The 144,179-nt window shown below is 41.4% G+C and overlaps 5 protein-coding genes across 5 annotated transcripts; 2 read left to right on the top strand and 3 right to left on the bottom strand.

Moving 5' to 3' along the window:
• Positions 1–48,776: 48,776 nt before the first annotated feature.
• On the bottom strand, positions 48,777–84,139 carry LOC108926482 (nodal modulator 1-like). Its single transcript, XM_018739175.2, has 46 exons — positions 83,942–84,139; positions 81,769–82,024; positions 80,634–80,782; positions 80,360–80,524; positions 79,170–79,347; positions 78,655–78,802; positions 78,397–78,564; positions 78,074–78,228; positions 77,374–77,488; positions 76,884–76,981; positions 76,562–76,745; positions 75,991–76,121; positions 75,748–75,903; positions 72,222–72,300; positions 71,496–71,669; positions 68,983–69,216; positions 67,902–67,991; positions 67,775–67,820; positions 66,994–67,094; positions 66,795–66,901; positions 66,563–66,635; positions 64,105–64,257; positions 63,850–63,987; positions 63,372–63,461; positions 62,956–63,061; positions 62,026–62,176; positions 61,729–61,903; positions 61,492–61,633; positions 61,239–61,370; positions 60,891–61,027; positions 60,720–60,807; positions 60,540–60,603; positions 60,226–60,321; positions 57,706–57,915; positions 57,300–57,382; positions 57,045–57,204; positions 56,702–56,828; positions 56,346–56,459; positions 56,028–56,155; positions 55,686–55,827; positions 55,163–55,246; positions 54,891–55,001; positions 54,482–54,583; positions 52,372–52,491; positions 50,616–50,708; positions 48,777–50,343 (listed from the first exon to the last, which is right to left on the bottom strand). Exons 1-46 carry the CDS (start codon positions 83,955–83,957, stop codon positions 50,212–50,214), a joined length of 5,901 nt encoding a protein of 1,966 aa, XP_018594691.2. The 5' UTR covers positions 83,958–84,139; the 3' UTR covers positions 48,777–50,211.
• Positions 84,140–93,032: 8,893 nt separating this feature from the next.
• tmc5 (transmembrane channel like 5) lies at positions 93,033–106,090 on the top strand. Its single transcript, XM_018739159.2, has 21 exons — positions 93,033–93,236; positions 93,973–94,187; positions 94,337–94,426; positions 97,096–97,212; positions 97,451–97,553; positions 98,049–98,130; positions 99,745–99,999; positions 100,329–100,465; positions 100,613–100,757; positions 100,860–101,012; positions 101,151–101,317; positions 102,382–102,460; positions 102,658–102,755; positions 102,852–102,947; positions 103,082–103,157; positions 103,840–103,973; positions 104,064–104,234; positions 104,407–104,485; positions 104,686–104,787; positions 105,093–105,156; positions 105,400–106,090. Exons 1-21 carry the CDS (start codon positions 93,163–93,165, stop codon positions 105,495–105,497), a joined length of 2,535 nt encoding a protein of 844 aa, XP_018594675.1. The 5' UTR covers positions 93,033–93,162; the 3' UTR covers positions 105,498–106,090.
• A 2,962-nt stretch (positions 106,091–109,052) lies between these two features.
• Positions 109,053–111,750, top strand: mettl26 (methyltransferase like 26). Its single transcript, XM_018739277.2, has 6 exons — positions 109,053–109,464; positions 110,022–110,184; positions 110,805–110,864; positions 110,964–111,031; positions 111,134–111,212; positions 111,306–111,750. Exons 1-6 carry the CDS (start codon positions 109,271–109,273, stop codon positions 111,360–111,362), a joined length of 621 nt encoding a protein of 206 aa, XP_018594793.1. The 5' UTR covers positions 109,053–109,270; the 3' UTR covers positions 111,363–111,750.
• A 592-nt stretch (positions 111,751–112,342) lies between these two features.
• wfikkn1 (WAP, follistatin/kazal, immunoglobulin, kunitz and netrin domain containing 1) lies at positions 112,343–115,428 on the bottom strand. Its single transcript, XM_029246968.1, has 2 exons — positions 115,168–115,428; positions 112,343–113,898 (listed from the first exon to the last, which is right to left on the bottom strand). The coding sequence occupies exons 1-2, from the start codon at positions 115,426–115,428 to the stop codon at positions 112,363–112,365; spliced, it is 1,797 nt and encodes a 598-aa protein (XP_029102801.1). The 3' UTR covers positions 112,343–112,362.
• Positions 115,429–117,595: 2,167 nt separating this feature from the next.
• On the bottom strand, positions 117,596–131,842 carry rab40c (RAB40c, member RAS oncogene family). Its single transcript, XM_018740938.2, has 7 exons — positions 131,478–131,842; positions 130,131–131,003; positions 125,593–125,653; positions 123,121–123,181; positions 122,514–122,591; positions 121,535–121,757; positions 117,596–120,083 (listed from the first exon to the last, which is right to left on the bottom strand). The coding sequence occupies exons 2-7, from the start codon at positions 130,282–130,284 to the stop codon at positions 119,803–119,805; spliced, it is 858 nt and encodes a 285-aa protein (XP_018596454.1). The 5' UTR covers positions 130,285–131,003; positions 131,478–131,842; the 3' UTR covers positions 117,596–119,802.
• Positions 131,843–144,179: the final 12,337 nt, after the last annotated feature.

The following is a 144,179-nucleotide window of genomic DNA, read 5'->3' as shown; positions in this document are numbered from 1 at the left end:
AATTTTACTACAAAATAATTCCGTTTCTAAATATGCATATGTGTGCATGGGTATGTGTGTAAAAATATGAGAAATGGAAAACACAATTTACAGGAGTATTGTCCACATAATATTTTCTTCTACTCAGAAAACTGACAGTTTCTTGTAATGGTTGATTTTTTATGAATTGATGATAAAACGTATGGTAAATTAAGCCAGCACATGAAATATGCAATGCATGGAGCTCTTGCAATGATACTTAATCTTTCAGGAAAGTGCTCTCAAACTCTCTCGTGCTGACTTTACATCACCATTTATTGACTTCCTTTGGTCCATTTTTATAAATGCTTACTCACTCAGTGCCATTCTAAGCCGAAGTGAAACATTTTAGTGCTTTGCCTTCCAATTCATGATGATATTATCTCACTTTGAAAAGATATACTGACATTCTTGTTCAATTAAGAAAAAAAAATGACAAATATTTCTTGGAATTACTTTCTTTTTATGTCTGCAGCTGTTAATCCTGCCTTGGAGGATGTATGTGGCTGTGATAATGAGAACCCTCCTGTTAAACCTAAAATATCTGAGTCCCATATATTTAACTTGTTTGCCAAATTTCATCAAACAGAATCTAAAGTGTTTAATATTTAAATAGTATTAGCATATTTCTGCCCGTGCTTACTAAAATGATGCAAGGAAAAAGTTCTACCATCCCTGCATTAACCATTTTCCCCAGACCTGCGGTTTGCTCAGTGCTGTTGCTCCCGGTACAAGCAGTACACATTTCACATCCCTTTACAATCTGGAAAAGAAAAAAAGAAAAAAAAAAAAAAGAATCTCAGTTTCTTCTTTGTCCATTGATAACATTGCACTTGGAGCACATAAACAGGTGGTGAGTTGTTATTCTGTGCTCCAGTCAATACTTTCCCTTTTTTGCCTTGATGGATTTCTGTTTCACGGCCTCTTGACATCTCCTCGGTTCACTATATGGAGAAGCAATCAATCTCAGAGAAACAAAACTGGGAACCCAAAGGCAAAGTGTCCATCATAAAAGGGGGCTCACCTCAGTGTTTTTTAATGGAAAAACTGTTCGTAGGTTTATTTCAGAAACGTTCCCTCTCCACATAATATATACAATGGAAAACTATGTGCTTTATTTACTAATTCACCAGGGTATTTGTGTCATGTATACTGAGTTATTATAAATATCTCATTATGACATGCAAAAATTGAAGTAAAACTGTGAGAACAGATCACACACACAGTCTGGAACCACTTGTCCCGAGTGGGGTCATGACGAACCAGAGACTAACCCGGCAACACAAGGCACAAGGCTGGAGGGGAAGGGGACACACCCAGGATGGGACGCCAGTCCATCGCAAGGCACCCCGACCAAGACTCGAACCCCAGACCCACCAGACAAAGTAACTTTTCCTCATTAATATGGATGAAATTCACAGTATTTGTATATTGTAAATATTTCCAATTTCATACTAAGTAGAGGTCCATGCACCTTACAACATAGCTGTGTCAGCTGTGTAACCAGTGCAAATTACAATATATACCGTACAGAGAAGAAGCAACTTTGACACAGAACACCTTGCAAGAGACACGCAGAGATTATAAATGTTATTTATGCCACAATTCTGTGGGATTCAGTACAGTGAAAGGACATCCTTTCAAACCTTTGGGCTAAATTCACTTTGGAGCTACAGTCGGTTAAATGCCTGGAGAAGTCACTTAATGCATAGTAATGTCACTGGAATTGTTTAACACATTGTGACTCTTGTGAGGCAGCAGGCAATTGAAACCAATGAAGGGAAATATGCAAATTAAGCATCTGGTATTCATCTGGGACTGAGGATACTGCGGTGTGTAACAACTGCACACTATTGATAGCCTTTTAAAGCAACTGGCGACTTTAGTTAGTAATAAAATGTACGTACGCTGGGTGTTACAGAAACAAATTGCTTGTCATTTGCAGACAAAGAATTTGAAGAGTATATTACACACATGTGTACCAAAGTTTGCCTGATCAGGCAATATAAATTTGGTCGACGTCTTATCAGTTAAAATTAATTACATTAATTTTGATTTTTCATACATGACTGTATTTACTGAGTGTAGAAGCGATATCGTGAACTGTTTATTCCCACGTTAATGTAAGATCTGCATGTCTCTGTTGCAACTATTCTTTGATTATTAAGCCCTTTATTGTTCATTTATCACATTACTGTGTATTCTTCATCATTCCAATAATAAAGTGTATCTCTTTCTAGCTTTACTCAAACAATGTCTTTGTATTCTGTGTTTTTTGTCCTGTTGGAATACAATGTATTAGCCAGGCTGGTATTTATGCCTGAGGAGTTTTCTCTTTGGATAATGAATTGCTCATCATATGACACATAAACAGATGAAACTTTGATTGTAACTGAGTCCAGATTAAATTGCAAGGCTTTATAAGATGACATTTTACATCATTCTGTTTGTGTGGTTAGATTAACTGAGATACAAGTGGTGGTTGAAGGTGGTGCACTTGTTTGGGGTATTATGAGTGAACCAGTAACCAATATTAATATCCCTATGGAAACCACCAGGGTACTGCACATATATTTCTTTTAATCCTTTTTAAAAAGTATTGATTTATTTGTGGGGCGGGCAGTGCAGTGGCACAGCAGGTTTGGCTGGGTCCTGCTCTCTGGAGGGTCTGGGGTTTGAGCCCCACTGGGGGTGCCTTGTGACACACTCAGGAAGAGACTCTAGTCTATCTCCTCCCATGGGCCCTGTGTTGCTGGGTTAAGCTCCAGTCCGCTGCAACCCCCCGCTTGGGACAAGTGGCTTCAGACAGTGTGGGTGATTTATATGCTGTCTATTGATTTTTTTCTAGGAATGCTAAATTATTCTCTCATTTACCTAGGTAGGTAAGTGTCTAACCAAAGAAAGATATTTCAAGTGTTGGCAATATGGTTATTAAGCTTTACTGTACCTATGAATTTGCAGACTGTTCCTTTGCCTTCATGAAGTGATTCTTGTTGACTAACCCACTGTGGGACTTTGAGATAAAGCAATTTCTCCTGAAAACAAATGGATGACCTTAATTGTTCACAGGTGATCTCTAAAAAAAGTTGAATAGTGAATTCTAAAAACACTTAGTTGCATCACAACTTATTTAGGTATGTAATTGTGAAGGTGAATACATCATTTTGTTAGATATTTGTAATTACTTCAGAACTGATTTGCACAAATCAATTTTCACTTTGAGAATGAAAACTATTTTTCTTCTAAAAGCCTAATTAAATCCATTGCGATTTAATGTTATAGTACAATAAAACAGTCCAAAAGGGATGAATACATTTTATAGGTGCTCTATGTAGTAAAATAGTATATATTTATGAATACAAAAGTACCAGCATATCTTTCATTATGTGCTGTGGTCCAAAATCTGTCAATTTTGTTCTTAGCCCATTCAGTCCTATTGGAGCAGTTCACTTAATATGTATGGCTCTGCAAAGCTTTAGCATTTAATCAATATATTTTATTGCAATTTTTCTCACCTGAAATACTGATACTTTTTCAGAATTTCACATATTAAAATCAAAAGAAAGAAAAGCCCTACAGCTAATGAATTTGAGATATTCTTATTGCTACTAAAAGCATGCAACGTCTGCCAAGGTTGTAATGTGATAGTCCGTGAGCATACTATCAAAATAAAACAAGACCCCAATGAATTATGGAAGTAAGATTTTTAAACATAAAAATATAGTTGAAGAATACAACACAAAACACATGCTACTGCACATGTCATTGTAAGGGAGCTATTATGTGGTATTGTAAGATTAAATAAACTAGACCAACAGAGTGTAAGTTTTAACTCTCCTCTTACGCTGTCACATCTTACCATTGGATGCTACTTCCAGCCCAGCAGTAACTGAGCTGGTCTAAGTGTGCTTTCCAGTATAGCTTCTGAGCCATATTTTTTTTTTTTTACTACCTTAGTCATAATTATCTTGCTTGTCACACTTTCCCCTCACCTGTACTCTGGCATTTCATATCCTAAGGGAGGGATGGGGTTAACAGCACTTACCACCTCCTGCTGCTTTCTGCAGTTCACCTCCTTGGACTAAAATCTGTAGACTTAAAACCTCTCTCCAGAGACTGTGCAGGTAGGCTGAGAGAAGGATTAGCCAAAACTGGAAAGTGAGTTATATAATCCATTTGCTGTAAGTGCATCTCGTAATTTGTATTTAAATTATACTCTCCCCTTGTAGATCATCATGCTCTGCATGTTGCCCTAAAAACAACATCTGCCAAATAAATAAAATGATTATAATTATTATAATCTTCACTGACTCCAGCATTATGGCCTCTCTTCTGTCGTAACTTTACAATCTATTGAAATAAACCCGGAAGATATTGACCATGACTTTTGATATTGTGCATCCAACTCCTCTTCATGCACACAACACAGGAGGAGAAGATAAGGAATGTGATGATCAAGCTAAATTCTTTCCTGCTTGACAGAGCAGAAATACACACACATAAAGGACTTAACTGCAAAGGCTTTTTTTTCTTGTATTTCCAGAGACAAAATTAGAATATCCCTATTTCACATAGCAGTGATTTTTTTTTGATTGAAAAACTTGCTCATTCTTCATACAGTAAATAAGATTAAGGATGGCTGTCCATTCAGGGAGCCAAAACTGTAAATAAAAAAAAAAAAAAAAAAAAAAAGATCGGGAAAGATGACAAGGGTACATGATAGCCATGCAGGTCCATAAATCAGCCACTCATTCCCAAGCATAGATCCTGTTTACATGTGTAGCTTCATTCAAGTGTGATGGAGGATGGAACTCTTCCGCAGAATGGCATTACACAGACTAGAAAAAGGATAAATCTTAATCAATATTAAAAGCAGACTTGAGCCAATAATGGCAAGAATGAAGTGTCTTGGAATTTACATTTGTTAACAGCTACTGGCATGCGCGGTATTTCCATGACCCAGAAAACAATGAGAGTCTGTGTACCATGGGAACGCTACATTGCATTTAAATGTCTTATTGGCATGCATATATTCACGTAAACATCAATCATTTTTCTAAGTAAACAGCGATTCGTTTTTACTTCAATTGTGACAAACTTCATAACTTAGCTGACTCAATGCTCCCATTTCCATAAATTGTGCACGCATTGCAATTTGAAGCAGTTGGAACGAAGGCAGCGCCTTCAGGCGAAGAGAGAAACGGGGGAGGTCTTGAAAAGCCAAACCTTCGTAGGTAAATAAGCACACAGCCATGTGTGCGGCCTTCCTGAAAGCGTTTATGCGTGCACCTCGAAGACAGCGGGTCAGTGGGAAAGAGTACAAGCAAGCCGGGCCCAACTGCTGTTCTTGGTATTTCGGCTTCATTAGCATTGAATCTCTCCACTTAGTGTCACCAGGCTTGGGGCTGTTTCCTTAATCACAGTATGGTCCTCCTCAACACGCTCGCTGCATTTACTAACCCGACTTCATTACCCTTCAAGCTGACAACGGGGGCTAATTTTACAGCGCCTTGATTGTATGTTCCCTCCAAAATCTCACTTTGGGGCTATAACTGCTGATGCCTAAGGCTTCGGGAACGGCTGCACCAGGGACAGCTTGATCTAAAGTGGGGATGTGTGTTTTCAAGTCCAACATCGAGTGTGCGGTGCAGAACCAGCAGGGTACAGCAAAGTGGGCAGAACACAAAGGCCACGTGTGGGCAAAACATCTGTATTCTACTGCTCTGTCCGGCACTCGGTCACTTTGCATCCTTTAAAAGGGCAAATGAGTAAACTGACCCTCGAAGGCATTCGATATCAGTGTTGCATTTCCTTTAGGAGAGCAGGAGCAATTAGGTGTGTTTGGAAGTAGCAGCACCGTATTGTTTCTACCCTAATGCTCTCAGAAAGAGCTCTAAGGTGAGCAACTAACTCAAAAACTGGATTTCAGGGTGAGGGGGAGGGGTGCTGCAGAACACACCACACTATTAATAGTGGATGATGAGAACTACTGATATAGCACTGATTGGTTTTTTTTTTTTTTATAACTTCATCATATTCAGTAATTGTTTAATAAATTCTATCAAAAACAAAATCTTTATGCATGTAGTTGTCATCTACATTTATTCATTTAGCTGATGCTTCCCCCCCCCCCCCCCCCCCCCCCCAAAGTGAATTAATCTTATTATTGACCCATTTGTACAGGTAGACAGTTTTATAGGAGCAATTTAGGGTAAGTACCTTGCTCAAGGGTATTACAGCTGGAGCCGAGACCTAAACCTGTGACCTTTGGCTCTAACCACTACGTTACCAGCAGCCCCAAATCTGAATCTGTCCCCATCTGAAGCTCAATATTGCTTCCTCATCAGAAACTATGCACACTCACTACCTCTGCATGTCTTCCAAACTTGCTTCAAAGGGCATCTTGCGTTTCACATCATTTCAATGACTTTGAGGGAGGCTCTACAGTCAGCTCAGTTGTATGATTACTTGGGGCAGCATAATTTTGTGTGACATGATACTGATGAGCCCACACACATGTGCCCACTCCCCAGTCATACTAACCCAAATCTAACTCAGCATCACAGAAAGACCTGGTCAATCCACATTAATTCTAAAAAGAATCAGCAGAGAAGGAGACGGGAAATGAACGACTGTAAAGGGGAGCATAAATTATTCAGCAGTAACAGGATTATGATGAAAGATCATCAGCCTGCTCTGTGCAGTGGCTTCCTTTGTCTTATATCCATCTATATCACTTTCAAAAAGGGTGGTCAGGGAGCAGCCCCTCAGGTTTTATTAATGCCTGATTAAAAATTAATTAATGTTGACTAATAGGCACACCAATACCATCATCTTGCAGATGCAGAGCTGGGTAAACTTCTAATGCTTTCGTTTATGGTGCATTTAGAAGAACTGACTTTGTTTAACAATTATTCACTGGGAGGATGTAACCATACATTTTTGTGTTATTTTATTTTGGCTCTTGAAGATAACCTGATGGAGGATATCAAGAAGTTTATGCGTGAACGTGTTATGATTGTACACTATTAACATTTTTAACTGACCACATTTGTCACCCAGTTTATTCCTTTGCTGAAAGGACCATCTGTACTTTCCAAAGACTGAGATAGAAATGCAGCAAACCAAGTGTCTGGTGAACTTTAATTAATAGATTATTGTTAAATTAGCAGCTGACACCTTTGCTTCAGATAACATAGAATTTGTCCAATTTATTTTGCTGGGTATTTTTATCAGAGTAAGTAATGGTAAGAACTTACTCAAGGCTATTACAGTAGCCTTGGTCTTGAACCATCTAAGAAGTCCACAGCCTTGACTACTGCAGTACCTGATGCCCGTGCACATCGCACCTTAGACCACAGTTGTGCTGTAGCTGATCGCTCTGCATTTATACCAACAATGTACTGTAACGCTCATAAGTTAGATCAGGTCAAGGTCACATACACAATTTACCTCATGCTTCAGGTTTAAGTAGTCACTGCCTGTTTCATTATCTGAATCACTGATGTGTGATTTGTTCATTTTGGGCCTGCTGTCATTTCTTTCCTCGGATACCATAAGTACAAAATGCACTCACTTATTGAGGGAAGGGAAAAAAAAAAAAAAAAAAAGGTTATACTCTGTATACAAACAAGCTTCCTAATAAGGATGAAATCATTAATTGGAGTTTACATTTCATTCATTTTCACTCACCGCTTGTCCTCGTCAGGGTCACAGAGGTGTGGAGCCTATCCCAGAATCACTAGGTGCAAGGCTGAGGCAGATGGACTGGCACCCTATTCAGGGGATATCAGAGGATAGTTGCGCCCGCGCACACACAACAGAGCATCGCAAATTCACCTGACATTTGAATATCTTTGGACTGTGGGAAGAAACCAGAGCACCCATAGGAAACCCACGCAGATATGGCGAGAGCATGCAGGCTCCACACAGGCTGAGGCAGATTTGAACCTGTGCCCGAACAGCCCAGGTGCCATGAGACAGCAGCGCTACTTGCTTCACGACCATGACGCCCTATTTTGTAATATGTTTTAAAAAAAAAAAAAAAAAAAAAAAAAAAAAAAAAAAAAAAAAATAAAAAAAAAAACTTTCAATATGTACATAAAGTGTTTTCAGAAACTTGGAGAAGGATTACTAAAAGAGGCGTCAAAGTCGATGAGCATTATCTTGAGGAAAAAGACGAACTATTTAAAGAATCTTGTGGAAAGAAGGCTACGTGTTCATTACTTGCACAGAAACAGATGCACACTGGTGAAATGTACATGCATCGATTTAGATTTGTGCGCGTTTCAGGAGGACGTAGGCTGTTTTGGCATCGGCGCTCCGGTAAAGCAATAAACTGCCTGTAATCTTCCACAAAAAAAAAAAAAAAAAAAAAATCCTGAATTCCCTCCAAAATAGAGTGCTACAGACAACCAGGCTCCAAGGGATAACTTTGAAGACATGCTTCATTTTGATAAAGCATACTAAATATTTCTAAGCAAGTGAATCCCATTAAGTTCCTAACATCAACTTCTTTTGTATATTTAAAGAATATGTAAACTATAAGCTTTGTGAAACGATTCGAAATGTACATGCGGATGCATAAAGGGGAAGTTTAAAAGCGTTCCGAGGCCCGGGGAAAGACGAAACGCGAATCAAAATGTGTTCTTAAAATAAAAATGACAGGGCGCAAACAAGCCGGGAGATGAAACTTAAGAAGTTCAGAAGCTGGCGCCCACACATGGACGCACCCACACAATGAAGATATCAAACAGCAGGGTGAGCGAACGGAGGGATAATTAGACACACGGCAAACCGTCTCTCGCAGCTCGCCGAATCCTGATCAAACAGCCACCTTGACAAGTGGCCTAGTTTATTGGTAAGCTCTCCGTCGCAGGATGTTAAACTTTCCAAATTGATTGTGTTTTTGCTAGATATGGTGGGCAGACAGACTCCAGGGGGTTGGATGTGGGGCGTTTAGGAATTTTCTGCACCGGTGCGACTCATCGCATTGAAGTGACGAAATCCAACAGACGTCAGACGGGACTCGACTTGCGATCCGCACCCCTTGGGTCCGGGACTGACTTTTCAACTGCGGCCGGACGGATAAAGATCTCCTTCGGGATACACGACAAGATTACCTTTTTCCGGCTCTCGCCGGTTTCGTCCAGCTTCCCTAAAGTTGGACAGCTTCTGAGATTCCGCGGAAACTGACGACTACCTTGAATTTTCAGGAGTCCCGCTCGAGCCCCATCCAGAGCAGCCGAAGGGCGACGCCGGAAGAGGGCACGGGACGAATCTAAGTGTTCCCGGCCTTCGGAGGACCTCAGCACTTTGCATGCGGAGCATAGCGGCAGTCGAGCCCAGCAATTACGGGAGCTGCGGGCAGCCCTCTCCGGCTATTATGAGCGCGGGAGAAAAAGCCGGGGGATGCCTCCTGCGGCCGGGCCACGCTCACCGGAAAGCAGCCTTTGTCTGCCCCGGCGCAGAGAGGCTAAGGCAGCAGGTGCACCCTGAAGCCTCCTTTAGAGTAATTACACGTTACAATAATTACCTCTTCCGCTGTCTACGCGGTCAATTTAGAAATTTTAGCCATCCAACATGCAAAGAAGCCTCCAGCAGACATCCTTGTTAAAAATAAAACAGCCCGAATCGTGTAATTCGGCAATGACGGGAGAGCAGCGGCAATTCTGCGAACGCCCTTCGTCGAAGCACTTTAGGGAAAAACAGCAATAAAATACATTACAAACTGAGCGGCTGAACGGCTGTATTGCAGAGCCCAGCGCAGGGGAGATGTGATCACAACCTTTTTTGTAATTAGACAATGTAAATTTGCACAAATAATAGGTGTCCCAGGGCTCCTTCAGTGGCCCAGGCAGCGCCGGCATCTTGCTGACCGAGTCCAGACAGATCACGCTGCGCTCCTAATCTCTGTCCTCCGCTCATCATTATTACCATGGTACATTGCTTTGTGAATAGTAACTTTCCCCCCCCCTTTTCTACACTTTATTTATGCTCCGCAGCGTTGCAGCGCGTCTGTTTTCTAGCGATGTAGTTTATCTGCTTCTTCCTTCACACTTGTGGCTTCTGCTAGTGGGAATGTAGCAGATGTCTTTTGCTTAGAAGATGCTTCCCGTGTTTGGCGCCCGTCACACGGAGCAAACCGCTCGGCAGCGAGCGAGTTCCCCATTATTCATGGAAGGATCTTTCAGGATGGCATTGCGAAACACATCCAAGTTTTCATTATAGCAAAATAAAAATACTGAATATAAACACGGACAAGCAGGAGCAAGCGTGGTAGAGGTGAGAAATCGCATCTGCCTTGAGCCGTCAAGCTGCAAATAGAGGAGTTTCTTACTTTTGTGTGCAGGGGCTGGTGAAAACCACAACGCTTTGAACGCTTCTTTCCCTTGCATTTTTATGCGGAGCGGTGCCTCGTTTCGCCACCTGTATACAGAAATGAAACTCTGCAGGGGTGGAGGACTAAGAGAGGCAGGCAACAGGATGTAAGAACTAAGCAACTCTCAAGTGATGGTGCGTTGCAGCAGCTAGACTTGGGGTTTGCAGACTGAGAAGATGGACAGCCGATCGCAGTGGTGGGGGGGATAACAACCCGGGTGCGGGAAGTGAATTTCCACCTATCGGGCCTCGGCTCGCCTTTCACCGCACTTAGACCAACATCCAGCACCACAAAAACAAGACGACATTTCATACTTGAGGTCTAAGGATTGTGAACTGTACTACTGGACCTTCTGCATTTTGGGTTTCTCACTTTAGTAATTTCAAGCGCACACACACACACACACACACACACACACACACACACACACACACACACACACACACACACTCTACCTAAAACCGCCTGTGCCAAGCAGGGTCACAGCAAACCAGAGCCTAACCCAGCAACACAGGGTACAAGGCTGGAGGGGGAGGGGTCACACTAGTCAAACCTGCTGCACCACCACACCCCAAGTCCAAACACTTGATTAGATCTTGAGGGGGGTGTGGGGGCATAGCAGGTTTAGATTGTTCCTGGTCTCTGGTGGGTCTGGGGTTCAAGTCCTGCTTGGGGTGCCTTGTGACAGACTGGCATGCCATCCTGGATGTGTCTGTATCCCCCTCCAGCCCTGTGTTGCCAGGTTAGGCTCCGGTTCACCATGACCCCACTTAGGAGACACACACACACACACACACACACACTCTGTCTGAACCACTTGTCCCATATGGGGTCACAGGGAGCCAGAGCCTAACCCAGCAACACAGGGTGTAAGGACACACCCAGGACAGGATGCCAGTCCACTGCAAGGCACCTCAAGCGGGACTCGAACCCCAGACCCACCAGAGTGCAGGACCCGGTTCAACCCACTGCACCACCACACCCCTCTTTTAGGGCAAGCAGTTTCAGACAATGTGTGTGTGTGTGGTTAGATGTTACAGAACTTTGAACACTCATTCACTTACTTGTCTCTGTCAGGGTTGTGGAAGTCTGGAGCCTATCCCGGAGTCACTGGGTGCACGGCTGGAAGAGGTACACGCTAGAAAGGATGTAAGGCATTCACAGGGTGTCCACCCACTCACAAACACACATAAAGGCAATTTAGAGTCAATTATTCACCTGAAGCACATGTGTTTGGACAACAAGGGGAAACCCAAGCAGACTACACTCAGACTGATCTGGATTCAAACCTACACCTGATCAGCCCTGACTGCTGCACCACCATCCAGCACACTTTTTGCATTTATTGAAGAGAACAGTAGTGTCTTGCAACACGAGTATTTTCATTCTAACATACAAACATCCCCCAAGTAGAAGATGCACTTGTGTGCAAAACACTAATTTTATTCTGTAAAGGACAATCATGCCATACAAGGAACATAAGGCCTGTTAATTTCATTCTGCCAGCACTCACCTGATTAATTAAAAACCATCGTTTGGATAGAAAACAACATCAGCTGGCTTTTGCAGGTGCTAATAGGTGATTGATTAGGCTGCTTTCCAGACAGCAGCTAATTTTAGGTTTTGACTCCAGGCTCTGGAGGTCTTCAGTGTGTTCTCATTTTAACTGAACCCTCAAGTGCTTGAATGGGTGAATGATTGCCCATAATTGAACAAATTCAACAGTCTCCAAGTTCAGAGGTTTTCGGTTGTTTAAAGAGATCGGGAAAGCCTGCGCCGCACACTGCGGCCAGCGAGGAGGCGGAGTGACGATCCTCTCCGTGGTTTAACTCCTCGCGATGAAATCTGAACAGGCAGCTTTAGAGGATAAAATAGACAAAAGCAGATCACATGTCACAAAATTTCTAGTTTTAGAGAAAAAAAAAAAAATCTGTTCCAGCCAATACTGACCTTAAAGACATGCTAAATAACCTGGCATCTAAGTCATGCACATAGGACTAATTCTTACTTATTATTATTATTATTACATAGAAAATTTCCATATTACATTGCTGCAAACTAAAGGAAGCTTAACTGATCCAATAATATTTTCTAACCATTTACTTCTCGAGAGACAGCAGATGGTGACCAAGACTCAGGTTCTCTACGACGATTTCTGCGCATTGTGTTTGTTTTTGAGGACTGTGAGAAAAACAGCAATGCAAAGAATTAAGTCCACCAGACAGCATAAGTACCAGAAATAAAAATGATTTCCAACAGTGGCTCCATTTTCTTTTAGCTTTGCTCAAGCAACATGTTGTTAGTGGCCGTTTGTCATGCTTCCCTAACAGCTGGGTGGCTCACAGACACAAAAAGCGCAGTCCGGAGAGCCTGTGTTTGCTTTGCCAAAGCAGAGATTTTGCGATGCGGGAAGGAGGTACGGCTGCACGAAAGCCACTTTTCAAACTAGCCACATGTATGCTGTGTCTGCTTGCATCATATCCGTACATCAAGTTTAATAAACATCACACTGGATAAACAGCTTTCTACTGGAAAGCTCAGTGGGGAAAAAGTGGGACGGATAATAGCCAGATATACTGTAATACCAGATATATGACAAACAGAATTACTTCAAATGCTCATTTATAACAATGATAGCAAACAAATCTTAGAAACGGCAGTTCCGTAGAATGGCATGTTACATGTTCATCTTCTGTATTTGCACTATTTCCTTTATAAAGGTACTGCTGTTGCCTGCAAATGAATTTTAAATATAAAAGTATATATAAAAGTACTGAATGACTATAGAGGAACATGCTAGAAAGTGTTCAAATCACATTCCATCTTAAAAATTTAGAAAGAAAAAAAAAAAAAACATGAAATTTAACATAAAATTCAAACATTGTGTTCCATAGCGATGTAATCCTGAGATTAGATTAGAGATTACGCAATATAGTCATTTTAACACTTTCATTGCTTAATGGTCACATGCACGTGATCAATCTTGCAAGACTAATAAATCATTCATCTTAAATTAATGGAGGGATTACCAGTTGAGCTCCATTTTCAAAGCATGTACTCAAAATCTAACTTGGTGTTATAGGGTTTTTTTTTTGTAATATATTCATGTGCTTTGAGAAAAATCAGAAACTTGAAAATAAGGCATTTCCACATATATGCATTAGATCAATCTGTCTTGAATTGTATTGGCAGTTACCATTTGCTACTATCACATTTTCACATTAGCGGAATAAAAACACAACACAGCGAAACAAATAGAAATATGCTGGGAAACAAAAACCCAGTAAATTGGAGAAAGGCGATTGTGAAATAATCAAAAGGCAGACAAAAACCTGATAGGAAATGCAGCAATTAAATTCTAAAAATGGAACGAGAAATAAGAAAATTGTGGGGGGGGGGGAACACACAGAATTAATTTCCCACTGTTTCCATGACAGCCAATAAATTTGCCGCTGTTCTCAGCGAGGAAATCAAATTGAAGAAGAAAGGAAAAGCAAGAATGAAAATATAGTCCTGAAACAGATAAATATTATAAACATAAAGAATGTCTCAGTACAGTAATGTGTACAGGCAGATGGTGGCATTTTCTCATCGCATTTCATAACACAAAACCGTCTCAGTTTGCAGGGGTCACTTTTGCTCCCATGCATGTAAGAGAGGAAGGGAGAGCTCCTCAGAAACACTCCCCGGAGGCCAGATCCAGTCATCTGTTCCTTGCCACAGAGCTTTTAGTCAAGTTGGTTGGAACAAGACAGAGAAAAGCATTTAACTCCCTTGTAACCTAACAGATGTCTCCCATCACTTTTTGCCATCAAGCCCATTATATCACGGGTGGTCTCACTCCGTCCATTAATCCCAATCCGCTCACACGACGATATTCTTAAGGACCGCATCCAGTTTAGGGCACGCCTTTGGGGCGCTGGTGCATATACCGTGGGTCTCGAAAATGTGTGCTTTGGAACCGTGTTGATCCTTTTTTCGGAGGTTAATGTAAGTATTTACTCGTTCGTTTGGATTGTTAACAAAACGGCTAATGAGTGGATGTGCACTGAAGGCAGAGAGCGCCTCACACACACACACACACACACACACACACACACACACTGGCTGAATTGGCTTGTTGCAAATCAGAGCCTAACCCAGCAACACAGGGTGCAAGGCTGGAGGGGGAGGGGACGGACGGGACGCCAGTCCGTCACAAGGCACCCCAAGCGGGACTCGAGCCTCAGACCCACCGGAAAGCAGGACCCGGTCAAACCCGCTGCGCCACAGCGCCCCCCCCCCCGGGGAGCACCTCTTCGTGCACAAAATCCTTAAAATCTGCACGTACGGCCTGTTGCTGTTGACAGCTGGAGTCCTGGATTTCTCATACAGCAGTTTCCAGTTTTTAAAATCTCCCCCTCTAAAGACCCAAAAAGCTCAAGAATTATTCATTCTATTCCCCAGTCAAATATGCTACTCAAGCAGGACAGTGGGGCCACTTAGACAAGTAAAATTATAGTCCCCTGTGCAACAACTTTATGCACAATTATGGCAATATTCAGGGTGTGCTGTACCCTGACCAGTGCATTATGTTAATGTGTGAGTTGATGGCACAACATTGTGTGTTCAGTTGATTCCCCCCCCCCCCCCCCCCATACCACTGTGTTTTTGCCAAAGACGTGTGATATCTTATTGACATTCATGGGTAGCGCTGCAAATAGAAGTTAGTGGTTAGCTGCTACCTTTAGTCCCGAAGGTTGCAGGGTTGACTCCCAATTCGAGCAAGGTACTTACCTTAAACTGCTCCAGTTAAAAAAAAAAAAAACCAGCTGTATAACTGGGTAAATAATTGTAGGTGTTGTACCTTAACATTGTGAGTCTGTAGAACAAATTTCAGAGAAGACTGACAATAACATTTGTTGTAATTATTCATAGAGAAATTTTGAAGGCACTAAGCTGATATCAAAACAGCATGATCGGTGTCTTCAGTGTTTACTCAATGTTTTTTCACGGTACACATACAATCGTGGTGAAAGTGAACTGGCGCCACCATTGAACGCTTAACTGACCTGGTCAAGGGGTTGATTTCGGACCCCGGGGCCGAGGAGGGTGCCTTCTGTTTGTACTCCGTTTGCAGTCTGCACTCATCCACAAAGACCTCCGGCCACCCCCAGTGTCCGAGCAACAACCCCGGTGGACATGGGTTCTCTGGCCTCTGCGCTCTGCCCAGCTGGGACGGGTAAGTGCTTTCCTGCATCTAGGCATTGTTTTACTGACCGTGCGACCCACTTCTTGTATCATTCTGTAGCCTGTAATACACAAGTGTTGAAATCCACCAGGGAAATAATATGCTCTTTTACATGTCAAACACCATTCTGCAACTGTTACGTAACTGTTATTGTTCTCAGGAAAAAAAATGCATAAAAATTGAGTTTGTTATACTTTTATACACCACAAACAAAAAAAAAAAGTAGAAAATATTGCACTTCTAGTGGGATGCTGGACATAAATACATTAGGAATAGGAAGAGACCTCCCTACAGTAGGTTGCTGAAGAAGTGCAGAAATAAAGTTATTGTAGAGGTAAGTATTAATAGGAAACATTGGAGAATTGCACTGAAATTCACCCCCTTTCAGACACAAAGCTGCTATCAACGGCTCCTGCATTACAGCGACTGCCAACAATTGTTAAGCAGTATTACAGGTGTGATGGGATGGAGAGAGGGAATTAATTCTGCAAAACATTTTTCTTGCCACTTAAAACTGTGTTTAGGGGATGGTAAATGGGGTGAATTGGCGTATTTAAATGTTCATCTTGCTCATTTGAGTGAAAATGCAAGGTTTAGCAAAAATAAGGAAATACTGTCAAAAAATATTTTTGGAAATGACACATTACACATGGGCACCTGTAGAAATTATACTTCATATAGAGAAATGTGGCAAAGTCTTTAATTGTGCTATTCTTTTGTTATGATTTCGCCGTGTGGTTTGCAGATAAAAGAAAAGCAGGTATTACTTCTTGGGTTTGATGGAAATTTAACATTTGATTATTCTTTTAAGAGATGCACTTAATCATGGCGCCCTCGCCTGTGATGAGTTAACGCGATCGGCCGATATTGCGTCATTGGTTATTACAATACACTCGGTATGGTTAGCGGAAGGACAGGGGAGACGCTGATTTATAATTGATAGACAATAAGGAAGGGCTTATGCTGCAGAATATTTCTGGTCAAGCACAGCCCTTGGCTCTGAATAAGAGTGTCATCTGAATGAATAAAATGCAAATGGTAATCAGTTAAAGATAGTGCTGATTTCAGTCATCAGAAGTGTCTCAACTGGTATGAAAGTTCATGCAAAGAAAGTCCAGATGGTGTGAGCAATCCTGAAAATAGAGCATTACACAGGTTCACAAGCGTACATTTTTCATACTCTTCTCTACACATATTATTTTGGCAAATAATGCGAAGTGGCTGCTATTTTATTTTTGAAATTAAGGGTGAAACTTATCTGCTTTATTAAGCACAACAGATTCCATGATTAGAACTGGAACAAAAGCCTGCGTATTGTGTGGCCCGCAGGAATGATAGCTGAACGCCACAAAGTGTACAGAATAATTAAAGGCACACAGCACATAAACCATCACTTCACATCAATTTATTCCTAATTATCACAAATTATTTGTAATTAAATCCACTTTCTCAATGAGAGAAAATGACATTCATTAAAAAAACTGGAATAATCATGGGAGATCTTATATAAAAAAAACAACATGTGAAAACTAGGTACACTTTGCACACTTAACGTAGTTTTTGGGTTTAAAATTGATCCACCAATTACATAAAGCAAATTTTGTTAAATGCTAACTTTTCTGCAATGGCCTCGTTTCTTGTTTCTTGACTAGCCTTGCTTTCCATGTTTTCTGTGCTTCAGGGATAGGCTCCGGACCATAGCTTCCCAGTGTTGGACAAGTAGTTGCTGATGGCGAATGACTGAGAAAGTGTTGATTTCATTTATTTTTTAAACTGGTGAAATTTAGCTTATTTAGTTGTTTCTTGTAACGCTGACTAAAAATTTAAAATATTTTTATTATAAGGTCTGCATGAAAGTTTCACAGACTGCCAAAGTCTGACTTTTTTTCTTTTTTTTTTTCTTCAAATTGAGATTCTAGCAAAATACACTAAATGTGTACTTTTGGAAGTGGTGGGGGGGGTGCGGTGGCGCAGTGGGTTGGACCACAGTCCTGCTCTCCCGTAGGTCTGGGTTCAAGTGCCCCTTGGGGTGCCTTGCGACAGACTGGTATCCTGTCCTGGGTGTATCCCCTCCCCCTCCAGCCTTACGCCCTGTGTTGCCGGGTAGGCTCCGGTTCCCCGTGACCCCGTATGGGACAAACGGTTCTGAAGATGTGTTCGTGTGTGTGTGTGTGTGTGTGTGGAAGTGGTGGATGACCAATGTGAGCTGATGCTAGTGCAGTGAACATATGGAAGAATAACTTATTTCCACAGCTAAGTGCACATCTTTTATGCCTCAAGCCCTACAAATGCTTGAAAAGGTCTTGAAAATGTGGATTTCAGGTTCAAACAAAAACCCGAAGATGCCAGAAACGTACACTTTTTACTCCGGAAACAGAATTGCATTTAAATGACATAATCAAAGATATAGCAGCCGCTTGCTGAGAAAGTCAATTTTGCAATTTAAAGTGCTGCATTCTGTAACAAGGATGGAGTGTATCTACAATCAAATCATTTCTGGTCCTTGAGAGATGTGATTGCAGGAAAATGAACAGAGGTGAGGAATCTGAGCTGTTTCAAATCCGGAGAGATCAGAACTCTTCAATCCACCCGAGAGCAAATACAATCGCAAGCAGCCAGATCAAATACACTGACAAATTACTCGTCCATTTACACAGGGCCACTCCAGTCGCAGAGATAAATACTCCTGAACCAGGCTTCTGAGCCTTTTGATCACTGGATCCATAAGGACTTTTAACAGGAATTCCCAAACTGCAGAGTGCTAGAAGGTAAGGTGGGGAATCGAGAAGAGTGAAAATGGCAGTGTTTCAAGATAGAAGATAGTAGGGTTATAATCTTGCAAAGCCCAGTATAGATTTACAGAATCCACTAACAAATATACATAGTTTAGCATGGGAGTTACCACCAACATTATATTATTGCCATTATTATGGCGGGAGCTGCTAACGTAGACCTACAATTAGGCTGTGAGTTTAGGCAGAACTAAAAAAAATTGACATGTAGCCGCACCAGGGCTGGGTACCCGATTTTCTGCTTTTAACAGCAAGGAGATACTCTTGGCTCAGCCTCGAGGATGTCTCTACTGCTGGAAATTAGCTGCAGGCAACTGGAGTTGTGATGACCAAGGAGGGGGGCGATAGCAGGGATCCTTGTGCGGAGTGAATAAAATCGCTGGAGACTTGGTCCGTAAGCAAGGGCTTCATACGCAGACTGTTCTGCGGGATTAAAATCTGCAGGCAAAGTGAGCGAGAAAACAAGCAGATGGCCAAACTGGACAGAGCAGGAGGGCAGAGACAAGGGAGAAAGTAAGGCGGTTTCAAAACGAAAAGCCTCGGAATATAAGAATCCGATAAATGAGGGACACAAGGAGAACGTCTGGTCCGAATGCTCGCAAGCACGTGCGTCATGGATAAACAGTGAAATGGGAACAGGTTTGCACCTGTCGACAGTGAACACGGCATCATTAATGGTGCTGCCACCTAGAGGCCAGGTTCACACCATGACGCTATGGTATACGTATACTTAGCTACAGCACTTGGCGGAAAAATTAATTCTGTAATTGTAGCACATATCCTTAAACAAATCGATTAACAAGACACTACTAAGCAATGGAAATACCACAGTGAGGAGAGAAGGGACAATACAATAGGTGCACAGAGGTTAAAATGACTGAAATAATTAGTTGGCCAATACTATCTTTTGGAAACACCTGGTTGTTCAAGCTTCTGATCTAATGGCAATGGAAATTCATACATAGAATACTGGTCTGATGTACTGTCTGAAGGGATAAGTTTTCAGCCTGCACTGGAAGATAACCAGTGACTGCATGATTGCACACTGTTGGGATGAAATGTTTTGAGGGAAATATGCAGGAATTACAACCCTCAGCTCTGCAGTCTCAGCAGAGAGAAGGAGAAAATGGAAACGTGCTTTGACATTTAAAAGCAGAGTTTCCCCAAGACAAGTTATTAGATGGGAGGTCAAACTCCTTGGTGGATCCTGAAGATTTTTCGTCTACCAAAAAAAAAAATATTCTGAATTCTAAATATTATACTGTCCGAATGAAAAGAAAAAAAAAAAAAACCACGTGAACATGAGTCAAAGTTTAAAAATGTAATTCATTAATGAAATGAAATAAAAAAAATAAATAAATGAAAATGCAAGATTGATACTTTGACCCAGTATTGTCTTTATTAGCCCATCTGATTTATTGAAGATTAACCTCAAATTATTGTTTCCCATGTTATTGGTAGACCTTGTCCTTTACATTTCCACTTGAAGTGCGCTTTGCCTGACAGTGGAATTTATCAATTTTCTCAACTTCCCAAGAGCTCAGATGGTTGTTTTCAGGAAAATATGGTAGAATACCAAGAGTTTAATTATTCCATATTAAACACCATATTGCCTTGTAACTGATATTTGTGCATTCGTAAAGCGATGTGTCACAATGCACAAAAGAAACTGTTACTAAAGCACTAACAAGCACAAGCACACTAACATAAACATTACTACACAATAAGGAACATATCATCCTTTCTTAGATAGATATGACCAGTAAAAGAATCTCAGAGTCAACAGTTTCGCGTGAGGCCCCTAACAGCACCTTAAGAGACAGAAAATGTATAAAATGAAGACAATACCAAGACTGTCTTAATTCACCACACAGAAAAAAAACACATACTAATTTTAGCCTTAATCCCAGATCCACAAACAAGTTTATTTTGTAACTGAAGCAATTTACATCTATTTATCAAATTCCATGTGGCCCAATAATTCTAATTACATGCTCTGCAGTTGCTTTCAAAATGAATAGTATTATGATCGTGTCCATCCTTGGAGGATTACCGAATAACACACCTGCCAGTTTGATAAATGTTACACCCAACCATTAGGTCTGACATTTTTAAATTAAATACATTTAAGCCTTTTTTTGACCAAGGAATGGCATTACAGAGCTAATATTTACACAGTTAATTGGCATTACTGTTTGGTATGGTTTTTAAAATAATCTGCTACGGGCACAAAACCAGCAGCTACAATTTGGGAATATCTTTTATTAGTATTCAGATAAACAATATTAAATTAGCCTTATGGATAAAAATGTGTGCGCTCGAGAGGATGATAAATGCAAACTGATATCGTTGTATTCCAGGCGCACTTAGTCTTCCACAGGCTGGAAGAGACACATCTCTAGTATGTCCCCAACTATTTTTCCCCAAAGCACACATATGCAAATATTTGTAGTCAGTCTTTTTTTTTTTTTCCCATAAATTCTGAAATGTTTTATTTGGAGAAGTTCCACAATTGATGTAAAAAACACTATTCCAAAAAACGGTTTATTCATGGATTTTTTTTTTTTTTTTTTAATATATATACACCCTTGATGCATCCTTAATTTAACTGATAAATGTAATCTGGCACATGATTGTGTTTTTAAGACTGATGTTACCCAGTTTGCAATATGAAATGATTAATTTTAACTTCATTCTGTTTGAATCTTTCATTACCCTTTCAAGAAAATATCTATTTAAACCTTTCATTACCCTTTTAACAGAATAAGCAGAATGGTAAAATCAATATCCAATAAAAACAGAGTTATTGTCAAAATATAATAATGACACTGTACTGTGTTGAGCACTGCAATACTGCTTATCTGGGATGTACCGTATATAGACGATTAAAAAAAAATTACATTCCTTTCTTATTTGCCATTTGGCTCATTTGACTCATGGCAAGTCTGCCGTGGGAAAGGAAAACTTAAGCATTGATGAAATACTAATATTAGCCTGAATGTAATAACCTTTGCACAGTTTAAGTAAGCAGGGTATGGCTTTCATTCAAAATGATGTCACATAAACTAGGAGGAGACTTACAGGTGGACTAAAGGACCTCCACGGCTTTGCAAAACGTTCATGCGACCTGGTGAAAGGTAAACTGTACGGCCAGTGGTTTCACCATGGACAAATTAGACGTGGAAACCAATCAAAACAAAAACATGTCTTCTTGAGACAACCAAGTAGCGTGCAGAGGTCAGCTCTGTAATACGGAATTGTCACAACTTGAGTTTAGAAACAATTCGTCTTGGAAGAAAACCAGCGCACCACACCGGGAGATGGAGAAGTGGGTCATTCTCATTCTCCTCAGCAAACTCACCTATACCCCTTCTTGGCTGAATTTACGTCTCGACTGAAGGCTCCCCAAAGCCCAGGGAACACTAGACTTTCAGCATACAAAACATACCCTTTGCAAAACTGTGACTACTCAGTTATTTTGATCATGCTTTACTAACTTATGTTCTTCTTTTTTGCATATCAGTGCATTGACATAGATCCCAGGACCCCCCACACCCGCTTTTAGTCTTGGCCTTCCATATCGGCAATGGTGCGAATGCCAGTTCCATCCTTCAGCACTTTGTAAAGTTGGCTCTCTGCCGCAATGACAGCAACCAGTTTTGCCCTCTTCAGCTAAGTGCTTGGTGCTGCAATAACATATTCCAGCTACTACCAATAAACTCCTAAATTTTCTGCTCATGCTATTATCTTTCTTTATTCTCAACACTAATCAAATGTTGATATTTTGGTGAACAATATAATGTCGCACTTTGGCTCACTTTTGTAGCTCTGTTGGAGTAACTTTTTGAAGAGCACTGAATAGGACCTAGCAGTGTAAATACCACTGAACTGTCATTCTTCAACTTATAGGATGGCTTGGTTTGACTGTAGTGTGAACTAGTGGGCAGGGATCACATGGCAGGGGGGTGTGGGAAGGGCTATGATGAACAGGTCCATGCTGGGGTACCTCTTTGGGGTACCTCCGCTACCCCAAATCTGTGATGACCAGCTGCTACCTCTTGGGTTCATTGAGATGGACATATCAGCAGCTGGTCTAGGAGATTTGGGCAGTGAAGAAAGCAGTAAGGACTCTTAGAGCCTTGCTTGTTCACAATGTTTGATTTACTACCAGAGGGTGTTTTTTTTTCCCCTCGGTTGCTTGGTTGGTTTTTACACCCAATGCTTTCTTTGATTTTGCTTTATACCCTTTTTATTCTTGATTTTCTTAATAAAAGCCTGTTTTATTTAGGATACCTGCTATAATTTTGTCTCAGCCTTGCCCATTTGGCCATTTCCACCATGCCACTGGCCACATTATCATGAGGAAAACAAAAAATATTCAGTGTTTTTAATGTGATCTACAAGCTATCCTTTAAGCTCACTCCTATGTAATCTGTCAGACATTTCTACTGGCTAACCGTCCTCCTCATCCGAACTAGAGACTGCAATCTCCCCCAGAAAACCTCCTCCAACACATTCCCACTGACCACTGGTCTGTGTTACTGGCTGCTACAATGCTATTCGTGAGTAATGCTTCATTTGCTTAAAATGTTTCATTTTTCCATTAGCCGTGGTTTTCATTGGATGAATGGATTATTGAATTCTTTCGATTTTTTCATTATAGTTTCAATCTCTATCTTTGAACCTTAATTAACCATCCAACTGTTTAATGCTTTTATGAATGCAACTCCGTTAGAACTGCATGAATACAGTGTACTGTATTTGAATTATAGTATTCTAATAAAATATCTAATTAAGATAAAAGTGCAGAGAGCTGTTTAGAAGTAGTATTAAAATATACTATTTTAAAATAAGATATTGCATATCATAACGCAGACATACTTTTTGCTTGGGATATAGCATGGTCTATTTTTAATATGATATTACAGCAGGATAATCACTCTGAATAAACCGTAACATTTGCGTGGTTTACAAGATACGTATTTTGCATATTATTCTTTATAAATATAATGGGTGTAGACAAGGAGAAAACAAAAAAATAGATTTAATCAAATTAATGAAGACATATTGCATTTTAGTATTGTTAGCGTAAAGAAAACAGACAGGCATTTGGGATGTTAATTTACTTCTGAGTGTGCACTCTGTTTATGCCACTTTGGTTACATTTCACTGTAGTATTAATGAGAAAAACCACTACGGTCTCAACATTTCTGCAAGAATTGTTCAGTTTTGCCATAAACATGCACCTTTTGTTCTGTTATTTTGAAAAACCTTGTTGTGCTTCCTGAACACGATATTGATTTAAATATTTTCACTGTTGTGGAATTGTTAACAGTTGTTAAAATATTCTGTTGTTTTCAGTGTAAAGAGCACTGGAGTTTTTAATCTCAAACTCCTCTGGATCCAGACTGTTTCAGATTGTGTTTGTCCAAATTTTTATTGGAAATTAATTTAGGGTGGCTGGATTTGTAGAATTTGGCATTATTCATTTTTAAGTGTCACACAACAAGAAGTGGTCAACATATCATTCAAAAATAAGTTTGGAACAAAAACAAGAGGACGCAACTAGGAACCGTGATCTTACGTAGGCTCGATCACGCATGTTGACTTGTCCAGGTCAAAACCGTCTGCTTTCAAAACCTGGCAGCACCTGTTTGGATTTTCTTTATGGTAATGGTGTGTTATTTAGGAGCTGCAAGTGTTTCTGTCACAAGATAGGATCAGTCAGGCTGATAGTGTGATTTATAGGCCCACTGCGCATTTACTTCAAAACGAGGGGGGGGGGGAGGAAAAGCGATTAAGTCAAACCAGCGCTTTTCCATCAGCGCACATCCCTGACACAGCGCACACACTGTACCAATTCCACCTCCAGCCATTAACTCAGACACAACCGTGGCGTTTTCAATTTCAGCCGTACCTCGAAATAAAAACAAAGATTTAAGGAAAAAAAAAAAAGGATGTCAATTATAACATCAGGGGAATCCAAACAGAGATGGATGGCAGGAGGACTGTGCTGGGGACTTAGAGAGAAACGGTAAAATAAGAATACTTTTGGGTGCCTCTGGCTCTGACTGAACTGAGGGCAAAGCCATCCCTAGCGCCCACAGCCGGCTGTGCACCTTGATTTATTATCCTGTCACTGCCTTATCTGCATATCCGTGACACTCGTCCTACCTACACTAATGACCCTGCGTCCTCCAATTAGCAGCCAGGGCACACCATCTCTGCCCCCAGGGCTGGTCCCTCTGGGATGGGCCACCGTGGCCCCCATAAATCCACAGGGCACAGGGCCCGGCGGCTAATGGCACGGTAATTAGGAAACATGTGGCACTGACCTGCACAGATATGCCTACTGAAGGAGAACAGGGTATATGGATAGGTGCTCAAGACTGTCCTGGTCCCAGATGTATCGTGCAGGAGAAATCCCCACCACTCAAAGCATTTTGTAATTTAAACACATGTACTCATATTCCATTAAATACAACACAAAACGTCAGAAATATGCTTCGGTACTTAATCTGGTGTCTAGTGTTGGTACCTTAACTGTCTTACATGAGAGATGCTTTATTAGGCTGTTAAACACTCATTCATCATGAACCATATCTCTCATTACGAACATGATTTTGAGACATCTGGCACCTGATCATTCATTAACAGTAAATTGGATCAAAAGAAGTTTCTGTCTAATAACTCACTAGTAATGACTGGCCCATGGACACTCATTCTCCTAATCTCATATAATGATCTCTTGAACTACTGTGATTTTAGCTTTCTAAAACCCTGGGATCGTTCCAAGTCCGGCAGCTTCAATTAAGGACCCACTCAAAGGAAATCTGAATTGACTCCAACAGACAAGGCTAAGCATAATTACTTCATGGTATGAACGATCATATTTATTTCATCTCATCCTTTAATATTTCTGTGTACAAGCAGGAGAAACATTCATAGGGGAATCAGCGGCTGGGACTGCGTGGAATGACTGGACACCGCTGGCTGCAGTGGAAGGACGAGGTACAGCAAACAACAACCTTTAAATAAGTGTATGTGTTGAGTTGCTGGCCTTTTGCTGAGGATTTGTTGCCCTTTCCACATACAATTTCTTTCTTTGAGCTTCCTGATCATGTCAGGTAACATCTTAATTTGTAGGACTAATCCTTCTCACATCCCACAAGCCAGGTGAACAGGTGACATTAGCAGTAAACATTTATTCTAATTTTTCTTTCTCTTTGTTTATTGTGATGCTATGTTAGCATAGACAGACAGCAATAAAAAAAAAAAAAAGAAAAAAAAAAGTCTATGTAATCATTATTTTTACATTTTCACTCATATGCCACATATTTGGCTTCTTCCCTCTCCCTTCAGTCTACAAGACTGTGAACTTTCAAAGTAGCAATAAAGCTTTTTCACAGAGAATATTAGCTTTCTAATTAAATACCGCTGCATTTTGGCAAAAAGGCAAGTCCACATTTGAACATCCCAACCCTGTGACCCTAATATCCCAGCCTGCGATTCCTCACAGACGTGTATACAGTACATAAGCACAGCATTTTGATACTGATGCGTTTTTTCCCTTTGACTCGAAGCAGAGCTTTCCTTGCCGAGAATACGGCACACCTCCACGCTGCTTGCAACCAAAGAGCTCCGCAGAGATCTATTGATGGTGATTAACAGAAAACATAAGCCAATTGTCTGTCTGTCTCCTGTTGTTATTTAAGCCTAGTGTTTGGCAAATTAAATGAAGAGGACATATTTTCTCAGGCTTGCTGTCAGGCAGGGCACATGGTGTGTGTTTTGCAAGGTGCCAAATGCATGATGTGCTGAAGTGGCTTAAGTTTGGACAATAAATTTTAATTATGCCAGAATGGATTTGGGTTTAAGAATAATATTCAAGACTGAAAACCTACCTGTCTATCCCTGTCAGTAAAATCCCACAATCAACTACATTCAAGAACACGTCAGAAATATCTTTTGTTCGAGTCAAACCTTGTGCGCTCTCTCATCTCTGTAAATTAGAATTACATGTTATATAGTAAGGGGTGTGGTGGCGCAGTGGGCTTGGCTGAGTCCTGCTCTCTGGTGGGTCTGGGGTTCGAGTCCTGCTTGGGGTGCCTTGCAACTGACTGGTGTCCCATCCTGGGTGTGTCCCCTCCAGTCCTGCACCCTGTGTTGCTGGGTTCGGGTCCAGTCTGCTGCAACCCTGCTTGGGACAAGCAGTTTCAGCAAGCCAGTCTGTCTGTCTTATGTAGTACCTTTGAACCCCAATGTTATTAGTTTGAGCTATGGCCTGCACCCCAAACACAATGTCGATATGCTACGTCATGACTTCCATGCTCTAGCTGTGCTCTTGAAGCCAAAGAGGTATTGTGGTGCCGCCTTAAGGCTGAAGACCAGTCCTTTTCCGTGATCACCCAGTACAGACCCGAACGAGGGAAAGAACGCGCCCGGTAGGAATGCACGAAGAGAGAGTGAAAGCAGCATGCTAAATCAAAGATTTAATTCTGTCTCTTCCCACACAGCGCAGCTCATGTCTGACAAATCCAATTAGCACACGCTCCCACTACCCCGCGCTGTGCCAGGCATCTGCCAACAGCCCCCAAATCTGGACCAGCTCCCTGGGAATTTGTCAGAGCACACAGGAGAACTGGGTGTCTCCCCGCCGATAAAACAGTCTCCCCGTACATGGTGCATTTCGTCACCACGGCTCAAAGGGCTGCCGGGTACACGACGTGTCGGTGTCATTCCAGGACCCAAGCTGAGAGCACAGAAGAAGTCGTGGTAAAGATGCGGCAGAGTAGGCGCCGGCGTCAGAAATGACGTCGATCTCCAGTTCATTGCGAAGTCAGTCGGGATGTTTAGCCTTCTGGAGTGTGATGATTTGATTTGCTTGTCTGTGAAGTATCAGGCACATTTGGTGATTAACGACAATGAAATAATGAGCGAAGTCGAGCCTTGATGCAAAGTTCAACACAGCCCACCTAACAGCGAGTGACCTTAAACCGAGGCAAATGTGAGCTCTGTTCCAGAGGGGTGTCCAGTGTCAGAGGTCTGACACAGCAGACACTGTAAGGCCCAGCAGATGAGGATGACAGTGCCATGCCCTAGCCGTGGAGCGCGAGCTCGCCTCACTAACCCTGCAATCTATTGTTTGCAGAAAAGGAGCAAATCACTTTCTGCGGCTCCGAAATTCACCCAATTTATTCCCAGCCTAACAGGCTTCACTTAATGAGCTGGAGCTAAGCATCTCCTCCGTTCCGCCGGTGATTGCCGACCACACCAATTACTCTCCTTCCCTCCTCCTCTTCCTTCATCTCTGAGCCTGGCTTGGACACTCCGTATCTTTGCTAGTTATGAAAAGTTTCAGAGCAGCTGGCTCAACAGGACAGGAGTTTTAAAGGGGTCAGCATGTTTCGTACAGTAAATGTACATCATCCCCCAAAAGGCACAAGTCAAGAAATTTCACCGTTTATATTCAGTATGTCCACAAGAAAGGAAAATCGTTTGTCTCTTAAACAATATATTGTGTTTTCCAACCATATAATCTTGTGAGTGGCCATTTTTACAAAAAAAGGATGTCATAGCTTAAAATCTAGAGGTTACAATTACATAATTACAATGTTACAGTGTAAATCATGGCATACAAGACAGTACTGCAAGCAGCCAATGAAAATTAAGGGCCGAAACCTGACATTTTCATGCAGGCTCAGATTAGAAACAGAACAGAGGGCTGAAAGCAAGTAAGGAAAGAAGGTTCAGGGGACTGAAGTCTGGCAATGAAACTGTTTTTGGTCCAGGAAAGGTTAAGTACAAAGACCTTTGCGCAAATTGAGAGGTGGAAGAACAGTGAGAAATTATTCCAGAATCTCACTGGTCAATCCAGTTTTGAAAGGCTGAATTTAAATTCATGGGAAGCTCTTTCAGATGAAAGAATGACAGGATATACAGATGTCTTAAGAATAATTCTTGTCAGTACAAAGAAAGGACAGCAAAAATCAGATGTGTACAAGTAGCAAGAAACATGTATAACCAGTTCACTGCTTGCACAGAGTACAAAAAAAGGTTGGCTTAGGACTGATCCATGCAGCACTTCTGTCCTCACGGCACAGTATATCAAAACAGAGATGCTATGTCAATCTGCTGAAAAGAGTGCTCCATAAAAATATGAATGGTGTGTCCCACATGACTTCACTTAGCAGACACTTTTTTCCAAAGCAACTTCCAATGAACTCTATGTAGCGTTCTGAGCCCACACACCTTATTCACCGTGGTGACTTACACTGCTAGATACACTACTTATAGTGGGTCACTCATCCATACATCAGTGGAACACACTCTCTCTCTGTCACTCACACTGTGGCTGTTTTAGAGTCTGTGGGAAGAAATCGGAGCACCAAGAGGAAACTCAGACAGACATGGGGCGAACATACAAACTCCACACAGACTGAGCGGGGGTCGAACCCACGTCCTCCTCTATCACCCTACCAATGTGAGACAGCAGCACTACTCAATGTGCGACCCTGCCTCCAAGCCCCTCTTCTGCCTCTGATGAAGATGGGTGGGGTAACACACTGAGACATATATTCTTAAAAGGCCTGTCTAATCATTAGGAAAACTGTAAGCTAGGGGACAGACACCACAAGTTTAGGTTATATAAGTGCTATTCCATACTGGCACAATTCTGTACAACTCCATTAAAACAGTATATTTTTTTATAGGGAATTACATCAAAGGTAGCACAAAGGTTGTAGCTGAGGTTACACTTCTATAACCATAATCTAAGTTATGGAGCTATGTTGTATGAATGATAATATGGAGCCCAAGACACTTCCTCTCTAACCAAGATAGACTAGAGGTCTGCTGTTCTGGCAACAGTGAACGGCAACAGTTTTACAGGAATATTTGAAATGTAAATGGTTTTAAAAATATGCTTGTCTCCAGCCTTGGGAAGAAAAACACTGCAACAAGATGACAGTTGAAACCGCCATAATTCAGATCAATATACCACATACCACAGGAATGCAGATGTTAATGTTCTTTAGATGATTTTGTTCACATTCAGACTGTTATATTGTTCAAAACCTTGCTCTTTTACATAAAAATATCTAACATTTTTATGGGGAAACATATGTGTTTGGAAAAAAAACAGAATGCAATGTAATCGCCCTGACAGAATGTGCCATCAGACTGTATTCCAGCTAAAACCTCTTAATCAGAATGGCATAATGAATTTTCTATTTATTTCAAATTAGACCATTGGAAATCCACAAATTTTTGAAGGGAGAGCAGTTTGTAAAGCTCATTTTGCAATTAGCATGGTCATTTACATTTTAATGAGTAAGCCATTAAACTGAGCATAAAGGCACAGCAACTTATAGCAGGGTGTAAATCTTACCATTGCTGCTTTGCTCAGCCCAGCTCAACATATGCCAGTAACAACACTTTTCAAACCACACGACTCTACAGTAATCACTTCTCAATATCATTCATTTGACTGTATTTACTATTAATATTACAGTTGCATTGTGTATGCAGTGAGCTTGGCATGTCTATTGTTGTTCATGAAGTTACATTAAAGGGATAAACAGCATGAGCTAATACACTGAAATTACTTTTATAGTTACTGCAATAACCTGTATTCTATGCAGAATCACAACGGTTTCGTACCCACGGTTGCAATACGTAATGAGTGTTGGGGGGTCTGCAAGATCGAATGGTAATTTGATAGTTTCCTCAAAGCGATAAAGAGTAGAGAAGGCTGTCCTCATTGCCTCCAACAAGGGGAGAATGAGTAAGGCGATGGAGCCAAGGCAGTGACCTTACAGTGAACCACTTCAGAGGCACAGCAGCACCCAGGCTAGCCATCCCCAGCTTTTTAGAGTATGGCTGGGTAGGGGAGGGCTGCTGGGATGTCATCAGAGCTCTATACAAGAGTCAGTTTAGACCTAAAGTAAAGGCTTGTTAAAAGCAATCAGTAGAGACTGCTGCAATTAGGTGCTACACAAAAGCCACTAAAACTTCATCAGTAGCAATGACGTAGCTGTAAAAGCATTAACGCAAGTGATGAGAACTGTATGCAAAAGAGAGAGAGGAGGGGGGAAAAAAAAAAAAAAAAAAAAAACACACACACATACAAAAGCCTGTTGCGGTTCTAGACAAGGCTGGAGGCCGATTCAGGAGAACGGCGCCCTGCACAATGCGGCGGAGGCCTACGGCTCTCTTTGAACCACTTAATTTATTTGCAGGGAGTAATGGCGGCACTGTGAGACAGACAGCCATCTGACTGAAAAGCCTTGCTGCTACCCCTCATTAATCTAATGTTTAAAACAATGTGAAGCGGCACGCTCCTGTTAAACTGTTACAAGGGAACGGCTGAGTCAAATCCCGTTTAACCATGATAATGGATGTTGAAAGGGAAAGAAAAAAAAAAAAAAAAAAACACGCACGAATACAGTAACAGAGGTATCTCACGACAAACATCTGAGCCTTTTTAGCCAAAGGAATATACCGTTGCTTCCACAATCAAAGTTATGAACAGGCATTAAGCTGTGAATACATGAAATACCATTATTTCATGACACCGCTTGTGCTATTTTGTGGCAGATGCTTGCATGAAAAGAAGTTCACTTCAACTGACATGTTTCACACTTCATCCATTTTTACACCTGGAAGCACTGAAATAATTCCGATAACACAGCAGAGCTCCTCCGGAGTTTGTAAACTGCAAATCTTGTGTTTATATAGCACGCTACTTACTTTTTGCTCTAGTGGAGTCTCGATATAAAATATGGAAAGATTAATGTGGCGCTGGCTGAACTTTGGGACTCCTTGGAGGTTATTGCTCTTTCACCCAAGATTTATATGCCCAGCAAATTTTAGTGAAATGTGCTCTTTGCCATGGTAAGATGTGCTCACAATTTGTTACACTTTTTTGAAAGTCCAATTTAGACACATAATTTAATCCATGTCACAGTTAATTAAAGGCTATTGACATTTCACATGCATTGAATGTAAAGCCTCACGCCGCTCCTTGGATTAAATCTCTGATTGATTTTGCTGCCCACAGGAGACCACAAGAAAGTGAAAGCGCATTGCATGCTGGGATTGAAATCCCCACGGCCACCGCACCTTACACCTCATGTGATCCACCGCCTTTTTCGAGCATGGACTCCGAGCAAACCAAAACTCATTTTGCCATTAGTATTGCATTAACAGGCTTCTGCAACTGCTTTCTGCGCCTTGCTATTAAAGCATGAAATACTTCCAAGATTTTTTAAACATGTCAGTCCTGCAGTGATTACTGCTGGCTGCACCATATAATTAACCACAGAAACCATCAGTTTCCCCACCAATACACCACCGGATGTGTGGAAACACATCAGTAATCACAAATAGGCTATTTAAAAGAAAAAGTTATGTGCTCGTTTCCACGTTTGATTTGTGTGATTGCGAGAGTTGGATTTTTTTGACAGGGATACACAGGGTGCACTGATGGAGAAGGAAGGACCAATCCTACTCCCATTTCCAACCTGCAGTGCACCTCGGCTCAATCACCATCACTCTTGTTCTCTAAAGGGGAGAAACCACGGATTGTGGAAAATCAATCTGAGACCTATTGAGATGGCAGAGAACCAAACGGCGGCTGTAAAGGTGCTGATAGTCGTCCATTCCCGCTGCTGGGCATCCCCGTCCGGTCGGAGGTGCCGATGCCCCAGTGCCCTGTTCGTGAACCCATGCAGGTGACACACTGACGCAGTGGCTGTGGTGGGCTCGGAGCGAGTAGCCTGACAGGTACTATGATGCATCGTAGTACTCCACAGACATTTCTGGGACTCGGAAATAAATAATGGATCCGTGTAAAGTGAGCAAAGTTTCCTGCCACAGAAGACGCATGGTTCATGCTTGCTTACGAGTTTGTGCGCAACGTTAGTGCACCAAAAAAAAAAAAAACTGTGGCCTAGGAACGAAAAACAATGCTGCAGCCGCGCCGGACTAAACAATGCTGGTATAATTTTAACAGAACAAATCATTTCACGAAAAAAAAGACACAGAAAGCATCCCCAAGAGGATTTTGCAATTGCACCAATGTTAACATGCTTAAGTGTAATAGAGTCATACCTGCATTCATTAGTAAACATTATAAATTAATTGCAATTTGTTCAGCTAGTTACTTAGCTCTTTTTCTAATCTGAGAGTATATTTGGTAACCTAAGTAGCAAGTTTATTCTTGCAAAAGACATAAAACTGATCAGTTTTAGTCAATTAATGGTTTAATAGAATGCGCAAGTCACATTTGCAGCTTTTGTAACCATATTCCAGAGCTGAAAATCTTTATGTGGCACAGCCTGCCTTCTAGATATGTCTATATAAAAGATTTCTTGAGTTATAGGACATCTTTATTAAAAGCTTAATCAAAAATACAATCAGGAACCATTACAGCGTTGTATTTTGGATGTGCCTCCGAGTGTCTCTGCTCTTCTGTTTGAGTATCGATTGGAAGTCCTTCTGAAAAGGGCAACAGTTCAAGACATCAGTTGCTGCCGCTACATCTCGCACCCTGAGATCCAGACAGCTGGACTTTATGTTCCCATGACAACCCTCACTTCCATTTCCATAGAAACCAGAACCCCTCCTAATGCAAGAGTAGGAAGCAGACAGCATTCCTCTGTGATTCCTCTGCAATGCTATTTACATCACAACATGCATTTCAGAATTAGCGTATTCCAAATTAACAGTACGAAAAACTGAGAGAAAGTGATTTTTAACGAATATGCAATAAAATGGCTTTATCTATTCATTGAAATATCACGTGAGAAAATGGTGGTGATGAAAAAGAAAATCTCACATTAAAGCTGTTTTTATCCATTCATGAGAATCATTTTTAATGCCAAATACTGTAAATGTTATTCAAACACTTGTTTTCAGCTCACAGCATAATAAGCTTTGGGACTTATTCACTGAACTCCATATAGGGAAAAAATTTTCCTGTTAATGATTATTACATTATTTAGTAAGGAGGAAAAATTAACCGCTATATTAGTTGCAGCCTAAGGTTAGAGGTATATTGTACATTTAAAAAGTTGCAGAAGTGTGCCTACAGGAAAATCTCCATTCCACAGGTGCTGTTGTAACCCAAGGAGTGAACAGCAATGATAGTTCCTTGCCTTGCAAAGAATGGCACTAATTAAATGGTAAATGGCTCTAATGAAATCCCCCTATTGCACAGAATTGTAATTAACTCCTCCAGTCAATCATGGCTCTTAATGCACAGCAAAGTTCAATCAGCGAAATCTCTTTAGCTATGAGATTAAAACAAGAGAAATCAGCTGCTAGCTGTTCCACAGAGACTGCCAGCAGTCACTCAGAAATCTCTCCTTCTGTCCTTAGTTTGCAATGTGCATGCAAACTTATTTCATTATTTCTCCTGTATAACTGGTGGTTTTTTTTTTTTTTTTTTTTTATTTTATTTTAACCTTCTTAAGTCTTGTTAGAACTAAACTTTCTTTGTTTCCCCCCCCCCCCCCAGAAAAGGCTATTGATATTTAGTTAGATTAATCAATGTGTGTATGTGTCTCTCTGCATTCCTCTGAACCATCTGGCCTCAGATGTGTTATTAACTTTATCATGCTATTAAAACAGCGCTTGCACATAGTGATTAAGTACAGAGATGACCAAAACATTTTCCACTTCTAAGCAAATGCACATATAGGCCTATACACATAAATCTTGATTACATTAAGTGGGAAAATGTTGCTGAAGCACTAAATAAAATATAATCTAAAAGATGCAAATGAACACTTACATTTCAGGGTCTTAGTCTCCTTACATCTATTCATTTAGCTGACACTTCTCTCCAAATCAACTTACAGTGTTAAGCTACTTACAGTTATTTCCCCTTTTATACAGCTGGCTAATTTTACTGGAGCAATTTAGGGTAAGTACCTTGCTCAAGCTGGAGATGAGACTCAAACCTGCAACCTTTGGGTTCAAAAGTTGTAACTAACCACTACACTAGCAGCTGTGTCCTGATGGACATACAGTCAGATGATCATTAATTAAGACATTATTGAACCATTATTAATCTGCCTGAATGACACTAAAGTGTTTCTTGGGTCAGCAGTGGAGGAGGAATCCAATGTGTGACACAGTGTTGTAATATAGCGTATTTTGAATGTTAATGATATAGTAACGTACTTTGACTATAACATGTTTATACTTTTTTAGGTGACTAATACATGAAAAATATTCATTTTCTTAGAAAACATCCTAAATTCATGCATTCCATAACTCGCAATGAAGTAGAAAATATATGGCATGTGTATCTTTATCTTCCTTACTGGAACTCCTCATAAAAAAAACCACCTGTCTTTTAAAATAGATCCTACCTCCAGATCCCACTAGGATATACTCTGTTGACAAGTTAGCTTTTAATTTAGTCCTCATATCTACCTTATGTGAGGTAGAAGGAGCTACAAGACCGCAACCAAAACAGCCACAGCCTCCTAAGTCTTCTGGCCAGCTGTCTCTATAGTCCCTACAATTAATCCTTAGGTGTTGGCAGCTGGCGGTCATAATTAAATTAGAGTAGGAGTGAGTCTATGGGATCAATTTTTTATTTAGTTTTTATTAAAAATAACAACAAAAGGAAAAAATGTGAAACACTTTGTTTTCTTAGTCGAGCTAAATGTTTCCTACAGTGTTACCAAGAGTCAGTATGTAAGATAAGATGAGAGAGACGAGCTTTGGCAAATCAACCTCTAATGTAAGTAATTATAGAACCCATCTACTGTTATAGTATTGGCCCTTTCTCCGTGGGATGTTAAAGTGCTAGATTGGAGATGGGAAACATCCTAAACTACATTAGTCTGCTTCAGTTTCATCTTCATATGCTTTCAGGTTTTCTCATTTCAAAGAAATATGATGTTGGTCGGATTTGAAGGGAGCCTGTGCAGACCTGTTTATTACCCTCGAAGTTGTGCAGCGGGGGAATCAATAGCAGTGTTCATGTAGCGTCATTTATCTTTAATAGTGTGAACTCTCTTTAAACCCTCACATGAAGAGAGAAGTGGAGTTGAAGCCGAATGGCACCCAGACGAGGTGAGACAACGAGACAAAGGGGGCTTGAAAGACTGAAATAAAGACATGCATAAAAGATACAGAGATGTAGGATGACATCAGATGCAAAAGTAATAAATGCACATTTCATGCTGTGTTTATTTTTGTATGCTGGCATTAACCTTGACAATAACGTTGTGCTGTTTACTGCCGGTGGTGCCTAGAAGAATCGGGAGAAAGATATAGAAAGGGAGAAAAAGAGGGAAAAGCATCGCCCAACGTCCCTGTAGACGAAGTGAACAGTAGGTGAGCGACGAGCAGCGATGCAAATGTGGGTGGATGGTAAACACCATCACACCTGCATCATACACTATGCAACTTTGCCAAATCCTGTATCAGATGCACTTACATGACCACCTGCCTCTTTGTAAGCTATTGTAAATATATTGCATGGGTTTCTCAGCGTAACTCATACGGTCCTGAAAGAACACTGGTATCGGTAATGATTATTCATGATGATAAATCACGATGTTCGAGGGCGAAAGGGTGAAGGCAGAGCTCTCGGCAGAGACACAGGTGTCTCTAAAAGATGCAGGTGCCTGAACGGCCGGGCGCAAATGAACAGAAGGTGTGTAGGACCCCTCACCACCGCCTCTACAAACACACAGTGCGTGGGCCCTGAACCTTTGCCAGCTCTCTGTCACCCTCCCCACCTGCTACCTAATGGCCTTATTAGGGCAACAGCACCAGGCTCACACCGTGGACCAGCAGGGCAGGCGGCACCACCTCCGTGGGCTGACGGATTGAGCTGCCACTATCTGACGGGTTGTCACTCAGGCTAAGAGCCTCCCTTTGATTGTGCAGCCAGAACGCTTTGTAAGCATCGTGCCCAGTGGATTTATTTGTGTACCCACAGCATCCCCGAAGCTGCTTAAGGTTCAGATCTCGGCTCAGTGTTTTTCTTCAATTAATCCAGGTCCGACTTAATTTAATGTACAAACATCCACCGTCCAAAAACAATCTGCAGTACACGATAAATGATGGGCTAATAAATTTCTTCCCCATCTATTAAACTAATTTAATGTACACATGCCTTTTTTCAGTTACATCAGCTAGTTTTTAACCCTGCCACTACTACCGTTTTTTTTTTCCTACTCGTGGCAGGCACTACCGCAAGCAAATAAAGGCCACGTACTTTTACCTAGCTAAAAGTGCAAGGATAGGTATAGCTTAAAAGAAATCTAATTACTAAAACTGTAAGCCAGCATTATTGCTTACCATCCTATCTTGTAAGTGCATTTGCATTTATTAGATGTATTAGGCAGTAAGCTTAATTTACTCGTTGCTAGGTTGCGATTATTTTTATTGCAATAAGTACCTCCTCTATATGACGAACCGAACAAACGTTAGTTGTTGTGTGAATTTCCCGATTAAGTAGTTTTGTGGATGAAGGATAAAAAATATTTTAGTCAGCATGAAGTACATTATACAGTAAAAATTTATGCTGTTTGTTTATCTTGTTCTGTTACATATGATATATCGTGCTAGGAAAATTAAAATGTAAATAAAAAAATACCAAAGTGGGTCTTTCATCATACAGTGCGGAAACAGGAACGACTGTCAATCGTCATGGAGCGGACTGCATTGCAGGATCCCCGAGACACTTGGAAAATACTCATGATATGGCAGCCAATTAAAATATTTGACCGCCAGCTGCATTAACCCTAAAACAAACAGCAATGAGGCAAGATGAAAGTCTCCAAGGTGCACCTGTTTATGGAGGGCAGCATTAACTATGGCTCTGGGCATCGATGCCGGTGACACTGATTAATGCCTAGAGTTCCGCGCTGCCTTGCCCCTGCGATAAGGTCCCCATGGAAGATAAATCAGCCTTCGGCACCCAGACAGATCTGCCACTACTTGACAGCTGTCAAAGGCCAATGAGAGGGAGGCCCCACAGTGGAAACCCACAAGTCTAATACCCTGGACCAATACAAGCACACAGAGAAAAGACTGTAATCCTAGCACCGATCCTAGTACTGTACATATCAGTCAGTGAACTAGGACAGATGAATCTGGAAAGTTCATTAGGTAAATCTATGGAAATTCTTCAGCTAGATATTGAATAGCTGTAACGATTAATTTCAAAATATTGAAACACACACCTTGTGTGTGTTGAGTGCTCATACCTGCGTCTTCTTCCGGTGGTTAGAGCATCACCTTTTAGTCAAACGACACAGGTTCATAGCCCAACTCCTGCAGTAGAACCCATGATCAAAGTACTTACCCCGACTTGCTCTAGTAAAAAAGACTCTGTTGTGTAACTCGATGAATAGCTTCGTGTACAAACCTAACATTAGAAGTTCCTTTAATTGCTAAAAAAGGGCTAATAATAAAAATTCTACCTAAGCAGCTGCCCTAATGGTGTAGAAGACTGTGGGATGATTTGAGATGAGCGAAATAGTCTTCAGCACTAATTATGAGGAACCTGGAATCAGTGAAACTCATTTCAGGGATTGAAGCCCAGAGAATGGTCTCCGTGAACTCAGTCCTCACATACTTCCTGCGCTGCAATCCACCATCCATGGCCATGTATTGACTGCTGTACAGTGGGACTGCTCATGTGGACGGTTCTACCAAAGTGGGCCTTCCTCACAAAATAGGCATTTTCCATCAGAGTCTAATACCGCATTAATGCCGCATGCTTGCATTTATGATTTGGCTTGTTCACTCCACTCAGTCAACTTTCAAGGCATCTGATGCGCAGTCCTGCACAGAGATTTACAGGAAAATACTTCATGAACCACCAGCCGGGCTGGAGATGTGAAAAGTTTCTCCAGACAGAACCAACGTCCTTGATTTATTTACCTCCGAGAGGTTCTGAAGACATTATTCCATTGACACACAAAGCACACTCGATACGGGAATTACATAAGGCAAACGGCGAGCAGATGTGTCACCTTTGTTGATTTAAATCGGAAACTGCACCATTATAAAATGTCTCTGTTCATATCATGCATGAACAGCTGCTGGGAGAAGACAAATCCCCAGGTGAAAAAATATCTGTCTGACAAGTTTAGCCGCACTAGTGCTGTAACACAGAAGGCCCCCTTGCGCTTTCTCTGGCTGCTTGTACCAATTTAATGCTCTTTTGCCCTCATACGGGAATACAGAGAGCTACCCCAGCTCCTGGAAATCCACAGATTACTCGTGGAGACATGAAAACGTTCATTTAAAAGGTGATTACAACTCATATGTTATGACACTGATGTCAGTTTTAAAACGTGACAGCGAGAAGTAGGTTTGAGTGTACGAAAGGGAATTTAACTTTGAGTTTTGCACATACTTGTCTGTTCAAATAACAGATGTGTCGTTTTTATATGGTGTCACAGCAAAAAAAGAATAAATAAGTCCACATCATTTTGTCACATTGGATAGACACACCCGGAAGGCCATAGGATCTGTGCCTGTAATGGATTTGGTAGTTAATATCTGTCAGTTATCATTGACTATTCTTTATTTTCAGAACAATTTAATTTGATGAATTCACTTGAAATGGGGGCGCGGTGGTGCAGTGGGTTGGACCGGGTCCTGCTCTCCAGTGGGTCTAGGGTTCGAGTCCTGCTTGGGGTGCCTTGTGACGGACTGGCATCCCGTCCTGGGTGTGTCCCCTCTCCCTCTGGCCTTACGCCCTGTGTTGCCGGGTAGGCTCCGGCTCCCCGCGACCCCGTATGGGACAAGCGGTTCAGAAAATGTGTGTGTGTGTGTGTGAATTCACTTGAAATTTGACCATCTTTACTATTTTCCCTCCAGCAGTTACATTGGACTCTACCAGAAGGTCGTCAATCTGCGTAAAGCTTTGCTCTCTGAAAGTCTGCTTAATTTCTGATTATTTCATGGAGTTTTTAAACACATATCGGAACCAACGAGGGCTGGTTATTAAAGCTGGAGCCCCCCCCCCACCCCATCCCATCCCATCCCATCCCATCCCAAGCCTCGAGTGTGTATTACCTGTCCATCTGCTTATGCGACTTCCCGCAGCTCCTTGACAGATGTTACAACCCCAGATACCCTCAAGGGGACCCAGAAATTCTCAAGTCTCTGACTCATCAGCAGTTCACCTGACAGTGTACCTAATCACACAAGTGTAACAAACCCATTATGATCATAATAGCACCCTGCTTTCTAACAACTGAACATTTTTCATTGGCTGTGATGCACTTGAAATCACACAGGTAGGAGAAATATATTTTTCCCATTCCAGTTTTCATAATACAACGGAATATCCAGCACATTTATTTGTTAATCTTTATTCAAATAGAATATTTCCCCACCTTATAACCACCCTTGTTCTTGGGGGGAAAAAAAAAAAAAAAGAATTTGCAAGGTGAACGCTGCACCCCCGCGCCCCATGCCATTACAAGGCAGTTTTCCTTCATTTATTGCTTTACAATCAGAGGCAGGTAGGGTAACCAAACACACTACTTAAGAAAAAATATTGTCAAAAAATTATACAAGTAAAAGTACACGCACACAGCGTCTACAACCGTTTGTCCCGAGCAGGGTTGCGGTGGGCAGGAGCCCATCCAGCATTGCAGGGTGCAGGGACACACCCTGGCTAGGACACCGGTCCGACGCAAGACACCCTAGGCAGGGCTCGAACCCCAGACCTGCCACACAAGAGACACTGATCAAACCCACTGCACCATGCTGAGCCACCCTCAAGTAAAAGTATTCATCCAAAAAATTTGAGTAAAACAAAAAAAAAAAAAAAAAGCAGATTTAAAAAAAAAAGTTCAAGACCTGAAGTTATTATGGTTCAAATGAAGCTTTCTAGTGTTATCAACCACCTGTTAACGTCTACAAAAAAAAAAAAAAAATCTTTCTAACATTGAGAAAAAAGGTTTTCTGGACACATTAAACTTATTTATACTCTCTTTTCCTGTGTTCAATTCCTTGGAAGCAAATAAACAAGTGTGTCAGTCAAGACGAGATTAAACTCACCCCAGCCTCTGATTGACCAAACTTCTAGCAAACTTGGCCAAATAAAAATCAACAAAAGAAGTCAGCTGACAGCGAAAACACATTTCCAGTGGTTCACCATAAGTGTGACTGACAGTCAAGTGTGAAATCCATAGGAGGAGTCATGATTCACTGTAATACTGACTTCATTCATTTGAAAAATTCAAAAGCAGCGAAAAGAGGATGACAAAAATATAAAACTGTAAAAGTATATTTATTTTTTTAATAAATTCACTCAACTAGAAGCATCAATGTCAACGTTTACTGAGTGAAACAATTTTTTCAAAAATTTACTGAATGTGCTTACTAATTTATTTGACTACAAGTACAGTAAAAGTCACTTGTTACTACCCACTTGTGTATAATACTGTATGACTGTACCTGCACTCAGTTTTTGTAGGTATTATGTATCGTACACTCAACAACCTCAAAGTCAAAACATAAATACATGCGTTGGACAGCTGGTATCGTAGTGGTTAGAGCTGCTGTGTTCAGACCCACAGGTTGCAGGTTTGATCTCCAGCTGTAGTACGCTTGAGCAAGGTATTTACCCTAAATTGCTCTAGTAACAATTATTTACCTATTTATACAACGTAAGTACCTTAACATTGTAAGTTGCTTTGGAGAAAAGCATAGGCTAAATGTACAAATGGTATCAATGTTTCTGTACTAATTCAACCGCTAAGTAAAAAAAAGCAGTAAAACTCAAAGACATTTGTGAAAAGCATCCAAATAAATTCGCTCTCAAAGAACAAGATGACATAGTCTCATAGTGCCTTGCCTGTGCGATTCAATGTGGGTTCAATTCCTACTCGGTGTGTGTGGAGGTTGCGTGTTCACACCATATTCTCCATTGTTTTCTCCTAAGGTCCAAAGAGGCTTTTCAGGTGAATTGGTGTTTAAGTTGTCCTATGGGTGCGTATGTGTTACGCTGATCTTGTGTATAAACGAGTGAATGAATGTAGGGTATTTGGTGTATTGTATCTAGAATTGCAGGTCACTTTGAATGAATGCGTCAGGGAGAGCGAGAAGGTAGCCTTGCTGTAGTTTGCATGTGGAGTTTTCATCTTCTTCTAGTGTTTGGGTCGGGTAGGTTCTAGATCACCCCGACCCTACATTGGAGGAAATGGAAATGTACGATTTAAATGTAGAGACCTAATGAGTTTTCTTTTGTCTTACCAAAGTGTCATTTTCTTCCATTAATTCTTACCATAGTGCAGTTATTTATGAGATTCTTTGTGAGGCATTATTTCACTGACACAGAAAGCAATGTTAACTCTAACCATCTCCCATACGTTTCCAGTTTTGGAAAAGAGGACAAGAAAATCATGGATAAAAACATACAAAGAGAGAGACTAAGAGAATGGATCAGGTGAGTATATGTGAATAATTAGGAAACTGTGACTTTTTCATGGAACTGTCAATATCTTGCAGCCACAAAACCATTTATGACTATCCAGAGCTGACTGTGAGTGAAAATATGAGACATCGGAGGTATGTGTTTTGGGGGAGTGGCATTCATTCTGACTGAAACACTCGCCTTTTACAAATGAGCCTCAAATCAGATGCAGCCCAAGGCCAGGGCGGCTATAGTTAACTGGGATCTGAATTTGGGAAGAAATGAGATTAATGGCCTGAAAGAAACTGATTACCCTCAACAAATGGGCTCGGTTTCCCCTTGTAATACTCTGAGGATCTCTCATTGTGTGAGCCATGCTCTAAAAGCATAGCCTGGGGTTGGGCTTTTCCCCCAATGCCTTCATCATTAAGAAAATCCTTTTCCTTTACTCCTCACCCTTACTCAAGCTTGGAGCCACCTTCCCGCAAAGATGATCAGATCAGTCTGTTAAACCAGTCCGCAATCCCACAGCAAATTTACACAACCTTATTTGTTTTGGAGCACAATGTAAATATAAATTAGTCATAAAATTGCTTTGTACTTCGGGGGTATGGTGCGACGAGTCACCATCTGCAGGATATAAATTAGCGGGATTCAATTAAGGCGGATTTTCCCATTCAAAACTGCTGAAGTCGACACGATGGGGAGCGGGGAGAAACTCATTAGGCCGTTTTATTCGGGCCGCTGCGATTTTGCTCACTGAGAAGGATTAGAGCTCCCCTCTCTGGCACCTGGCCGCTGGCTGCGGTGTGCGATCCCCCCTTCCCGCCACGCTCAGTCCTACAGAGCTGCCTTTTAACCACCGAACTGGGGTCGGGAATCAGCAGCCAGAACCACACAGCTCATCAGCGCAGTCTGCTGACCTTTGTTTCTGCCAGGGGCTTCACCTCTGCATTCCACTAATGGTTCAACCACATACTCGAGAGGTTCCAGTACGATCTGTCCTGCAAATTTCAGTTATTATTAATATTATTACCGTTACTACTACCAAGCCCGTATTTTCATTTAAAGAACCTACAAACTTTTTACACTATTTTCATTCTGGTAAAACAGATAACCTTGTTTAAACCAACCAGTTTTTACCTGGTACCTGGAACCAGCAACCTTCAGGTTACATGTATGCTTCCGAAAGCATTACAGAACCACCTGCCTGTTTCCATCACTTTATACTGTATAAGCCTTGGGCTCAAAGAGTGTACAATATTAGGTTGTCTATGGGGACAACAGCTGCCACCTTGCAGTTGAAGCATCTGGAATCAAATCCCTGTTCCCACTGGTATATCCTTGAGCGAGGTTCTTACCCTGAACTGGTACAGTAAAAACAGTCCGGCGCTATAAATTGGAAAAGTGTGATGAGCAGCTTAGCATACAAAGCAAACATTGAATATTGCTTTGGATAAAGGCGTTCACTTCATTTCCATTACGTTTATTCATTTAGCAGACGCTTTTCTCCAAAGAGACATGACATCAACAGGAGGAGAGATTTGGATGCGGACACATGACTGTAGAGTACGGTTAATTTGTCACATTCCACAACATAAACCACATGGATAAACATAAATATAGTGGTGCCCATATGCAGGTGTGGGGAAAAGTTTTGTTTCGTTTGTCTCCACACAATGATGCCTAGATTTTCACAAGTACACAGCACAAAAGTTGTGAAAAAGGCACTACTTCACACTCCTTACCTATTCTATGATGCTGTGTAGTGGACAAGTTGATGGAGACAACAGTTGTTCAGTTGCCACTTCTTCGAAATTATTTATTTGCATTGCAGAAAAACGTCTACAAATTTCCCTGAATTTTTGGAAGTCATATGTTCCAGTGTTGAAAAGCCCTTTAAAGCAATTATTACATAGCACTCGAAAAAATGAAGCAACAAATTAAAAAGTTACATTCTATTTAGCGTGGTGGTAACTGCCCGACGTTGACGATAATTATAAAAAAAGAAAATCTTTAAGGCCAACTTTTATGCTCTTTTTCTGTTGTGTGGGCGGGTTGCCTCTCTTGAATAATAAAGCACTTAAATTATAATATTTTGAAATTGCATGACTCATACAGTGTATTCAAACAATCATTCGCAAAGACCTGCTATACCCTTTAGGAGAAGATACATACATAGAGGGCACAATGGAATTATATACAACCATCACGTATCTTCAATAACACAATAATTGATGTATACGTGCACTGCGGTTGACACATGGCCCGTTATTGCATAGTTCATGGAGCACTTGTGAATTAACTGCCAACGTGATAGAAGCAAATAAAGGGAAATTAATGTGTGACAGCAAATACTGGGTCACACGTGACATAAAGCATTCTTTCATGCATATCGTTAATCAGCTCCATTAAATGTTCCCCCGCATCTTTTTATCTAACATTGTAAACCAAAGTGCTACGCTAAAGCTGATCGGTTTCAGCAATGAATGATGGACGATCGGTTTCGTGAACACCCCGACAGACCGCCCCGATGACCGGCATGGGCCAGGTGGCTGAGGGACGACGGCCCGTGAACGCCACGCGGACCGGAGAGGATACCCAGCTCCCGAGTCCCGGACGCCTTCTCACGACTCGCATTCCAAACCCAAAGTGACAGATATGCCAATGTGCTGACTGTTCCATTTATAGTTGAACACTTCCAATAAATATTTGCCTGACCTGACACTGTGAGTAATAACCTAGGGCATCCAGCCTGACAAATTATACAGGCCGGAAATTTCAAAGCACAAACCCGCTCACTCATGCACGCACCCTGCACCGTTAAATGCATCAAACTAATCCCCCCTACACCCCCCAGACAGCCCACGCTCCCCAAAGTGCCATTAACCTCCACATCCACAGTCGCTGGCTGAAGATAAGTATAGAGAACAGGCCTGAACATCTGTTGAACACTGGGAATCCGGAGGGGGACAAGGGCATTACTACAGTATGTCCTTTGTGTCTCCCTTCCATTGCGAGTGACCTCCAGCTGACTGACAGAGCACCATCTTCAACTCACCTAAACAACGCCTTCCTTCAGGACCCTTCGTACAATTACTCCTCCACCAATTTTCGTTTCGGCTGATCCCGACCGGAAATAAAGATAGAGCTTGCACGTACTTACCCAAGCAGCATCGCTATTGTCCATTTCCAGGCTACATTTGCGGTGGCTCATCCTTGTACACAATACTTTGACGATAATGCTGTTCGTCTTTGTAGGATTATGTATCATCACATTGAAACGTTGACCCTTTGACATGATCATTGCCTCACGAACTTCCACTTGAGAAAAGGGAAAGGAGATCATACGTTTTAACTTCCATGCGAACACTTCCTACTTGTATTACCTATTCTTATTTTTTAATAGGGGACAGCTGGTGGCATAGTGCTGCGGGCTGTTGGTTGGCGGTTTGAATCCCACCTCTAGCTGTAGTGCCATTGAGCAAGGTACTAACCATAAATTGCTCCAGTAAAATTACCCAGCTGTATGAATAGGTAAATAGTTGCAAGTAGCTTAACATTGTAAGGTTTCTTTGCCTGATGCCATGCTCCTGCTGCAGTGCCCATGATCGAGTAAAAATACCCTCCTCTGTAGGTCGTTGAAAAGTGACTCATCCAACAACGGGAGGTGCTTTTCACTTGAATTTTAGGACAAAGCAAATACAAATTACAGGTGAAGGCGACAGCGATTTGCCACTTAAGGGTTGTTGCGAAAGTTGGGCAAATGAGGTCATTATTCGGGTTTTCTAGCGCCTGGTGTTGCTGTTTGGGTTCGGTCAAGGACTTTGACGTCGGATTCCGAGATGACTAACTCAGCCTTTACCACAAGTGCGCAGGCAGTGACCGTTCCGGGGAAAATGTTCGGTGCAAACAGGGCCAGACTCCCAAGGCTCCCGGCTCTTCTCTTGTCATCATTTCTTTTTTATCACAGAGTCGGGCGCAGAGAACCTTTGAAAAAGCAGAGGAAGGCAGCCACTGAAATTACATTGAATTACACTGTGGTTGAGCCCTTATCTGATCCACTAGGCTGACTTTAGCCAGCGCTATGTGGACTCGGGTTCGCCTGCCTGGGCAGCTTAAATACCGTGACGAAAATAATGGTGATTTCATGAGGCTGGTGCAGGGTCCTTGTCGCCAGGCCCAGGAGTGCGGATCAGTCACACAAGAACACAGATAATGAGCGCAGGCTGACGGATGGGCGCCGCTGGGGGTCGTTTTACCTGGCGCGTTGACCCGCGGTGCAGCCGCCCGCACGGGGCCTCATCACGAGCAGGCAGATCCGCCGCCCTCTTTTAAAGTAGACTCGGTACACTCAAAGCGTAACCTCTTTTACGCACAACCTGGCAGCCACGGCCACTCAGAATATCTGCTATTCAATTTTCGTCAACCTTGGACTGATGGACAAGTTGTCGTGGTCAGCGTAGACTAAACAAACACGACCTACGTTCACCACAATTGGCCTACATCTCCAAAGAACGGCGACAACAAGAAATGGGATCAAAAACGTTTCAGACAGACCTCACGATATTTTACATACTAGCAGCTTAAGAATGCATAGATATTTTATTTCCTGCTAAGGCTCAGCTGGGTAAGAGGGATTTGATATATGACGCACAAAGGTATGAGGCGGAGGAAGGAAAGGATCACTGCATGATGTGATTATACACTGGACTCCTTCTTGCTCAGATTTCAGTGCTGTGACAGAAAGTGCTCCCCTGGTCGTGATCCTGGTCTTCATGTGTACTGACACACTGCTCTGTCACTTCTCAACCTGCCGCTTCATCTCCCAGGGCCTCCGCAAATCGGTACACACAATTACCTTTTACAAACGGCCCTTGGAACACTAAAATAGCCCTCCTCGTTATTTCTATTAATAATTCATGAATTATTTTTTTTCTGCATTCTTCTCCGGGAAAACCTTGTAATAATGCTTTGCCGTGTTTTCTTTATTCTGCTCTTGGCTGATTCACAGAGCTGAGAGAGGTTGATGACACCGAGCGGCTCTGTCACTGCACAATAAGCACTTGGTAACATTCACAAGCACACCCCCACACTGAACAATTAAACACATTAAATTATTCCAAAAGCTTTTGCATGTCTGAATTGCAAAAAAAAAGAAAAAAAAAAAAAAAAAAAAAAAAAAAGGTAAATGATTTTGATCAAAGCCCATCGGTATAATTGAAAAATGGCTTTTCACACATATTTACATATAAGCTGCACCATGTAAAACATGCGCCAAAATATTACAAAATATGATTAAAGTCGCTCTTGCATAGCAACTATTCTGGCATCAACAATAGACTATTTTCTAATTTAAATCAATGTTTTTTGACATTCTCTATGAATAAACACCTCAAACGTACAGAATATTTTTGCAGCCTCATATCATAACTGCATGGTCTCGGCTCTGCATCGGGCAGAACGTACATTTGAATAATTGAATGCGTGCTCCACATGGAATGTAAAGAGCAGCTCGTAAAGAGCTTTTCACCTTCTACCAAGCCATCATTTCCATTGCAGTGTCAAAGCTGCTGACTGTAGACCACCATTTCAGTGCCCCCCCCCCCCAACAGAAAAAGTGAACGCTGAGGGTTCATTTTTGCAACGGTCATCCCGCAACATCTCCTTGCAAATCACTCTTTGGCTGACCTCTTTGTAGATGAAAGATTACATCAACTGCTCTTTATTTAGTAGACTAGTCGAGTTCTGCCCTTTAAATCACTGCAGACTCAACAGCATAAATGTAGCCAAGCACATGTTCTGGGGCATTTTGGCTTAGCTGTGTTGAGGGATGGCAGCTGAAACCCCTAGACAAAGTGCCCCGAGATGCAGATACTGACATATACGATTGCAAGCACCTACATTCCAAGTTAGACACTGCATTCAAAACAGAGCTGTGCTCCAGACAAAACACAGTTGAACAGATGTCAGTCACAGTTCAACACTTTACTATGTGCTTTACAAGTTGCTTGAGGGAAATCCTCTAAGTCAAAACTCCAATTAATTAATGAAAAATTATTTGGTATTTATTTCACTGGGGCGAGTACTAAAAATGTAGGTTAACTGGATCCATTATTAAATAATCTGTTACATTATTTAAACGGTTACATTTTCTGCACATTGTTTGAACAAAAAATGTCAAAGAATCAGTACAACGGCATCAAGTGACAAAGTCTCCATTTCCTGTTTATTATTAGAACCATTTTAATGTAACTCATACACAGTTAAAGATGTGTGTGAAGGTTAGCCAAAGTCTACAGCTCAAGACTGGCACCAAACGAGACTTTCAGTGAGAAACTTAATGGAAACTGATGAACAGAACAAAGGTTGGCTTTCGGTTATTTCATAACACCCAGCAAACTTGATGGAAAAGAAACCGAGCAGTTAAAATGAATAAATAGAACTGCTCCTAGCTATTTAGAACACTTGATTAACCGCTACACCTCAACCAGACTGCTTCACTCATCTACTTGTGCCTGCTTGGTGGTCCCACACATGGAGGTTCTCAGTTCTGGCTTCGTTGTGGTGGAATGACCTCCCCCTCTCACTCAGAACTACATTCAAGAAGAGTCTGGAAACTCACCTCTTCTGTACTCACTTTGCCCATGATCTCTCAAGCTCATGTATAGTGTAAATGTTCATGCACCATAACTTTACGATCGTGCCCAGATAATTTTTTTCACAGCCGCTACTCCTGTATTGTACGTTTGTGTACCTTTTTTATTTAAAAAAAAAAATAAAATAAATTGTAGGAAGGTGATCAGGAATCGTATATTCTGAGTTTTATGCACCTACTCGTGCGATGAACATTGGTGCATAGTGGAAAGAAGCCAAGTTTACTTAATCACATCTGCAACTATGTCTCTCTTTCTCCTAATGTAATACGCACATTGTATTTTCTCTAACATGCGCGTCGCTTTGAAGAAAAGCGTCTGCTAAATGAAAAAATGTCAATGTAATGTAAAAGCCCAAGGTGACATTTTATGCTGTTATCACTAGGATGCACTAAAATGGATGAAAAGGGACACTGAAGCTACTTGGGAACCCAGTCATCAAATATTGCTCATAACCATGAGCACATGAACTGTGACACATGACAATTTGCTAAAAATATGCTTATGGAAACAGTCATTTGCCACCATCAGCGTGGTTGGTGATCTCATGAGTGACTTTTCTAATGGTTAGCAGAGAGGACATGGAAACCGCCTGTGTGCACAGTGGATGAGTGATGCCAACACTCATTTGAAAGTGGTTCTTCCCACTAGCCCACTAACTGGATCTGGCAAATAGTGCATCACTTTTGGCCAACTGTCTGCAATTTATCAGCAAAAAAAAAAAAAAAAAATCACCAGAAGTGTGAGACAATGTTATTTCAAGTGTTCTCTTTTACTCCATGCAGTTACAGTCATATCTAGGAGACCTTCAGGTTTGCATCACCACACTAACCCGAAGTCATGCCTTAGAGAGTTTGAAAACAGACAGACACTGAGTCACTGAGCAGCCACCTCTCCTCTGCCCTGAGGCCAGCGCTGACCTTCTCTGTCACTGTGCCTGTAGCAACTGAGGTTAAGTCATCCACAGAGTACCGACTGATGGCTCAATAATTCCCCCCACTGACACTTTTAGGAATTGCCACTTAATTTTTTTCCCCTCCACTGATTCTTATTTTTCTTCATTACCTCAATTTGATCAGATATGGACATAAATTAAGATTGCTTTGTCCTCCCTGTATTGCGGGGAAAATAACAAATATTAGAGATTTTGTTAATTGGGAAAGACAAAAAAGTGACACCAATTAGTTTAATCCAACTAAAGTGTTGGCAGACACTACTAAGGAACTTGCTCATGACTCTTTGCTGCAGGAATTCTAAAAAGATTCATTCATTCATTTGTCCCCTTGCAAACACATTCAGTTATTCCCTGAGACCACTGAAAATCCCATTTCAAAAATCACATCACAGTTAAATTCCTCAAATCAGTCACATTAAATTATGTATAAATGCCACCCCAACCCTCAAAAAAAAAAAAGGGAAAAAAAAAACCAATATTCAGACGACAAAATCAAAGATGCACTATCATCTCAGCTGTCCTCCTTTAAATCTTCTGCACGGACTCAAGTGCCCACAGCCAAAAAAGCGAAAAGCTCATATTGACAGTATGAATTCCACAAAGAACAGTACAATGGTTTTTGTTCACAGAAGCCCACTGGCAGGAGTCGAGCGGGTAGTGTGTGCTATGGTCACGTGCTTCAGTGCTGAATCCATCCCCGCAATATTAATTTTGCCAGTCTGTGGGCTTGAGAGGTAATACTGCTCTCCTCTCCAACCCATTCTGAGCTTCAGGTGCGTCGTGCCTTCTGCCTCTTGGCTTGCCGCTTGGTTTCATCAAGGGCGGCGCTCTCCCCACCAGCCTGGGCCAACCCCCGCACCCCCTGCACTCGGCTCACCAGCTGCAGTAACAGCGGGATTACCTGGTTGGGGAGGGATTACTCTTTCATTCATATATTCATGACAACTGTACAAGCTTCTCAGACCTTGAAATCCAAAATGTGTTACAGTTATGAAAATTACTAAGAGTTACACCTCATTTCAAACAGAACAAAACACATCAGTAAGCACAGGCTCAGTGAAATGTTATAGAAAAAAAAGTTATACGCTAAACCTGTGACCACTGAAAAAGGCATTTCTACAATTGTAAATGAAACTTGGTTTTGCTTTAAAAAATAAAAAAAAAGAAAACTACCTTCTCATGGTTATAGGCAGCAAGGAGAAGAAGCAGTGTGAGGGGTAGAGCAATGTAGGAGCCCTGAGCAACATCCTGGTCAGGGACTTTGCGCTGAAGAAGACAAAGCAGTACAATTTAGTTTACTAGTAAAAAAAAATTATGCCAAAGGGGATACTTAGAAGGCTTAAATTTACCAGACACAACTCTTTGCTACTTCAATTCTGATTTGAAATTCAAAACCGCAGACCAAAATTTACAAGCTACTTGGGAACAAGCTGTTTACAAATATTCAAACACTGACATCTCAGCTCAATGTCAAACTTTCACACAGTGAGAAGTGTCTTCAGTATTCACCTCATACTGATCATTATTATTTCAATGTATTATAATGTCAAAATTAAAATATTTGTAAAACTGGATCGTTTTGGAAAAATTTTGGAATCCACCTGAATTCAGTTGCATGAATGGAGAATAAATATGACTGACTGCAATGTCTCACAATAGAAACAGCAGATCAGGTCAGTTATGCTGGAATTATGACTAAGCAACCAAAGGAGAACAGCAGTTTTCAGTGAAGTGACCAAGACTTACAACATTGTACATGACAGAATTGTCAAACGCTATGTCAAACTTATCCCGAGAACATCCGTCTCTTCAGAACTGAACACATATGGGTGGCACAGTGGCTCAGCGGCTCAGCGAGTAGCGCTGTTGTCTCACAGCACCTGGGTGGTGCGAGAGACCGTGGGTTCTATCCCTGCTCAGTCTGTGTGGAGTTTGCATGTTCTCCCCGTGCCTGCGTAGGTTTCCTCCAGGTGCTCCGGTTTCCTCTCACAGTCCAAAGACATGCTGTTCAGGTTCCCCCCATAGTGTGTGAGTGACAGAGAGAGTGTGTTTCACTGATGTATGGATGAGTGACCCAGTCTAAGTAGTATATCTAGCAGCGTAAGTCACCTTGCTGAATAAGGTGTGTGGGCTCATAGCACTACATAGAGTTCATTGTAAGTCGCTTTGGAGAAAAACATCTGCTAAGTGAATAAATGTAAATATGGCTTCTTTGAAAGAATGGCTAGACAGAAAACACTTCCTCAGTATGAACAAAAGCAAATTACATTTTTCAGTTGGGAAAAAAAGGTAAAAATATTTCCTTAAAAATGTATTTTACAGTGAAACTAGAACTTATTACAAAAACTGCTTAAAAACAAGAAGACCAGTACACTGGGATGACTCAGTCAAAGTCTAGACTTGAAGGACACAAATTCTCCCCCCCCCCATTATTCAAAATTGCATGTCTAGTGTAAGGTCATCAGGGTCTGGAGCCTATCCCGGAGGCGTAAGTCATAAAGCAGGGTACACTCTCAATGCGACACCAACCACACACACACACACACACACACACACACACACACACACACTACAGGCAATTCACAGACATCAGTCCACCTGAAACATATGACTTTGGACTGTAACTGTGAAACCACAGTACCTTGAGAAAAAAACCACACCAATATGAGAGGAACATGTAAACTCTAGACAGACTGAGCTGGACTCTAACATCATCAGATTTGGCACCATCGTGCCACCCATTACTGAAAATTGTTGCCCACTGACAGTCTACATCTACCCTAGTAAATTTTCAGATGCTTTCAATTGGGACAGAAGTGTCCCTTCAGAAAAGGTCAAAAATAGCCAGTAGAATATGAAAGTACTTTTAACATGATTAACCAGCATATATGACAATAACATATGATTAAAATAAAACATCAGTACTCACAGCAGGGTTAAAAGTCAGTGTGACATGCTTGTGGTATCCGGTAGAAGTGAAGGAAACCTGGGGCAGCGTGTACTCATACTGGGAGCTAGACAGTGTGGTGTACAGCATTAGCACATAATTCTGCAAAAAAGAAGAAAGCAGGTAATCACTTACAGAAATTAAACAGACGACATGGAACCTGAGGAAAGTTATTACAACCTGTTACAAAATGTGTCTATGTTATGTGTATAAACTGGCCGTTTCTTTTCAAAAAGGTAATTTAAAAACTGCAAGCAAAAGCAGAACGCCACTGGTAATGTCACTTAATGTTTGTGCCGTGTCAACAAGAACACAAATCATTATTGCATTAACACTCATTAAAAACATTTTAAAACCAATCTCAAACCTGTAACCCAGTCAAAATCCTGAAGTGCAAAGTATCACAATCCATACAGAAATGATAGTGCCATTCCTGAAAGCTCTTAGCATAGCTTTCAAAACTCTAGACCTGCTCCCTCTTTACAACTAAAAATTTAAGACTGAGCAACTTCCAGCTGTACTTCAATCTCCAGAATTAAACATATAGAAAATGATGGTACATACATGAATCCTATTTGGCCTGTTGTATTAAACGAGTTTGACACCTGTTACACATTATTGCATAGCCTATACAGGCAATCCCCGGATTACGAACGAGTTCTGTTCCTAAGTCTGTCTTTAAGTCGGATTTCTAAGTAAGTCGGAACAGTTAGGTACGGTTTGTGTCTACCGTCAGTCAAATGTTTGTCTCAGTTAGTGTACCTTTCTATGCATAAAAAGCATTAAAGAAATACTTTCAGATACACTGAAACATTTTTAACATAATACAGTAATAACAGAATGTAATAATAAATGTAACTACAGTTTTTCTAATAGAGACATAGAAAGATAAATGTTACCACAGTATTTATAATAGAGAAAGGAGGAGGAGAGAGAGAATGTGTGTGTGTAGGTATTAAAAAACTTTTCAAGAAAACATTAAAACAAGGAAACTAATGTTTGCTTTTCCAGTGTTCGTTCGCATTTCACCTTTTTCCAGTTGCTTTATTAAAATTTCCACTTTAGTTTAAATCGTGATCATTTTCCTTTTCTTTAATGGATCACATTTATGCTTTGGTGCATAGATAGGAAGATAAAAACAAAAAAATTAAAGGCAAGTACAATAACACACATGAGACATTTAACTGTAACGTGGTCTGTCTCATACTGAGGGGGCAGGAGACTGAGGTGTGTGTGTGTGTGTGTGTGTGTGTGTGTACCCAATCGCGGGATCTCTGCTGTCGGTACACAAGGGGAGCAGGTGAGATTCGTGGTCGGGGACAGGCGTGGGTCGATCATTGCACAAACATAGGTCTTGAGGAGAATCCAATGCAGTCAAGGAGGCAATGTAAGTGTCAGGAGCCATGGACGTCAGGAGTGGGAACAAGGGGTTGAGGAGAACAAGGGATTTGAAAGGACGGGTAGGTTGCCGTGGGTTTGCTCGAAAGCGCTGGAGGGCTGGGTTGCTCAAATGAGATTATGCAACCAGGGTGTGCAGGTGCAGCTTCTTTATACCCCGCTGCTCTGACTTTGGGCAAGTGCGGGCATTTGGGGTGAGGTTGTGTGTATGACAGTCCGACTGAAAAGAAGCAAGTCTTTGTCCTACCTCGGGCTCATGCACCCACGAGCCAATGAACCGCTGTAGACGCGCAATGTTTTCATGTGCGTCACAAAGTAGCGGCGGTTTTGGGAGGGTGGTTCATAACTACAGGTTCTACGTAAGTCGGGCTTTTGTAAACTGGGGACTGCCTGTGTGTTACATCTTTTGTAAAGTGCAAAAATCATTAAAACATCACAAATGTACCATTTATTGCTGTACTCTGTTCACTTCTGCTGTCAGACTTTACATTTGTTTTCAGTTATCTGATTAATTTTTTTATTAAACTGTATATAAGGATACAGACTGTTAAAGCAGTCATTGCAAGCAGTCACTGTGCAAAAGGTTGTTCATTGAGAAATTAATTGAAAAATTAATATACTGTACCACTCTGGTCAAAAGGGTATGAAAATATAGCATATGGGAGAATATGGGGATTCTGGGAATGGAATGTACCTCTCCATCCCGTGGCAGTGGGCGGAAGTGGAAGAACAGTGACTGTCCCAGGGACACAGTTTGGATAGGGTTGTCCAGGTTGTCACTCTTGCAAAGTTTCACCTATAATTGGGAGGAAAAGTTTACTAATTTATCACCCTCTTATAAATCAAACATCTGAGGTCATAAAGTAGGAGCAATAGGGAAAGGATTCAAGTTGAATTATTGTTCCCACTGTACAAATCAGTTTCATACATGCAGGAAGGAGAAGGGAGCTGAGAGGTGACAAGGCACAGCATTTACCCCAGCTGTTCAGCAGATGGGACAGTGGAAGGTGCTGATGCTGCACCGTTCCACAGTGATACCATAAACTCAGCGGTTAGAGTATGCAGAGCTTCTATGAGGAAATGCAAAAGTACACCGATCTTACTGAAAGTGTGGGGAGATGATCAGGGGAGGTGATGATATTGCCACTCAGGTCAAACTGATTGATCTGTCTGAAGGCAATGATATTCACACCTTCAATGTCACTGTTTCCAACCTGTGTACACACGGAAAACAGATTAACGCTCTCAGATCCACAATTACCGTCATTACCTCTTATGCTACACTATTTTGCTTTGAACGATTGATATAAATGAATGTAAATGCAAACTTTGCACAGACCTTGGATTTTTCAACTGAAAGACCCCACATTCTCACCTCTATGGATCTGTGTTGGGGCAGTGCTCTCTCAATGTGGTCATTTCCTTCTGCTTTCAGCTGAATCAAATACTTGCACCCTGGCTATAATAAATGAGAAACGATCACAACAACACAAAGATAAGGCAAAATGACTCGACTACAGTACATTTCCTCCATTATGTTTAGTTGTACTATTAAAATCAGAACAAATTTGAAGTCTTTTCAGAATAGAGCCATGGCTATTCTCAATATTGCTGAAAAATGTTCTTCAAAATGTCTTTTCTTTCCTGTAGAAGACTGGCTTTCTGAATGCCAAGCCCCTGCAGGGGTGTTGGAGAGCTCATCTCTAGGGTATACAACAATCTGCTTTTGGTGGTGTGTCTTAACCTGTCAGTGATCATTCAGGTGAATGCTTGTCTAAGTAAGATGAGCAAGATGTTTTTGGGATGGATAGATTTACTGATTCCAGCTGCAGAGGTTAAGGCTCTTTGTGAAAAATGATCTGCACCAGGGATTTTAGATAAAAAGGCCAGCAGCTCACCAACAGGCCCCGCAACCGGAAGCGGCCTTCCTCGTCTGTAACTGTGTCCTCACTGTACAGGCTGCACTCCCCCTGGCCCATGGCCTCCACTGACACGCCTTGCTCTGCATCGCCGCTCAGAGACTGGACTGCACCGTAGCAGCTGTGAAAAGAAACATGCTGAAGAATCCAAAATGCAGTGCATATTCTTTATCTTCTACTGCTGCTTTGGAATGCAAAAGTGCAGTTAAGACATCCATAGTACTCAAGTGTTCACTGTTTCGCCTTCATTTCTATGAAATTGGCATGTGAATGCAGCTATTTTACACCACAGTCCGGTCAAAAAACAGTATGAAAACATACCTGTACGCAGTTTTGAATCCAGTAATGGCAATGTTCAGCGTCTGGCCTTCCTCCACCTCTATCATTTGAGAGGCAGGCTCAAAACGGAACTCCTTCATCATGGGCTTAAAATAATACTGGCCAGGACTCTGCATAAAGACAAATGGGTTAAATCTCATAGTAGAATCTCTGACATGCTGATAGATATCCTTAGAATAAGCAAAAGAGAACTGCCTTTATGAGGAGGGAGTTGAAAAGCCTGATGTGAGCTCAAACATGACTCAAAAAGGGCTTGCGGGAGAGCTGAGACTGTAAAGAGACATCTTGTTGACAGTGTACCAGGTTGTTGAAAGTGAGGCGGCCGGTATCCTGTGTGAGAAGATTGGAGCGGAACTGTCCACCGCTGAGGGAGAGCAGCACACCCGAAAGTGGCTGGCCATCTTCCGACTTGATCTGTAAGATGCACACCAGAGAGAACCAGCTCAGTGCTGCAGCACAGCCAACACACAGCATGGCAGTACTGATTTGGCACCAGGGTGCTAAGAGGGAGTAAAGAATCAAAGTGACAGACAGCTTAACTGACAAGTAAAACCAAATAATGCCACCTTTTAAATCCACTATCCACAAAAATAATACATGTATTTATCTTTCTACCCCTGGCACCATTGAAAATAGTATGTTCTCCATTAATTTACCTCGAAAGTCACACCTGCCAAGGCAAAAGCCTTGAAGTCACCCTGGGTACCCTCCATTGATGTCAACACAAAGCCTTCTTTACTGGCACCGATGTCATACTCCAGGTTGCTATGCAGGGGCCCCACTCTGGTTTAAACATAAGAAAATAATATAAACAAAACACAACTTTGCATTCAAGTGTGGTATTTTACCACATTTCATGAAGCACACTAACTGGAATAAACATCTAAACTGCTCTTAATGCAGAACTTGTTATAACTCAGTTTTTTGGAGGAACATGATGAATGGATGCTGGCCCTGGAAGACAGAGAATCGTTGCAAGGATGGATGAGGCAGCAGTACCTGTAGGCTCCCCTCTCGTTAGTGAGGACGGTAATGAGCGGAGTGGAGGCTCCTCTCTCGCTGATTGATATCTCCACGCCATCCAGCTCAGGAAACACCTGCCCCTCCAAGAAGAGCCCAGCTCTCCCGGTGATGTCCACCAGCCGGCCTGGGCAGCCCTCTGTCAGCACACACAAAGACAGCCAATGAGCAATCAGCTGGAAAAAGGCAGCACATTATTTCTAAGGTACTGTCATAAGGCAAATGGACCCTTGCCTCCAGTGATGGTGGCCTCCACTTCAGGGGGGTAGAATAGCAGTTCTTTGGATGATGGAGTTACTGTAATCTTTTCCCCAGCTCTATAACAAAGCAAAGTTAGCAAGTCAGTGAAACTCTACCCAGTATATTCGGAAATTATATATATGAACTACCAACACTTCCATCAAACAATTTTTACCCTCCATATTTCACACAAATGACAGAAAAATTGTTCTACTAGTGTTCTGATGTGTAATACTTAGGTTTCAATGACCTTAAAAACCTCAAGAACAGAAGGCCAACAATCCTCTTCAGCTTGACTTATTTGTTTCCATCTTAACACTAAATGGAATCTTTTTTTCTACACACTGTTGTGGTGCATTTAATATTAAACTGTCCATCCCCTTGCTGTGACCCAGTTCACCTGGCCCAGTATGAGAACTCGTAGTGGAAAGGCCCGTGCAGCTCTTCGGCCTTCTCCTGCACAGGTGGGCTCTCCTTGCCGTCTTCTTCACCACGACGTTCCCGTTCCTGCCGGCGCAGCTCGATCTCCTGCAGCTGCTGCTCCTGCCGCTGTTCCTGCAAAGACCTCAGCGGCCCCAGCACCAGAGCTGGTTCACTCTCAATCGAGGACCTGGGTAAGAATCCAGAAAAAAAAACCCTTAGAAGCATTACATCCAAACCTGAAGGCAAAACAAAACTGTCCAATGCTTTTGCCAAAGTGAATCCCAGTTCCAGGACTAAACATGCTCTGAGCTAATCAAAGCTCTATATTTATCCAATCTTTGCTGACAATCTTAAAGGGATCAGTAACGAAAAATAAACTTATGGAATTTTACACCGAACCTATAAATCTTTCAAAGGTTCAAAAGCTTTGCAAATGTGATGCAAATGCAAAAGTGATGCTGTTCCACAACATACACCCCTCAAAGAAAAAGTGGACTGTATGTCTAAGAAAAGTTCTTTTAACAGTTCTGTAAACTAAAGAAAAGATAATGTAAGAGGGAATAATGTCACCAAAAAAAGTGAGTCTCAACAGTTTAACTCCGGACAATAATTCAGCAAGCATTCCAAATAATTTTTCATATGTCTGGACTGTTTGCCTCAAAAGCTGGATGTGCCGAGTTCACTACAAAACTGACTGTGAAATACATACTGGCTGTGCAATAAGGACAGAATGTATATGTTCATTGAATGATATGAAACCATATTTGTTTATTCTCATTTTGTTATTGTAATTTCACACACAGGGTTTTAGACAGCTCCTCCAGACAGCAATCTGATCATTTCCAGTCTGCATTCTGCCAAATGACATGGCTCATAAAATGCATCTTTTTAATTAAACACATGTCTGTGAGCAGTGGGGCTTACTGGTGAAAATAGAGTAAGGTGAGAATGTTGTAAAGAGGGCTCATGAGCTGACACTTGTGTGGTACTGGACAACGCTGCTCTCTTCCTGCTGCATCTACAGTACACATGCTTTTTTAGAGGATTGATTTAATTTCCCTGTTTGCACCAATACTATAAATAATTTATGACTCGCAGTGTACGAAATGTTTCTGTTCTAATTAACATTTTCGTGCTGTAACTCACTTAAACATAGTTTATATTTCATTACAAGGAGAAATAAAAACATTGCAACGGAGAGCTTTTACTACTCAACAGGGTGCACCCAGATGGCGCAACGTCTCATTTCCTTTTGCTGTGGAATAAGAGTTCCCACAGGGGAAACATGTCTTTCAAATACAAAACATGATTACCCAAGAATAAACAGCCGCATAATCAAATTGTGAACCAAACTGCGATGTAAAGAGCATTGAATTTAGTAGAATGAAAATTTAATATAGTTAATAAGTCATTCATATGCAGTTAAGTTTAAACTGTCTGTTTCCGTGAGTCAAGGAAAACGCTTGTACTTCAGTTATTCAGTTAAGGATTCAGCAGAACCAGCAGGTGGCAGAGTGGTTAAGTAACCAGATGGGGTCTGAAAGAGGAATCCACTATTCGGTGCTGAGTACTGGACTGAATCAGTAAATGAAGGGTTGAAAAAGATGTCTGCTGAACAGCAACTGTATAAACAATATTCAAGGAACTGCTTATTGCCATGCCTATTAATCTAACAAAATGTTTTTGAAATACACTCTTCCCTTACACAAAGTTGTCTTCTACAAGGGAAAACTTAACTTCTGAAAACATACAGGCATTTTTATGTGGTCATTTTACTTCCACAACGGGTATTCTGTTGTGTACAAAAGCACCACTACTTGCATTAGATGTTTTGGTACAGGGTTACACACTTAGTGTTTAAGACCCAAAAGGTTTTGTCCACAGTGGTGTTACCATTGCTATCTTCTACATCTAGTGTAGTAACCTCCACATTACCCTGGAAATAATTATCAGTAGTGTAAGGCAATAAATCGATCTAGCATCAAACATTTGCTAGTAAGGAAATACAGAACTTCTAATGCTACAGTGTCTGTATGCTTTGCAGAGTTTACAGCTTAAACAACAATGAGCCAAATTATCACAACGCCTCCGAATAATGTAGAAAAGGAAACGCAAAAGACACTGGGAAAGGCTGCAAAATTAGAAATTGAAAAGGAAAACAAAACATTAAAAGATAAATTAGATTTTTTTTTTTTTTTTTTTTTTTTAATCTGGGAACCAATTAATCTCCTACCCATAAGAAATAATAGCAATTCAATCCCCTCAGAACAGGAATTTGCCTAACGGAGCGATTTCACAAAAAAAAAAAAAAAAAAAAAAAAAAAAATAAACCTTGTTATGGTGGATATGTATACTTGTGAAAGCTTCTAGCTATATTTGAAATAATGGAACATGTATTGACAGAACTGCTTCGGACAGAGAAAAGGACTTTGAATCTCTGAAGCCTGACCATTCCCTGGTGTGAGCTATCTAGACACCTCCAACTCAAGCAACTTACTTGATGGTGACAGTGACATCCATGATCTTGTCAGTGGTGATGAGGCCAGTCATATGGTGTCTTACTGCGGTCAAGGTGAGGATGCTGGGGGCAGACCTGAAAGTGAGAGCATGTGATAAAGGCCTGGGTACTGGAACCAGTCTGGCTTCTCCTCCTGCTCTGTTCACTTTGACCATCTGGCAATAACTTACAGGGAAGTAAACCTGTACCTTTAGATACCTGTACCACAGACACATTCACTTTATTGTGGAAAATGATGAAACTCAGCTTCTGTTAAGCAAATAAAATAGAAAGTATTAAAGAATTATGCTTACGTGTCATAGGTATAATAATCCTGCTCAAACTGATGGCAAGAACGTGGTGTAACTTTGTACACACCTTTTTAAAATAAAAAAAATTAAAATCACATCAGAAACAGAACACACTGGCAGTCTGGAGATGAACACACAATGCATTCTTTAGTTGATTAATGGGTCCACTGAGAGGCTTCATACCTGGTTTAGATAGACAGAAGCGGTTGACTCCTTTTGACAAGTTGTACACTCCTACATTTTCAGGTTTGCTGCCATCCTGGAAAAACTCCTGCCAAAAGCCATGCCAAAAAAGGTTAATGCTTCACCCTGGGAGCAGTCAATGAAGAATACAACAGTATTCCGGGTACTGACCAGAGTGATAGCGTGCGAGAGGGAGCAGCGCAGCATGTATCCTGTCTGTCTGAACTCCACTCCGAGCACATCTGTGTCCTGAACCTCTACCTCCACAGACTTGTGTTTCCAGCACCACTCCTCGTGAGAGATGCTCGCTGGCAGAAACAGAGACTATGTGTACTACCACACATCACAACCTAACCTGAACCGTTCATTTAACACCGATCACAAGAATGCTGTTTAATTCTGGGAGGAGTTACCTTACACTGAAGATACTGGAATGCAAAATGGCAGGCTTAAAGAATATCTACAACTTAAACTACACAACAACACTGCATGATATCAATTGTATGGCTTCCACCTTACCCTTATATTTCCCCGGCAGGACGCTATCAAATGAGAAGGTGAGAGATTCGCTGCGTCCAGAGAGGTGCACATTGCGCCTTTCCCCCTGTCGGCTCACAGGTTGCAGGGTCACTGTCAGGTCCCCACAAGCCGCTAATATGCACATGAAGAGGGAGAGGAGTTACAGTCAGCCTTAGGTGACAAATTCATTGAATCTTGAGTGTCACACGACCTTCGGGAAATGGTCTACTGAGCTTAGCTAAGCAGTGCTAACCCAGGCAGGACACCGTGCCAGAAATGGAGGCCATAAACTGTGTAAAGAGGAGATCAGACATAGGCTGATCAACAAGGGAGACTTGAAGAGCCTGAGGCTGCAGAGCAAGGCCAGCTTTCACCTCTGCCTCAGGAAGAGACACCTGCACAGAAAAGGAGAAATGTTAAATTAGTACATTTCAATACAAAGAGAAAATACCCAACTTCAAATTTGAAATGGTGTGCATTACTCCTGTACCTGAATGTTATAGTCTCCTGGTTTGGCCTGGAAGCAGAATGCCCCCTGCTGGTCAGATTCAGCAGTGCGACTGGCAGCCTTATCCTGGCCAATGGCAGTGAGAGTCACACGGTACCTGCCCTGCTTCAAGCCCTCAGGCAGCCGGGTGATAGAGATCCGTCCACACACACTGAACCTGGACGCAAAGGGAATAAAAAGGGATTTGTGTCAGAACTTTCAGCCAAGCTACTGTGAGCTGAAACCAGCAAGCTGCCCAAGAAACAAATTCACAGAACTTGGGGAGCATCACACACTCACCCAGCAGTAATGATGTCCGGCAGCTGAGGCGTATTGGGGGCAATCTTGACAGTAATGGGATCAAAGAACATGAGCTCCTTGCTTGTGCGGATGGTGTAAGTTCCGGCTGTCATGTTCTCCAAACGGAAAGAGCCATCTTCTTTGGTGAGCACTGGAAAAACAAGGCTTTACTTAAATGCAAAATAACAAACTGAGAAAGTACAAATGAGATAAAACATGGCATTACAAAACAGAAAAATTAAGTTAATCCTTCAAGTTTAGGAGACTACTTAAAAATTAACAGTTATGGATTCTGCCAAAATAAAACAGGGATTCCTAGAACTGCCAATGTTACTCATGAAGAATGTTTATTGTTAACAGACCAATGAGGAATTTATGCCAAAAGAACACCTTTACAAAACATGTGAGGAGAACTTCTTTTAAAAACACATATTTTAAATTGGTTTGTGTACAATAACAGTGATTATAAAACAACATGACTATCATAACAAAATTAGCCAGCTTTGTTTTGTCCATCTGCGTACAACTGTTGGACTTAAAACAGAGATTTTTTTTTTTTTTTTACATGTTACTATGTCCACTGATCATCAATATGAATCACTCAGGAGTGCAGTGGAGAGGATTTCATGCATTCTTTACTCAAAGGCACAGCAGTGTGATAATGTTTCTTATTAAAGAGGATACACAAACACATAACTTCCCTTGTGCAAAAATAACCACCGCACACATAATCAATTAAATATTGCAAGTCGCTGTCATTTGCATGTAAGTGATCTTAGCCTAGCAGGTCTCTTGTAATTCAAAAAGGCCTAGATGGACCCCCTTGCATTTGCCAATCATACTTAGGGTACTGCTGAGAAAACCAGTGTTAAACAATCCTACTGTGTCTGAATGAGCACCCTGGGACTGAGAGAATATTGCAGAGCTCACCCCTGATCTGGTTGTTGAGGGTGACTGTAGCACCAGGTATGCCCTCACCATCAGGGCTGTTGAGCACCCTGCCTGTCACTGAGAAGCCCATCACACGGAAGATTGGCTGAGAAAAGACAATCACAAATGCCCCAACCTGTCATGTACACACTACACCCAAGACCTCTTACAAGTAAACATCACATCACGGCAATGTTGGCTGGGAACCTCAAGTCATTCCAACAGGGCACGTTCCACCCAGGGATTGCATTTAAAAATTACCTCTGAGATCAGAATAAATGTGATGTGCATGGGCAATAAATTACTAAAAGAAATTAACTTTTTTTTTTTTTTTTTTTAAAAGCAACAACAAACATGATAGAGAAGTACAGGGCAATCTGTAAGAGAAAAACATAAGACTGAACTTGGCGTTTTACCTCCAGCTGTAAGCTACTGTGCTCCACTTTGAACTCCATCCGAGATGGAGCTACATCAAAAGTAATCCTCTCCCCTCTATAGAAAGGCACCTAAAAGTCAGAAAAGCAATTCAGAAATGGCTGTGACTATAGCAAAGCTTATTTAACTTTACAATTTCTCACTCAGATTTAGCAAGGTTAACTGCTGACATTGCAATTTAAAACATGTGGAGCACTGATAGATTTATGCTTTTCCAAAAAATTTTGGGATGCTTTGGGTACTTCTCGCAAGATTATTTAATTTTTTAGTAAAAATGCATTTCCAGTTTGTCGCGACCCCGCTTGGGATAAGCGGTTTCAGGCAGTGTGTGTGCGCGCATCCTACATGTGTTCAGTTAATACTTTAAAATTCCAAACATGGTAAGGGTCACCATGAAAAACCGCAGAACTGTGTTTTAATGAGGAAGGTTCACTATGTGGTTTCGAGATGCAAACTTACTACAGTGTACTGTCCACTGGCGAGAGACGGGAAGGTAAAAGTGCCATCCTCACGGGAGAGAACGCTGCACAGGAAGAAGATGGAATCATCATCCAAAAGCAAGCCCTCCACGGGCAAGGTGTTGCACCCAGAGATGTCCTGGAAGAACACAGTCAGAAGCAGGCTAGTCTGATGACTGCTGCATTAAAGCAGCTGTAAAAAATACTACACTGTTCACCATATATGGCATCTTTAGCACTCATCCATTCTGCACACCTCCTTCTTGACTGTTGCTGAGAAGAGCAAGAAGGTGACCTCCTTCATGGGCTCACCATCACTGCGTACTTCTCCTGAAACATCATAGCCTCCAACCACCAGGGGCACTGCAACTGCCGCATTTGCGTTTGTAACACGGACCGAGGTGGTGCTCTGAGGGAAAACAAGTGCCAAAGAGATTTTACCAACCAACAAGATTATTAAATTACTTTTTCATTTAGCTGACACTTTTTTGTACAGGTGGTTCCCGATTTACGGAAGTCAAAAATATCATAAGTCGAAAATGCATTTACTACACCTAATACACACCTCCGCGTGACAGACAGGGAGATGCGGATCACTGCCGCTGCCCAGCATCGCGAGAGAGTATCACTCTGCATATTGCTTGTCGGGGGGTTGGGAGGAACAAAATTCGAAGTACGGTTTCTATTGAATGTCTATCGCCAGCTCACCATTGTAAAGTCGAAAACATCATAAGTCAAACCATCGTAAATCGGGGACCACCTGTATTATATTACTTTTTCATTTAGCTGACTTACTTTTATTGCATCAATCCCATGTTAATTCCTTGATCAAGTGTACACTTGTATCTCAACTTATAAATGCAGTTGGGTTAATAAGCCTAATTAATTGAGCTTTGATTTATGCACAGGTTACATTCTGTGAAAAACATCATATAAAGTTAAAAATGAAAGCGTGCTGAAAAACATTTCTATTTTCATCAACAACGCATAAAATGCAGTCTTGGTGTCCCTCTGTACAGTACTGGCAACACTGTGCATGAGATATGAAACACCATGGACAGGACACCAGTTTATTACATTTGATTAACCAGAAGGAACATTAAAGTTAAGTAGCAGTGAACATACAATTGAAAATAAATACCTAGAAATGTTCCAATCTTCTTAAATTCACAAGTCAAATATTCCTAATACAAGGTACAAGTCTACTACAGCAGAAGCAGGAATTCAAACCCAGATTCTCTGAGCACAAGGCAATGACTAACTGCTATGCTACCTGTTACTACATCAATCAAATTCAATATACAACTGAACCTCACGAACTTTGGTTCAGTTGTAAATTGCCACAGTTAGGCAAATTCCCAGGGTCAAATTACAATTAATTCTTCTAAAGAGACAGAGAAAAAAAATCTTTTCCAAGATAATGTAATTTCTAACTTAATATTGTAATTTTTTTTAAATATATTGTATATAATATATATCTTTGCTATTGCAATATTCCCAAATGACTAGCATTTTCTTTAGAAACTTTGTAGGAGACATTTTAATAATTTAGCTCAGTGATTCTGTGATACAATGAGATAAACTTTACAAAGTCACTATGTCTGACTCTACAAAGTACACGGACACTATGCCGTTAGAGGTGCTGTACTGCATTACTAAAATGTTTGATGCAAAATGATCATTTGATTGTGAGATTAAAGGATTATTGAAACAAGCAGTAATTTTGTCCATGGTAATTTAGAGTTTAGTACACTACATTTAGCCAGACTGACACCACAGAGGAACAAGTACATCAAGTGCAGCAAATGCGTATGGCTGTCCCATGTCTACAAGCAATGATGCCTTTTTAGAGAATTAAATACCCATTGGAGAAGAACCATAACTGCATAATGGTAAAAATACCACTGAATTGATTAATAAGCCCATATACAAAACAAGCTGTCCACTTCACCTCATCGTACAGAACATCTTTAATTAAAATATATTTGCTGTATGCTTCATTTCTAACTTTGTGACTGCCTCCCTCCCAGGTCTTCAGGATATTCCGCAATAAAGAATAAACTGTACAGGTGGTCCCCGATTTACAATGACTCGACTTACGATTTTTTTTCCCCCCAACTTGGTGAACTGGTGTTAGACATTCAGTAGAAACCATACTTCAAATTTTCATTTTTTTTTCCCCCCAGCCAAGCCATATGCGGTGCAATACTCTCTCGCGATGTTGGGCAGCGACAGCTATCCGCGTCTCCCAGTCTGCCACGCGGTTGTGCTTTGTGCATCCATAATGTCACAGAAAGGGCCATCTGTGTCTCCTGCTACTGGTGGGAAGAAGAGGAAGGCAAATACTCTTGAGGAGAAAGTCAAGATAATTGCCCAGCACGAAGGCAGCAAGTCTGTAATGGCCATCACACGTATGCTAGGCTATGATGTTCAATACATTAGGTTTATTAAATGGATTTTTGATCTATGATATTTTCAACTTATGATGGGTTTCGTGGAAGGTAACCACATCGTAAATCAGGGACCACCTGCACTGTATATGGTTTCATAATATTTTGTAAAAGTTTTTCATTGTACAGGACCACATAACATAAAACAGCCTACTGAATGACATTCACACACCATCTATGGGATGTGCACATTAGCAAGATTCTTGATTTCAGCAATCATGTTAACAGTAGCTCTAAGCCTCCACTGGGCGTGAAAGCATTCACCTGCTCCAAAGTCCAGGATGCATGGGATGAAGTGATATCATAATTCCCAGGGAGCACTTTGAAAAAGGTGTACCTAAAGTTACAAACACAAAATGGAAATCATCAATAGTAATTACTGGGCAGTAAAAAGTTAAGACATAGATGCATTAAAATATATATATAAAAAAAAAGATTTTATAGGGTTAAGAAAAAAATGATTAGAGATCAAATTCAGTTCCCTGGTCCCACTCACATTCCTCCAGGCTGTGTAAGAACTGTCTGCAGGTCACTATCTGCTCCCTCCCGGCGCAGTCTCACCTCCACCCCAGCGGGACCCAGCTGCTGCCCTTTACTCAACACCTTCATGGGTAAAACCAAAAAGACAACCCTCAGCATTTACCTGGCTTAACCATAAGTGGAGCTTAAGACACCCTACACTTGTTCTGTCTCACCGCTCCTGACACAGAGAAGCCAGTGAAGACAAAGTTAATGTCTTCTCCTTTGGTGCAGATGTCACTGATCCCATCCACATGGAGCTCCACACTGGTGGGTTCTGAAAACAGACAGACAAAAGGAAACATGTAATTGTCACTTATTTGCTTAGTGACTGTTGTCATCCAACGCATCTACATTTGGTAGACAGCCTTCTGCAAAACACCACTACAAAGCATATACACAACACCACAGCACAACACACAGAAGTCAAAGCACAGCTTGTTTGTTTTCACCATTCTGCCAGCCCACATCACTCATGTAATGACCTACAGCAGTGACACTCAACTAGTAAATCCATAAATAATCATAGAAGATGGTGATGAATTTATGAATCCACCAGGAGAATAGGAAAGAAGGCAATCTCAATGAGATGTGTTTTTAAACCCTTCTTGAATGCAAGACTCAGCAGTTACGAGGAACAGAAAGAGTTAGTTCTACCATGAGGCCAAGACTGGGAACTTTTAGACCCTTGTTTGTATCATAAGCAAAGGGCTAGACGTGCAGAAGCACAGCTTTGTTGAGGTACAGGAAAATATGAAGCAACTCACAAATTTATCCATCTCTACAGCAGAATATTTACTGGAGGATTTTGGCTTAAGTACCTTGCTCATGGCAACAATAGCAATGCATCTCAATCAGTTCCCGCATACTAATCCCTTTTCATAACAATTATACTACCTGCTGGAATTTAGAAATGTTAATGAAAAGAAATACATAAAGCACTGACAAGGCCCTTACCAAAGCTCCAACCCAGTGGTGGCTCGATCTTCAAGATAAAATCACCCTAAAAATATACACTAATGTCAAAACAAAGAATATCAATCAGAACTATGTCACCACGCTGAAACATAGCATAATGTCTTACCTTGTCATAGAGAGGGATCATGAAATATCCATTTATGGGAGCACAGTCTGTCTGGTACTTTAAGGATCCTTGCCTGGTATATAACTTAATCTGGAGTGAAAAATAAAAGCACCAATTATCCACCGGTGAGCAAAACATATGAGAAATTAACTGAAACGTGCTTTAAATTTACGGTATTCATTTGGCCAATGTTCTCCAAAGCAAAACAGTTCATTGTAAACAAGAGTGCATATAACAAGTTCTTTTAATTAAACAAATAATTTGAGAAAAATTAGCCGGGCTGAAATAAGCACACACAGTAGTGTGTGTGTGTGAGAGAGAGAGTGAGTGAAAGAAGCTGTCAGACAGGGGATCTTCCTCACGGGCCCCTGATCTCCATGTAATCCTAAAAGAGATGGGGTGTGTGTTCCCCTCCCCTGGCAGCAGTCACACACAGACTGAAGGGCACCGATGCTTCACACTCACACCACAGTATTTACAACATTTCACGTTTTGTGCAAAAAGTCCACTTTCAAGGGTAAACGCTGTGTTTAAGGGAATGATCCCCACAAAATAAAGGGGAAGGGGTGGACACGACTGTCAGTGTCACTACAGCGGTGTACTGCTCAGCGCTGCACTCCACTCCACTTCCCTCCCAGCTTCCATTATTCTGACATGATGTCAGCAGAAAATGGACATATTTCAAAGAACGAGCAAAGAAACTGGTCGTTAAAAGCAACAGGTTAAGGGTCTGCAGCAGTGCAGAGTCAGTCACTGAAGGCGACGGTTACATCTCAGACAGGTAATGCACGTCAAACTTCAGAGCACGTTTGAAAAAAAAAAGTCTTCTAGTAAATAAGTAAAATCTGCAGTATTTATGTAACATGTTTTCCCCTGGCTTAAAACATAATAATACTCATACTGCAGTAAAGTTTAACCGCCTCAGAAACTCAAGTTAACGACCGCGTCGCCTCAGCGCCTCCACCCGCAGTTCCTCTACCGTCCGTTTTTTTTTTTTTTTTTTTTTCCCCCAATCCCTGCTCGTGTCACTAAAACAAACGGTCACCCCGCGGACCCCGGACCCCCTGCGGCCGCCTCGCACCTCGATGAGCGAGTAGTTAATCTCCACGTCGGACTTGACGAAGCCCCCGCAGCCCACCACCATGTCGTCGGCCCTCAGCGCGGAGAGCCACGCGCTCACGACTCCCAGGAAGAGCCACATCATTGTACGTGTCGCCTTTGAAGCCGCGAAGGGTGAAAAAGAAAAAGGGGGGAGAAAACGCCTGAACCGGTCTCGACCGTCCTCGCCGTCTCGCAACCGCCCTGGGAACGCGTGTCAGCCCGCCGCTTCCGGGTCTTTGGCTCGCTCACCACGAGCGCGCGCCGGACAGCACAGCGACACCCAGAGGCCCGGGGGTGATAGGGCATCGGCGGCGGTGGTTCTGGTGATCATGTCTCGGTACTACGCCAGTATATGGAAAAATGTCACAGGGGTGATAGAAGGGACTCGTCGCCTTGATGTTCAAGCAAGCAACGCCTGGCGCTTTTTGTCCAACTCCCATACTGATAATAGTTTTAGTGCCTTCAGTTCCAGACAAACTTCATGCGGACACACCATTGAATGGCATGTATGTGTGAAAACATTGCTGAGGGACACATATTACAGCAAGCAAATGAAAGTAATAAATATTCAATAGACTGGGAGTGGACAGTCATGCTCTGCATGCATAACGGTCTGAGCCTTTTCGTTGTGCTCGAGAGCGTCACAGATCAAAGTTGTCTGCAGAGAAAATACATAAAATAGGAAACATTTACTTTTAGTATTCATCTATAGCTGATTAAAAGAAGCCAGTGACACTGACCATACAGTACTGGCCAAAGGTTTGAGTTAAAGGAAACAATTTTTCCCCTTAAAATTGTTAAGTGTGGTTTGGGTTCTCAAAAAACTCAAATCCTAGTAACCTTGCCACTATCCATGTTGAGTGACATCACGGCAGACTTTGTAAAGATCACCAACTCATCGGCAAAAAAATCCCACAGCATGACACTGCCTCCTCCGGGCTGAACAGTCGTAAACTACACAGGCAACTCGTGCTCAACATTCTTTGTGTCTTGCTTGATACTCATCATATGGCTCATCGGTCAGTATAATTGACTTCCACTTCCAAAATGTCCAGTTTTTGTGCTTTTTGGACCAGGCAAACCTGGTTCCAAGGAGGTTTTTGGTAATATAGACAAGTTAATGCACAAAATGTCTTTCAAAAATTTTATTTTAAACTGCAATGTCAATTTTAATGGGACTTGACTAAAACAGAGGTTAAACTACAATTGTACTCTACTCAAGTAGCACACATATTATTCTTGAGGCTCATCAAAAGTGGAACGTACATATAACAGCACATAGCGCAAATAGACACCTTTGGGAAAATACACAGGTTAAACAATCCCCTAGGAAAATACAGCAGAGATAGTGTTTTAAGTCTGATGTTAAGTCTGAACTGGAATTTTTTTTAAAAGAATTTATGTAACCAGAACTCGTACAGGGAACAAACTTTGCATATACGTTTTAAAATCAGAGCATAATTCAAAAATTGCAACACAAGACAAGTAAGCCAACAGTAATCATATATTACAGTGGTTAACAAGTCTAAAATCAGGCTACATTGCTCCATAAAAAATGAACTACGTTGTATAATTTCCTAAAGAAACATATGCTCGAAAGCATATTTCAGACATGTCCCTTTCAAAAAGGTGTGCTTGGAACAACTGCAATAGCACTTAAATCTGTGACAAGTATTAAAATCCTGTTTATTTCAATTTAAGAAGTTCCTTCATAGAAGGAATAATAGAACTCCAGAAGACACAGAAAAACTAAACCATATGAGTATAAAAATGAACAAATGTTAACCTGAATTAAGATATTTAAAAAGCACAACAAATTTAATAAGGTTATAATAATTAAACACTTGCATACCTACTGGTGACTTACACTTTAAAAGGACAACATTGTATCTTTTCACCACACTGTCGAAGCGAATAGTTTCTTCCTCAAAGCCACATCCACCTATTTGTACCATTTAACAATGGTGTGTGATTCCTTAGCAGTCACCAAGGAAAGGAGCTAAGTTTAAACCTTTGACAGAAATGCAACCAATTTACTCTATCTCAAATGAACTGTTCAACTGGAAGACAAAAGACAAAAAAGTCTGTATTTCATATGGTCCTCTACAGACATTTCTTTTAACAAACATCTTCACGTATAATGAACTAACTGACAAAGAAAAACAAGAAAATAATAATTTAAACAAAATTACAGTTTACGTTGATGTCTTTGTTTGGCCATGTCCACGTAACAGATCTTCACTATCAACCAGGGTTTGAACTTAAGTGTTTCCCTATGGACACACTGTCAGAGAACAGTTGGTCTCTGTTAACCACAAACAAAAAATGTCAAAGGTAGGGTTGAATAATACTACTTGAAGGGGCAAAAGTGCACATAACAGTTTTGCACCAATGTAAAATCCACCACATCCCTGGGTGCAGTCCCCAGTCAAGACTGTGAGCAGGCAGATGTCAGTGGCACTCTGCTTCAGGTGCCATCGGACCTTTTCACACGCTGCTGGCGGACACTGGTGGCAGTTGTGTAAAAAGCCCTTCGGAACTGGAGTTCTCAGCTCCATGATAAAGTGGCCTATGTCTGTCTTGCATGGTTGTGCTGCTAAGGGATCTCATAGTCTTCCTCTGTGCCTGGACCAGTTTCTGAATCAGGAACCTCTTGTCCCGACCCTCCTAAAAATAAGGATAAGAGTACAGAACTGAACATTGCTTTAAGAATTATGAATTTCCAACTATTAATATGTCTAAAAGTATGACAAAATAAGAAGAACTTGTATGAAATGCATATGATGGATGTGCCATCAAGGTGACTTTGATTCATAGCAACCACCTTTCTGGTTTACGGGGGGGGGACGACGACACATGGAAAAACATCCAAACCTCACACTCACTGAGCTGCCCATGAGCTGTGAAGAATCAGCTTAACCCACTGTGCCTCCTCATCCCCCATATGCAATGCATATGAACAGTGCTTAATGATCTCATTGTTAATTCACTTACAGATTAAATAAATTACCATATCAAATTTACTGCATTTGATTAAATGAAAATGTACAGCAAATATGGAGTTACCAAAACAAAGACATTTTACACTGACAAATGTCATATTTGTTTCACCTGAGAATGTCAGTTTTTAAATAGCACTATCAAGTAACATTTCCTAAAACTTTAGTTTCTTTAACCAGCTACCCAGAATATCACTGACTCCACGTCCTCTATACTCACCACTGCCAGCTGCTCTCTTAGCTGGTTGACCACAGCCTTGTGCGCCCCAGCTAACGCGATCACATAAAACATAGCCAGGCTGTAGGGAGGACAGAACACAGGTAGTTGGCAGAGCACCAGATCACTTAGTAAGTGACAGACAGCAGCATAAAAAGAGATAAATGAAACAGTGCTACAGTTACAACAACAAAACAGCTACTTCTAATAATAATAATAATAACAATAATTCATTTAGCTTATAGTTTACTCCAGAACTTAAAAAATTTGGTTTGTCTAGTAAACTACTTAGAATTATTCACTCATTTTATATAACTGAGTAATTTTAAAATTCTGCGGGAAATGCACACCGATGGGTGTGAGTGAGAGGGTTTTTGAAGTACCTGCAGATATTCCTCCATTAGGGGAGATCGTGGCGCAAATGGACGTGTGTCCGCCAAGGTTGAAAGAAGTACAAGAGGTGGTACGGCGTGCAAGGGCAGCATCTGCTCCAGGATCAAATGGGGTTCCTTACCGGGTTTATAAAGGTGCCCCAGATGTCTTAAAGTTTTTATGGAAGCAGATGGTGGTTGTATGGAAAAAAGGTATCATTCCAAAGGAATGGCGGGGAGCAGGAGGAGTGTTTATACCCAAAGAGAAAGATGCGGTAGATATAGTGCAATTCAGGCCAATATGCCTTCTTAACGTTGAAGGGAAAATATTTTTTAGTGTTGTGACGCAGAGGTTGTCTGCATATTTGCTGGTCAACAATTTAATTGACACCTCTGTGCAGAAGGCAGGAATTGCAGGTTTTTCAGGTTGTTTGGAGCATTGTAGTATGATTTGGCACCAGATGAAGGAGGCCAAGATGGAAGAAGACCTCCATGTGATTTTTTTGGACTTGGCGAATGCCTTTGGTTCAGTGCCGCATGTTTTGTTGCGGAAGGCATTTGATTTTTTTAAAGTCCCAGAGTGTATTACGAGACTGGTTAAGGTGTATTTTGAAGACATTCAGTTTTATTTTTGTACCAAGCAATACACCACATCTTGGCAGCGGCTGGGGATTGGTATAATGACCGGATGCACAATCTCACCTCTGGCTTTTACCATGGCTATGGAGGTGTTAATAAGGGCATCGAGATAGGTAGTTGGGGGTATGAGGCTGAAGGATGGTTCTCGCCTTCCGCCAATCAGAGCATATATGGATGATATGACTCTGCTTACTACTACTGTCCCATGTACTCATCGCTTATTAACGAAGTTGAATGGAAATCTAAAGATGGCCAGATTGAAAATTAAACCTAGTTAAGTGTACGAGTTTGTCGATAGTTAAAGGAAAGTTATCACGGGAGAATTTCCAGATTGATGGGGAAAAGATTCCGTCAGTGGCTGAAAGGCCAATTAAGAGCTTGGGTCGGTGGTATGATTCCTCATTTAGCGACAGGGAGCAGGTCAAAAGATTAAGGGAGGATGTAGTACAGGCAATTAATAGGATTGATAAATCTTTTTTGCCAGGGAAGCTGAAGGTTTGGTGCTTTCAGCTTAGTTTATTGCCTCGTATTAGATGGCCGCTAACTATATACGAGGTCTCTATGTCAGAGGTTGAAAGACTGGAAAGGGTTATGAGCAAAGCTATTAGGAGATGGTTGGGGGTTCCTCATTGTTTGAGTAGTGTGGCTTTGTATGGAAAGGGGGTCTTGGAATTACCACTGACTAGTCTTGTGGAAGAATTCAAGTGTGCCAAGGTTGCTTTGGAATTAACATTGTCAAGCTCAAGAGACCCAGTGGTGAGATCGGTTCCTGTAAGTCTAAAAAAAGGACGTAAGTGGGATCCACGGGAAGCTGTTGCGCATGCGCAGACAGCGCTTGAGCACAGAGATGTGGTGGGTCAGGTGCAGGTAGGTAGGGCGGGGCTTGGTGCCGGCGATCGAATAAAGTTGTGGAGTAAAGCTAAGTTGCCGGAGAGGAGAAAGATGATGATTGGTTTTATCCGCGAACAGGAAGAGGAGACAAGGCGGGTAACTGTGACGTCACATGGTGCGCAAGGGCGATGTTTGGCTTGGGAGCATGTGGAGAAACGGAAGATCAGCTGGCGTGATCTGTGGGCGATGGACGCTGGTCGTATTAAGTTTCTCATTGGAGCCATCTACAATGTTCTCCCTACTCCACAGAATCTTAATCGCTGGGTAGGTATAGAGCCGACTTGCAGCTTGTGCAGTGGTATAGCGTCTTAGAGGCACATTCTATCTGCATGTAAGGTTAGTTTATCTCAGGGAAGATATACTTGGAGGCATAATGAAGTGTTAAGATCCTTGGCATGCTTGTTGGAGAACAAGCGGGTTGAAGTTAATTCACTCCCGCAGTGTGGAGAAAATAAGCTAATTTCTTTTGTGCGGGAGGGGGAGAGGGTTGCAAGTCACGCGTGTGGTGGTACGAGTTTTAAGTGGGGTGAAGTGCGTGACTGGAAGTTGGTAGCGGACATAGGAAAACAGCTGCAGATGCCACAGTGCATTGCGATCACGGCGTTGAGACCGGATATTGTGCTGTACTCCAAGGGTGCACGGATAGTGTGCTTCATTGAATTAACAATACCCTTCGAAGACTCATTGGAAGATGCCTTTGAGAGGAAGAAATTGAAGTACACTGAGTTGGCTGGTGAGGTGAGGGAGCAAGGCTGGCAGTGCGTTATTAGACCAGTGGAGATCGGTACTAGAGGGTTTGTTGCAAAATCAACCACGTCGCTACTGTTGGAGTTTGGTTTTAGGGGTCAGTCGTTAAGAGCAGCCATTAAAAGCTTGTCAGAGGTAGCAGAAGGATCCAGTCAGTGGTTGTGGATGAGGAGGCATCAGGGTGTTTGGGGGAAGCACACTTGAGTGGGGAGTACTCGCCTATGTGAAGATCAATGGTTTGAGTTTTGTTGTCACCTCCATATGCTGATGTGGTGTGTTGGTTGGTTGTTGATGTATGGTTGGGGTGGTTTTTTTTTTTTTTTTTGTGGGTGGAGTCGCTGGGATGGCACTGTGGGCATGGAGGGGGGTGGGTCTGGGACGCCAGATCTCGCCGTTGAGCCTTCTGGAGGTGCTGTGGGCTCAATTCAATGAAACATCAACGAAGGAAGGTGCCCACTTGACAACCCCAACGAAGTGCACGCGGTGGCTCCCGGCGAGGAGGATGGTGGTTGCCATGATGTGGGCTAATTTTTCTTGTGAAGGGAACTGTTTGGCGGGGTTTTGGGAGGGATGGAATACTGTGGCGTGGTTGGTTTGTGTCCAGCCCCCCCTTGATTTTGGCATGAGGGGTTGAACATCTTTCCCTGTGTATTATTGTATATAAATGAAGCAATTTAGGAAAATTACCTCACTCAAGGGTAATACATAAGAATTAGGGAATTGAACCCAGGTTCTTTAATTATAAAGCAAACGCTCTAAGAACTACTCCTCCAGCTGCCCTAGTTTGGTTAGTAGCAGTCTGTACTGCCTCATGAGAGAGGACCAAATCTTAACGGCAGCAGAGAGGTCCAAAAAAACTAGGATGATGAGGGAGAACTTACCAAGTAATAACAAAGAGAGAAATGGCAAAGGCTTCAGAGGAAAGAGCCATGAGGAAGGAACGCAGTTCTTCGGGCAGCTGGGATATGGTCTTGGGCACCACCTCCCATGAGGTGGCATAGTTGACAAAGGGTCCACACGCCTTGGAGCAGCTAATCCTAACAAATGATACACACACAGTTAGCGAAGGTGATGGCATGACCCAGTGCTGCTGTGAGGGGCACGCTGTGACTCAAAGTACTTACTGTGCAATGCTTACAATAATGGGAACACAAGCTAATGCTAGGCCAATGAGCAGAACTCCCAGGAAAAAGAAATTGGAACTGGAAGCACGAAAGGGACGGGTGGCTGGGCGGCAGTTATTCACCAGGGTCATCTGCAAAAAAAAAAACAACGCACATTTTTCCCCAGAAAAAGATAAAGTATGTCTCTACACAACTGAAATGGAAAAGTGCTGAAACATTCTTACTGTAGTATTTGTGGTTGTCTTGTTTACATCTTACCTCAGCCACGCATGAGCAAGGTACTTACCCTAAATTGATACAGTAACAGCCCTTCGTTGTATAAATGGTTAAATCATTGTGAAGTTCATTAGCTAATATGACAATTGGCCTTGGACAAAGGGGTAAGATTAATACAGGCTAATAAATAAATACACTTCTCAATATTAAGAGCTAAATATTTTTACTAGGAAAAAAATAGTTTAATTTAGTAACTATAGAAAAGAAAGAATATGTATAAATCTAAAGGACTTCAGATTAACTTTTTCTTTATTTGTAAACAATGCCACACGTGCATAAGAGTGACGACAGATACCTTTTTGATATAGAACACAATGAAGTACTTGATGGTGCTGATGGCAGGTAGCAGAGGGCAGTAGAAGGTACCGATCCAACAGATTGTCTGTCCATAAACAATCTCCAGCACGTTCTGGGGGATGGCAAACTCCTGCTGTCCCAACCACTTGGCCAAGCCACAGTCACAGTATGTCACAATAATCCTTAAAGAGGGAACAGTTGTTATGATTGTGGGCTCACATTACTGAACAGTGATGGAAGTAAGTTCTCACTGAATGTAACTTTTGGTGTCTTTTATATTTTAACCTCACAATACACCATTAGGTGATGCAGAAACTTACTTTCTGGGAAACTCCACAAAAATGGTAACAGCACCAATGATGATGAAATCAAAGATCATGAGCTTGTACATTTCCTGGCCTACTCGAGACTCCCAGCACTACAGAAAAAGCAAAGAGGAAGCAGTGTCAACAATCAAGAAGATATATGGGGCTCTTTATTATTTCAGTGAAATTTGGGAAGTATACAACCTTTGTTATTTGTGTAGTAAAAACAGGTTTTACGCGATACTGTCAAAAATCTGACTCAATCTGTACAGAGTTTTCATGTTTTCTCTGTGTTGGTGAACATTTCTTCCAGCAGTCCATAGTCATGTATAGAAAGAAGGCAGCAATGGTAAATCACTTCTGTACTCTCCCATACTGTGGAAACCACAGATTTGGCTTTGACCCTGTGATGCTTCTCCCAACATCCAATTCCAGAATTCAGCACACTGTTCAACCAGCTACGAATTGTAGAGAATGATGCTTGGTGCTCTCCAAAAACACTTACCGGGTAAAGCTTATGGTTGTACCCACAAGAACAGTTACCATCCTCGCATTTAGCAATCTGAGACCAGAGGGAGAAGAGCAGCACCCCAATACTGGCTAGACGCATAAACACGCACCTAGGTATCAAGGAACAGAATATACATTGTTTGCGGACAACATTTTTGCCTTTTTGGGATCCTCAGAAAACCATTATTATTATTGATATTTATTATTTACTGTATTTAGGACAGCTGGCAGCATAGCGGTTAGAGCTACTGCCTTTTGGACTCTAAGGTCACAGGTGGGATTCCCACCTCTAGCTATAGTCCCTTTGAAGAAGGTAGTTACCCTAAAATTGCTGTATTGCTGTATGAATGGGTAAATAGTTGTAAGCATCTTAATTATTTTAAGTCGCTTTGAAAAACAACATTGGCTGAATGAATGAATGTAAATTTATTCATTCACACACTTTTCTCCAAAGTGACCTACAATGTCAAGTTTGAATGCTAAGCTACTTATAATTATACACATTTATATAGTTGGAGAGCTTTTACTGCATTAAATCAGGGTAAGTACTTTGCTCAAGAGTACTACAGTAGGACGTGGAATTCAAAATCATGTCCTTTGACTGCAAAGTGACCAACCGCTATGCTACCTGCTGCACTGGTATGGTCAGCAGCAAGTGTCCAGATTGTGTCACGCACACAGATGGCTGGCCCTACCTCATGAGAGTAAATCGAATCTCAAAGGCTGGAGAGTAGTCCTCAAACTGGATGATAAGGGTAAACATGAGCGGGGTGATGAAATTTGCTAGAGTGATCACAATGGAAGGCAAGTACTCCACAATAAGCTTCACAATGAAGTTGCAGTCTGTCAACTGTGAAAAGAGAGCACTTTCACATGTATGGACCAGTGACCATATCTCTTCCAAGCTTAAATTCAAAACATCCTCTAAAGAAAAGTACAATAATGCCTTTAAAGCTGTTAAAAAAAAAAAAAACAAATATCTGCTTATTATCACACTTGTCTAAGCCTCTTTGCTCACCTGGGATTCCTGAGAAAGGACAGTGGCCTTGTAGATGCTGTAGAAGCATGCGGCCAGCACAGTCACCACAAACAGGTTGAGAACCAGCCGAAGCAAATATATCCGGCACTTCTCTTTGCGTGTTCGGCCTGCTATTTTCTGTTTAATCCTCTCCTCCTCCAAATCAGTCTGTGGAGATAGTGTAACATGAGGATAAGTAGTGTTCCTTTTCTGCTGCTCTCAGGACCATCACCACCCACCCTCTACCCTCTGCCACACCTTCAGCTCATACAGCAGACTACTCCTTTTCAGCCTGGCAGCGTTCTCATCAGTGATGCAGAAGTCCCAGCCTGCAAAGATCTTGTTACAAAAGCTCTGGAAGCGATCCTCATCCTGGATAAGGTTCTGTTTAAAGCCAGCCGCAGACCTAAAAGTTGCAAGAGAAAGTTGCGAACAGGTATAGCATCTTACAAACTGGCTGTTTGATTTCTGCCTCTCATTGTTCTTTAAACCTTTATATTTACATTTATTCATTTAGCAGACACTTTTCTCCAAAGGGACTTACAGTGTTAAGCTAAGCTTACAATTATTTACTCAAATGTACAGCTGGGTAAATTTACTGGAACAATTAAGGATAAGTACCTTGCTCAAGGGTATTACAGCTGGGGGTATGATTCGAACCTGTCACCTTTGGGTCCAGAGGCCACAGCTGTCCCAATTTTATATAATGAAATTGTTCTTATAACTAAGAACCTCCACTGACAAGAGGTAGAGGCTACATAAATCTATTTTACCTTTTCACAATCCATATGAGACTCAGGAACAGGTATGCAATGGTGACAAGGACATAGGCAAGAGGAAGATTGTATTTGAATTTAGGGAAATGAACAGCTTCCACCTTGTAATACCCATAAAAAAGGTATGTCTTTTCCAGGAAGCCCTGCAAAAGTGGAACAAGCAAAACATGTAAAACTATTGTACATACAGACGTGCATAATATCTCAGAAATTAAGACTGAACATTGTAGTTAGCACATATTTCTACACTTAAAGCAGTATCAGTCACAATTTACATTTTAGTTATTTCCAAAACAATTCACAGAAAAATGTAGCAAAATATTGTTAGTAGTGAAACTAAGCAGATAACTTACATAATTTATCAGCTAAATAAGTTAGATATTATCATTGCACTGTTCTTACTGTCCCTGAGAGAAGGTCCAGTATGTACTGGTGGAAAACAACAAGACCTTGACGAGAAGTACTAGGGTAGTCACTGCACTCGGCATCTGAAAAGTAAACCCCATTGATAGTAGAATAAACCAATGACAAATGGCAGCATTCTTTCAGATAGTGCCATTTTATTATGCACTTTTTATATACTTATATCACCCTGAAACCTAGCAAAAATGGTGTGGATATACTTCTAGGAGGTTATCCAAACAAGTTGGTATGTGGTAGGCGTGTTAGATTCATTTAAAAATATGTGCTCTCCAGAGTGGACAAAAAGGAATAGCTTGCTCTCGGGATGATTAAAAAACTGTTCATTTCCTGTCTTAGAAAAATTGATCTAAAAACCTAATGTAATCTAATCTAATGAGCTTCTTGGAAGATATATTTAAAAAGATATAAAAGATTTATTACACAGATTTCTGAAGCATTTATGATGTCACACTATATTTGTGAGCATGGTTGAAATCAATTAAGAGTTAGTTTAGTAGCACGCTATATTCACTATGTCAATTTAAGTATCTTTCTCATATGGCCTTCTGGGATATGAACTTGTATTGATGGACACTGGACTTCAAAAGCAAATCTTCAGTTTGAATCTATTCAGCCTTACTTAACAAACGTAAGGCTGATTGAGTATTAAAGACATGTCATCATCAACTTTAAAGCCTAATTTATAATGGGATCACTGATCCTTCTTAAGAGACTCTCCCAGAGTGGCCTGTTTCTCACTCAAACTTCACAGCGGACAGCGGCACAGCTCTTACCATCATGTACTTTGAAGGTGGAATTTCCCGAGGCGTATGGTACAGCGATGATGGGCAGCATGACAAAGCCGAACATGAGCAAGAAAATGACAAAATTCAGCAGGACCAAGAAACGCAGGAAGGAAAAGTAGGACAGGATGCCAGTGCCAAACATCCCTGAGGAACACAGAGAGGGAGTGTGAAAGCACAGAACCAAACATGGGTATGAAAATAAGTCTTAAATACAGGTAGGCAGCCTTTCCCTTCTGGTGTTACAGCACCTCACCTTCAATAACATGGATGTCCCCTCTCCATAGCTGCAGGGCACTCAGAACCTCCATACCATCCTCCTTCAGCCTTTTGAGATGGCGGTGTGTGTTCAACCGCCACTGCTTCCAACTGCTGAGGTCCTTGTCCTGCTCCATGCGCTGTTCCCTAATATAAAATGACATCAATATCAGGCAAACAAAATGCCACAAGGTCTCAAATATGCCTTCAATTCGATATTTCTGTCCAACACCGAGGGGCAATTAAACATTAAGCACAACTAAACCCCAATGTGGCACATTAGGAATCTGTCACGGAAACCTGTGGAGAAATGTAAGTCGATAACACCGCACTCCTCATGTAACCTGACTTTCATAGAGCATGACAGGCTGAAAGGACTGCTCCATGTGTCAGATGAAGAACTTACATTCACGACATGAAAAATATATGATGTGCCAGGGTCACAGTTTGAGTCTCATGATCGTGCTTTTCACTAATGTGAACTTTGACCATATGTTCCAGTTTTCTAACATGAGTTTTGAAATCTAACTGGCAAATTATGAACATTTTATTTAATCACTATTAATTAGTACTGTATTTAGCGTCCTTCAATGATGTACAGTTTCTTTCAGGTCACCAAGACTTAAGAACACCTTTCCTGTTGACACTTACTTAGCTGATGCCTTTCTCCACAGAGACTTACAGTGTTAAGCTACATTTATATATCTGCGTACAGTATACAGCTAGGTAATTTTCACAGGAGCAATCTTAGGGTAACTACCTTGATCAAGGGCACTTGATCCCCGCGACCCCATATGGGACAAGCGGTTCTGAAAATGTGTGTGTGTGTGTGTGTGTGTATATATGTATACACACACACACACACACACACACACACACTTTCAGAATCGCTTGTCCCATACGGGGTCGCGGGGAACCGGAGCCTACCCGGTAACACAGGGCGTAAGGCCGGAGGGGGAGGGGACACACCCAGGACGGGACGCCAGTCCGCCGCAAGGCACCCCAAGCGGGACTCGAACCCCAAACCCACCAGAGAGCAGGACTGCAGCCCAAACCACTGCGCCACTGTGCCCCCATTATATGTTTGTTTAAGAAATTCAGAGAAAGGAAGTGCAGGCTGGAAAGCAACTCACTTATTTCTGCGTTTCTCCTCTATGGAGAGGGTCAGTTCATGGACGGGTCGATTGAGCTGGGGGCTCCTGGGCCTTTCCTCCAGTTTCTCCCCTTTCCATCGCCAGCTCGACGTCGACCCAAAGCGTCCACGCATGCTGCTTCTTCTCTTTGTGCTGCTGGCGGATGAGGACTTCCTGCGATACAGCAGGGACTGGTAGCTGGGCAGTTGGTCCAGCAGCGGGTTACTGGGCAGACCATGTTGGTGTGTGTAGAACACTGAAGGAGAAATGGACAGAAGTACAGTTGTGTAGGAGAGAGAAAAGGAGTTAACGTCAGTGGTAGATGTTTCTACAGTTCAAAGCTTACCTCCAGATTTGACAGATCAAAATGTCAAATGTTAAATCTACAGACAAGTGCATATTATTATTATTAGCCTTTATTTATCAGATGCCTTTGTTCAAGGAAACTTACAAAGTTAGACAACTTTATACTGGCTTACTCATACAAACAGCAGGGTATTCTTACTGCATCAGTTCAGAGTAAGTACATTCATCAAGAGTATTGCAACACAAGCAGCACATGAACTGGTAACCTTCACATTACAAGGTAAAAAATGTTAACCACTACAGCAGCAGCTGCCCTAGGTAAATATTACATTTACATTTATTCATTTAACATACACTTTTCTCCAAAGCAACGTACATCTCAAAAAATACAATGTTTTCATGACATCAACAGAGACTTAGACACAGATGCACGATTCTTACGTACAGTTTGTTCCTTTACACCACATGAATCAATGTACATCACACAAGTAGCTGCATAAAGGTTTATCCAAATAATCGACAATTCCTGATCACATTCCTAATTAATTTTTTTAAATTAAACATTTACATTACATGGGTATCTGCGTGATAGTATTGTACATGCACACACAGACACACTGGCTGAGACAGCTTGTCCTAGCGGGGTCGTGGCGAGCTGGAGCCTAGCCCGGCGGCATAGGACCGAGGGGGGAGGGGACACACCCAGGACGGGACACCAGTCCAATGCAAGGCACCCCAAGCGGGACTCGAACCCCAGACCTGCCAAAGAGTGGGACCCAACCAAGTCCGCTGCGCCACCACACCCCCCACCAAAGTATTTACTACTTTAACTTTTTAATTTATTCATTTAGCTGACACTTTTCTTCATAGCGTCTTAAAATTATTTACCCATTTATACAGCTGGATGATTTTTACTGCACCAGTTTAGGGTAAAGAACTTTATCATGGGTACTGCAGAAGGAATGTAATTCAATCCTGGGTCCGATGAGCGGAAAGCAGCAGCTCTAACCACCGCACCACCTACTGGCCCTGTAAATTGTGATAATTGTAATCAGTGTCCAAACAGTGTAATTTGCACAGTAACACACAGTACTGTATTAGAATGCTCAATTCCTGGACTAGACACGCTAATAACACTGAATGTAGGCGGTAAAGTTCTCCGCAGTAATGTTAATGTCCCGACCCGAGTTCCTTACTGTGTGTGTATCACCATTGTGGGAGAAACAAGTTTTTTTTTCTTTTTTTTAAAAAAATATTATAATAATTTAAAATGTTGTGTCATTTTCCGCTGCCTACCAAAACCTACAACACTCAGCAGTGAGTGAAACACTTAAAAATGTACATTTTTCGAAGTTGTATAACAACTACAGACACGCGCGGCCACGACGTTTGTTGGTTTCGGGATTCTACTTGACTACGACCAATATGTACTCGTTTAATATAATACTGTACTGCAAACTACACCTCAAAATAAGTTTTTTTTAATCCACTAAAAAAAAGTTCCGAGTCAGTTTCGAGGAGACAACGGTGCGGTGGCGGAAACGAATTCCTGTTGTGTCCCAACTTGCTAGCGGTTAACAAACATCACATCATGACGTTCATACAATCGAAGAGCAAAACGCGTTTCTTCACAGCTATATGGACGCAGTGCTCTATAAGTCACATATTTATGGGATTTGCATTTACACTGTGCGGGTAAACACAAGTAAAACTTGACTGGAACAGCCTGACGTGGGCGGACCAACACAGCGGCGGCTCGCGTCGCGCTTCACTAGATTCGCCTGGCGGGCTGCCTGGGGGAGCGGAACCGCGAGACGAAGACACAGCGCGCGACCCCGCCGGACCGCCACAAACGAGCGATACGCACCTGAGTCTAAATCCATGTGTGCGGACGGTTGGGGACGAGCAGGGAACCTCGATTTTTTGGGGGGTAGAGGCGGGATGTGACCGTCGTCGCGTCTGCGAACCCGTTTCCCTTCCAGTGTCCCGGGAGGAGCTTCGGAAAGCGAGGCCCCGCCTGGGACGAGGCGCCTGGCCTGGGCTGGCTCTGGCTGGCTGGCTGGCTGGCTGCCTCTCACACGAGCACGCACGCACACACACACACACACACACATACACACACAGTATGACAATGACAATGGCCTTACGAGGGAAAGAAAAAAAAAAACGGCGTCCCCCTTTCAAATAAAACATGAAAGTTTTTCACATTTCTGTGCTGTAGCTTACTTTCTTCTTGTGCCTGTGTCTGTCTTCAAAAACTCCAACTGAAGGTGCCTACTACTACTACTACTAATAATAATAATAACAATAATAATGTATTCAATGTATATAAAAATGTAATGAATAAATTTTTATTTTTTTAGTGGTACTACTTTTATTCACTTATCTTCCAGTTGATACTGTAGTGTTATCAGCCCACACCTTATTCAGCAAGGTGACTTACACTGAGAGGGCACGGTGGCACAGTGGGTTGGGCCAGGTCCTGCTGTCTGGTAGGTCTGGGGTTCGAGTCCCACTTAGGGTGCCTTGCGATGGACTGGCGTCCCGTCCTGGGTGTGTCCCCTCCCCCTCCGGCCTTACGCCCTGTGTTGCCGGGTAGGCTCCGGTTCCCCGCGACCCCGTATGGGATAAGTGGTTCAGAAAGTGTGTGTGTGACTTACGCTGCTAGATACACTACTACAATGGAAACAGGTCATACAAACTTATTTATAGGGAAGATGACATCAGAATAACAGGCAGATTTTGTGTTAAAGACAATGCAATCCTTTGATTTAAGAGATATTTTTTGCATCTATGTCCAAAATAAAACTAACAGTAGTTTCAGACAGAAGACCATGCTGTGGTATCAGCACAGTGCTTAGCCATCAAAAAATGTAATCAGGTGTATTATAACCAATTTCTATGTACATCTCCAGGTATAGAAAACAAACTGGAAGCACCTGTAAAAATACAGCAACATATAGGTGGTGTGAATACCGTGTTTCTATGAGACAAGTTTCTAGAGCTGGTCTTTATAAATCGGGCACTATTTTTATTTTACAGCACAAAGGTTTTCGGTTGTCCGATGTAGTAGAATGACCTCCCCCTCTCACTCAGAACCGCTGAATCTCTGTCTACATTTAAGGGTCATAAACCTCACCTCTTCTGGACTCACTTCTCCCATGATCTCTGAGGTGGTTGTTCATGTGTAAATATTTACACTCTATAACTTTGAGATCATAACTGTTGAATAATGTATAAACTTTCATGCAGCTACTCATGTAATGTAAATGTTTAATCAAAAAAAAAAATTAGAAATGTGACTAGAAATTGTGGATCATTTGGATAAACCTTTATGCAGCTACTCATGTGATGTATATTGGCTCATATGTTGGAAAGTAACAAACTAGCTGTACTTTAGAATTGTATTGTTTTAGTATTTTCAGTAGAGCTACTTTCCATTTTTTTTCAGTGCAGAGCACTTGGACAAAGGCACAAGGCAAAGAAATACAACAAAGAAGACACTTGACTACAGATTGCACTATCAATGCATTTATCAAACTTATAAGTATGCCTACTGGCCATGGAGAAAAGGAACAAAAAACTGTGCTATTGGCTGCCCACCCCTCCTGGTCCTTCTAGATTAAACAAGACTTCTTAGTTCATTTACAACTAATAATAGCATTGTTGTTGTATGATAACTCGATTTCCCAATTCACCAAAGTACGTCTCATCTATCATGGCCAATCAGCACGGGGTGCTTGTGTGATGGCCAGTCGGCCCTCTCAGGTTTTATTATAGGGAAACATTGCTCAACAATAAGAAATTGTTAGCAATTTATAACCTAAAGAAATTAAACAGTCATTACAATTAGACAGAATCACGCATCTGCATCTAAAGCTCTCTTCCTGCTAATGTAATACACACATTGTATTTTCTATGAGATGTACGTCTCTTTGTGGAAAAGCATCTGCTGAATGAATAAATGTAAATGTAACTGTAAATGTATATGTATATGTCTATAGTCAGAAAGTCAGAGCTCCTAAAGCAAGACAGTGCAAAGTGTCCGGTTTCCTATTGAGGGGAAGTTAAGAGACTATTCTGACCACAGATGGAGGTTGAATTTTGCTAGAAGCTGTACATCCTAAGAAAAGATTATCCCAACCATAAGGTATCTGGACTGGAGAGGGACTTGCAGTAACAGAATAATAGTAAAGGAATACTTTACCGTAACTGTAATGTTCCTGACTAAAACCGATGACAGAATGAAACAGCTGCTGGAGCTCTTCTATGCAAAACAACTGATAGAATGCATAATATAATAAAAGTTCAGTTCCAAGCATATCATCCTCTATGTCGTCTCCATGAAAAAGCTTGCATGGGCATTAACGCATATGTATATGTATGAGTTTAAAATTGTAATCACAAGTCATTAGGGCTTTAAGAACATTCTGCATAACAATGGAATATACTTTTTAAATATTTTTAGAAGAAGACTCCGCAATATCACATGGTGAAGCACTCCTGACCGAATGAGTTACCTCTGAAGTCTGCTTAAGAACCACAGGACCTTTCAATAACCTTTTTTTGCAGTCATATAAGAGGAACTTAGACTTTAGCCACGTTGAAGACAACACATTCTCTAAACAGCCCTTCATCCAGGGACGCCGATGACGGCAGATCCCCAAATGACCCCAACTCTCATTCTTCTTAGCAGCAGAATATTTGAAACGTCTACACGTTCCACCACAGGTATAATAAGTTTTGATAAATATACATGACCTTAGCAGTTGGAATTATACACCCTTCCCTTGCATAATGAGAGCACTTTGCTCAGAAAACGTGGAGAAAATCTCATTCGAATCCAACTCCAGAATATCAGCACTCCAACAGGGTTCTGCACTACACTTCCTGCAGGGCTTGTAGGAACATGAGTTAGCAAGCCAAAAAAGTACTTTAATATTGCAACTGACCCAATAAATGGGCACATGTGGGCATGCGTCTGAGGCCGGTTTTCAGAGAAGAGAAAACCTGTCTTCATACGGAAGATGCTGACTGTTTTTAATGCTGATAAGACAAAATTCTTCCAACTCTCAGACTAGCCCTTTTATTTATTCCTGTTGATTGTATAATTCTAAAAGACAGAAAAGCTTGAAAAGTCCAGTATGTGAAATGTTGCAGGAAAAATGAAAAGGCTTCTATGAAACTTTAAAGCAGACTTTCTGCTTCTTGTTGTTGATAGAATATATGTTATTTATTAACTTACAACATAGTTGTGCGCTTGGCAGAAATATTACGTCAGTTTGACATCACTGTAGATGTAAATGAGAGCAATAAATTAATCATATGGGCGGCTGGACTTCAGTGTCATAGCCAGTTTTCAGGTATGGTAAACAACTTTTTATTCTGTTCTACAAGGCAGTGTGTGCTGGAAAGTTTAGAAACTCAAAATGTTGGACTAACAATAATCAAGTAAAAATTGTTTCTGTTTCCAAATGTCTTTCCTTGTTCACACAGTATGAGAATTTATATAAAATAGATACGCCATCTGTGGAGCGTTTTAGATTTGCAAGAGGACAAACCTGAAAAGCTTTATGAAGTTATTCACAGCTCTATTGAACAAGAGTGTAAGACAGAGAAGCAACTAATTCAGCAAGAACACAAATTAATAACCCTTTGTGTTTAAATATATATGTTATATAATATATTCTATATTATTGTATATTCTATTATAATTCTACAAATACATTCTGATAAAGTTTTATGCAGCTGCTCGTATGATTAACATTGGTTTATAAGGTGGAAAGAAACTAACTTAAGAATCACATGCCTGCATCTTAGACTCTCTTCCTGCTATTGTAATGCACACATTGTATTTTCTATGAGATGTACAGTGCGTCATTTTGGAGAAAAGCGTCTGCTCAATAAATAAATGTAAATGTAAATGTATGAAGAGTCCATATGCACTTTAGGAGTGTGAGTCACATGCACAGAACTATCAATACCCTTAAAATTTTTATGCTGCCTTATTAATAGATATAAAGGTGGGCTTAAACATGGCCATTTGTCAGTCTTTTAGAGGAAAGATTCAGGTGTAATTAAATTCTCTGCCTTTAAAGAAATTAATATAAATCACAGTGATTAGGCTGCTATTTTTGCTTTCTCGAGGTGGAGCTTTGCTTTCTTCCTACATTCTTCTTTCCCCCCGCTGAGAGCCAGATAGTGATGGACTGGAAGTAATAAGGAAGCTAGGAGGGACTGTGCCTGCCATAAAGGGCAACATGTCACGTCATTAATGCTCACGGACTTCAACCCTTACAATTCTGCTCTTCAGTGCAGCTCCAGGAAGGTCTTTCGTCGCTCTTACTTTCCCAGACCTCTCAAGGAAACCTCAAGCCTTACGAACACAGTACTTTTCCAACATGCACACAGGCTGTAAAAAAAAAGCCACTGAGACGATCTTCTACTAACCCTCACAAAACAGTAAGCTTGTCACTATAATGTTCTTTTGTATGTAACTGCCTACATGTGTATGATAGTGTATGATTGTATGGCATCTCAGTACCAATTACAGCAGTCGAATACTCTTTAACTTAATTCGGTAAGTGAAATATGCCATTTAATACATTATTGAACTTAAGCAAAACTATAATCAATCAAGAAATGTATTTTGTTAAAACTAATAGAAAGATTATTACTCAACGTTATTTAATTAGTATCTTGCTGAGTCATTCATGTGTAAGTTATCTCTATGACTGTATGGAAATATTAACTTCTATTTTTTACTGTCATGGGTGAAAACACATATGTAAACTTTTGGGTGTGTGTGCGAATGTGTGTGTTGACATCACCACTTGGCTCGCACATATTGTTCATATCAAATGTAATGTTTTGTAGCTGCATAGTACAACATTAGGAAACAAGGCATGTGTTAGTATTTCACTGTCCTGTTATTAAATAGATCTTAAAATCGCTTTTACCATATGGATAACTGCATTGTGGTCATCCCAGAAGCAGTAAAGTAAATGTGGTCACGGGTGTTTTTTGTGTACCTGATTTGACCTTTCCTGAATGAGAGGCATTTGGAAATATCTGAAACTACATTGGTTTACTGTACCAGACATTATTGGTGAATACATATTGACTTCTTGTTTATGGTTTGTTTTTTTCTACTGGTGTAGATTTTACAGCTTTGTTCAGTGAAGTGATCTGAACCTGTTTGAAATTCTGATGAATACTGAAAAAACAAAAAATTAGTAGCAGCAGAATTGTGAGCAAAGCAGGCTTTCATAAAGGACTGTTAAATATATAAAATGTACATTCCTGTAAGTGTTGGTGTAAATCTCCTGTGTTATTCTGCATATGGCAGTTGTCCAAGGTTGATAGCAACTGTGATGAAATAACAGTATCATGCTGTAAATTATACTGTCATATCCTGAAAAACTTAAATTAACATGCACCTGTGTGTTGCCAGCATCCTAATTTACATTTATTCATTTTGCTGATGCTTTTCTCCAAAGTGACTCACTATGTTAATCTGCCTACAGTTATTTTCCTGTTTGTACAGCTGGGTAAATTTAGTGGAGCAATTTAGGGTAAGCACCTTGCTCACAGCTACTACAGGCAGAGGTGAGATTCAAACCTGTGACTTTTGGGGCCAAATGCAACAACTATAACACTACCCTACCACTAAAAAAAAAATCTCTTCCTTCTACACTTTGTTTTCTTCCTTCCCTCCATGGGAGTCCCTTTTAACAAGGGTATTCATATACCATTACAACTCATAGGTATAATCCTACAAAATTCCATGACATGCAATATTAATGAATAATGTAACATTAACATGACAACATTAATATAATAGCTTTTGTTGTAGCTTTACAAATGCATATTTCACAGTGGTAGGTCTGTCTGTAGTATGAAGCTAATGTAAGCAGCACGATGGTACAGACACTAGTGATGATGCCTTGTAGCTCTTGGACTGTGGTTTTGGATGTTTTTAAATCTGGCTCAGTCTGTATGGGGTTTATATGTTCTACTTCTGTTCTGCCGTTAATCTCACTACGACTTCTGTACCCTCCACTACCGTAAAACTTTCCAACTGATCACCAGGAATCAACTTTGACTTGATGGCACTTACCATATCCTTATACAGTGCCATAAAAAGAATTCCCCCCTCCCTGATTTCCTCAGAACGGAAATAAGCTTTATAGTGAACAGAAAAATCTGTCATCAAGCCTGACTGTGTTCAATCAACTGACTTCAACACACACACAGTGGCCGAAGCCGCTTATCCCAAGCAGGGTCACGGCAAGCCGGGGCCTAACCCGGCAACATAGGGTGGAAGGCTGGAGAGGGAAGGGACACACCCAGGATGGACGCTAGTCCGTCATAAGTCACCCCAAGTGGGGCTCGAACCCCAGACCCGCCAGAGAGCAAGGCCCGGCCAAGCCCGCTGCGCCACCACACCCCCTAACTGACTTGAATTATCCCTTTAACTGGATTCATTTAATTAAGTGACAATTCCCTTTTTGGACAGTGCCATTTGGTGTGGGATAACCTTGACAATTAAATAAATTCAATAAAAAAAATAGTTTGAAAATTGTTCAGGTGCCCTGCAAGATTTTGGCTACAGACCTGAAAAAATTATGTCAAAAGCTTGCAATAATAGAGGAAATCAGGAAATACTTCTTCACAGCACTGTAACTGCATGAACATGTACTAATAAACTATGTGTTAAAAAAAGTCTTCGTGTGATAACATACTATGGTAGTCTGGTGAACACTTCTGTCTGAAATCAAGCAATAGGGAAAAAGCAGAAACCCTGGAAAGGTATTTGCCTAGTTGGTGTGCTGCATGTTTAAAGAACTTTGGAACTAGAGCTTGTATTGTTTGGAATATGTAAAGCAGGACAACTTAAATCTATCCATGAGCAGACAGTAACAGAGTAAACATCATCCTCCTTGTTGACTAACAAAGAGCAGATCCAAGGCTAGGCTTTAGTTCCCCTGCGTGGTAATGTGCTAGTCAATCATTCAACTGTCTCCACCCAGTGCCACTTTTTACATTTAAAGTAGACAGAAAACTACATTAGGGGTCACAGTGACATTATAGACACACTACCCTAAGAACAGACATGGACAAAAATAAAAAGCCACTGTAACTAATCAAATAACCCTATGCAAACAAGGAGGGACAGCAAAGAAATATAATACAAAAAGGGAAGAGATCAGGATAATATCTATGGTAGAGTGAGCTGACATTTCAACAGTCTGCCAAAATTACCCACTGTAGCTTCCTAGCAACTCCGATTAACCATTAATATTTTTACAGTTTCCTGGACATGCACACACCGTTCTTCATTAAATCCGTTTTAACAATACGATATTGAAATTAAGTGTTCAGGGCTGTATAGTTATCAATTCTCAGTCGAGCAAACGTTAACATTCGCTCACTTCAGTTGCCGTTACAGTTCAATTAAAATTTTAGCTTGACTGACGTTGTATTGTGCTACAAAAATGCAAGGAACACGTTACTGCAGAATAATAAGAAGGCAGCTTTGCGTTGTCATGCGTTGCACTTTACTGTGATTTTACGCACCACGCTGGGTCCGAGCAACAATACATCATAGATCGTTTAGAAACTTAGTTTACAAACGCTCAGAATTTATAAGCGTTGTGTTCGCAAACATTTGTTCACCATGAAACCCGCATTACTTTTTCCTAGCTGTGCGTCTTTCTATACATTTTTACTTAGGCCCCATCCATTTCACATTGTCTGCTCCTCAGCCCTTCTGATTCTATTGGAAATTGTGAATAAAAAAAAAAAAATTAGCAGACGCATATCATATCAAATATTAAAAAGTGACCACTATTTAAGTGGTTCTATAAGATATATTATCACTATGTTTTAATCATTTGTACTTACTGTCCAAAATGCTGCGGATCATATGGACCTTATCTACAGTCCTTGCGAACATCTGAAATCTTGTCCTGTAATGTGATGTCAGGCAAATATTATTTTAAGACTACATTAAATTAATTTTTTTTTTTCCGAACCGCTTGTCCCATACGGGGTCGCGGGGAACCGAAGCCTACCCGGGAACACAGGGCGTAAGGCCGGAGGAGAAGGGGACACACCCAGAACGGGACATCAGTCTGTCACACAAGTGGGACTTGAACCCTAGACCCACCGGAGAGTAGGACCTGGTCCAACCCGCTGCACCACCGCACCCCCCTGAATTAAATTAAATTAAATTAAATTAAGGTCCTATATATATTTATACAAATGCATGTACATGCTACTTTGGTGGTTCCCAAATGTTGATTCTACTTATTAAGAACCAATTTTAAGTTACTGATTACAGGTTAGTGAACCCGTAGACAATGTGTGTGGAAAAACCATACTTCCAAAGCATTTGTGAAAAATTATAGAAATCCACATATTAAACTCTCATTTTTTAAGTTATTCAGTATTTTTTAAATGGGCCCATGGGTGGATAGTGTTTGCATTAATAATTTTTTCACCTTTGCAAGTTGTGCCTTCCCTGGGACTATAATGCGAACAATTTCTTAAAACAATGTCAGTGTGCCACATGAATGTTTTACTGTTGAGTGGATGCCTTCTGTATTCTGTTGTCTTTAACAGTGCCGGCGCACGGGGAAACCATATACTCCCTCTGAATAAGTAATGACGTCTGCTCACGGACGAATTTGGCATCGCGTTACCCTGCGTATTCAAGGGGCATGATAACTGTGAGGTGTTTAGAGGATGGACGGGGAGGCATACCTTGTTTGCATGCAGTGTCATGTGTCAGACCAACCCAGCGAAATCAAAGGAAATGCCTTCAGGCGTAAAAGCTTCCTTGTTTTTCCACTGGCAGCTGGTCCTGTAGAAAAGCCTAAGCTCACTTAACTGGTATCCAGAGAGCTCTCATGTACTTTGACCATGGCTCTGTTTTTGGCTGCCCTGCAGAAGGGCTCTGCCTGACGGTCCCAGGACACATGGCTCTCTGAGGGGAGTGTGAACTGGAGCCCACGAACCATACGCACGGTGAAACACGCCAGAAGAAAGGGAAAGGGAAGGACCGGGCTGAAGGAGGACTTCATCATGTCAGATTTCAGCCGGGAGGGCATCTATAACCCTGCCTACCATGACACTGAAACTCTGGAGTTCCACAGGAGGTTTGTCTCCATCTTCCATTTCTATTATAAAACCTTTATTTGTCAATTTCATGTGCAGTTCCATCTTGCCTGACTTGAAAGCTTCCTCGAATACTGTCCATGTGCTCTTGTTACGCTAAATGTGTCTTATTATCGACCGGCTGAGTCCTCACAAATTCTTTGCAAAAACTGAGCTCAGTAATAGGAAATTGAGGATCTGACATGAGCTGCATAAGCTACAAAAAGTGGAGTGATTTGAGAAAATTTACAGACAACCACTCATATTACTTCATTACTCGGCAGCAACAAATAAAGCTCCGATCAGTGTTACGCGATAGATTTAAATGTCTTTTCTTCCACGCATCATAGGCATCTTTTGAGAAATGCAGTCACTAGAATTCAATATTCTTCTGTATGTGAACGACATTTGCAACATTTCCACCGCTTCCAAAAGTTATTTTGATTAGGTTCAACTCTTATAAGAGAAGCAAATTTCTTATTCTTTCATATTTTTCTCGTATCTGACTGAGAAGTGTTTGCCTGACATGGAAGAAAATGTGAATGAAAAAATAAAAAAGATTAAAATTCTGTACATGGCCAGAATTACTGATCATTAGTTCGATCTGTAGCGCAGTTACTTATTGTGTATAGTATCTTATACTGTATAGTGTGGAAATAGTATGTTATACTATTGTAAAATAGTATGGCTTGGGTGTTGAGCTGTGTTGTCATTCACTTCCTTATCTGTCCCTTACAGTCCCACCAGAAGGAGTCATCACTACAATCCCTATGATTCATACCAGGAGCCCAGCGAAAGGGTTGCACTGGACCTCATGCCCCCTGAAATGCTGCCGCCTTATGAGGATGACCATGAAATGACCAGGGGCCAGGGGAGCTGGAGGGCCACAAATGGCATGGCTATGAGGCCCCTGTTCCCTCAGAATGGGAATGACGGGTGGCGGTACGACCAGGGTATGTGGGCAACTTCTTTTATTGATACCAATTTTTTTTTTTTTAAATCCTAACTTGCCATTGTAAAAGCTGATTGAAGTGAGACTAATTCAAGGCGGAGGGTTATAACAGCAACAGCTGTCACTTAAGGTCTCTGTCTTTTCCTAAAGAGTCTGTTAGCGGTCAGTTCCAGATGAGCTCAGCAGCGAATTCCAGGACGTTTTTCAGCGAGCAGTGCCCTTCTGGATCTTTACCAATGGGTGAGACTTATCCTAAATACTACCTACCGACCTACCTTTCTGATTATAGAAAGCAGACGTTTATTCCTCTGAAGTCCTGGGTGCAGCTGCAGTGGCATCACGGGGGGGTGCGGGGGGGTGACACCAAAATGACTGTCTATAAAACTTTTGTGCAGTGTTTCAGCAGAAATGTATTATTTTTTCTAAAAATATCCCTGTAGTTAGTTATAACAACAAAAACATTTTTCGTAATAAAGCCCAGCTCACATGCATCAATATACCTGCAAGGCTAAAACTCTGTGCTTATTTACTTTTTCATCTACAAGTGCTCTTGTTTTCCTTGCTGCTGTTTTCATAGTCGCTGATTTGGTCAAATTTTCTGGTGTTTTACCTACAATACTGTGGTAATTAGTATTTGTGAACCTATATCAATAACCTTAAAATAAACATAATTTCGATGTAGGTCTGAGACGTTTTTTACTTCAAATTCTAATGTTTTCTTAGCGAATTTTAACTTAAACTATCTATATAAATGCAAATACATTTAGGCTGTTCGTATGATATTGTAATTTAAAGGTGTAATTTTAATTTTGCTAGTTGTTTATGTCACTACTGTTGCCGTTACATTCGATGATATACGGGAATTACGATTTACGAGTAACATTAGTGCAAAAAACAGTACTAAGGATTCTGTACGGTCTGGGATGGAAGGAGGTCCATGGGGGGGGTGACACTATGAGTTACCGCACTGGCTGATACCAATTTTAATGACGCCACTAATATATCTGCTACTATACACTAGTAAACCAATTTGAATTTTGGACATGTTATTAGCCAACTACAATTAACATGCACCTGCTGCATTTTGCTGCACAACCTGTCCTGGGTGGTTTTAGGATCAGGTGAAACAAAGGCACAAAAGGCAACCTGGGAGAAATCAGGAGCATTGAATATAATGCTATCAACATGACTGGTGCCTGGTCTGCAAAGGCAACCGGCTCTTGAGTTTTTTCTTGGCTTAAGAAGTAAGTTAGAGAACTAAATATGTTCGAGAAAAAGAAGGGAGATCACACTTGTGCCAAGTTAAATGCTTTTGTGTTCGAGTCAAAATCAAAATGTTTCCCAAAATCTACCAGCAAACCTTTATTGAAATATGAGGGAAATACACAATTTAATAGTTAAAATGGCATATTCTCCTCTTTACACGGCACTGAGTTAAAAATTACTTTTGCCTAGTTTGAAGAGTATTTCCTTTACAATGTCAGCTTCTCTCCAGTGGAATGAGGAAATATTGTTGAAAGAAACTGTGCTCCTCAATTCTTCCTTGAAATTTGCACCTACTGATCAGAGCTCAGTAAATACATGTATGCCTCTTTTTAGAGAAATGGTTTTTTTACAGTTAAAGTATATTATAAATACCTCTAGCATATACAGTAAAAACGTGTTTTGAATTAAATGTTGTGCAGTTTTCATAGAAATGTGTCTAGTTAGCTGTATTCACGGATAAACAGCATCTAGATTGCGAACATGTAGGGTTCACAGTCAAAATATCAAAATGTAATTCAAGGACAAGCAAGGCAATATAAAGTGACAGAGAGGGCTCTGTTTAAAATTACTGTATGCAATCGTGATAGTGATCTGGTGAAGGTAGATAAAAAGTAATTCAAAGATAATAAAAAGAAATTTTTGGTGAAACTGAAACAGCCGATGAAAAAAACTTGCGGACTCTAGACCTAAAACATTAACCTAACCCCAGAACAAGGAAGAGCCTTCAATTCCCCAACTAAAGGCAAATAAGCAAATGGGTTCTGACCTTTTGCTTCACTGGGTAACATAAACATATCCTGTCCAGTGACACAGGCTGGTCCCACTGAACCCTGGAAGCTGTAGCAGAAACATCTTACCTTGACTGCATGGACATTGACCTGAATAATGCATTGTTTACAGCAATCATAAGCGTGGTACGTTAGGACAATTAGAGAAACTAAAGTGTTAATAATGTTAGTTTGTGAAGAGAGTATAAAATAAACAACTGACATTCTAAAGTTTTAGAAAATACACTTATTGGAATGTTGTATAATCTGCACGACCTGGCAGTGTGATTTAAATATAAATTATTTTTAACTGTTTTCAGTAAAAGAACAAATGTCAGTGATGACCTCTAAATTGTTTCTGGCACCACACTGTTTGTTCAAGCATGTAGTTACCATAGGGACAGGTAAACAGACAGGGACAGACAGGAGTGGCGTTAACTCACTGAGGCTTTGAGGATAAGATGGCGACTTATTAAATAATCGAACATTTAAAAATACCATTTTTAGAAGTGAAATGAATTCTCTTCTCATTCATTATTTTGTGATTTTTTTTTTTAACCTAATGATCAGATTCTGGTTTAGTCTCGGGCCATTTCCTGTGCTTGAAACAGTATAATGTTCGAGGTAAATCATTATAGGGAAAAGTAGACTTCTGACTTTTTTGAATCCAAGCAGCCTGCAGGTACAAATTACAAATCTAGTGATACTAGTAAATATTTGGAATTCCTTCTGGAGTTTTAAAAATAATTATGAATCAATGTAGTATAGGAACTTTTAGCATGTCTATTTAAACCTGTTTCCATCACTGCAAAATTTTCGTTCTACAATTTGAATTACTAAACGTGTCGGCCATACGCACGTGTCCTGTTCAATCAGGTAATGCATCAATGCGGCGGAGAGGAACGCTCAGTCCAAGCCTGCTTCCAGGTGGAGGATCGGCTTTGGGAAAACTTGGCTTGACTGAGGAGGACATCATAGAGGAGATTGAAAATGGTGAGTCTTCTGAGGGCCGGAACTGGTCAAGTGAGAAGAGTTTATGGAATAAAATAGTGCGGAGGATGAAGAACGTTGGTTTTTAAAGTGAGAAGCTGTTTCTAATTATCTACAAGTGGTGAACAGGATGCTTTGTCTTCAAGGCCCTCTTCCTTTGTCCTCACTGGTACTCATGAGATAACAGATTCACACATGGAGCGTTTAATATAGTCCTATATGGATGGTGTCATTTCAACAGAAGAAGAGAATCTAGTGAAAGAACTAGTGGCCATGTCAACTAGGGAACGAATTCAAGCCATCCGAAGCCTTCCGGTGTGCTTTGAAGACAAGAAAAACATCAGGTTGGGCATAATTCCATTGTTGTTCATTGACTGGATTGTGCGGTTTTTTTGTTGTTCCTACGTGTGTGATCATTTTTAAACCGGTTAAAAGCAAATCAGAAAGGCTGAGTCATCAAATAAGTATTATATAATGTTCTCATGAAAAGTGTGCTGTCTTTATTAAGCATACATATAGTTGAAATCAAAGTTTATCATGAGCAGAGAATGATGTGTCTGATGATAAAGCAGGAGGTGTAGTGGTTAGAGCTCTAGCTTTTGGACTTGGGGGGGGGGGTCACACGTTCAAGTCCACCTTTCTGCTGTAGTGCTCTTGAGCAAGGAACTTACCCTGTATTCATACAGTAAAAATTACCCATCTGTGTAAATTACTGAAAGTAGCTTAACATTGTGAGTTGCTCTGGAGAAAGGTGTGAGATGAATGAATGACCGTAAAAGGTTGCTCGTTTAATGATATATCAAGCGCTAACGGTGCGAGTAACTCATTGTACGTCTTAGGAATCATGTGCTGGCAACCAAGTCATCCAAGAGGCGCTGTAAACTCACCTGCTGTGCAGACTGCACTGAGAAGGTCTCTTTGGTAAGGCTGAAAGCTCTTCCTTTCAAATGAAGCCTATACAGTTATTCATTCACTTATATTATATTGATAACTTTGGTTGTCACCCCAGCCCCATGCGACCATCCAGATACACAAACACACACACACACACAGTCTGAAGCTGCTGGTCCTAAGCTGGGTCGCGGTGAACCAGAGCCTAACCCAGCAACACAGGGCACCAGGCTGGAGGGGGAGGGCAAACACCCAGGACGGGACGCCAGTCCATTGCAAGGCACCCCAGGCAGGACTTGAACCCCAGACCCACCAGAGAGTGGGACCCAACCAAACCCACTGCGCCACCACACCCCCACCATCCAGATAGTAATGAATTATTTGCAAATACTGCGTGCTTTATGTTGATACCCTGAGATGCTATGGGAATCAAACTGATTTCTCAGCTGTGAAAAACAATCAGCTGAGGACAACTTCTACCAGTGAGTTGGATTCTGTGTTCTGTGATTTTAAGATGTGACAATAAAACACATTTCATATTTATTTTATAATGGTTTCATAGATTTTTTGTTTACACACACACACACACACACACACACACACACACACACACACACACACACACACACACACACATTTTCAGAACCGCTTGTCCCTTACGGGGTCACGGGGAACCGGAGCCTACCCGGCAACACAGGGTGTAAGGCCGGAGGGGGAAGGGGACACACCCAGGACGGGACGCCAGTCCGCCGCAAGGCACCCCAAGCGGGACTTGAACCCCAGACCCACCGGAGAGCAGGACTGCGGTCCAACCCACTGCGCCACCGCACCCCCTGGATTTTTTGTTTATTTTATCTTAATTGTTTTGTGCACAGGTCAATTTTCCTTTAATTGAGGCATTGTACTTAATCTAAGATATCATTACTATCTTGAAGTCTGAAAAGCACTACTAGCAAAAATAATAATAATAATAATAATAGTAGAGTGGTACAATGGTGCAGTGGGAAGCGCTGGTGCCTCAAAGGACCTGAACTATGGCTTTGCATGTGAGTGTGAATCCAGCTCAGTCTGTGTGGAGTTTTGTCTGCGTGGGTTTCCTCAACGTGGCACAAAACTGGTAAATTGATGGCTCTAAATTGTCCGAATGGTTACTCTGTGTGTGTGTGTGTGTGTGTGTGTGTGTGTGTGTGTGTGTGTGTGTGTGTGTGTGTGTGTGTGTGTGGGGGTGGACTGCAATGGGCTGGCTGGCATTCCACCCAGGGTGTACTATTATCCAGCTCAGGACAAGAGGTTATTGAAACTGAAAAGATGAATAATAATAATAGTAATAATAATAATAATAATAATGTAAAATGGGGCACGGTGGGTTTCACCAGGTCCTGCTCTCTGGCAGGTATGGGGTTCAAGTCCCGCTCGGGGTGCCTTGTGACGGGCTGGCATCCCGTCCTGGATGTGTCCCCTCCCCCTCCAGCCTTGCGCCCTGTGCAGCCGGGTTAGGCTCCGGCTCGCTGCGACCCCACATGGTTTCAGACAATGTGTGTGTGGTTTTCATAGCATCCAGTGCTCTGCAGATGTGCAGACAATACCAGTGTTTTTTTGTGCCGTGCGGAGCGCACTATCTGAGTGACACGACTGGCCTCTCAGTCCCTGCGCAGGTGTGGTGCTGCTATGGAAGCCGTCAGGCAGACAATGCAGCTCTGGCAGAGCATCATGAAGGAAATCGGGGGCAGGTTCGGCACCAGCGTCCTCTCCTACTTCAGTTTCCTCAAGTGGCTGCTCATGTTCAACATCTTCTCCTTCCTGGTCAATTTTGGCTTCATTACGATTCCCCAGCTGGTTCAGGGCTCAAATATTACAAACTGTCAGGGATTCAAGGGCCTGGAACTGATCACTGGAGCTGTAAGTTTGATCTTCTTTAATTATATTCATTTTTGCAGCCTGCAGCCATTACATTCCTTTGCCATATTTTGTAATTTATCAAATGCAACAGTAAACCTTTCTAACAGAGGAAGAAAATGCTGAAATAAAAATGTCTTCATTATGTTGCCGTACTCTCTATGATAAAAACCCTAACCCTACTGTGTTTGGAAATGAGCTGTTTTTATTTGAAGAGGAAGCTAATTTTAACTAAGAAATATATTTTTAACGTCTGACTGGATTACGGATTCGTGTTTCTAATGGTTACTATTAGTAAACCAATAAAGATATTATGTAACTGCTCTCTGCAGGGACATTTTCGTCAGACAGTAATGTATTATGGTGCCTACAGTGGTTCTGAAGTAAACTCACGGTACAACATGCAACTGGCCTACTTCTTCACCATTGCAGCATACCTGGTGCTTTGTGCAGTGTCTCTCATCTACAGGTTAGTATATTGGGCTTGGCACCAGTTAGGAAAGTCATCGGGAGGAATCGTTGGAAATTGTAATGGCTTTCATGTTTTTAAGATGAATCCTGGCTTCAGTCTAAAACCAGCGTAATCTTTTTCTGTTACCCTTTCCCCTTCTTGAAGCATGGCTAGCTCTTTCCGGAGGAACTTTGTGCTCTCGGACGCGGCCTCCGTCAGCGCTTGGCGTCTTTTGTGCAGTTGGGACTTCAACGTTGTCAACGAGAAAGCTGTGCGCCAGAGGAGGAGCAATCTCCGCATCCAGCTCAAGGTGCACTGCTGTTTTTTGTTTTTAGCCTTTGCAGCCTGTGGCTTTGCTGTACATCTTCGTTTCTTAATTTAATATATATTTCACTCTCATTTCTTTCTGCAGGAGTCTCTTTCTGAAAACACACAAAGGAAGTTACTGTCCATGTCAGAGAGAATGAAAAAACTTGGGGGCCACTTGTGCGCATGGGTCCTTTCCATAGGGCTGGCAGCCTCTTCCTGCGTCGCCATCTACTACTTGTGTCAGTACAGCCTCGGAGTACGTAACTTTGAGTTATAGCGCCAGAAGGCACATATTAACTCAGCATTTTATGTTATTAATTCCACATATCGAAGAGTTTACATCGAAGGCTTCTTGGCTGGCTTGTTTCACCGGGTGTTTTATTCCCTTCGTCAGATCTTGAAATCAAGCAACCTTGACAGTCTAGTGGATGAAGCTTCAGCTCTGCTTCTGCCTTTTGTGGTGTCTCTCTTAAACCTGGTCATTCCGCTGCTGTGCTCGCTGCTCACCCAGATGGAGCACTACTCTAACCCCCGCACTCAGATCTATGTCATCATCCTCAGGTTTGGAATAGGTCTTTCCATCTGTACACCTCCTCTGCTCTGCTGGTGGTTTGCAATATACAGTAATTGTGAAAAACACAACTCTGGAATGTATTTGCAGAACGGTGAGCAAATCTCAGCCAAATACAGAGGCTCGAGACCTGTTGAAGATCACAGATCCCTGAATTTTAAGGATTGAGGAAATTTCACCTGAGTGGCCAAACATAAATATTGATTGGCTTCATAGTACATTTAGCTGAAGCTTTACTCCAAAGCAACTTGCAATGTTAAGGACTCAATTTTTACATGCTTACAATCATTTACCCATTTACACAGCTGGGTAATTTTACTGGAGCAATTTAGGGTAAGCACTTTGCTCAAGGGTACTACAGCTGGAGGTGGACATCAGACCTTTGCCCTTTGGGTCCAAAGGCAGTAGCTCTAACCACTAAACTACCAGTTGTCCCCTGAAAAAAAACAGAGACTCTGGAATATGCTATGAGAAATATCTGTGATGGTGGGTAAAGCGATTTTAGCATATAATGACTGCATAGGAAAAAACTAAAATGTAGGTTGTTTTTCTTGGGTAAAGAAAAGGGACATGAAGAAAACTGGCATGTGGTCTTTAATCTGGACAGACACTCAGATACACATTTACAGGACACTACTGTCTTGTGCAAATAGCAGAAAGACTTGCACCATTAAATATCTGACAAACTACAGAACATACACACACTTTCAGAACCACTTGTCCCATACAGGGGCGCAGGGAACCAGAGCCTACCCGGTAACACAGGGCGTAAGGCCGGAGGGGGGACACCCAGGATGGGACGCCAGTCCATCACAAGGCACCCCCAGCAGGACTTGAACCCCAGACCCACTGGAAAGCAGGACTGTGGTCCAACCCACTGCACCACCACACCACTACAGAACATCTGACTCAGAAAACCAGTTTCTAATACATTTGCAATCATCTGCTCTGTATGAGAAATGCTTTCTGTATGGCTGCAGCTGTCGACCTCTCTGAGACGGGACGCAAGGCCTTTGTGCTTCTTTAATTTTTCCTTGTTGACTTTTTACTTCAGAAATGTGCTCCTGAAGATGTCAATTTTAGGGATCCTGTGCTACCACTGGATGAACAATGTGGCACAAAGCAATTTAACAGTAAGCTCTCGCCCCACGATACGGTCATATTTTTGCGTTTTATTACAATTATTGTGTTTTATTACCAATGTATATCTAATGACTGTAGGAGTTGTCTATATTTATTCCTTTTAGGGTTCTGTCATATTTGTAGTGTATAAGTGTACACAGTTTGTTCACATGTGAATGTATCTATCATGACTACTTAACTGTTACAGTGCTGGGAAAATTTGGTTGGACAAGAGCTGTACAGGCTGGTGATTGTCGACTTCTTCTTCTTAATGATTGGCTCTTTCTTTGGAGAGTTTCTGCGCAGGTTCGTTTCAACCACGTTCAACCGTGTTTCGGCAACCTGCGCTCAGTCATTTTGTCTGTCTGCTAAATTCTGCTTCTTCTCCATTTGTTGTCTCAGAGTCATAGGGACGAAGTTAATACCAAAACTTGGAGTTCCAGAATTTGACGTTGCGAGGAATGTTCTGGATTTGATCTTTGCACAGACCCTGGCATGGTATTTCAACTTGTTTTTATACCTGAAGGAGCCATATTTTATTTTCCTGTCCAGGACCAATGCACAGCTTATTATAATTTAACACTGTGAATCTCGTATGTCCCCTTCACATTTATCTTTTTGTCTCACAACAGGATTGGCATATACTTTTCTCCGTTGCTACCAATTATGCAGATGATAAAGTTTTTTCTCCTGTTTTATGTGAAGAAGGTAAGGCAGAAACACAACCTTAACTCCTGTGACTATAAATTCTGAGTTGAAATTTGTATTTACTTATTTAGCAGACACTTTCCTCCAAAGCAGCTTACAATAACTTAGCCATTTGTACAGCTGGATAATTTTACTGGAGCAGTTGAGGGTAAGTAAGGTGAATAAGGTGCGTGGGCCAATAACACTATATAGAGTTCCATGGAAGTCGCTTTGGAGAAAAGCGTCTGCTAAATAAATGTAAGTACCTTACTCAAGGGTACTACAGCCAGAGGGTGTATTCAACCCTGCGACCTTCAGGTCCAAAAGCAGCAGCTGTAACCAATACACTACCAGTGTGACATATGCAAAAGTCTTCATAAAGGGGCTGTGTGGTGAAAAGACTGTATCAGACCTCTTCCCCACCCCATACTCATGTTACCCTGTAAAGAAAACAACTGGAAAAACCACTCAGGGATAGGACCTTTGTACCTGTGTTCGGTGCGAGATTCTTTTGAAACTACTTTTAACCATTATCGAACTGGGATTTAGTTTATTTTATTGTTTTAACAAACTTAGGAGTTAATCATATTGCCTTGAGTGCACCTAAAAACAATAAGGATTCTCGACAGCACAGCTTTACCTGTGGACTCTATTTGTCAAGGTGTGTAAGGTCTTTTCTTTCTTCTCATTATAACTTGCCCAGATTAGTCTCAGCCAGAACTGCCAGCCCCCTCGACGATCTGGGAGAGCTGCTCAGATGCAGACCTTCTTCATCGCACTCCTCTTCATCCCTTCCTTTGTAGGGGCCCTGTCCATGGTGGCATACACTGTGTGGTGGTAAGAAATCCAGAGTAAGCAGAGTCTCAACATGTTTTTTAAAAAGTCAGTTTAAACCTGCTTGGTTTTGTTCTGTCTGACTCTCCGCAGTTTGAAACCCTCAGATATCTGTGGGCCCTTCCAAGGTCTCAATACCACCTATGAGGCAGTATCCATCTGGATGGAGAGTGTTGATAGATTACAGTTCAACTGGGTTATTTGGATCTACGACAAGATGATAACAAGTGAACTGTTCTTCTTCCTCCTCAGTCTCATAATCCTGTAAGCTCCTCTTTTTCATCTGCCTCCTACAGTGCTCGGTACTCATTTTAGATACTTTTACCCATTTAGGCACCCGTGATACGTACATTTGTCAACAAGCATCCGTGTAAAGTGTTGTGCGAGGCAGTTCTTTAAAATGTTCTATTGATTCTGGCTGCTGTTTCACCTTCAGTGTGCTGATATACTTCTTCTGGCAAATCACCCAAGGACGTAAATTGCTGATTACCCTTCTCAAAGAGCAGATAGTAAATGTAAGTAGCTGTTTTAACGTTTCAGCTGTTCAGTTCGGTCATTTCACAAATTATTGCACATAGTACAAACCAAGCTAAACTAATACTGGTGTGTATTACTGTGTTTTCCTCCCATCAGTCCCTAGCATGGTATTTAGTTCTCTTTGTACTTCATCATTAATTTTTTTCTGCCCTTTTATACAATTTTGTCACTACATCAGGAAGGAAAGGACAAGGTGTTTCTGTTGAACAAACTCAAGAACCTGCAGAATGCAAATAATTCACAAGTTTTGCATCAGCTGGAGAATGCACAGCAGCCCAAGGTTTGAACATTTACCCTGTAAGATGTCACGGCATTAAATTCACATAAAGAAGACTGAACGCAATCTTTAAGTGCACTAAGTTCATTGCAGCATGTGGTATATCACATATTTTCAAATTGTTCATAATAGTTGCAATAAACTTCATCATAAAGATGGACAGAAAAGGTAAGAGAGGTATATTAAGACCACGGATTTGGCTAAGTGCCCTAGGAACGAGGCAACATTAACATCAGACCATCAGTGTCCTCTAGTCATTAATAAGATATATTAAATATTCATGTTTGCCCTAATTTTTCTCCCTGCAGATTTTGACTAACCTTTCTCAGAACTTTGATGGAAGAGTAAAGCGTGAACCAGATTACCCCACTGGTGAGTTTTTTGTTCTTTAAATGTTTAACTGTTACAAATATTGAGAGTATTCCATTCTGAGGTAGAATGATATTTGCTCCATCTTTGTAGATAACAGACAAGAAGAAGCAGGAGGTTGAAAATGTTTTTGCCTTTGTTCACATTTTAGCATGTCATTGTCTTTAACCCGTACTGCTGCATTTATAGAATCATGTGCATAAGTATGTCATGAAGATATCTGTGTCCTTTTTTAACCATATCAAGGTCCACTTGGATTTCAAGAGGATATTCCATCTCATTCCTCCAGTGCCCTGGTGCAGGCAATGCTTGCTAGGCGGCAGGCTGAAGAAGAAGGATACTGAAAACACCAGAATATTTCAGGTGCTGTTTACAAATAATAAAACCGGACAAAATCTCTACGGCTGAATATTTTACTACCGCTAAATGCTTAATTCTAGATCACCTGCGATCTAAAGAAGTTTTAGCATATCTAACTCCAGATCGACTGTCTCATGGATTCTATTTCAGAACCCAAAGACACTCGCTATTGTTCTCAGGATTAAGCCTGAAATAAAAAATATCTTAATATGAAAATGTTCTCTTATTTTTTATTAAATGATGGAAAATAAGAGTGCTTTGGAAGGACGATATTATTTAAAAATGATAATACATTCCAGACTTTTGAAATGTTTGGTTTAGTACAACGGCATTATTGTAGATACAGACTTCCTACTGAAAGTACAACTGGAAAAAAAAAAATCATCTGCTCATAATGATAAGTTTTCTTTTTCAAACTAAAACTGTGAATAAACCATGTAAAAATATTGTAAATAATAGATTATAGCTCTTTACTATATCAAAAGTGTCATTGTTATGTACACTCCCTTGTGTTTTATGTTTTAACAACCATTCCAGAACACACTGAGATGAACTAATGAAGGAACATTTTCAATAAACCCCAATGAGCCAATGAGTTTGATCTGATCACTGTGCCATGGTTTTTCTTCCGCTGTACCGGGATTGTGTAAGGCCTCTGTGAAATTAACCTACATGTTGGCTTATCTTCAGAATCCTCAGTACATTTCAATATGTGATAGTTTTTCTGGTGTTTGACCATCATTCCCAGACAACGTTACCTCCAGAAAAGGTTCACTTACATGGCTCATTAATGCTGGTGCTTCTTTCTACAATGAATTGACAGAGAGACAGTGTGTTCCACTGATGTATGGCTGAGTGACCCATTGTAAGTAAGTGTATCTAGCAGTGTAAGTCACCACGGTGAATAAGGTGTGTGGGCTGGTAACACTACATTTTGAGTTTGTTGGAAGCTGCTTTGGAGAAAAGAATCTGCTAAATAAATGTAAATGTAAATGAATAGGGTTGCAAGCAGTGTAACAGGCGGGCTGAATCCCACTGTAAAACTTTCTGCTGCTGCATCCTTGATTCAGGTGCTTACCTTGAATTGATACAGCAAGAACACCCTGCTGTATAAGTGGGTAAACTATTTTAAAGTTGGCAAAATATTTACTTAAGTAAACATTTAACACATTAAACACATGATGATGCAAAATAAAGAAAACAATAAAATGAGCAACTTTTTTCTTCTTCTTCTGGTACTTTCAGGCTATATTTTTGTACATTTTTGCTAATACTCTAAGATAAACTTCTGGCCACCCTCTGCTTAGACCAAAATAATTCATCATTGGCTCAGTTTAGCGATGCAGTCATGCACATAATTAAAACAACACATTTACGTTAATGGGAAAGGGATCGTGTATTAAAATCCTGCGCCGATCAGCTGGCTGGCTTGTCCACATCCATCTTTAAGGAGTCACTGTCTCAGTCCGTGGTCCCTATGTGCTTCAAAAAATCTGTCATTGTTCCTGTGCCTAGAAACAATAAGCCCTCTTGCCTAAATGACTATAGACCCGTGGCACTTACATCGCTAGTTATGAAGGTCTTTGAGAGGCTTATCAGAAACACTATCTGCTCATCCATCCCTAATAATATCGATCCACTACAGTTTGCCTATCGCTCCAATAGATCTACCGAGGATGCCGTCTGCCACATCTTGCACACCACTCTCACTCACACTGACAGCAACAGGGAGAATTATGTGAGGCTACTGTTTATAGATTATAGCTCTGCCTGTAACACTATAGACCCCCATAGACTGGCCACCAAGCTCAGGGACCTCGGACTAAATGCCCCCCTCTGTGAATGGGTCCGGGACTTTCTTTTGGGCAGACCCCAGGTCGTGAGAGTGGGCCAGGCCACGTCCAACATCATCACTATGAGTACAGGAGTGCCACAGGGTTGTGTTTTGAGTCCTCTGCTTTACTCTCTATACATATGACTGTGTGTCCTCCCATAGAATCACTTCTATCGTCAAGTTTGCAGATGATATAGTGGTGTTGGGCCTCATCTCCAACAACAATGAGGCAGCCTACCTTGAGGAGGTGGAGAAATTGACATCATGGTGCCAATTGAACTCTCTCTCCCTGAATATCAGCAAAACTAAGGAGCTGATTGTAGACTTCAGGAGGAGGCAGCAGCGGACCTACACCCCACTCAAGATCAGCGGGACACCAGTAGCGAGAGTAAGCAGTTTCAAATACCTTGGAGTGCACATATCCGAGGATCTGACCTGGACTCATCACACTCAAGCACAGGTGAAAAAAGCCAGGCAACGGCTGTACCACCTGAGACAGCTGAGGAAATTTAGGATCTCCCCAGCGATCCTGAAAGCTTTCTGTATCGGGGCTATAGAGAGTATACTGACTCAGGGCATCTCAGTGTGGTACGGGAATTGCTCAGCCCAAGACCACAAAGCCCTGCAGAGAGTGGTGCGCTTAGCTGAGCGTATCTCCGGGACTGCTCTTCCCCCGCTGCATGACATCTACACCAAGAGATGCAGAGCGAGGGCTGATAAGATTCTTAATGACCCCAGCCATCCTGCTAATTCACTTTTCCGCCTGCTGCAATCTGGTAGACGCTACCATAGTCTGATGGCCAGAACTGAGAGGCTCAAGAGGAGCTTCTTCCATCAGGCCATCAGACTCCTCAACATGGACACATACTGCACTTTAAGGACTCCGGTGGTATAAGGTTATTCATTCATCAGTGCTGCACATTGCACTTTATTATTGCATATTGCATATTAAATACCTTGCACATTTTTTGTTCTCTAAATCTTAATTTTAGTTTTTTACATTTTAGCTTTAATTCAGTTCCCTGTATTTTTTCTTTAATTATATTCTCTTGTCTTTTTAAAATATTTTTCTCTTTTAAATGTATTGTGTTGTTTGCACAGGGGGGGGCGTGGTGGCGCAGCGGGTTGTCCCAAGTCCTGCTCTCCAGTAGGTCTGGGGTTCGAGTCCCACTTGGGGTGCCTTGCGATGGACTGGTGTCCCATCCTGGGTGTGTCCCCTCCCCCTCCAGCCCTTCGCTCTGTGTTGCCGGGCTAGGCTCCGGCTCCCCGTGACCCCGTATGGGACAAGCGGTTCAGATGATGTGTTTGCACAGTCTACAGAGCTGACTAGATTAACATTTCACTACAGGTTGTATGTGTGTATAGCTGTGTATGTGACAAATAAAATCTTGACTCTTGGGATGGTGGGAAGGTTTTGCCCCATCTCACCGCTGCGATATTATTGCTAAATCTAAAGGCCATTTTAAAAATGATTTTTCTTCACGTTCAACGTTGGGCTTCTTGATCACGTATTACAATTAACGGACCAGTCAAAAAGAAGCTTCATTTTCCATTATACTTTTTTTTTTCTGAAAATCGTCAATATCAGCGTCTCCATACTCTGTCAGTAGTGTATTTGGCTAAAGTATCAGAATTTTTAAAGGTTGGCTTTACCCACATAAACAAAAAACTCAAATTCCCACAAGGCACCTCGACAACACGGCTATTTACGACTTCCTGTATCGTTGACGCAGCAACAAGGACAATAAAAATTAGCAACTCAAGCGAATTCCGTTAGCAGAATACGCTTTGTTCTACGGTTTCTTTTTTCTTTTTTCTTTTTTCGGACCGAACAGCATTACGGATGTGGCTGGACTCTTGAGCGGAGTTGAGCTCTAAGCCTCTAAGCCCTCCCGCTGGGCCGCCGTGAGCGTCGACGGGACGATGCTTTGCGCTGCAGCGGCGGAGAGAAACAAGGAGCCCATCCTCAGTGTGCTCCGCGGCTGCGTGGACGCGTACAGAGCGCTCAGCGCGCTCGAGGTGTCCTCGGGCTCCGGGCAGCATGTGATGCACTTCGCCCAGGCGCTGCGGAACGTTACATGGCAGCCGTCCGACATAGACCAGCGCGCTCTCGACAGGTGAGGGGCACGCTGGGTAAAATGAGCGCGGAACGGAGCCGCAGCCTTGTTGTGCCGCTTTGCCCGCGCAGTGTGTAATTGTATCATTTATACTTACAAGTTACATTACAGCTGTTGTCATGCACGTGACATGTATAATAATCGTCGGGAAAAGAAACGTCTAAGCTATTTATTATTATGTTATCAAATAGTGTTGGTGCGACGTTACTTAGTGGCACCGAACGTCGGTCTGGACCGTCTGCATGAATGATGATTTTTTCTGCTACGTCTTTATTAAGTAATTTTCAGTGTCACACGGCGATTTCACTGCAGTGGATGGATGGTTAAGGTACGCCTCAGGAACGCGCTTGTGAAATTGAGCGAGAGAATGCAGACGGCCCCCGCTCTACGGCGCTGATGTGGGCGAGAGTCAGAGTACCTCGCATAGCGGGGGGAGGGGGGAGGCCTCGGAAAGACCAGAGACAAGGCAGGGCAAGACGAGACATCCGTGGGGGGGGGGGGGTACTTGTACTCATTTTAATTCCCTGTTTGTGCTTACTTTAATTTGTGCGCAACAGTATAGAGGCGTACCGAGGGCTGCTGAAGCTGGAGAATGTGAGACCCCCCATTCAGCTGGATGCCGCCGAGCCCTGGGAGCACTGGGGTGGGATCCAGCCCGAGTCCCAGCACCTCATAGTGAACATCAACATGATACACATTTCCCCCCTGAAGTGCACTGCGGTGAGCGGCTGCTTCCCCCCCGCCCCAATCACCTTTGCGTTATTCATCCGTGACGTTCGCCATCGTATATATGCGTATAATCCAGACAGATTTGTTAGCGTAAACGCTGCAAACGCGATCTGCGGTAAATGTACGTTCGCACTGGCAATGTACGGCTGTATGTGTCACGTTATATGCTTACCTGCCTCAGTAAGTATTTAAGGAAAATGCATATGGTCAGCAACTCGGAATAACATGGAGAGTTAATTACTTTTTTTTTGCAGCGAGAGGCGGTAAAGAGCAGGGATTGTTTTAGAGTGCCGACGTCAGTGTTTTTAAAGGTTTGCCCGGGTCGTTTTTAAGAGCTTGGGTCCACTGCTCGGTCAGGTTGAACGATGCGGTAAAGGTGACCGACTGCCCTCACGCAAAGGGTCCCCTCGTACACGCAGAGCACGGTGTCCTACGGTAGGTGTTGCGCCTGGACAGAGATACCACATAAACTTTTGATGAAATGGAATAGATGAAGGAACTGACATGTTAAAATTTAGTGTGCTTTGACTGTACTTCACAAAAAAAGGTAAAAAATAATTTGACAGTACTTTGAATGCATTTATGCTTGACATGTTTTCCTTGTTTTGTAGGGTTTATTCAAAGCTGCTGGAATTATACTGAAACCTCATGGATTACTTGTGACGTACGGGGTAATGTCCTGCGTTGGTATGCTCTTAAGTGTGTGATTTAGCATGAAGGTAAGCTGGAAAAAGTGACTGCCTTCCTTCCCTCTCGTGTTTTCTGGCCAGCCTTACGCGGTGAACGGACTGATCGCTCCTGAAAGCAACGTCGACTTTGATCGAAGTCTGAAGCTGAGGTAAATAAACTGGAATTTGTAACGCTGTACTTATAAATTATGCTGGCTGTATGAGGGTCTGCTGCGACTTTGGCGGTGGCATCTCATGCTGCGTGTCTCCAGGAACCCAGAGTGGGGCCTGAGGGATATCTCCTTCCTGAGTTCTCTGGCAGAGAAGAACGGCATGTTCCTGGAGAGAGTGGTGAGGAGTGTCAGCATGGCCTTTACCGTCTTGCCAAAATGTGGAGCTGTTTGACTCTGCTGGTGGACACCGTCTTCTGCTTTGATTTTTCAGGTTGACATGCCAGCGAATAACAAGTGCCTCCTCTTCCGGAAGGAAAGTGTTGTCTAGCCAAGCGAAGATGCACTTCTCCAGATTCAAGGCCCATTGCTTGTGTGGTCAACATCTTGTGGCTTCTTTCCTGCAAACTGTCCGTCAGCAAAATGGGAGCATTCCAATGGAGATGGTCAAGCTAGATTTTGATATAAATTAGAAAAGAAATCAAAGATCAATGGTTTTAATAGGGGAGCGACTGTCTGAAGTACGGAGGCCCCAATTTGCCGCAGTGCCTGTGTTTCAGTGACGGGATGGTGGCCCTTGTGTTTTAGCTGTATCCCCCAATCAGCTGCAACCTCTAAAACAGAACAGATAAATCTGCTAACATTCCATTGCAAGATGTATTTTTGTTTTAAGGTAAACTGGGCTACTTAATGTTTAAAGTGCTATGACAAATAAAGTGTAGAAGATACTTAATTCATGTCATTTCATTTATACAAAACTCTTTATTTAGCAAAATAGTATGGTAATAATTTAACTGTACAAGTCGCACTATCATCTGTGCTTAACTTTCTATTTCCTGATCAGCTATGTTGAACCTGAATACATGCATATAAAAAGCATTATAGGAAGACAAAAAATTTCAGGGGAAAAAATATCTGCCTTTTTCACCTAAGTGACTGATTTTTAAAAAAAAAAAAAAAAAAAAACTAGGGAAAAAAATACAGCACTGGGCTTGAATAAATGATAAAATCCAAAACTGTGCATATATACAAACATCATACTTCTACAAATATATTCCACCCTATATCTTCTAAGGTATACAAACTATTATAATGCTCGCTTACCGTCCTAGTCGGACAACCGTCAAATGGTAGACCGAGACGCTAAAAGCTTGTGGATCTTTCCAAATGTGGCTTAACATGGCAACACCATTTGTTATTAATAAATTCCATTCGAACTCACTGAAACATATCAATACCTGAAGGAGAAATGTATAGCCGTTAAGCTATAACTATAGTTAACTGTACTACTAGCAGTGTGTTGGACTTGCATTGCAGACGTTAATGCGAAACTAGTCTTGGAAGCGCTGCAGCAATTCGCAGGTCTTCTTTTCTAGTACTTCGCGGATCTTCTTCAAACGTCTCTCAGTAATGGGGCGAACGTAGCTGTCTGGCTGGATAACAGCCATGCCATCATGCACCTCTCCCATGACCAAAAAGGGACCCTCCTCCATCGTGATGTTAGGGCAGGGGCAGCTCCAGTCCATCTTGGCCAAAGTGACTTCGAGATGATGGGTGTTGAAGAAGGCTAGGCCCATCTTCTCGTCGCGCAGCACCTCCTCCAGCGCAAAGCGAGCGATGCCCGAGTCCAGGTCCTCGATGAGCTCCGTGAGCCGGCCCACAATGGCGAAGTCGCTCCGGCACAGGGCTGGCACAATTTTGCCCTTTACCCTGCAGGTTCTGCACGGTCGGCTTTTGGGCTGGGGGCAGTTGGATTCGCACTCCGCTCTGGTGCGAAAGCTGTTCGCGTTGCCCTGGCACCCGCCGTAAGCAAAGGCTTGGCACTGTTTCATCATTGAGTTGTATGCCCAGCGAGCTTCCCAGGCTTTACAGGGACCCTGCACTGCTGGCAGAGAGCAGATCCCCATGCCCTCGCGCTGGCAGGATGCGCGGCACTCCTCGTAGGTCTCAAATCGGTTCCTGCCGCCTTCGCAGCCCCCATTGGTAAACGCCAGGCAAGTACCACGCTTGTTGTCGTAGTACCAATCCACGTGCCGCTGACCGCATTCCCTCCGGTCTACTTCTGCCAAACAGTCGGCAGGAGAGAAGGGCCGTCCCATGGGCACGCTCGTTTCGAAATCATCCGAGAGGTCGTCGTCGGCGCGTCGGATAACCGACAGCGGATAATCAGCACGCAGGATCCCAGCTGAGTTACGAGCAGTACAAGTATAGACGCCAGTGTCCCTCGCCTGCGCGTTGTATATGACCAGCTGTCCGATGTTGGTGATGACCAAATTCCCGTACATTTGATCGGGCCTCATAATAAGACTTTCACGACGGTCTGTCTGCTTCTCCCAAGTGATGTCCGGCCTTGGTACCCCAATGACATCGCAGTGAAAGCTGACCGTGCCTCCCAAGTACACAGACTGGTGGCTGGGGTTGCTGTAGAGCGTAGGCGGAAGTGGGTCTTCTTGGGATGATGTGGGTGTTGGGTGTGCAGTCGTATCCAGGGGCAGGGGGCTCGTGTATGGCCAGGACAGGTGATAGCGGCAGGTGACCACGGTCAGGGTGACTCCCCGAATACATGCCTCGGCATCCATGTAACAACGGTTGAAGTAAGTGAGCCCGTCGGAGGCGCATGTGAAACTGGGCTCCTTCTCACAGCGGTCCTGGCACTTACACACCGGTTGGCCCTCCCACACGTCACAGGTGGCGCCCTGCTGGCTGCACACGAAGCCATGGCAGCTGGCAAGACTGCTCCTTCGGCCCGCAATCTGCCCTCCGCCCTGGCCCTCACCCTGTGAGCCGGGACTGTCGGGGAACCGCGCAGCCACACAGCTTCGCAGCCCGCACACATTGGTGCAGCACTTTTCAAATCCTGCGCAGTCCTGCTCGGCGAAGAAAGATGGACAATCAACAAGCGTAACAATCTCTGCCGCTGTTGCTTAGGAACTGTTCAGAGGAAATTTTTTTTCAAAGTTAAACTAAACCAATGCACTGGCTTCTCATGGTACGAACAACCGAGTGACACATTTTTAAAGATGATACTTTTTTTAAAGCTTATTTTTACTCGCTTTCTTCACTCACCTTTTTCTATTATTTATTTGTAGAAAAGCAAACAACCTGTGCTGACCCCGCGAGCCGGCAGAAATCAGTAAAACGCACCGAAACAGGATAGTAGCGAGAACTGAACGTCAGCTCACTTACAGTTTTTACATCTCCTACCTGGTGTTCCTAAGTGGTGGTGATCAATAATAAGAGGGCAGATGTTGCTCATGTTGATGAATCTCTCAACCGGCATGGAATCGGAGTTTAAGGAGATTATTTTTCAGTCGTTTTACGTAAATTAGCTTTAAGTGGGCTAGCATGGTGGCACAGTGAGTAGCGCTGCTGTCTCACAGCGCCTAGGTGGTGCGAGAGGATGTGGGTTTGATCCCCGCTCAGTCTGTGTGGAGTTGGCATGTTCTCCCCATGTCTGCATGGGTTTCCTCCGGGTGCTCTGGTTTCCTCCCACAATCCAAAGACATGCTCTTCAGGTTCCCCCATAGTGTGTGAGTGACACACAGAGTGTGTTCCACTGATGTATAGATGAGTGACCCATAGTAAGTAGTGTATCTAGCAGTGTAGGTCTTTGGGTGCTCTGGTTTCCTCCCACAGTCCAGACATACTTTTCAGGTTCACCCATAGCGTGTGAGTGATGGAGTGAGTGTGTTCCACTGGTGTATGGATGAGTGACCCAGTGTAAGTAGTGTATTTAGCAGTGTAAGTCACCTTGGTGAATAAGGTATGTGGGCGGAAAAGTATCTGCTACGTAAAAAAAAACGTAAAATGAAATCTAGCTCAGAATTTTTTTTTTTTTGCTATATCCGGGACTTTGGCAGAAACTGAAATAATCTGAGGAAATGAAGCTTTCACTGATTATGACCTAGAGTAAAGTGATTTAAGAGATTACAAAGAGTTGCAGTTCCAGTTGTGTTTCTAATGCAGGAGCCAGCGTGTGTTCACAGAACTGTTTCGAGAGGTGTCAAAACTATGCTATGGCTGGAGTAACGACAATAAGTAAAAAAAGGTGCTGTTTGTATATTAAAAGAGAGAGACAGACTGCGACAGCACGTAGAGAAGGAACATCGCGCACAATTTCAGAGCCCCTCACTGACCTGGTCGGTGAGACACTCTCTCTCGCAGGTGCTCTGCGCGTCCACCCACAGGTTCGCGTTCAGCTCGTTCGGACACACGCCCGGGTGCTGCTGCTGCGGCTGCTGCTGCTGCGGCTGCGGCTCGCTATTGGCCGCGGGGAGGCTCGCGCCCGGCGCAGGCTGCGGCAGCACGCACACGACGTAAACCCAGAGCAGAAGAAAGGGGCGCCCGAGCTTCTGGAGCGCGAGCCCTGCCGCTCTGGAGATGCGAGCCCGGCTCATCGCGAAGCCCCCCGCCGCAGCGCAGCCAATGTCATAACTGCAGCTGTGGCGACACATAAAACGGCTCTTCGAACACAGTCAACTTACAGCCGACCTGTGTGCACTTCGACAGCACTATTCCAAGTTAACTCGGAATGGAAAACGTCGTCAGTTTTCTGCTCTCTCTCTCGCCCCCCTCCGCTCCGTCTTCGTCAACTTCAACGGACGACTCGGCTCCTCTCGCTGCAGAGCGCGGTGCGACAAGGAGAATTGTTTGGCAATTAAGAGCAATTATTAACGTGCAAACAACAACAACAACAAAAAAAAAAAAAGTAATAAATCCAGGCGGTACGAGTGAGGGCGCGCACGCAGCGCGAGGACAGCGCGCTCGCGAGGGGGACAAATGGCGAAGCCAGGGGGGCGAGCTCGGGGCCGGGTGTCCGCGCGCGGCGGAAAGGGCAGCCCTTTGACCGGGACTCTTCCATTAACTGGACAACTGGACAAACACGCAGCAAACATCAAAGCCGCCCCACAGTCACTGCTTCTCTAATATCGCTGGGAAAACTGTCCTTTTGTCTCCAATAACTGCGCATCTGCGTTCCCTACTGAGGCGAGGAGGGAAAAGCAAAATTAAGCTGAGATTGAATCAAGCAAAACGGACACAAGCAACTTAAATATGTAACTAACAAGTATGGTTTGGTTTTAACAACTCCACACTTTATCTCATTTCTCTCTCTCTCTGACATGGAGGTGCTTGAAATTTAGCGGACTAAACGTGGCCCACAAGAAACGAACAGGAGCGCCATCCGTTTGTCCAAGTCCAGACTTTGGGTGGCTCATTCACACAGCGCTCTGACATGCCACGGTCAGGTGGGAAGGCGTAAAGCGTGAAATGTTCAATGGCGTGGGACAAGGCTTTGTGCAGCCCTTTGTCCGCTTTCCTTTTGAAGGCGCGCTGACCTTTCAGACCCCCGACTGACTCCTGACCTGTAGCCATTGAGGAGCCCGAGGCCTCGCCGGGCCTGGACGCGCAGCGGATAGCGAGACGAGGGGGCCCGCGGCGACCCCGGCTTTTACTGCACTTGAGCGTGGTACCGACGGACCCCCCGCTTGAGAAAAGGGACAAAAACAAAACCTGACGAGGACAAAGAGAACAAGAAATTCCCACAGTTAGCAGTGTCTCGGACAGCCCCCTCCCCAGCCCGTACGCAACACTAAGCGCTCAAAACACCGCACTCGTGTCACGCATGGGGGAAACGGCGAGATAAAATACATTGACGTGGCTTACGTTAAGTTATAATGGACATGCATACAGAAATCAGACAAGTGTAAAATTTAACCGTTTTATTTTGGTCAAGTCCAAGAAATACGAAATGTACAGTCCAAAATGATAAAAAAAAGTTTTAGATAATTAAAAAGCATTCTTCATTTAAGTTACCCAGCAGCTTAAATCAAAGGAAAATAGTGTTTACTCTAATAACATTATTACATTTCCTTTTATACAACCCACAAAAGGTAAATAGCAAAGATCCAACCAGCTGTTTAAGTAACAGCAAAGCCCCCCCGGCCCCTTTCTGAAAATGACTGTCCATCCAGGCTCATGATCAATTAATCCCACCGGACATTCTCTTTATGAGCGACACAGAAATGCAACCTGAAAAGAAAGAGACACACTCCAGCGCTGCTATTAGAAGTGAATCTGAAAAACTGCCACAGATTTTTGCTCTACGGTCATTCCAGCGCATTCTGAAAAACTGCACAAGAAACATTGCTTTAAAATGGTGAACCTCCCTGATTTCTACACCAAACCCCAGTGGCTCAGTCCAAAGAGGAAGACTTCAAACATAACACTGCACTTTAAACCATTCCTACTGACATAGACTCTGGAGCACCCCATGTGATTACATGAATTTTTAATATTTAAAAAAAAAAAAAAAGAAAAAAAAGGCAGATTTACAAATTTAAAGATATGGCTGGTGCGCTAAAATTTTGCAAAAGAGAAACTGCTGTTTATTACACACCATACAAAGAGTCCTATGGCAGACAAACACAGATGGATATAGCCTCTCAGACTAAGGAAGAGGGACAAGGGCCCTTCCTTAAGGGGGCTTAAAAAATCCTCAAGAAATCTAACACTCAGCCAGCCATAGCTTGGCATCACTGGTTAGGTTTAATGCGGGGGGGGGGGGGGGGGGGGGGGCAGGTTGGTCCCTGAGTTTGGCTCAACAGGGGGCAGAGATGGTGGATAGGGCAGATCATAAATGGGGAAAAACAAAAAATAAGCAGATTCTGTGCAAAATAAAAGCAGGTTCCTGAAAGGGCATATGTTGGGAATGTAAAAAACAATGGAGAATAATTACTAAACTATGAAGTTTTGAACAGCTGCAAAAACACCCAAAAAAAAAAAAAAAAGGTAAATGCCACTGTGCTTTTCACAGGCAGGTCTCCAGATACTGCAGTGAGGAGAGAAGTGCGGTGGGCAACAACAAATAGCATACAATGGATCTTCACACTACACCAAGAGCTTTTATAATGTTTATAACCCAAACATGCTGGCAAGTGTATTTATAATTGGTTTGTACTTGGTTTATACAGAATATTGATAGAATAGTATCTAATTCGTTTTTATTCTTTTCAAAGTATTAATTCATGTTTTCATTTTGCTTAAGTCAGGTTTTTGTTCATTTTTAAACTGTGAATCTGAGCACAAGCAATTAATACTGAATTTTACCTTATTGCAAAAATTAGTTCTGCAAGCAGGAACTGAACATGCAGTGATTGTGGTTAACTGGTAATATGAAGAGCTGTGCTAGCACTCAATGCTTGGTCATTTTGGCACAATAAAGCACGTTATAACGGGTGAAATAGCATTACCAACATAGGTGGAAACAGGAATCAACCAATTAGACACCTATTAGGTCTCAAAAGTACTTCCATTCTTTCAGCAAAACAGCAGGCGAGAAGTACTTGGAATAAAATGTTGAGGGCCATAAAAAGCGTTGTTCAGGTTAAATATTATTCCAATGGGTCAAAAATGGAGCCAGTCTTTCTAAAAATCCTAAACTGAAAACCCTGGTTTTTTTTTTTTTTTTTTTTTCCCTCCCTCTTCCTCCCAGGAAAGATGGAACATACTGTATACACAAAAAATAAGCCAAAATCTGCATTAAGGAGGATAATCAAAATGTACCCAATGCAAACCGCTCCAGCAACCACCCTGCCTTTGTCACTCTATAAAGGGTTTAAATATGAATATGGCCACATTTGTAGGAACACCCTATAACTACTTTCCAGGAACTGAACTTTTGAGTGCTTTCTTTACAAGTAAATTTGACAAGCCAAAAAATTACACTGGATTTATATAAAATCATTCATCCTGCCCCAGCAAACCCCACACTAGGAATGTTTCCAAAGACCAAAATGACTACTCTCCACATAAAGACTGAATAAAATCTGGTCAGGATTTACACACAAATATTTATAGTAAGTGTAGTTGTATCACTTGTGAGCAAAATAGGCATTCAAATTGGTTTTATAATTGAATTCACCTTTCTTTAGTCTTCCAGGTTAATTTTATATATAGATCTGCAAGTAAATAAATTGACATGTCACACAACTCCATAATCTCATTCTTAAACCTCAGTGTTCTCCACAACAATACAATGAAGACCATCTAAGTGGCACTGGCAAAAAAAAAAAAAAATACAATTCTAAATGAAAAGACATGGGACTTAAAAGAACAGAATTTGCAACAGACATGTTCATAAACTGGCACCTCATATTGTTTCAGTAGTGGCCCCTATATAGCATCCAATCAATGGTAAAATTGGGACAGTAAAATTGATGAAGTGGAAAAATAAAATTACATCTGAGCATAAAAGAAGCATTAAAATAGACATCCTCAAGGACACAGAAGTAGGAAGAGAACATGTAAACTTCACCCATTTGAAAAGCATGGTAAAAACATCCCTTTTAAACTCCCTACATGCTCCCAACAAGACAGGAATTTCAGTGCAAAATTTCATTACAAAATAAAAGAAATTGACTACATCCATTATGAAATCTCCCTTAAATATTAACTGTAAATACTGTATTCAAAGATGATGCAGTGAAACAATCCCAGTCCCAGCTATAGTGTTGTACAGCTCCAGCAGGTTCAAGGAGCAGAATGAGATGGACGAGTGGGTAAGAGTGGCGGTGGCTGTGGGAGAAAAGAGCCTGGACCCGCCTGAGGGAGCGGGTGTGTAGGCAGTGCATCACAGCTCCTCAGCTCAAATGCACGACAGGGTCTCCTTTACAAGAAGGTTCAGGGACAGCTCTGTCTCAGGCCTGTTCACAGTTTCAACACTGTGGCTGCTGAAAGGTTAGAGGTGTGAGTTCCAGGCTCCAGGCCCCACGCTAGGAGATCTTGCAGTTGTTCCTGGCACAGTTCTGAGGGGGGCTCTGAGGTGGCCGGATGGATTTGGAACGCTTGAGGCTATTTCCCTTGCTTCCTCCTGCTGCAGTGGTCAGTGTGGGCCAGTATGAGCGGCCATGCATCATGACAGCGTTCATACCGTTGGCCATGGAGAAGGACTTCAGGTGGCTTTTGATAGCCACAGGCAGGGGCAGCTTGTCGATTAGGTGAACTGGGGTGCAGGACACAATGGCACGGCAGCACAAATCCTGGAGGCTGAACACTGAAAAGAAGAAATTTAACACTAAAATTGAACTACCATCATGTAAACGTGGTTTCAAAGCATGCCAAAAAGATACTATTTCGCAATGCTATGACAGCTCTGTGGCAAAATTCATAAACTTTCAGTGTTTTAGGATGCTCAAAAACAGTGAATTCTGATCTGAAACGCACTCTGAACAGCATCATCATAAGAAAACATTGCATAATATGTAACAACCTGGAAAAACTTCCTGTCACCTGTTAAAACTGGAATTCAAAAATCAAACCACTAGAGGGCGACACCTGAAATTTCACCTTTTGAAATATGCCATGAGAGAGGGTGATTGTGGGATATTTTGATATGAATGACCAGTATATGATCAACAATGAGGTCAGATAAGACTACATACAAATACCCAGACAAACCATATTTAATGCATGGCGTGAAGGCATTTTAAAGAAAATTGACACCCTTTACCGAGGTGAAATATTTCAACCATGAATATTTTTTTAAAGCTCAAAGGGCTAAAATGTTCTCCATACAACATATTTTAATGAAAATTGTATAAAGTATCAACTAAGTTTTCTGTGAACATTAATTTGAAGCTCACATTAGAATGCCTTGTTAAAATGAAAGTGATACATGTTTAGAATTAAACCAGCGAATGACAAAGCTCCGTATGGTGGGTTATTTGTGATTTGAGTACTCATTTACAAAAGCTTAAAGCAATAAAAGGAAATGCATCTTTTAAAATCAAATGAATAAAGGAGTACATTAACAGCACTTAGCTCAGCCCACAGAACAATGTTAATAAAGCTGCCTAACATTTCCAGTAGAATGTAAGCATCTCTCACAGGAGAAACTCCATTCATTGGTTTAAAGGGAAAACAGAAGGGCTATAATGGAGCCCTAATGTCTCCAACTGAACAGCGCTGCTCTAGATGCAGCACAAGGTGCTTACTGGAAATGGTAGAGAACTGTGCTGAGTAAGGCCATTTCTGAGACTCCTGCACCAAGACTAATGTTCTAGTGCCCACTCCACTTCCCTGCTGACCACCATGTCTGAAGCTGATGAATGGAAGAATAAATACCATGTCTGACACATAAAAACATGCACAGTATAAACAGCAGACTGCAGTGATTACGGGGGAATGGAATGCTTGAATGGCCTGTTTGGCTAGAAACTATAAGCACAAATGTCTGTTGCTTCTAATGACAGTGTCCCTGTATCAAAGGTTTCATTGTGACAGACTGATCGAAAGGACTAGCACTACACAGAAGGATGAATAAGCATTACACTGCAGGCCTGCTAGAAATAGTACAAACTTTAGATGCTAGAACATTCGCAGACCTTAAATAAGCACGCCGATTCGCTTAAAACCTGATCCGTAGACGTGGTCAACACTCTGTGTAACCTGAAACACACAAGCTCCAAAACAAACTGAAGACACATTCCTCTCATCTCAGCTTACCTCTGTTGGGCCTCCAAAATTTCTCCATGCCGTGTCTCATCAGCACAATGCGGGAGAGCTCTGTGAAGGACTCAATGACGTTGAAGTTGCAGAGAGGGCTCACTTCAAAGAAGGTCATGCCATTCTTTTCCGCGTAGGCCCGAGCTTGCTCTGTGGGTACCTGCCGCTTGAAGGCCAGGTGCAACCGGTTGCCCACAAGGATGCGAGGAACACCAGGAGCATGCTGGACAAGTCACGGAGATGCAATAAAGTTTAAAAAATGGCAAACTCCAAATTACTTATCTCCTATGAGTAAACAGGGACAACCTGAAATGTATTTACAAACTGCCTCTCATACTCACGTCCTCAAAAGAAACCCATGAAAAAGATTTAACTATACATCTAATCTTACAGTAAACACAAATTTCAGCATCTCCCAACATAAAATATTATCTTTACATAGATAAAGTTCAGAATGCTCCAAATGAGGAAAGTTGTGAGTGAATTGTCATGGTCAGCAACACCACTGAATCTGAAGGAACCTGACTTATGAAAGGCTACTACAAGTAGCCTTTCATAGTAGCCATTCTCTGCCCATGCTCTTCCCCTAATGGAGGCAGGAAAGAGCAGTGTCTTGCACACTGAGGAGGGGCCCAAAATAAGGCACGCCATTGCCAACACTCACAGGATGTCATATGGGGGAACCGGACAGGCTCTTCCCGTAAAGCAATCAGGAAACGCAGGAAGTAGGACAGAAGCAGGAGAGACACCTCTGCATTCCCAAAATTTTGGCATCATCGTGTTTTACGGAGTGCTTTTGGGCAAGCCTACTGAGCATTTCTAGGTGCTGGAGCACACAGGGACAGACCAAAGCAGCCTGTTGTATTGGGAAAAACATCCATCCTTTTGTGCATCACAAAAACTTGGCTAGAATGAAAGTGTTTTTAGTGAGAGTCAATACTCTACAGGAAATCAGAGTGGGGGGGGAGGTCATTCTTACTTCATCAATCTCACGGATCCAGCGATCAATCCCGTCGAAAGACCACCGATTGGTGATGTCATACACCAATAAGATGCCCTGAGGAGAGAAGAATATGGAGACATTAACTACTCTGAAGACAACCTGGTTTGTATAAGCAAACACTGACACCAGGTGATAAAACTACATCGCACAAACTACTTCTGGCAGTACACTAAGTCCTATGGAAAATCTGCATGATTGACTTTATAGCCAAGAAGCAGTTACTGTAAAAAGGCTCATTATAATATAGTAATGACCTGCACCTGTAAAAAGACAACAGCACAGTGGTCCAAGGGAATAAGATCACTGTCCATCACCTCAGCCTCAAGACAGGCTGTGCAATTCATTTGGCTCATTTTCATTTCTAAAACTATGCACTTTACAAATAAGCACAATAATCTTTTTAATTTTGCTATTAAATTATGTAACAGAAGTGGGAAAGTTAACTTGTGATCAGATAAAGTATAAAAGATAATCCACCAAGGGAAAATGAAACATTCTGTTAATAGAGAACTTTCTGGCATATTACAATCCGTACAGCACTTAGAATCTGTCAGTAGCAGTTATTGCCGTGTCATTTCCCCACCTGTGCCCCTCGGGAGTACGACCTGAAGATAGTGCAGAACCTGCCTTGTCCAGAGGTATCCCTGGAAGACAGGTATAAAGACAGGAAAACAGATAAACAACAAAGCCTAGGAGATATCAGATCATATAGAATCAAGAATAACTTAATACAGGAACTAGCAACCAAACAGTCGAATTAAACACTGTAATGTAAACTTTCTAAGTGTACAAAGTTGAACAGCCAAAAAACATCAATGAAGACCCACTGCACCATATGCTTTCAGTCTCAAACAAAATGCAACCAAAACAACCTATTGTAAAACTGAAATCTAATTGGCAGTCAGTTTTAAAATACTGGGCCCATAGAACAATAACACGGATTTCATAGTGAATGACTTTATTAAAGTCAATTTTTTTTTTCCTAGAGTGCCAGTGGCACCTGAAGAGAATATGTACAGTCAGCCCTGTAATGTAACAAAAGGATGCGGTACTATTACCACAATAAGATTTTTCTACCAATTGAGTACATCATGTGTTAAAGTGTGAAGGACTTCAGACTAGTAAATCTAAGTAATTTAGCGGTAAATTACAATCATTCATTTTAAGCCATATCTTTTTGGTACATAGAAAATGGAATTAGATGTTGCAATGTAAGTGCAAGTATAAAACATCTCTGACATTGTTTACTTTGGTGGTGCTACCTCTTGTCAAAAAGTATTCCAACTTGGTAGGCTGCTCAAGAGCAAAAAAAATAAAAATAAAATAAAAAAATGCTGCAACCAAAATTTAAGTTGTGTAAACATACCATCTGATCAGTTACTACTATAGGAAAATCTTTTAAAATCTGTGCAAAATCTGAGCAACACAAAAAAGCCAAAACATCCTACTACTCTTTCCAGGAGATAAATTTTGTGCTATCATACTAGTCTGCAACATACTCCTAATGAAGCCCATTGATATAACCAATTTGTTTATACACACACACTTGTTTATTAAAAACAAGTTCCAGTATATACACATACACACTTTAAAAAAAAAAAAAAAAAAAACCTGCTGGTCAAATTCATATAGACCTTGATCCATCTTCTACACCAGCTAAAATGAGCAGTGAGATAGATCAAAGTCATAACATGGAAAAAAAATTAGTTCAGTATTGCACCTTTTCACAAGGTGAAGAATTTGCAACCTTGTAACGCTTTTTCAGAAGCTTCCGGTACTTATGTTCTTGCAAAAATCAGTAAACAAAAATCTCTGTGGTCTTAACAGCTTACATATACTGTTGCTGAGTAAGAATGCAGCAGTAGGCTAAAAAATGGCATCGTTTAAATTTTTTATATATTTCCCCAAGGAGAATGTGGCTCCTTCCTGTCTTATATGCCAGTGATGCATTTAAGTGCTTCAAAGCAATATTTATACTGAAGTTACATGAGCAACTCCATTTACATTTCTTCATTTAGCTAATGCTTTTCCCCAAAGTGACTTACAATGTTAAGCTACTTACAATTATTTACTCATTTATAGATCTGGGTAATTTTACAAGAGCAATTACTTTGCTCAAAAGGTACTACAGCTGGAGGTGCGATTCAAACCTGCAACCTTTGTGTCCAAAGACCATGGCTCTAACCACTACGCTACCAGCCCCTGTGAGTCCTCGAACAAATTTTATTAAATCTAGGCTTTATGGCACCATTTACTTAACATTAATGTCAAAATTACCAGTGTATCACCAAGACTAGATAGGGGAATACACCCCAAATTTGTTTGAAATGTAAATTAATTCTTGGCTTCACTTTTATAATTAGAGCCATCACTGCACACCAGATAGCTCTGCCAAATCCATGGATTGGAAAATTACTTTTTAGTTACTGCAACACTAATATTCAGAGCAATATGCTCTGTTGTAAAAATCAAGTGATAATATTCAGACAGCAGGCCCTTTCCTACCCATCTTATGTACCATACAAGTGTCTTTATAAACTTTAAACACCAGCATACAGGAAATATGTATTTTCAACACCAAAATTACAATGAAACATAACAGCAGAAAAGGAATTTTTCATAAAAGCTGTAGCTTCAAAACATGTCAGGGACACTTCCATTTACAAACATAGCTCTTTGCTTAAGCTTTTGCATTGGAATAAAACAGCTCATGACATAGTGATACTACCTGAATCCTACCTAGATTCTCTCACAGACTCACTGTCAAAATCATTTTGAACAAATCTGTCAAAAATAAAAGCATCTGCAACAGTACAAAAATGTAGCTTTTCCGTTAATCTACAAGTTAGCTATTTGCAAGTAAACTTAGGCAGTTAGAACTGATGTACTGTATCAGCCCATGCTTATGCAACCAGATACGTAAAACTACCAGTTTAACTATCACAAAAATGCAGAATATGAAATACGTTTCAAGTGAATAAAGGGGATAACCTATAATTCCCAAAAATATAGCTAAAATGGTAACATTTCAACGTAAAACATTCTTTGTACATACCACAGCTCCAGTTTCACTCTTCTCCCATCTAGGAGAATAGTAGTAGTTTTGTAGTCAATTCCTGAGAAGAAACATTAAAAATGGGATTATGAAATACATGAAAAAGATTCTCAGCTAATGCATTACTGCCCATCTTCATGAAGTCTTCACTGTTCACAAAATTTCATTTGTGTGTCACGAAATAAGATTTTATAAGGATCAGCATGGTCACAAGGGATAAGCCGCTAATGGAAAGTTCTTATCAAAAGATTTTTGCTTTTAACCCTTTCACAGATGGCACTTCATTCACAGTGTCCCTGTGCAGGATGGCAAACATTTATCTTCCTTATTTTCCCAAGGCATACAATCATCTCATCTCCGAAGATTAGAGACACAGTAATCCTATAACACACCAATGCTATTACAAGATTTATTTTGTTCCACATCCTATCATCATTGCACCTAAACAAAAAACTGACCAACAACCTTGTACCATTTTGCATCTGTTATTGAGATATATCTTTCATAAACACTGATGGAGCTGTAGTCTACTTAACATATCTACAGCACCAGTCAAAAGACTGGACACTTTCTGCAAATTAGTTTGTCCTTACAAGGTGACCAGTTAATTTTGAGCAAGGAATCTGCCAGCATATCTTTCCAGCTCAGCTGAGTCAGTCAGTTCTCAGAGAATTAAGGCACTTGTATGAGACAAAAAGGATTTGAGTGAAATCAAAGTAACTTCCAAGTACTAACCAGGCTGCCCATGCATACTTGAACTTTGGACTGGTACTGTATCCTACAAATATAAATTGTATAGGCTTATGTAAAGGAAGTCTCAAAAAGTCAACTGTATTTTCTGGACAAAACCGCAAACGCCATTTTGTATTAAAAAGAATTGCATGAGAACTATAAAAAAAATTAGGGTGGCGCGGTGGCACAGCGGGTCTGGCTTGTGCCTGCTCTCTGGTAGGTCTGGGGTTCGAGTCCCGCTTGGGGTGCCTTGTGACAGACTGGCGTCCCGTCCGTGTCCTCTCCCCCTTCAGCCTTGCGCCCCGTGTTGCCGGGTTAGGCTCCGGATAGCCGCGACCCCACTCGGGACAAGCAGTTTCAGTCAGTATGTGTGAGTATTTAAAAACTTACGAAGGACTAAAGGAACAAACTCTGTTACATGTTTTCTCAAAGTTACGAGAGAATCATCAACTTTTTTAAAGTAAAATATATACAGAGCAGCAAAATCTCATTTCACAATCTACTTACAGTAGATTCAAGTTATCTGATTTTTCTACAAAGAAGAAACTTCTTGGTAAGATTAGAGTCTGGACATTTAATCAGGCCTTATATAAGCATGCCATTGTTTGCTAGAATATGCAGTGCTCAACTGTCTAAAAAACAAAAAAGAAAACTAATCAGGCCGTGTGCAATCCTTATTCCAACTTTCAGCTGGATCACTACCCGTGGCACAGATTCAACTAGGGCAATCAACTTGAAAGAGAAATAACCACAGTTCCAAAGGTCATTATGTGTAGGACAAACAATCAAGAAGCTCCAATGGCCTAAGTTAACATCCAGAAGAATGTCCAACCAAAGTTATTCAAAAGAGGCTCAACCTAAGTAGTTGAACTGTTTATTCTTCTGGGAGACCTGCCAGACTAGTAAAATAAGAACATGCCATAACGGACCCCACACACTTGTCTGTCCTTCATGAATAAACATCTAATGAGGAGGAAGGCAAATCCCAGATGTTCAGTTAAGCTCAGCTGGAAACAACTGGAAAGAACCAACTCATGTTGTCATTCTATTGCTGTACTACTTGACATTCAGGAGCTTTTTTGGGGAAAAACCCCCAAAGAAATACAACATGAACCTGCCTTCAACAACCATAAACATGGTTAACACCTATGACACAATACAGTTCAACTTTAAAGCTTTTAGTAACATACACCAGAAGCTAAATATAATTTATTTTCTCATGTACCTGGAGGTACAGAAAAACAATTTCATGCTTGCATTTTTCCTGAAGTACTGATTGTTAAATGAAATTTAAACCAAGAGCACACACTGCATTTTAAGTCTCACTAAAGCAAATAAATGCTGCATAAAACTATCAGAATGCTGATGATTCCTCATCACCTTCCTAGTAATCTTTTCTGAGATGCATATAAACATTTAGACAACATTACAGAAGTAACCGTGTAAAGGATTGATCCGGGAATGATCTTAAATGGTTGATAAGATGGACTGCATTCCTGTCCAGGATATACTCTGCCTATCTTACGCTTTGTTTTGGGGATAGGCTCCAAATCACCACAACCCTGTTTTGGACAACTGATTGATAAAATTTAAATTAAATTAATAAAAGCTCAGTTTCATACATAGTTCAAGAAACAAATCAAACTACATTGCTATATTAAAAAAGGTTTTAATTTTTTAAATATTGTGTCACTATCCTCTCAGCATATACAAATTATTCCTATGTTACTATCTTAAAATAAATGGTCATATATTCAATCATATATTAAAACATTTCTTCTGAGAAATGCCTATTTCTACAGTGACCTAGTGAGGCTTAAGACAGAAACCTGACGACATCCTACAAATGTCTTAATGAGGGCTGCAATGAATTATATATTTCAAATATGAAATATTTATCTGCAGAGCAAGCGAAACAGCTAATTTTGCCTCAAAGAGCATGAAAAAATGAACAAGATAAAAAAAAACATGACATTTTATTCAGGTTTTCACAAGGAATCTCATGACAAAAACTTCTGGAACCTGACATGTACAGGGATGTATTGCTAGTGAAAAAACAAGGAACCTTAAGAAAACTGATATCCAAATTAAATGCCAAGATGATGTTTTTAATGAAGTGGCATGAAATATGAATCACAACCAAACAACATTCTGCAAGTAACATAACAAATGATTAAAATAGCACATATTTGCAGTGGAAACAACAGATTTGAAGATTATGCGACTTCCTGCTGAAGAGTTCACCAAATCGACAAATATAGCTGCTTTCAGAGTTAGGAGTAAAAAATATTTAATTGCAAAACAGGACCAAAAAAATCCACAGCAAACTGATTCATTACTAGTAATAGTTTTGTTTGCTGAGAACTTGTGCTGGACCAACAAAGGCCCGCAGCATTCAAAAGTCACTGCTTTTTCTCTGTACGTAAACCTGACACGTTCTGGTAACTATTTGCTGCATTACAACTTTGATTTGCAGTATTGAAGTATTGGCCAATAGTTACCCTGATATAACTGTTTACCCAGTTCACAAAGCGTTACATCTATACCGTAAGATTGTGTTGACAATGGATATTCAAATTATATCATTTTAAATTTCATCTGTTTCAAGGCATAGGGAGAGAGGGAGAAGAAAAAAAAAAAAAAAAAAAAAAAAAAAAAAAAAAACTCACTTATCTTGTTCCACTCTTGTTTTATACCACACAAAGATGAGACATACGCAGCCCTCCATATTACTCAGACCTGATAGCAGTTCACCTCTGGTAATGCAATTGTGATGCCCCCCCATCTATAATGATGAATTTAAAAAAAGACCAAATACCTTGCCAATGTTAAATTTTGCACTATAAACAAAGCTCACCATTCTTTGGTTATCGTACCTAGGAGAAGTGACAACTCCCAGAAGGAATATGCTGCAAACATTCAGGGTATAACTGCCAACAAGGAGACCACATTTACTCACATCTCGGAAGAAAAATATAAACCAGCAAGTAGTAGTAGTAGTTTAGGACTATTATGTTGCAATTTGAAGGACACTGGTTTAAATCCCTGTACTGTTACAGCACCCTTGGATCAATGTAGTTACCCTAAACTAAGAATACTGATCTGTAAATGTGTAAATCATAGTACGTTACAAAAATTAGACTAAGTTTACTTGGACAAATGCATTAGATAACTAACAACACATTGTACACAGAATGCATTTGTGCTTTGACATTTACTCAATGCTATAGGAAAGTGTTAATCTTTGGAGGGGCCTGTGTTTAATGTCACGCAGAAGCTGTTAGCAGATCCAGTGAACAATGAGGCTTTCCAACCCATTTCCTCTAAATCACATTTAGAGACTCACTCTTATCTGATTGCATTCAAAACAGCACCACAAGGCAGAATCCTAGTTTCCAACTAGATCGCACATTTATTTACGTATGTAGCTGATACCTAACTGTAAACTGTCTTTGACAAAGGTAATCAAGTTTACAATGATTTTACCAATTTCTATACAGGTTATTCTTACTGTACCTCACTCAAGGGTATTTCAGCAGGAGTGGGGACCGGGACCTTCCGATTGTAAAGACACCTCTGACCACACGGCCATTTGCTGCCCTACTTTAAAACCAATACTTCAACTTTCTATTTGCTTACAAACGAACTCCAAATACAAAATCAAGAGGTAGAACCTGCCAGTCCTGTGTTTGTTGTCTACAGTGCAGGAGCACAACACCCAGATGACATGATCAGAACAGGTGCAGAGAGTTCCACCTTCTTCACCTATGGCACAGAGCACGTGGATATTAATGCGCGACACTTACCGCTGCTGTACGCGTAAGGGGACTCTGCCGATCCATCCTGCAGGCTGTCCAGGATCTCTCCCTTCCCCACATCACTATCCCCGACCAGGAGGAACTTGAGGAGATAGTCATAACTCTTGACAGGGCTACCCTGGGTACCCATCTTCCCTCTCATTTGAACAGAGGTGAGCTGAACGCACCCTTTGCACAAAAGGTCTCTTGGGAGCGCACCTTCTGCTTGCCCAGTCTCAAAGTCAACCTGGGGTTAACGCATTCAGTTTCGTCTCAATCTGTCAAATCCCACTGTGACCAGAGGGCTTCAGTCCGTATGCCAAACCTTACTGTGTCCAGAGAGCTTCAAGGTCTCCTCTTCACCAGCCCTTAAATCCCAACGTAGAAGAACTCAAGAAAGCAACTGCTTTGATTTGACCACAATTGAATTCACAAACTGCTGCAGCTCAGAACTTTCAATAATGAATAGTTCAGAGATCTCTAAAAAAAAAAAAACAAAAAAAAAAGATTGTATGAAAGTGAGGATGAAATAAAAAGTCCAGATGAAATAAGTGTGGCACTGAGGAGGCAAGGCAAAGGCAGCCTCAGGCCAAACAGCCAGAATCTGAGGCTCTTTCTTTATCTACCAAAGGAAGCCTGCTTTAACTGAGAGAAGGTTAACTACAAAAATCATAAATATACCGCAAATAAATGCGTGTGTAGGAAATGGACTGGAGAGATTTTTCGGAAGAAACGCGACTCTCGGGAAGAGGGGAAAAAAGAAAAAAAAAAGATCACGTCTTTGTTGGTGTGAGAGAAGCTCCGGTTGGGCTCTGAGTCGACATTGTTCTTCAACCAGGAGTTCGGCGTATAAAACAAGATTTCCCCACCTCAACGTTCAAACTATTGGAACAAACAAACAAACAAAAAAATTACTCAATTATTTCCAAAAATGTCTTCAAAAATAAGAAGCGCATAAGATAATGTTTATTTAGAGGAAACGATGGCGAATTTCCGAATAGGCGAACGTGCATGATTCGGCTGACGACGCACTAGCACCCCAACCAGCTAAAGCGTTTTAATATTAACATTTCATCTGAAACGAGGGCGTTTCGATTATGGGAATCAAATGATCATTACAAAATAAATAAGTGCGCTGATCCATCATTTCGACGCCAGGACGTAAACCTTGGCTAGCGGTGGCGAAGCTAGTTAGCTGCTACTACTACTAGCCAACAAAACCAAAAACGCTACTTATTTCAGGTACGCCAACTTGTCAGGTAAATAAATATAACTCATAGAAAACACGTTCAGGGTGAAATTTTTTACTCGTCGAAATGCTCGGAAAAGCTGTATACGCATTTTAACACGACTAACCCCATCTAAAATCTGGCTAGCGACGATACAAGCAGACAAACACACAGAAATCCCCTCAGGGGATCATGCAGCAGTCGAATCCACTCGGTATCGCCTCACGCCCCGCAAGCGTCGCCACTGCCGGGCCGTGGTCTGGGTCCAGGCCTGTGCTAACTGCTAGCTTGATGACAAAGGTTGAAAACTCCACTGTTCTTCAGAATATACGACTTTCGGGAGTTCTTGGTTACTCCTGCATCCTCTCTGCGAGTGCAACGGAATTGTGAACGAAGATTAAACCTTTCGGTACCGATCGTTTTTGTAAAATTGCCCCCCGTATCACCAAACGCTACATTCGCACAGTCTAAACTAAACTGAGCCAACGCAGCTGCCTCCTGTCATCGCTGGCGCTCCGAACACCCCCCTCCCCCTCCCCCTCCCCCTCCCCCTTTCCAGCCCCCCTGCGCAGGGCTGTGGGCCCGCCCACTTCCGTTCACCGCGCGCTCATCGCTCGCGGGTCCGAGATCTAGTTCGACTGGTAGAGTAACTTGGTGGTAACGAAGTAAAACCAAAGCACTTTGTTCTGTCAAAACAAGAACTTAAAGCTGTTTTACAATTTATGCACCCGCACTGGTATTCATGCGATCTAATATCATGTTAAATTAATGTCTGAATTGCTAGCTTTTGAGCGAGTGTGAGGGCACTTCTTTTGTTCTACGAAGAGACTTGACTCCAAATGTATTCGTTGTGCTCACCAACCCTGAGAATTAAACAAGTATTACAATATTCTCAAAGTTCTCCTTTGAAAGGAAACAGAAAATGCACTCAATAAGAAAGAAAAAAAGAGGACCAATTTTATGATACTTTCTCAATGGTATCGTGCAAACACTTCAGAATAATAGTAGTAATTTTCTGGTTTGCATCAGGCTCAAACACACAGTCACAAGCAAAAGAATTCTTGTCCACACCCTGCTCAATAGGGGAAGTTACCCTAACACTGTTAATCTGGAACTGCAGCATTGTTTAACCTCCACTTAATCATTGTTTGAACAGATTTCTCTAAACGGGCTCCATTTCATGTATTCATTCAGCAGACACTTTTGTACAAAGCAACTTCCAATAAACAGCCCAGTAATGTGAGCCCCCACCTTATTCACCCAAGGTGACTTACACTGCTGGACACTACCTTTCATCATTTGCTACTTACAATTATCTACCCATTTATACAAATGTGTAATTTTACTGGAGCAATGTTAGGGTTGTAGTGGGAGGTTCTTCTTTTATATTGCCTCGTTCTGGTATAATAAAAAACCAACATGGCAGCACCTGCATAATAAAGCAGTATTAAAGAAATTTCTGTGTCGGAGCTTAAATGTGAAGCGTCTTATAACCCCAAGGACACTACAAGGGTAAGTACTTTGCTCAAGGGTACTACAGCCGGAGATGATCATCAAACCTCTGACCTTTGGCAGTAGCTCTAACCATTACACTACCAGCTGTCAATAAGTCTTGAAGAGAATCATTCAATGCTTATTAGATCCCATATTTAACGATAAATTCATGGATATTAAAAGTCTAGTTAATTTGGTAGTAGGCCTCAAGAACAGCAGGAAGTGTGGTGGTTGTAACTGCTGCCTTGCAGGCTGATGGTCTCAGATATGAATTCTATTCTTGCTCTAATATCCTTGAGCAAGGTGCTTACCCTGAATTGAAAAAGAAACAATTAGTTGGCAAAATCATTATGAAGTTGCTTGTCCAGCATAGTAAGTCATCTTGGACAAAGGTTTAAGCTTGGAAAGTTAACGTTTTAGTGTTATATCTCTGAATGGCTTGGTTAATGCTTCTTATAGTTACATTTATTTATTTAGCAAACACTTTTCTCCAAAGCAACTTCCAGTGAACTCCATGTAGAGTTATCAGCCCACACCTTAGTCACCAAGGTGACTTACACTGCTAGATATACTTACAATGGGTCACTCATCCATACATCAGTGAAACACACTCTCTCTGTGTCACTCACACACTATGGGGGAACCTGAACAGCATCTCTTTGGACTGTGGGAGGAAACCAGAGCACCTGGATGAAACCCACGCTGACACAGGGAGAACATGCAAACTCCATACAGACTGAGCAGGAATCAAACCCATTTCCTCTCATACCAGCCAGGCACTGTGCCACCCCACTTCTTAGTCTATTGGCCTATAGTTTCTAACTATCTAGATAAATTATTTCTCTGTGCATGATCATGCTTCATACAGTTCAAATTAAATTACTTAAAACTGAGGTTAATGATAAAAAGGCTGCTCACTGCAACTGTCCATGGAGATTATATGCCATTCTCTCATTGTCCAGACCTAGCAAATGCTCTCCTCCAAAATGTGCATTTAGTTTTTTTTTTTTTTAAACTTTTAGTTAATTATGTGCAAGGTTCACATATATCAGTTCAGTAACTCATCAGAACATCAGGTGATGACAAAAATCTTTTTCATCCAGTGATACATCTTACCACTATTAAACATTTTTCCAGCTGTATATCTGGATATCTAATGGTATGTATGGTGTATTCAAACCTAATGTTCTCAAGAGATGATTATATGCACATATGTAATCTAGCCTAAAATTGAAAAAATAAGAAAACATCCATAAGACAGTATTAATCTATTCATTTTCAGGAATCAAATTTCAGTCTGAGTTTCAGAGTCCCATAGCAAAATATGCTATAGTCCCACCGCAAAATATGCAGCATTACGTGTGATTCACCCTCACATATACAACTATTCTCTTGAACAGTCATCATAATTTCACAAACACACAGGAAATTCAAAGCGGAAAAATCAGAAGAAAAACGTATTGGTTTCAGTCAAATAAATGGCCTCACAGGATAAAACAGTATCATGATAGATAATTTTATGTCATAATTTAAATTAAAGACTATACATACTAAACAACATCCCTCAGATAAGACAAGAAACAGCTTTGCTAAGCAATATGATGTACAGATTAAAAGCAGTGCAGTTGTCCCAATTTGCATGCTTTTCTCATGTATTCCTGAGAAAAAATATGATGAAAAATCTGGCTTTTTCGCAAGCGTTCGAATGTGTTGTTGTTTTTAGACCTTGAAGGGCACCACCACATGATGGATTAAGTCTAAATCCACTGCTGTGAGTTGTATGATGTGAAAATCTCCACCCTTTAAGGTCACAAAAAAGGCAAATAGATAAAAAATATAATTTTGCTGGAAGTTCAGATATTGACAATGTGCAAAAATATAACAAAATTGAGGAATTACTCTGTTCTAATTCCTGATTTTTAACTTAAGCGCAACGTCAATGCTTTTATGATTGTTCTTGACTTGAACTCATATTTCTGAAGAACATAATGATGGTGAAACACAAAACCAGAAGTCACTATAATGAGTGAAAACAAATTCCCTTTTGGCTATTTTAGCACACTGTTGTTTACTTTTTGATGTGAATTTACAGATAATTGTGCTTTTGCAGACTGCTGTTGAGTTAGATTTCCTACAAAATAAATATAGGCATACTCCAAAATACACCAAAATGGGTTATGAACATACAATTTATGAGGCCTTTCCATTTTCTACTTTGGACTGAATTTGGATTTCACACTATAATAATTATATAAGGGACTTGAGCAAAAACAAAAAGCATGGCATTTGAATATAATGCACTTAAATGAGCTTTAACTCTTCGAAGACCCTGCACAGTTTAAGTCAGCACCACTCCATGCACTGATGGACATAAAGTTGCTGCTCAGTTATTATGGTCTTGCCCTGAGGAAAGAAACAAGAAGAGGAAGAAGAAGACAAGCCTTGCTACCACCTTGGTAAAACAAGCTGAATAAGAAGAACATTAAAATTTATTGATTTTTTTTTAACCAACTATTAGAACAAACACAAAGTACAGCGATGCAGCGACTTTTAGTTTTGTATCAGTCCTTGTTTCATGTGCTGAACGTCTTGAAAATCATGAAGCCATCAATATTGTTATGCATTCAGATGCTGGCAGATGATCAACTGGATTTACAGCAGTACTGCAATACTGTGACAGACAACAGACAATATGTGTGTCACGCGGAACACAGGGAGCCGAGACGGCTGAACCCAAGTGCAGCGTTGTTCGTTAGACGTTGAGGGAAGAGGCAAGGTCTCAAAACCAGGGACAGGCGAAGGGTCGGTCGATCGGCGAACAGGACAGGAACGAGGATCCGTGGACGTGGTCGGAGAACGAAGCAAGGAGTCAAAAAACCGGAGATCGTGGACAGAGCAAGAGTGTAGTAACACGAGGAAAGTCGGTTGTCTCAAACGAGATTCCGCAACGGTACGGGACCTGAAGGGGGTCTTTATAGGGTGAGTGATTAGTCATGAGCTAGCGCGGAGTCAGGTGTTGTTGCTTGTGTTGTGGGCGTGGACGTGACAATATGCAGGCCTGCTATACTTCGTTCAGCAAATATTATGCACCTCTGGTCACGTGTCACTATAAGACACACTTTGGTCCCCATTCGGGTCACAGAGCAGAAACTCCTTGTTATATGTGTTCGGAACGTGACAGTATATGGAAGCCTCAGTTTAGAACCAAACGTTTACCACTGACAAGTGGAAGGGACAATGTATGTGCCAATATATAAACAAAAAAATGGTCTGTTGTGCTAAGTGCTTATTATTAGATACATGAAAGTTACTCCAGAAATACATTTTTTTTTTGCATATTTTTATTTTAACATTTGCATTTACATTTATTCTTTTATTCATTTAAATCACAGTTTCCTCCAAAGTGATTTACAATGTTAAGATGCCTAAAATTATTTACCCAGCTTTCTATTTTATACAGCTGGGTAATTTTTACTGGAGAAATTTAGGGTAAGTACTGTAACGATCTGGCTAATGAGTTAGCCCAGATCCTCACGTGGATTCCAGAAAGGCGTATAATTATATAAACCCAGACGGACACGGAAAAAAGGAATCTCTTCTTTTTAATATCTTGCAGGCAACTATGGATGACATATTTCACACAGCTGTCTTTACGATAAAATAAACAACATTAACGTAAACTCCAAAACGTGCGAGGCACAAAATGTGTACACGGCCAAGTATATCAGCCTGCGCGCGCGGGGAGAGAGGGCCGAGGTGGGGGGCAACCCCTTAGTCTCCACCATAATACGTCATCATTACAGTACCCTGCTCAAGGGTACTACAACTAGAGGTGGGATTTGAACATCATTGAACAGTTATGAAATGCGACATTCTTCTGAAGCACTTATGATAGAAACTTAGCAGAACATCTCCAGTGATTTTAAACAGTCTCTTGTTTTTCTCAGTTGGTTGCACCCAGTGTTCATTTCCTATTTACTATTTCCTTTTAAGGGGGGTGCGGTGGCGCAGTGGGTTGGACCGCAGTCCTGCTCTCCAGTGGGTCTGGGGTTCGAGTCCCGCTTGGGGTGCCTTGCGACGGACTGGCGTCCCGTCCTGAGTGTGTCCCCTCCCCCTCTGGCCTTACGCCCTGTGTTACCGGGTTGGCTCCGGTTCCCCGTGACCCCGTAAGGGACAAGCGGTTCTGAAAAATGTGTGTGTGTGTGTGTATTTCCTTTTAGGTGTAGATGGCAGTCCAGATTGGCAGAGGGCATGCTGAGAGTACAGTACATTTCTGTTTATATATAACCTTCTTTAGTAGGTCCAGACTTTATTTTCATTATTTTTATTGTCCCTGTGCTACCATGACTGTGATAAGAACACCTTTGCAGACATTAAAATACCACCTTCGGTCACATAATGAACAGTCTTATCAGGAAACTTTGCACTTACAAGTACATGTCATCTATATAACAACAAGAGGAAGATGAGAAATAGAAATATAATCGCTATGCTTTTTAAAATAGAGAACAATGAGTTACAACTTGAGAAATTTTGAATAATGAAACAGTGAAAAAAATTCTTTCATTATTCACAACCACTTGGATGTTTGTTAGCAAATGAGTGAAACTTTGTGGCTCAGAAATGCATTGTTTGTTGATGGTCATTAAGAGATCTTTTTAGGAGAATTACCTTTATGAGCAAAATATCAGGAGTGAATGAATTTTTTTTTTTATGCAAGGGAAGGATATGTAAAAATAAAAATTGTTATGGTTAAAGAATTTCTTTTTCACTAATGCATTTTCTCTTGTTTTTATTGTTTTTTAAAAAAATCCAATTTCTATTAGATACAGGTGTCTAAAAGATTTTTGGAAAAAAAATAATGAATAATTCTGGCTGCCATTGTGATGCAGGAATAGGTAGCATTTCCATGAAGAGGTTATTTCAGTGCAGATGGCTGTACCTGAAAAACTCTTAGCATTTTGCAGATGCAGCGAGGAAATTTACCAAAAATGTTACTAAAGCAATATACAGGAACTGCAGGAAGTAACTGATAGGTCTCTATGCAACACACCACTGGGGCCTTGTAGTCTTTTCCTGTAGAGGCAAAAGAGCATTTTTTTGTTGTTAAAGGAATCAGGGATGAAACAATTATGGTTTTTGTTTTTTTTGTAATTTAAAAAATAATCTTTTTAATACTCACAATTATTGGAACACCACCGGCACACAGCAGCAGGCCACTTCCGCGACGACCACTGTCGCGACTATCGTGAACGCGGTCTACTGTCGCGACGACCACGCAACAGTCGCAGCGATCGCGATAGTTACGACAGTGTTCGCGATAGTCGCGACAGTTGATTGCCATCGCGATGGTCTTTTTAAACCTTTTTTTTATTGAGCGATCGTGATATTTGCGACAGTTGATTGCCATCGCGATAGTTTTTTTTTATCTATTTCTTTTTTATTGACCAATCGCGATAGTCGTGACAGTAGATCGCGATAGTCCAACGCACGCGCGCTCGCTCGCTTTGAAGTTGCTCCCGTGCAAACAAAAAAAAAAAACAAAAAACTTGCAGAAGCAGATACAAAAATGTGAGGAACAAACGTGATATATCTTGAATACAAGCAGCCTTTCAACGGAGAAGTCCACCTAATTTTTTTCTCATAGAAATGAACCTGTGAATATGATAAACCTTAGTGGAAACACGCTTTGCAAACAGTTCAGACTCGGATACATGATGATACTGAAGCCAACATTTTGTCTTGTTTTTTTTTTCCATCTCCAAAAGAAGCTTGAGCTGTTCTCCTTTTTCTCGAGAAAACAGAAAAAACATGTATTCCTGTGTCATCTGCATTACATTAATTATATTTATTAATTACGTGTCATTCATATATATTTAATAAAGTGATAGAATCATGTTAAACTATATAATAAATTGTAACTATATATATAATACAATATGCTATTTAAATAGATATATATTATTAATAGAGCCTCCCCTTTTCAGTTCAGTTTCAGCAATACGCTGACACAACAAATATTATTCACATAGTCCCAACACAACTGGATTAAGTAAACGTAGATGGATTGTGCATAATGAAATTAAATGACAAAATACAAAAGAATTGCATTGCATTAACTAAATTTAATTGAACAAGCAATAAAAATCATGTTGAGTTAACACTATCTGTTAGAAGTCTAAATAGACTGAAACATTTTATTGCAGTATGATCATATCACTTGTTGATGACTTTGAATTTCACTTGGACTTTATGCAATATAATTATGTTCTCATTTCAGCCATACATGTATTAAGTTGATTATAAATGTATTGCTTTAGTATTTTCAGTAAAGCTACTTTCCATTTTTCTCATTGTAGTAGCCAGGTAACAAATTATAGAATAATAACTTAATGTAACAATAAAAAATAACACCTTGAGCCAATAGAGAAATAAACAAAGATGTACCGCAGTGCATATCTTTTAAATTTTAATGCATTACTCAATGTATTGTAGCATCAACTGTATTTTAATTTTGTAATACTTATGGAGTATTATGTTTTTATCAGTTAAATGGCTTAATTCATCTCGACTTGTTTTCCTTAATGTTTTGTGTTTAGTCTAGTGACACATTTGAAGATTTTTGTGAAAATAGCTCAGGTTAAGTACCTCTCAAAGGTGTAACAGCAGGCCCTTTCCTGCAACATGTACCATAAACAAAACTTGTTTGTTCTCATATCCAGTGCCTCAGTGTGTAGGCTGCAATACTGATTCACCAAATATAGTTTGTTGACCTTTGTGTTGCACTTATGAATATAAATGTTTGTGAAATAAAAGAACAAGATTAATAAAAACAAAAACTGACCATATAAAATAAATAAACACCATTAAAACAGACAGAATTTAGTATCTGTATAACATTATCCAATAGATAATGCTTTTTATAACATTGCAGTGATTTCTCTACATCTACTGCCTGGTTTATTTTAAAAAAATGCAGAAATAAATGATAGGAAGCTACTCTAGGTTATCTGTGCATGAGGAACTCAGTGAACTCCATGAAAACTGGGTGGAATACTGAATATTTATGAGTGTAAATGACGACAGATGTCTTGGAAGCTGTAAAATGAATGCACGATGCATACAGCTATGAAAAAAGTTTTAGAATGATAGTGATAGCATAAAATGGGAAAAAAGCTTTGTTTACAACTTGGCTGTTCAATTATTATCCTGCAGTAGCACATCCCAGCAAGCATCAGTTCCACCAGAATAAAAATAAAACATTTTTTTCTACATTGCTGGTGGTGTAATAAGCGCTAGAAAGGCCTCTGGGCAGCAGCCTACCTTGACTAGAGCCGAATACCCACCGTTTAAAACCTGAAAGTATATTCTTAACAATTAAACACCTGCATTGTTATAAAAATAATTTATACATGTGGACATTTCCACTCAATCTGGGTTGTTTCTTGGTTAGCGGAAGAACAGCATGACTTGTCTTGGACTTCAACCAGTAAAAACATGACAATTTTCCCATGGTAAGGTTATGTTACATGGTGCCTGTTGCCCACATGCAACAGTTTTGGCAGGTGAAAGGACTACAGGCAGGTCAGAAAGAACAGTCATTACACTTATAATCCGATTGAGCAGAAGGGATGATTGTATTTTAGTTAACACCAAATTAAAGTCCAGTATAATTTAATAGTTTGTACAAACAGTATATCACACACATTGTCTGAAACCGCTTGTCCCAAGCAGGGTCGTGGGGAGCTGGAGCTGAACCTGAACCTGGCAACACGGGGTGTAAGACTAGAGGGGGAGGGGACACACCCAGGATGCCAGTCTGTTCCAAGGCACCCCAAGCAGGACTTGAACCCCAGGCCCACCGGAGAGCAGGATCCAGTCAAACCTGCTGTGCTACCGCACCCCCCATAAGTAGTATATTATCTATGTAACTTACATATGTTTTATAAAACTATTAACATATACTCTGGATAGGACACCAGTTCATTGCAGGGTAGCCAAAGAGGTACACACTTACACATTCACACCATGAGGGCAGTTTAGTGTTAGCGGCTCACCTGAATTTATTCACCCAGATTCAAACAGGATTGGAATTGGCTGTGCCACTGCGCCACCCACAAATTGGAAAGCGTGTCATACTTTTTTTTGTCTTTGAAGCTGACCATTGTGTCCAATAGTCTTTGCGTAATAAATTAGATTCCATTGAGATATAGTTAACTTAAAGGGTCTATTATGCTTTTTCATAGTAATTATTGCACTGCAGGATCACATATTTTCACTGCTTTTAGAGATATTTCTCCATCACTGCAGTCAGTATGAAAAGACAGTATGCAGCCAGCAGAGGGAAACAGAGCTCAAAGAACCAAAAAAAAAAAATCATTCTAAATCATTCTAAAGTTTGAGACCGTAAGATTTTTGGAAAATACAATTTGTGGGTTAGTCAATAAACTGGAGAACAAATAAACACAAAATTTGTATTAAAAAGGGAAACTAAATTTAAAAAATCAGAATCAGCTTAGCTATGTCTTTGATATGATTTGAACTCTAAAATAAACCATAGACGTTTGGGTAGAAACAGAAAATCCTAACCTTAATCCAATATTTCTGATATGTCTTAGACCCTGTACTAAGAATTCATTCATTCATTGCACTGCAATTCACAACAGGGCTTAGAACTGGTGAGACCGGAAACACTCGTTTTAAGGAAGTATATTTGTGTTTCTCTCGATTTTACATTGAAATCTAAATTCTCGGTCCTCTGGGACACTGTAAAAGGGTGTAAGTATGAGATAACTTGTGCCGAAGTGTCTCAGTAGCTCAATATCTGGTAACAGAAAGCCCTGTCGTATACACTGTAGGACAGGCAGCTAACCCTTCTGAACCACCATGTAAGGCTTGACTGCTGGTTAAGATGCTAGCCTGGGGAACCGAATGGAAGTAGAAAAGACATTTCAAAAGCTGGTCACAAACTTATTAGCTATATACACATTCATTCAAAGAAATTATTCCTACCTCCAAATCTGTAGAATATGAATAATTACAATAATAGTAAGATGCTCATTCCCCATTTTTGCTTTTGATGATGATTATTTGTGAATAGAGTTTCTTGTTATGTACTTATGGAATAACATGGCAAGTGTATTCATTCTGGGAATTAGGATACAGATGAAAAAAACAACACTTGGCAACTCTGACTTGAGACACTCAAGTTTTGTGCAGGTACTGTATTAATGAAAACGTAATAGGACAGCACCCTAAGTCACTGGGTACTGTTACAGACACATGAAGAACAATAAAAAAATATTGACAACCTCGAATTCTGCTCTATTTATTTCATTGTGCTTAGGAAATACAAATTGAGGTCAGCAGCAAATTAATGTCAGTGACTGATGTCAAAGTAAAAACACTAAAATATGTTGCTATTGCATAGGCTCACACACACACACACACACACACACACACACACACACACGTCTACAGCCGCTTGTCCTGAGCGGGGTCACAGCGAACTGGAGCCTAACCCGGCAACACAGGGAGGGGACACACCCAGGATGGGACGCCAGTCTGTCGCAAGGCACCCCAAGCAGGACTCAAACCCCAGACCCACCACAAAGCAGGACCTGGCCAAACCAGCTGTGCCGCCGTGCCCCCCCCCCCCCCCCATGGTATAGACTGAGTAATTATATTATTTGCAAGATGTTCCAGTATTCCACCTTTTCTAGAAGGAACAATATAATTGCATGGATATCTGAATTTATAGACCAGTAAGCATGTAATTTTGCACAACAGACATGTTATTTGTTTCTCAATATATTACAGTCTTTGTTTTTAGTTAAGGTAGTTATTCCTTAGGTAGAAACATTTTGACTGGAGGGTGTCTTGTGGCCAATACCGACATCTGACTTAAAATATTGAAACTGTTTGATTATGAAGAAAGAATAAAAAGTTATATGGCAAAAAAGAGCACAATGAAGTAACACATAATCAACAGTTATAAAAATAAAAGGACACAAGTAATAGGAAATAATGAGCAGTATAAAGTACTGGCATGTAATTTAAAAAAAAAAAAAAAAGTCTTAATTTCGGTGCTTAACTTTGAACAGAATATATTAGAACAAGTAAACACTGTGGAGGTGCCCTCTAGCCAGTATTGATTTGTGAGAGGATGGGTAGCTTTAACTCCCTGAGCACAGACAGAATTACGAAGAGCAAGAGGCACTGTGGACAGAGTCGTGACGGCAACGAACCCCTACTCAGAATTCTAAAATGGGGACTTAATCCATTGCTGTTGCTTTTCCTCAAATCCTGAAGGACTCAGTGCTTGTTCCTCAGTCTGACCAGGGATTATGGCTGAAGGAACGTGTCTCTGTTTTCCCAAAGACATTTTAAGGAATCAAATGAAAATCGGCCCCGTCTGTTATATAAATGGGAGAAAGTGCGGAGCTTTGCGTAAGCTTCTCTGGTCCCCAGGAGGCTTTAACTGGTCTGAAGGGGAAGAAAAACCAATAATAATCCATTACATGTTTTCATGTTGCTCAGCTCCACATGGAGTTGCATGACATTTCTCATTATCCCAAACCAATAAGTCCTTAATGGTTTCCGAGTTTGGATGACAGGAGGGTTTGGAGTTGCTCCTCATATCTCTGGCATAAATTCACAGAGGATGAGCAAAGTAAACTGCTTCCGAAGCAGGCTTTATGCATTGAAAGACATTATGTGAACATTTACCTGTATTCATTATAAAAAGATAAGTACTTACATTTTATCCATTCATGACAGTGAGGCAGATGTAAAGTACTTTTCTCAAGGGTACAACTGCAGAGTATCTGAAAAATAACTAAAGACATGAACATAGAAAACTCTCAATGGTCCCTGATAATAAGACAGCATTAATTCCTTTAGGGCACCATAAAACATGGGACACATACATTATTTCTCAAGAGGAAAGAAAATGCTCAGCATCTGTTGTCACATCCACACTCACAACTCAGCCAACAGCACCTGACTCTGCTCCAGCATCTGATTAACTGCTCACCCTTTAAAAGACCCTCCTCAGCTCCCATACCTTTGCAGAATCTCATCAGAGACAACCGCCCTCCTTCGTGACGTCCATTGCACACTCAACTCTTGTTCTCAGTTCTCGTCCTCCGGTTTTCGTCCCTTCGCTTTGTTTCCCGACCACATCCACGGATCTTCGTTTCAACGCCGACCAATGATTGACCGATTCTTCGCTTCGTCTCCTGACCTCACCTACGGATCCCCGCTCTGACCCCGACCACTGATCAACCGACCATTCGCCTGTCTCTGACACTGAGAACTTGCCTGATCCCCTGAA

This window comes from Scleropages formosus, chromosome 20, assembly GCF_900964775.1.
Source record: "Scleropages formosus chromosome 20, fSclFor1.1, whole genome shotgun sequence".
In the NCBI taxonomy this organism is placed as follows: Eukaryota; Metazoa; Chordata; class Actinopteri; order Osteoglossiformes; family Osteoglossidae; genus Scleropages; species Scleropages formosus.
Note: the sequence above shows the minus strand (reverse complement) of the source record. Positions and strands in the feature narration are given on the sequence as shown.

Bases quoted from the DNA above. Each gene is read 5' to 3' on its own strand.
- LOC108926482 (XM_018739175.2), bottom strand. The intron at 56,460-56,701 runs GTAAATTAATGG...TGCATCTTACAG, and splicing joins TGGCAGGTGTGACTTTCGAG to ATCAAGTCGGAAGATGGCCA. The intron at 52,492-54,481 runs GTACATTCCATT...TCTTTTTTGCAG, and splicing joins CACTGCCACGGGATGGAGAG to AATTATGTGCTAATGCTGTA.
- tmc5 (XM_018739159.2), top strand. From the start codon at position 93,163: ATGTCAGATTTCAGCCGGGAGGGCATCTATAACCCTGCCTACCATGAC. The intron at 94,188-94,336 runs GTATGTGGGCAA...CTTTTCCTAAAG, and splicing joins CGGGTGGCGGTACGACCAGG to AGTCTGTTAGCGGTCAGTTC. The intron at 101,013-101,150 runs GTACGTAACTTT...TCCCTTCGTCAG, and splicing joins TGTGTCAGTACAGCCTCGGA to ATCTTGAAATCAAGCAACCT.
- mettl26 (XM_018739277.2), top strand. From the start codon at position 109,271: ATGCTTTGCGCTGCAGCGGCGGAGAGAAACAAGGAGCCCATCCTCAGT. The intron at 111,032-111,133 runs GTAAATAAACTG...GCGTGTCTCCAG, and splicing joins GATCGAAGTCTGAAGCTGAG to GAACCCAGAGTGGGGCCTGA. The intron at 111,213-111,305 runs GTGAGGAGTGTC...TTGATTTTTCAG, and splicing joins GCATGTTCCTGGAGAGAGTG to GTTGACATGCCAGCGAATAA.
- wfikkn1 (XM_029246968.1), bottom strand. From the start codon at position 115,428: ATGAGCCGGGCTCGCATCTCCAGAGCGGCAGGGCTCGCGCTCCAGAAG. The intron at 113,899-115,167 runs GTCAGTGAGGGG...TTCGCCGAGCAG, and splicing joins GAGAGTGTCTCACCGACCAG to GACTGCGCAGGATTTGAAAA.
- rab40c (XM_018740938.2), bottom strand. From the start codon at position 130,284: ATGAGAGGGAAGATGGGTACCCAGGGTAGCCCTGTCAAGAGTTATGAC. The intron at 122,592-123,120 runs GTGGGGAAATGA...TTCTCTCCTCAG, and splicing joins CGTACTCCCGAGGGGCACAG to GGCATCTTATTGGTGTATGA. The intron at 120,084-121,534 runs GTAAGCTGAGAT...TCTTCTTTTCAG, and splicing joins ATTTTGGAGGCCCAACAGAG to TGTTCAGCCTCCAGGATTTG.